The following is a 144,179-nucleotide window of genomic DNA, read 5'->3' as shown; positions in this document are numbered from 1 at the left end:
AATTCATAATACACATATCCACGTGTACTCACACACATATTCACACAATAAAATTTGGAAAGCACCAAATAAAGTCCAATAAAACTCTCTCAAGTTACATATGAGTGAATAATAGTGCCTCTACCAGCATGCATATCTACGTTTCCTCAAATCCAATCACATCATCTGGGTCTCATGGGTTACCAGGGAAATGGTATAATTATCTGTAGACATTCGGCTTTCGTAGCCTTCTCACACTTAAATTGAATTTTTGGTATCAGGACTCAATTTATCATACAAAATTGCCATTTCATTAGATTCCAACTGACCCCTCTTTGGCTTGCTGAGTGGACGAGAGGCAATATTGAAAATGATACAGATTTTTTTTTTTCTGTGTTTGTGTATTAGCAGCTGAAACTGGAGAAGGGCCTTGTCTGTTCCGATTTCGTCAGTGAAACCCTATTTGAAACTATATTGTGTATCAGATGAGAGCTGCTAATTGATAACAAGCTGTTCCTCTAAACCAGGAGTTCAATCACAAAAGCAATAAAATATCAGCCTGGCCACAAAAATTACATTTACCGCCTCATCAACTCTTAGCTGGGGAAGATTAAAAAAATAAAATAAATCAGATTAATGTTTTTCAAAACTTCTCCTCCTTAGACTGAGGATTAATTTCTTCACCCAGCCCAACAATTAATTGTCTTAACTGAAAACAAGTAACATACAGTACAGAGTGCCAAGGTGCTAACACTAGCTAGATAGATAGATGCAGTATCATTACAGTTTATATTACCATACACAAAAACCAATGAAAATTCTCATTTGTGCTTGAAACCAAATATCGAATACATTTCAGTTTCATTCCTATATTCATGAGTAAATGAACCTGGAAATGGAGATGCCTTTACTAACTATTTAAAACCGAGCAACTGTCTTCATGAAAGCCAATTTTGTAAACGGATTTGAATTGCTGTTGGATTGTATTTTGAGTTGCTATCTAGACAGATGATTTGATGAAAAAAGACTATCCAGACTAAGAAGCTATCCAGAACAAAAATCAGAGACACACAAACCAGATGTGAACATTTCCTAGCAATAAAAAGTAGCTGATGTGTGCAATATGAGGGAAGAACATTTCTCCTGCATGGTGCACAGTTGTGTCTCTGGGGGTAATCAACAAATCTGTTCAGCCGCAAAGCAAAGGAGCTACTGTGAGAACATCCAAGAGAAGTCTTTCAGGGGCATCAGAGACCCACCGCTAAGAGTTGGATCTATTTTCTGTCTTTTCTCCCTTTGTACTGCTACCACTTCTTTTCAACATTTGAAAGGGGAGGGATGAGTGAGACAGAGAGATTTAAGTCCTCTGGCAAGACTAAAAAAAAAAAAAAATCAGAAATGCCTTTTCGATTTCCCTGCTGATCTCCTACTTACCTGGTACAGTATGTCACCGAGAGTAAAAGTGAGATGAGACCTCCTATGTGATCATAAATCCTACTGATTATAATTTAAGGCCATGATCTGCAGGCCTCTTCACAGTCGCACACAAGTGCTTTAGGCAACTCTCAGAGGTTGTTAAAAATGTCTTAAATTTGGCCTGCAATGTTCTTATATGAAGGAGTAATATAAAATGAATTGCAACATACATCCTGGCCCTTTGTTGTAGCCACCTACGCTACAGTACCATGTCAAGTTGTTATTGTAAGCCTTTAGAATCTGACAGAAGCCTCTGGAGTGCTCATTTTCTCTCCAAAAGGGTACAATTTGAGATTATGTAACCATGAAAGTTTTAACCGCATGCAGTCGGCTTTGCAGTGAATGTGGGCAGTCCTCTTTTCTGTCTGTGAGCGTGCACACACATTAATCCAATCAAATTTGATTTGGGGCACCCCCACCCATCATATTAAATCACATTTGACCATTAGCTCATGGGTTGTACTAAAGCAATATCATAGTATGCTGTTTGTGTTTGTATATATGACCTCAACAAAATTCTTTGTTGACAAATTTATTCATTTTCCCTTGTCCTCTACCTCCTGATCTAACAATACATGTGAGGGAGGCGTAGGTGGTGGCCAACAGTCCTCTGCAGTGCAGTATCTGTAGCTCTGTATTGTGCCGTGTTTATTAAACCCTGCCCACTGTTACACTATCAATCATCCAATCATAACCCTTGTAACTGTACCCCGCCCACATATATCCTATTCACTCTGAAACAGGTTACATTACAGGAGCTAAAGACGCACTAACTGGCTTTTCACTGTGAGTCCTCAGGTTGAATAACAAAATTGCTGTAGGAAAACTTAGTAGCTTAATCCAACTCTAAAGCTCAAAATGTTCACTTGTGTCACTTGTGACAAACCACACTGGTTTCATTCATATTGCCGCACACATTAACAGATGCATAAAGCCAAAAGTAAGTCCCATAACTTTGCGGTTTGTCCTTGCATTACACTTCCACTTTGTCATTTCATGCTTTTGTCCATTCACAGACTGAACAAACCCCAAGCTCTTGTTTGGCTCTCTTTCATGTCACATAAAAAAAGCGGTGAATAAAGCACTTCTTTCCCATCCCTCCGCGGGTCGCAATTTTACATTCGGCCTGCAGCGACACGCTGAAAGGCTTGACCTCATCCGGGGCATCGGACACGGCCCCACTGTCAAGCTGGCAAGCTGGGTCTGATTGCTAACATGGCAGTCTGACTAGCAACAGCTCGTATTAATGAGAGGTGACCTTACACCAGCACAGAAACAAAGGGACGCGTAGACACCACTAACAGAACCAGGTCCTTGATGAGAAGTAGTGAGGTTAGAGTAGACAAGCTGGCCTTGCATCATTGACCTCAGGCTATTCCCTATCTTGTAATTCTCTACTCTTTTTTTAATCAAGGGATAACAATGATTACCACTTTACTCCACAAGTATTCTGTCAGAACTCTGGTTTAAAAAGTATGAATTTAGCAAAATACATGTAAATAGCACATATCTAATCTAAAATGGGAAAGTCAACAAATATCTCTATACAAAGATAAAATTACTTTTTTGGAACATCTACACACCTTAGGAAGACAAGGAATTAGTGAAACAATTAGAGAATTATATGTGCACTGTATGACTCATGGATATGTTGGAAACTAGTTAAAATAATCTGATTAAACTTTTGAGGGTGGAATTCAGCAATATGGCCAAATTGGGTCTAGTGTTTGATGTTCTTAGTGGTTTGCAGCTTAAAATGTGGACTTGACTCGAAAGAGATGAAAATGATTCTCAAATAATAATACAGGCATCTGGTAAAATGCTTCTAAGGTCTTTGAAACCCCTTTCCAACAGAAAGAAGGATAACTGAATAATTTCCTTAACAAATGTGTGCTGTAAGAAAGCCATGATAGTTGCCCAACTCTGTAGTGGTAAAAGAGTTGGACCTATCCATGGGCAGAATAATGGGAAACTGCACTGATAAATATTGAACATCCTCTAATGAAAGAAGATCAAAAAGCCTGAGCTGAAGACGAGCAGAGCCGACACATCTTCACCATAAATAAAACATTAGATACTGCAGGCTTCTACTCCCAACCCAGATTTAATGAGAGAAAAAATAACAAACACATATGGTGGGACATAACATTGCACTGTACTCTCAGATTATCTCACAGCAGGGAAAATCGGTAAAGGAAACCCTAAATATGATTTAAAAAATACAATTATTAAAGTATTTGCTCCAGTTAGAAAGATTCCTCGTTACATTTAGAGCAGGAAACAGTAAATGAAATAGTTTTCTGAGGCCTAGGGTATTTCATTTTGCAAACCAAAATGTCTGCATGTGTGATATGTAATTTGAAGGTGAGATCTGAAAGCACGCAGCAGAACTGAACACCCTGAGAGAGAGAAATGTATGAATCTCTGAATACTTCAGTTATTATATCCTCCCCCCTGTTATCATATTTGGAAGTCTTTCTAGGAATTCCATGATTGATGTTTGTATGTTATGTTTATGATTGTGGATTCATAAGAATCAGAGCTCATCACTGCATAGTAAGGTTATATATATGTTAATTTATGCACATATTGGCAAGGATTCATGATTCTGATGTTAAGACATTTATTTGCCTCACTTCTACTGGTGGCAGGTCCAATGCCCCAAGGGGTCAGGGAGCCCTCAAGCTAGAGTTGCTTTATGAAGCAACTGCTTATTTCTTGATGGAAAGTCAAAGGGGGCCAGTCAAAAGTAGAGATATCTTGATCATGTTTTGCTCCCGATTCCAGAGTTCCAATTTTTTTTAATACTGAGATTGCAGACAAAGTCTGACTCAATATTTGTTGTACCGTATTTGTCCCCCCACCGTCCCCATAATAAAGCTGCATGGCTTAGTTAAGCTACAGTAAGCTTACATTAACATTACTAAAGTGGATTTAATAATGTTGTCAGCAGAGTAGCTCTGCTTTCATAAAATATGACCTACATCACAGGTTTCAATTGATGGGTTCTTATATTTTTTAGTGTCCTATAGTAGGGCTGGGTGAAATGGAGAAAAAAATAAAGTCTCGATTTGGGACAATTCATATTTTAAATTATTTTTTTCCTGCAGTGCTGGACACTGAATCATAATTGAACAAAAGTTTTCAAACTGTTGAACAAGAATAAGACCTGCACTGCAAGAACTGCAAGGCTGTCATCTATATGCATATCTAAAAAAATACAGGTCATCTCATGCAACTATGGACTTCAGTACCAGATGCCTCAACTAAGAAGAGCACGGACATCAAATTAATAATTAGTTTCAGCACAAACAGAGCAGAACCTTTACACACCATTTGGTCTGCTTCAGCTCTTTGTGTTTCTTGTCATCAGCCTGCTATATGCAGACAGTTGCTAGGTAGCGTTAGCTACCTGGCAGGTAGGGACAGGCTGAACGAAGTAGAATCCACACACTGTTCTGTCCCGTGGCTTCACCTCTCGTAACCAGAGGTGTGGACAAACACAAACAGGGCAGCTCACCAAGTTCAACATACCCCGGATCTCTTTTCGTTATCTGGCTTCACTAACCGTAACAACTGCAGTCAGGATTAGTGACCACACAACGCTGGTTATCAACTCGATAAGTCAACCCAGGTTTACTAGTCTACTGGCAGCAGAGCGGTATACTTTACAAATGAAGCGTAAACTAGAATATTTGACAAATACGAAGAAGTTAAACACATAATCCAGCTAAAAGCAAAAGCAGCTGCCAAATGCAGGAAGGACAGCTGGCAAAAAATTGCAGACTGTGTAAATGCGTAAATTAATAATTAATTAATGAATTAATAGGCTTATAATATTACCACTCTCAAAAACTCAACTGTGCAACTCAACTCCATAGTTAAACATTAAAACAAACCTAAAAATTGCAAGAAAAACATATTGGAAGGTATGAATATCTGTATTCCATCTGTTGCTTAGATGTCTTCTTATGGCGTGTATGATCATTTTAGCTGCAACCCAAGCGGTGTGAAACGGACTTGGAAGCAAATAAAAACTAAGTATAAAGTACAACAAGCACAAGGCTTAGGTGCTTCAAGCAGTCACTGTTGTAGGATGATATCGGTACACTAAAGCACAAGGGTTATGTTGGTCTGTGAACACTCTTGCCACCAAGGTTTTATTGTTGTTATAGATATCAACTGTGTTTGCTCCAGGAATGATGGCTGCTAAAAACAAATAAAAACATTAACCGCATAGCCTTCTGGCCTAGTGACCAGTAGAGCCACAAGATAAATCAGCAAACAATGATAAGACAGCGAGCGTCAAAGAGCAATGTGAGCACAACTGCTTTGGATAACAAGGTCTTTTTGTGCCTGTTTAAAGGGACATTTTGCAGGAGAACCACACCTCTAAACTGCTGCTGTTGGCTGAAATATTTAATATTTTGTTCATTCTGCTGAAGAGTCTGTCCTGTCTCGACCTTCCTGCCATAACAAATCTAAACTGACATCCTCCCTCTATGGAAATTCTAAAATATATTACAGGAAATCATTACAGGAAAGCTGTGAAGCAGGTTATATTTGTTTAATGCAGAGCTGTCAGTGGTCAAACTGTCAGTGATGTAAGTCTGAACTGTAATCAAAATAAATATCAGGTCAAAAAATGTGAACAAAAATAAGTAATAGTCACTGTCAGCAGCAGACAAAGTAAATGGTGCTGGTGGTGCTCTCTCAAGCTCTCTTACGACCATGCAGCGCAAGAACAAAAGGAATATTTCCACTGTGGCTCCCCAGAGCACGGCCCCTCAGATGGCTCTGACCCAAGCGGCTGACCCAGCCACAGTGGCCATGTGGGCGAAGTCACTGGGTTTACTGACTTCACACTGGTGGGCAGAACGACCAAGGAGCTCTGTTGTGGCATCTTCCCATTTGATGATGCATCGGCCACACACTTTGTGTCTGCCAGCTGGTTGATGAGTAAAAAAACTACTCCATCTGCTGCAAAAGTGCCAAGAAATGGTGGAATCTTCCTAGAAGAAATTCCTTCTGATTGCAGAGTCCTCACAAAATTGGTTACTATTATACTGCAATTGCCACTTCACTACTACCCCAGCCCAGCTTCTACGAGACACAGATGAATTGACTGTTTAGCTGATTTCCGTCAGTGGTGCTCCTTATCTGGTCGCCCTATATTTCTATTGTCATCTTCAGATTAACTACATGCCATGCATTGTCATGTTGATTGACATGTTCTCATCCATATCTGCATTCTGAAGAGACATCTATGAATCTATCATCATCATTAACATGTGTCTGTCAAAACTGCCTTTGAATTAATGTCTTTTCCACACAGCCTTGCTGAAAACCTTAATATGGAAATCAGAATCCTTACTGTATAGTAGTAACACTGACAGAATTATACTGGTCATTAGATACTGGGTTTACTGTGATTCATCATTAAATTATTGACTGAATAAAATAATCTGAGCTGTGTTCAGTGTTACCAATACATAAGAAAAAGGAAAACCAGAAAAAAGATGTCAACCCCCAGCTGTTAAAAGATTTGGAAATAATAAAAATGTGTACGCTTGGACAGTGATAGGACATGGTTGAAAATCGGCACGTTTGTGTATAACACATGTGAAACCACTTCATCAACAAAACCCATTAAAATTGACAAACAACATTTGCACCTCCACAAGGGAAACTCCTCCGGCATCTGGAGGGCCATCATCAAGCTCCTCAGTCTGTTGCTACAGCAACCACTCAGCCCCAGCATGCTCTTATGTTGCTTTGCCCTTACCCAATTCTCACCTCTCCAAACTCAACATGCCAAAGAGGACGCCTGTGAAACTGATCTGGAGGTATTTATGAAGCATGAATGTAGTGCAGATTCCCAGACGTGTGAAGCCCAGCAGCAGCCCGCTGGCTGCTGGTCCATCCACTGGCTGAGGGGCAACTGTTGGCCAGCAGACATCGTCCAATATGGCTGCATGTGAAAGAGAGGACTGGGATTAAGTACCGCTGATCTAGAGCAGCACCTCTCAACCATGAGCCTGAGTTTATGCAGGTTTCTGTGCTTCTCATACACAACATCTGCTGTATTCACTGATTAGAACATCTTCAACCAAAGGAGTGAACTACTCATTGAATGAAAACCTTCATGTTCTTGGCTCATGATTGCACATTGTGTTTGTGAAAGGGTCTAAAGCAAGGTAAACTGTACATTTATAAAGACGGGATGTGAAAGCCAAAGTAGCAGTATCAAAGAGCCGGCAGGCACTCTGGGTTCATTAGTTGTTATTACTGTGTTCATTTTCAAAAAGATTCTGACTAAAATGAAATAATGTAGTATCTCAGATGTCTGGGACATTTCTCTGTGGTTTCAAACTAAACCATCCAAGGTTACAGGGATAATATACTGGAAAGCTCAAACTCATTGGTGCTTCTGAGGCAATAAACAGTGGATGTCAAAAAATTGGGAGTTAATAAGGTCATTTCAGGTACAAGGATGGAAAAAAGTCTGATAAGGTTAATTGAAGCAATTTCAAATTTTGGTGGAATCTATGAGCTACCGTAAATAGTAAATAATTACATTGCTCTTTGAACAGGGGCAACATCCCAATTAAAATAAAACAGGTTAACATAAAATTCCAATTACACATGTTTAGCAAAAAGCAATTCATAATCAGACCACTATCTTTAATTGCTTGTCATATAGGTAAGAGGCGACCAGCTTAATTTGTCATGGAAATTATGCGCTCCCTCTCTCTGGTGGGCCGTGCAGATGCCAATTACGGCTAAAGCTGCCACAATATTTGTTTTCTAGCAGTCGCGGAAAAGAAACTGGCCTGGGCTGCTGCCAATCAAATGCACTAAAAGGGTTTTGAGGGCCACATTAATTAATAGTCAGTAAATACTTAGGAGGCTGGTTAAAAGGTGACCCACAAACTTTCCCTCTCTCACTGCATTAACGTGTCAGTCTCCTCATCTGAAAGTCCTGTGGCTCAATAATTACACTTTTTACAATAGCGTCCATGCTTCGTTGTATAATTACATTGTGATTTGAGGCTTTGTAGTGCCCACCCCCCATCATATCTTCCTTTTGCTCCGTTTGCAGGCCTCATGGGTAGACTATGTGGAAGGAAAAGCAGAAGTAGGGCAGTTTAGAAACAGGCATGCAGAGTGACTCATCACTTGAAGCAAGAGGAGTACTACCACCGGGCATAATGTTCACAGTGGAGTCAAAAGTGATCATTGAGTATGACTAAGGCAGGTTGACTTTTGCACGGATCATTCTCTCCAAGAGAGCTGACTTGATACTCGCTGCTATTTAATATTTGACTGCACCCTCTTAGTCTATGAATATGAATCGACCCTGTGTCACCGTCATATTTTAAGCCTTCATAAATAACTGGTTGAAAATGAAGGAATAGAACAAAATACAATAGAGATACTTTTCTCTCTTATTACTAGAGGGACCACTTTTGTCCATGTCATTGATGTAAGGCCTCTATGACCTCTGGAATATTTAATTCTGCAGCCACAGCAAGAGATATAGATTCAGGGCCCAGTTTTCCCCGCTTTGTGTTGTCAGTGACAATTTTCTGCCATATTCCCTTATGTCCTTGTAGTGGTATAAATCAGATATTCTCTCTCAAAAGTTTTTCTTCATGGTCCTGGGCAACAAAATCTTGCTCATCATTGCTCTCATGGCCAGCTTCTGTTAAACTGTATTAGAAACATGGAAATTAAGGTTGTTACAAGCGAGGCATGGAGATGGGGATGTGTTCATGTCATAATGTCACCTTGGAATTATCTTTCAGACATTTGTCAAAATTGAGTTATTAACATTTTTATTTTATTTTAACTTAACATTATGCAAGTTGCATGCATTTTTGGACTTTTTATTATATAGAAAACAAAAAAGGTTCTATCTCAAAGTCAAGTCAAACTCTAACTTGGCTCTGTAAGGTTCTACTTGTGATCCAATCAGCACTTCGAATGCACACGACCAAGATGACCAATCAGGTTCTGCTTCAGTGACAGCGGGAAAAGGAGCAGAGAAGACAAAGAAAAACTCGGTGAAGATGAGAAAATGTCACGCAATGCGATGTTTATAAATCCCTTTTTACACTGAATAAACACCCTGACACCTGCTAACATCTGGCTTTTGTCTTCAGTGTGAAAGGGGACGTTCGACATTCACTCTCGTTCTGAAATTAAGCCTCAAAAAGCTCATTAAATAGTCTACATTTGAATTGATGGGGTCTTAATTACAACACAAACACTAATTTCATTCATCCATTTATTTTTCTTCTTTCCTTTTTCGACATGTTTTGGTGTAGCAGAGTCAACATTTCTGATATAAAACAAAACCTAATACTGCCTTGCTTGCTGGGACAATTCCTATAGGAGATGAACCCAACACACATTTTATTTACCTGCCATACTGATCTGTAGAGAGAATATCAAGAACATACTTACACTTTACCTGTCCCACTTTCTGTGGAATAAAGTCCTTACAGTAGCTGCTTGCTGTCTAACCCAGAGGAATAATGTGATTAATAACCAACCATATTTCCTAAAACTGACCTCTGCACTGGACTAAATATTTAGCTCTGACCTTTACACTTGACCTGAAATTTTAGTTTGAATACGAAAAAGATGATTTGTCCCAAAAGGAGGAAATACAAAAGGTCAGAGAAATCAATTTATCTTTCTCGTACATGTAGACACTCTGTTACAACACTAATTTGATGGTTTATTATGAGTAAACTGTTTGTGTTCCTTGAAAATTGCTTCTTTTCATCTCAAAACGCAGATGGAACCTTATAATTCCAAGGTGGCAAAATTGGAGCTATTGTAATTCTGAGATTCCAACGTGTAAATAGCATTGACATCAACATCCAAGTTTTATAACAGGGAAACTGCAATAAACTTTTCTAGACCATCCTTAAACCTCCGATATATATCCGACTTGGCGCATAAAACCAAAGTGTCTGAGAATCAAGCAAATATGGACACCTCACATCAGCCAGTCATTTACTGTCATTAAACTCATTTTTACTGGATATGGTGTTATATTGTAAATGCAGACTATGTTAGTTACCATCCATCCTGTAAGACGTTAATGCGGCATATTGTCATAGAGGAACAGTGATATTGAACAATTCCACAAACACACTATAAACACAAAGTTTAACACTTTTCACACAAAAAAGACTAACAAAAAAAAGATTAATTGTTGGACTGTGACGGGACACACATTCTTGTCTCTAGCATGAAATTGAGGCGCACTACACACCAATACAGCTTTTACTGTGGTCAATGATTTGAAACAATGTGTGTTGTCTTGGCAGCATTTCTTTTTCTTCTCCCGTCTCGTCATTTCTTCCCTGTAATTCCAGTTAGTAATGGGTCAAGACAATTACCAAAGCTGGGAGTTTGAGTTTAAGAGAGCAAAATGAAAGATTTGCTTCACTGCCATGAAAGCATGATAGTGGCGGCACTGTTTTCTGTTAGTGACCACACGTTGCCTATATTTCCCATCTATTTACATCCAAATATATTATTTTTCATTGTTAAAGTGCTGTTAAAGTATTTGTTCACTGTTAGAAGTTGTTATGATACGACTGACAGGATCTGTGTGTTAGTGTATTTAGTGTGCAAATACAGCCAGAATTAATTTGGAAGTTGTATACTTATGTAGAGATATGAAATATGGAGTAATTGAAAAAATGTGTTTCGGGTTTTAACATTTTATTTGTATGCATTTCAAAAACACTGAAGATATGTAAATGTCTAGATAGACAGTAAATTGACAGTTACAGTAAACACTGAATTGGGGTTTTGACCTGGTTCTCTTATTTGCTGTTCAGCTTGGCAGTTAACTATCTTGCACACTGACCAACTGTGGTTTTGTGGCTCTGCACACTGAGGTTTAACAGCCAAGTGAATATCACTGCTTCCTATGAAACTGCCTCGGAGAAATGTGTGTAAACTGGGCAGCAGCAGAAGCAGCGGTTTATATACTGGAAGAGCACTGGCACGTTTATTACATACTGTCACACATTGTTGCCTGCAGGTATAAAGGTAGGTGTAATCTGACACTGCTTAGAGCCTCTTTTTCCACTCCTACCAACACAGTCTGCAGTAAATGAGATTAAAGCCCGTGCTATGCTGTTATGTCTTTACTTTGTCTATGCCTCAGTCTGTACCGCTGCTCCTCCTCTCAATGGATTCAAATTTCCGTGAAACTCAGTTAAGTCTTCAAAACACATAATATAGATTACAACTATATTTCCCCTCTTGTATTGTTTTCCCAGCCTTTGGACTATGTATTTTTGTCTCCTTATTTCATTCAGTTGTAATTAACACAGCAAACATTACATATCCTTTTCATGGCTGCACTTGGGGAAATTTACATTTTAAATTACTATTAACTAAAACCTGTTGTTGATTTTTATTTTTTATTATTTAATAATAAATACAGAACAAAGAGAGAGAGAGAGAATTTAAAATGCATAATGCACAAGTCTTCAGTTGGGATAGCTGAGCTGATATTATAAATCACATGTTGAAATGTGTTGCAACTGCTGTTGGAAACCCCAGCCATTACAGCACAGGGTAAAAATGTTAACATCAACAAGCCCTGTTACTATTATCATCTATATACCAAGCTTAATATCCCCCATATGCCACATGCTGCACACCGGCATGCCAAGGCACATCTCAAGGCACATCTTCCATCTGTTGAAAAATATTATAATTTAAATTGTGCTCATTGAAGAATAAAAACAATCCAAAGCACAAGCCCTTCTTCAAATGGAGGATATTGATTGCAGCCCATTTAACATTTGGTTGCATCAGAGGGAAAATGGATCAGCTTGTGCTGACCTGTGAGGGGAAGATAATAACCACAAAGCATCCCTTGATCCCTTCGTTTCTGAATATAAATTCTGGCAAAAGTTATAGTGTCAAGATGAGCAATTAGTTTGTCAAAAAAAAAAAAAAAAAAGACCAGACAGTGGAAGAACAGCTGCTAAAAATGCTCTAAATAGGCAACAGATCATTTTTGCTCACCACTCCTCACTACCCTTTTTACTGAGATGTTTTATTTTCTATGCAGCTTAAGAGAAATAAAACCACATTTCATAAAATAACACTTTGGCTAAAATGCACAACAGTGTTGTGACACCTCGATATCCTAGTTAATAGTGACATAAAACTTGGTAAATCTCCAATTCCATTTTTTCCCCCCAGTCCGATGTGTTACCACTTGGAGGGATCATCCCACAGCGCCTACTGTAGAGCAAATGCACTTAAAAAAAGGGACTATTGAACTATAGCTCAGACAGCTAAACCCAGTACAGCTGGCTTTTCTTCCCCTTCCATATGTTAAGCCCCTTCTCTTTAATAGAATGTCTTTAATCCAGAGGCATGTTGTGCAAAGCGGTATGAAAAATCATGTTTAGGAGATTAGCATTGCAATCCTCGTTCTTCTCGCCAAAGCTTATCACTTGAGGGGCTTTTTGATGCAGACTGCAGGGCAGCGCTGACTCAAATGTATATGTGTGTGCGTAGATGTGTGTGTGTGCGTGTGTGTGTGTTTCTGCAGGGACCTAGAACTGGTGCATTACTCAGCAGTTTTGGCTGAGGCTGTTTTCCCAAAGCTGAGTATGTATACAGTTCAGAGAGACCCTGATTTTAGATTTTCCTCTTTTACACACTATCAAAATCTCTCCTTCAACTCTCCTCCTCTTTAACTTTCACTTTCTCTCTCAGCACAAACTATTATGTAGGAAAACCCGCAGCATCTTCCCTAACTTGGAAAATTTGAGCCTAAATGTGACCTTAACATTGCTCATGAAATAAACGATTTTGTACTTGTATTTGTAAAGTATTTAAAATCATATCAAGGCTTAATTGATCTCATAACAGCACCAGAAAAATGCATAATGATCCAAGAATCTTAGTCCTGCAGAAACACTTCCCATCTGGTCTTCTATTCAGTCTGAGGTCTCAAGTGTGCTGCAATGCAACGAGACTCATGCAAACAACAGTGTAATTAATGTAGTTATCTTGAGAGGTATGTTTAATTGATCAGAGACCTTAGTTTCTGAAACACACATGCTATGAATAGCAACACAGCCCAGGAAGACATTAAGGGAGACTGACTGATTGAGAAAGAGGCAGGAGATAGTGTTCTTTCCAAAACTCTGGGACAGTACCAACTTTTAATTGTTTCACAACTTTTAATTTTAAATTAAACATTTGCAGTTTGACTGTTTTCAGAAATGTCAGATTGTATCAAACGAAATCTGGAAGCAATTCAGTTTTAACACCAAGCTACAACCAGTGGTGGGGGTTGATTTGTGCTATTCCTTCAATTAGTTTTTATTCCCTTTCTTCAAATAAATGAGTCAGTTTGGATTTGTGATGTGCACCAGCGATTTACATAAAATCTGTCCTTGTGTCTCTTGTATTGCTGCAATTTTTGCACAAACTGCCTACTTTTGGAAGATCCAGCTCAGTATTTACAGTCTTGGCCTTTCGACAACTGAGTTATCTTAATTCCTCAACTCTCAGTTTTGTTTCTTTGAGGAGCTGCCATTGTGTTTGACCTCAAGGTTTTCTGCCGAACCCTCTGAATACAGAGCTATGCACATAAACACTCACTTTTTTTAAATGAACCTCTGCCATTGTTAAAAAGGGTCACAATATACTTGCAAGGCTGTTAATACACATTGGTCAACAAATAAAAAGATCCCCAATCAAGGCCAAAATTGTAATACAGACTGATGGACCCAGATTAACATTGCAAGGACAATTTATTCATTATATTGAACTTCATTTGTGCTAAGAGCACAAAATGTTTTTACTTCATTCACAGAGATTTATGCACATTAAATCGTGGCACAAACAAGTCCTCAAAAAGAGCCCAGCACACGGAATTAGCCCTGAGTAAACAGGGTGACTCAGACTTTGAGACTAATCCACCAAGGCTGGCAAAGAGTGAGGACAACAGCTGCACAGGCCATTTCTAGCTGTTTTAATAGTTGTATTGGTATTTAGTGTTGAGTTTAAACATTTGACAATGTTTTCATGAGCCCCTTGAAGGCTAGCTGTTCCCTGAGAGCTAACGACTAAACTAAATTGAAATAGCTAAAGGGCCTTTGGTCGAGCTAATTAAAACCAGTATCCAGAGAAAGCAAGTTTAATGTCTGAGCAAAGATTTTAAACCTACATTTGGAACCCACTCAACAGCAATCAACAAGAACAGAGAAGTCCAACAGATCAATGGGGCTGAGCTAGGCAGAAGCTAAATGCTGGAATGCTAATGCTACAAGCTGCACAGACAAACAATCTGGCAAAAGATCAGCGCTGCCTAGCTGCTGGTCTATATCTATACACTCCGGAGTTTGATTAGGTGATGAAGCCCAGCTGGGAGCACAGGTGACAGGGCCAGGTGATGTTTTAAGCCGTTAAACTCTATAGTGATGGCTAGTCGGCAGGTGAGGAATGAAAAATACAGGATATTAGGATGACTGGCAATGAGGTTGATCACAGGAATTGGGAAAGTTGAACAGAGATGGAAAGTTGAGCGGTAGTCATGGCAGCAGGTAATTGGAGTGGGTGATGGCGAAGACATCGATATCCCAAATAATTAAAGTAAGATGACACTTCATTGACCCTAGAAGTTAAATTAATGTGGGTATAGGACATTTTCTTCTGCCTGAAGGGACTGTGGTATCTGAGGATTTAATGCTAATGCCTAATTTAGTTCCTCAGTGTCAAACCCTGAAACTTCATAGGGCTGATTTTGACTAGCAGCAGTTTCAAAGAAAAGAAGCACGAGGGGAATATTGCACAGTACTGTTCTGAAGCCAGTCTAGCATTCTTAAACCTTGAAACAACAACATACGTCATCCTTGCTACATTATGCCTTGACAAGCAATATAGCTTGAGATATTAGGTGAGACATTGAAGCAGTATTGATCAGCCTTCACCTGTTGCTTAGTGCTAAAGCTGAATTGAGCCACAGTATTTCACAGGTTTGCCGTCATGTTTTCAATTTAATCACTTTTTTTATGGATGTGTTTTCCAGAATTAATAAATTGATGCAAACACCAGAGATTCCATTGCAGCTATGTGTAGCGAGTGTGCATGTCATTAGACCCTTACAGTCTGGTAAACACTCACTTCTTTCAAACTAGCCACAATAGACAATGTAAAATAATTTCTAATGAATGTAATTATCAATAGAAACTGCCCACAACAAGTCATCTTGCTCTCATTGCAGTGTTGAGGAAGATGCAGTGAACTGCAGTGACCTTCTGTCCAGAAAAGTATCATCAGTGTAACCAAGGCAACTGGGCCAACTGAAATGGACAAAGTTACATGTCACTGAGTGCCTTCAAGGTGACATGAGCATGAACTACACAAGGCTTCCTGTTGGTTACAGAACATTTTCCCATGCTGGGACTGGAGAAATATGAATACAAGCTACTCTACAACTGTGTGTCTCTTTTTGGGCTCTTGGAAGCATTTGTCTCTTCTGCCAGCTGTGGCTGCTGAGCACACTTGCTCTGCTCACACAGGGTTGAGAGACAGCCAACGGGTGTTTGAAATGTGTGAGTCCCCAGAACTTGCAGAGTTGTGAATGATTTGAACCAGGCTGGTACAGCATGTGATATGTGGGTACTAGGTTCAATGTCACTCTTAATATCATTCAACGGTTATATGATGGATGTTTAAATGCTGAAGAGTAATCCAGGGTAGAAAACTTTCTTGCCTCGAAAATCTAGTATCAGTCAAGCTGTAGTTCAATGTTTTTTTAGAGTAAATGAAGTGCTACATTTATACAGCATGCTAGTTGTAAGGGGGTGCACAGGGGGGGTGCTGGCCGTACAAAGCGCAGGACTTTGACACAGGAGTCCGCTTGACATCCAGAGTCTCACGTGCGGTTAGGTTTAGGAAACAAAAGAACTTTGGTTAAGATTAGGGAAAGATTGTGGTTTTGGTTAAATGTTCTGTCTCGTGCTTCAAGTCATAGCAAGATTGGATATTTTGGTAGAAAACAAGAGAAATAGGTTGTCAGTGAACATTCTACTGATATGTTATTATAAACATTTTGCAACTTACCAAATACATTTATTTACAATATTTGCTTATTATATCAATAGAAAATGTCATCTGACCGGGATTACATTTCCTATAAAATGTATTTACTGTTGCAAATTAGTGGTATATAATTATAATTTCTAGGAGACAGGGTTGCAGCAGTATTTGTAATATGTGTGAGAGATCTATTTTTATTTATTTTATTTTTCTACTTAACAAGTAGGCTTCACCATTATGAAATACAGTACAGAGCAAACAAATTTAAGTAGCAGTCTCTAGTTTCTATCGTTCTCTCTCAGCTCTTGTTTTCTAACAAAGGCTTATTTGTGTGTTCGGATGATGAATAGAGAAATCATGCCTGAACCAAACCGTACATGATTAGTGAACTGGTAAACAGACTCGTTTTTATCAGTGTGTAATAGCAATTATGCTCAGGAACCTATGCTCTAGTGATTACGGCAGCAGGACGGGTTTGTGGGATTGACTCAAAATAAACTACAGTGGCCATGTTCATCTTAATGAAGGAACATATCACCCAATAGTTTCTGGATAACAGAGGCACAATGAGAAAATTAGAAAAACAATAGTTTTGTTAATGGACAAATCTAAGTTTGAAAAAGTAATTGGAGGAGGTTATGAGAGGTTAATTCAATGGTTCAAAAAAGTCAAATGAAAAGAATGTATCCCTTATTCGAGAGTGAAAAACTTGAAAGTTGTACTGGATCAACTCCACACTGACCAAAGAGAACTTTCACTCTGTTCTGCAGTGGCATGCCGTAAGCCTAAACATGCATCAAAGCTATGCCAGGCCTATTTGAAGTCTCCAGGAAGAGCTGACTTGTAAGGATTTCCTTCTGCAGTCAGCAGACCTTAACCTCACTGAGCATGTATTTGAAAAGGAAAAAAAGGGAAAACAGACTTTTTTGGGATATTTTAAAAGACTGTAGAACTAAAATTCTGCCAAACACTGCCACATAAAAACTTGAGAAGTGACTTGACAACCGTCTGCATTAGCAAGGCATTTCTGCTGTGCCCCGTTAGCCTGCATTACACCCCAGTGCAACATTTTATTCAGCTCACATCATTTGGTCTTTCTAAGGATGCAGCCTAGTCACATGGTCTCTCGCATGTGTAGTTTTGCTTCCAAACAAAATGCCAAAGTGGATTCTAAATGTAATAATTCATAAACTGTGCTTGCTGAATAATAGATTGCTGCCTGCTTTATCATTGTCATGTTTTTCCCTCTTGTTTTATTAAATTGGAGGGTGTGTGTGAAAATGCTGTTATTTGATGGAACCCCGAAGTTAAGAGCAACAATACTTACATTTAAATCAATTTCATAACTCCAAAATAATATTATTTCCATATCTATCTATCTAAATATGAAAAATCGAATACATCTTTAATATAATGCCCTGCCCTTAATTGTGACCAATCAGCCCAATGCTGTCACAGCAGTCTTGGAATAATTTCTCGCAATGATCTTTAAACTGTTCCAAACTTTTTGTTTTTGTTTTATTTCCTTCAGGATAGATGATGTTAGTTGTGGATTCATATGAGTGGAAGAAGTTTCTGCAGCCTCCAGTGTTGACCTTTACTTTAATGCTTAATCGCTGTGCTAATCCCAGTTTGACTTATTTATGTTTGTTTTTCACTTGAATTCTGCTGACTTAAAAAGAGCACGAGCCTCTCTCCCAGTGGCCTCTGCATTTCGGGCTTGGTGACAGTGATACATTGTGATAAGTTAATTAATATAACAGTGTCTTTATAATGTGTCTGCTGCTCCAGATAACAGTGAATCATAATAGCACTGAGCAGATTTTTAGAGGCCACACATTTTATTTTCCCCCCGTAATGCTTGGCATGAACTGATGAACATCCCTATCTCATTTGTGTGTTTTTCAGTTTTTCCCTTTCAGGGACAAACCCAATCATTTTATGTTTGGAAAAAACACGTTGTTGCATGCGATTTATGGTCAAAGTGGTCATGCAATTGGCCATGCACCACAAACAAGTGAATGTCATCTGTTGCATCAGAACGTCACCTTTTGTGACTGTTCACACTCTATTTTTACAGCTACAGCATAAAAATAACTTCATGGCCCTCTGACAACTACTTCAGAAATAACTGGATAGTGTTTTGATCCATATTTTTAGGGTTTGTGTGATCTACAATGGCACAAGAAAACACTACAGATCTCAAGGCAGCCAATTAAAGCCTTGGTTCTTGGCTGCCACAGCTCTAATTGCCTGGCTACTATTGAGTCATTGAGTCCTCATTAAAAACAGCTTTGATAACGCGCATTGTGGGTTCCATTGTTGAGATTTACTCACTGTTGGAATCATTTTCAGACCAAATAAGTTTGTAGTGATATAACTGGCCTCCATTTTAAGGAGCTTAAATGATTTATTTATTCATTTACAGTAGTAATTATTGTTTATTATTATTTTCCCATCAGCAGGCTCAGTCGAAGTACCATTCTGATATGTGCCTTGATGCTAAAACAGAGAAGTTGATGAGCTGAGAAACACTCAAGTCTTAGAATAAGCAGTCCTCATAGTAAAGTCTGTCATTCTTTGCTAGTCATTTTCACTTCCAATTCAATTTTAATCAAGAACTGGATTGAGTGTTAGGTATTTGAATTGCACTAATTCATTTCACATTCAGAAGTGTCTGAGTTGAAAGGGTATTCACCCTGACCTGTCTCTAATCTCATGTTCTGCAGATTTGCTACCTGGTCGGTTTGACTCCTCGTGTTTCCCCACTGAGAAGGTAATACAGTGAATTCAGTGACATTTCCAACTTTAGAATACCTTCTTTTTGTCTGATTATATTCTAATGCTTGATTTTTTTTTTGTCTCTTGTTATCAAACCAATGTAAATGAATATAGATTTTCTACTCTGTTCCACCTTCCTGAGTGTATTTAAGTATGTCTGCTTCCTTTGTTCTGTATATGACAGAGGAACAAACGTTTTACCACAAGGGATCCTCATTATGTCTACATTAAAAATGTACTTGATTTGCTAAAATAGTGGAATTATCTCTGAATGCAGTACATCTATACATTTCTGACGGCATACTTGACATTGTTGACTGTTACTTCAGACACACTTCTGATAGCTTTGTCTGTAAAATCTACATTACAGAGGTTGTGATTGCCTGTCAGGGCTCCCTGCAGTTCCATAGGTAAAGATAAAAATGGAGTGGTCACACTTTTTACAGGCACCTTTTCCAATTCACCCAGTATAGTCTGTGAAGAAAACTCCCAGCACTGTCTGAACTGGTGTCTATTGCTGAGTCGTAGCTATGTTCACAAAATGTTGGCAGTTATGGGTAACCATTTTCTTATAATAATAATACACTTTATTTATAGAGCACTTATCAAAACAAATTACAAAATGCTTCACAGAGAGAGAAAAATCATGAGGGTGAAAAAAATACCACAGTGAATGATAAAATTCATAACAACCAATAAAATAAACAGACAGCTCAGGTAAGATCAGGATATGCTTTCTAATAAAAATGCATTTTGAGAAGAGACTTGAAAGAAGACACTGACTCAGACAACCTAATTTCTTTGGGCAAGTTCTTCCAGATCCTCGGGGCTTTGTCCCCCTTTGTTTTCATCCTGGACTCAGGAAGAGACAGAAGACTCCTGCCTGAAGATCTCAAACTACGTGAAGATTCATAAGGGATTAAAAGGTCTAAAATATAGTCTGGAGCCAGGCCATAAAGAGCCTTAAAAGTAATCAATAAGATCTTAAAATCAATTCTAAAGCAAACAGGGAGCCAGTGTAAAGAGGTTAAAACAGGTGTGATGTGATCGTACCTCTTGGTCCTGGTTAAAAGCCTGGCAGCAGAGTTCTGTACAGTCTGCGTTTTTTGATTAAGACAAGTGAACAGGCTGTTACAATAATCAAGGCGTGAGGAGATCAAAACATGTTTCTGCATCACAAACATAAATTGCTATCAAAAAGGACACCAAGATTTCTTGCAGCAGGCTTGATATGTTGTGACAGGTGCCAGTAGATGGCAGTATTTGTTATGTGATATGTTGGGGCCCAATAACAAGGATTTATGTTTTATTTGAGTTGAGCTGAAGAAAATTTATCGACATCCAGTTTTTTATGTCAGACAGGCAGTCTTGCAGAGAACTCTGCATACTAAGGTCAGTGGGATTGACAGGGAGAGGTACAACTGTGTATCATCCGTATAACAGTGAAAAAAAATACCATGTCTACGGATGACATCATCCAAGGGAAACATATATAAGGAGAACAGTATTAGTCCCAGAATTTAACTTTGAGACACACCATAATTGATTTGGGAAAATGATGACATGAATTATTATTGATGATGACACAAATAAGATGAGAATCAGTCTAGTGCAGTGTCAGATATGCCCACCCAGTGCCTCAGTCTATCTAGAAGATGGCCATGATCAATAGTGCCAAAAGCAGCACTTAAAGCCAGCAGCACAAGAATTGAACACATGCCTGCGTCGGCATTCATTAAAAGGTCATTAGTGACTTTGAGAAGGGCTGTCTCAGTGCTGTAGTGCTGACGAAAACCAGATTGGAATTTTTCCAAAGGTACTATAACTTTCCACAGCATGAAGAAGCTGCTTAGAAACATTTTTTTGAGAACCTTGGAAATAAAAGGCAGTTCAGAGATCGGATGATAGTTATCCAGGAGGGTGAGATCAAGCCCAGGTTTTTTTAGGACTGGTTGGACACAAGCAGTTTTAAAATTATCTGGCCATAGCCAGTAGACACCGAGCTGTTCAAAATAGATAGCAAATGGGGCACAATACAATCCATAACTTCCGATAAAAACTTAGCTGGGATTTTGTCCAGAAGGCTGGAGGACACTCTCATAAGAGACATGATGTCTATGAGTTTAGGCAGAGTAACAGCGGAAAAATTGCTCAAAGAATCCCTGAGCGGGTGATCCACATCTAAAAAGGCAGGATTGGGGGTGATATCAGATCTTATTAACTCCACCTTTCCAGCAAAGTGCAAAAGAAACTTTTCACAATCAGCATCACACTCAGCAGGGGCACAAGGAGAGGCAGGGTTAACTAACTGAAGGGATGGTTGCATTCCGGTTGCCGCAGTCAGAGGAGCTGAGGACTACAAGGTGTCTTGCCTGGGCCGAGGCTACAGTGGAGAACTCTAGGATGAGCTTGTCTTTTTCTCTGAGCTTCCAGACATGCAATACTTTTCTTCAGCTTTGAGACAGTAAGGTGGCAAGATCCACACGCAGCCATCACACTTTTACCATGTTAAAACAAACTAGCCAGGATAAAAGTGTAGCGTGGAAACATGGCTTAAAAACTACATAAAATGTCAATTTATGATGGTTTAAGATGAAGCCTCTGGTGGGGACACCTTGGAGTACAAAGAGAAATGGTGTAGAAATCAAGTCAAATATTGGTGCTTGCCCTCAAATCTCATGCACCATAACAAATGCAGAGGCCCATACATTTCTATCAGTCTTGCATAATGGATTAAGTAATGCTTGGGTGTAATAACATCCCCAAATACATCATTCATTTCTATCAGGAATAGCCATCACAATCTCAGTAATCTCTCTACATAACAGAAAAATAAAAAAATAGAAAAAATAATTTACAATTAGGTGGCACATGGTACGTCATTAGAAAAGCAGCAGCCTGAAAAGGCACCACTTGTGAGAAGCAGATCCAGTAACACCAACATTCTGCAGTCTTTCTGATAACTGTACCAGTTTGTTTGCCTTGTCATTTTGACCAATGCATATTTTTTTTTCAGTTCTTCATTTATTTCTTTTATTTTTATGTGTTTCTCTGTATGAGCTTTGCTGATAACTAGTTTCATAACTAGTGGAATTACACCCTCTAATAAATTGTGCATTATGTCTGGTGATAAAGCTTTTGTTACATCAAAACAATGCAATTCCTCAAAAGGCGAAGGACTGCATACACCATAAGTTGCTTTATCATCAGGAATTTGTTGGATGCGGGCAAGATGACACTGATGAACCTTAGATGTTCTTCATACCTGCTTGACTATACACGACAACCAGATTTTTGGCCTGCTAGCCACCATCCGTCACTCCAAAGTACATATACAGTGATAGAAGATTTTGACCTTATCGCCCACCCCTATTGATTACCCATCATTTGCATTCATTTCCAGGCAGGGATACAAATCTTCTTAGCAAATAGCACGTCTGTTGCACGATAAACATATTTAAATCTAGCAGCACACAAAAAATTCAAGAGTTTAAAGTACAAGAAAACCTGAGTAAACAATTCTAATTTATAGTGATGTTAACAACTTAAAACCATGGCACATAGATATAGACAGATGCCTGAAAGTGGTGTGAACAGAATTTAAAAGCTGTTAGTACTGCAGGAGCCTTCCCTTGGTAAATAATGTCTTTTTTGTCTACTTTATAGAATCCCACAAGTAACTAAGACTGTACTTCTGTAAATTGTACTTCATGAACACAAAGGGACAAAAAAACAGAGAGTCTGGAGTACAATAACCAAAAACCTGGCTACCTGGTAAGTTTTTAAATCAGTCCGAGTCTGAGCTGTGGCACACACACACACACACACACTCTCTCACACACGCACAGCACACACACACACACACACACACACACACACACACACACACACACACACACAGTTGGTGCTTGTTGTAAGCTGGCTAACGTCTTCACTGTCACGTCTTGGTAAAAAAAAACACTCACGGTAAGGTGACAAATTTGTTTCACATTAAGTCTGAACACATATGTAGGAAAGGAGGTGTTTTCATTTAATTGGTGAGAACAATGCAACTCTGTCTTGGGAGACATCAAATAATCGGTATGAAAATTTAAATACCACATCACAATGCAACAAAGAAAATAATAGGTGTGACAGAATATACTCTGATGAAGGTGTTTTTTTTACAGTGGCTGTGAGTAATACTAATGCAGCTATTGTTCACCCCGCAGGGACATGATCCACAGCAAATAAAGGCCGTCCAGATTCAAACACCTTTCAAGCAGTGTCACAATGCAAAGTTGTAAGTGCACTGCGAGGCTGTGTGAGTGAGATAGTGTCCGCCAGACATCCTCAGTCCATCTGTGGTAACTAATTATGTCAGTATCAGCAGCTAATTAGAAAGTGAAAAAAATGTGGAAATGCCAGATGCTGAATGCCCAGATCAATCAGCCTAGAATATAAAAGTAGCTGCTGCAAGTTAGTCTCAGTGCAAGGTTGGTTTATTTTCTTTAGCACCCATGAGCTCGTGTGTATCTGTCAGGAGAGTGAGAGCTGGAAAATGTGTCTCTGTGTGTGTATGTGCGCTATAATAGAATCAAAAAACAGGCTCAGAAATTGAGAGCTTTCCATATTTCCTCTTTTTCCTCCCCTTTTGGATCAATTGTGCAGAACAGAGCGACAAGTAAGATTGCTTTTTTTCGCCTGGCTACTATTATCCGAATGCAATCAGCACTAAAAGTTTCCCCCATTAATCATTACAGCAACCAAGTCGCTCTCACTTCCTCCTGCACATATGAGTTGCACAACCCACACATATACACACTCAAAAGCACAACCAGAACACAGGAAATGCTACCTGGAAAAAATATGAGAGCATACTGCACTCAGACAGGCTCAGAGACAAATAAATACACACATACATAAGCTCCCTGCTGTGCCATTGAATTCCCAAGCTGATCTCAGCGTGGTCAGCCTGGTTGAAAAAGCTAATCCAGTGTAGGTGGTGCAGAGTTAAGAGAAGCAAGGGGCTGATGCACGGTAACACAAACCAGTCATTGAGTAGAGATACAGAAAGAGTCATTTGTTGGAGATGTGGGGTTTTTCAGAATACAGATGTTGTCTATTAAAATGACTAAGAAAGCTTAGTTCGCAGCAATGCATCAGCTAAGTACCACACTGGATACTTTTTTCACCTTGTGAGCACAGATATGGCTTTATAAAACTGTATAATGCAAGTAAACCTTGAAGTTAAAACACGCAACAGGGAAGAGAAGCATACAAGTACATCGGACTCAGAGCAGAAGCATAGACATAACTTTGAAATGTCAGTCAGGTCCTTATGGCGTAGTACACGTAACCTGATCTACTTTAAGATATAGCTAAAAGGAAGGTAGTTCTCTATATTTCTTGGGTGGGGTGGATTAAACAGATCAAGCTTAAAAACACGTGCATTGGAAGATATTAGGGTTGGGTGATATGACGTATGTCTCGTGCGACGGAGAAATGTGTCCACTGGTAGAGATTTGGCAATACTGTTTCCAGTATTTTCACCCAGCTGATGATCCATGCAGATGAAAACAAACACCACTAATTATTTGCAAATTATATTTGAGCTGGGACAGCAATACGAAAGCACGAGAAAAATGAGTGCATAAAGTAAATGTTTGCAAGCAGCTTTAGAATTTAGTGTGACAACAGGCGAAAAAAGTGCCAGATCTCTATGCAAACTTTAAACTAAACAGTTCCAATAATAGCTCTTGTCAGTAGGTTCTGTTTGGAGTGCAACTTCCGGACCCCCTGCAAAGGTGTCTGGGGACAAAATTGGACACATCCCCTCCTCTGTGAAGTCCAAACTACTGATGCTAACATTTTGTGAAGCCTAGTTGACACATGCACACATGCACACACACACACACACACACACACACACCCTGCGGGAGGGCACGCATGAAGGGCTCATCCAATCTGTCAGTGTTCTGCCAGCATGCTCCCCTCTCCCACTGCTCCATGACCTGCACGCAAACACAGGCATTTACCAAATAATCACAATGTAAGGCTTTGTAATGTCTCTGTCATAAAGTCAAATGGAGTTCAGAGGTTTCAATATGAATTTGTATGTGTTTTATGGCATCCATGCTTCAGTAGATAAAAATCAACAAATGGCAGGTTGTTGGGGGTTGTGATCACTGACCAGCGGCCAGGAATTTGGATTAATTTAGCCACATTTTGTTCCCAATTGCGACAACAAAGCGTTCAGCTCTGACACAGAACAGAAGCTGAGTTTCACTAGTATTGTATTATTAAGAGCCACTCACCATTCCAAACTAATGAAATAACAAATAACATGATTACAGAGAAATAATTAAGGCTGATAACATACAGATATGATAAGTAAGTAGTGCACATAAGTAAGTAGATGTCCTTTTCAAGCTTTTTGGCCCCAATCCCAGTGCACTCAAGCTACATCCTGAAAATTAAATATGATAGAATACTACTTTTTTGTGCCAAAGATGCACAGCTGACATAGTAAAAATAATAATATTACATAGCAGCAGAAGATATGCAATGTTGATTAAATGTATATCTGACAGACTGAAATAGCAAGCGCAGCCTAAACATGGCACACCTTATTTATCACAAGCCACTTGATCAAAACACTGAAGGTTCAAAAACATCCTGATCAGCTTCAATTGATATGAGCTCGCACATGCAGCGAAGGGCTCGCACAGTAGAGCCCAGCTGTCATGAAGGAGAAAAGCCTTGCAACAGTAGCTGAGGTGGACAAAACACTCACAAAATAAAGGAATCTGCATTTGATCAGGGTTTTTTTTTTTTTTTGCCTATACCATCCATTAATCCATTAAAACATGCCCAGGTTGGACCTGATAACGATACGATCAGCCCAGGAAATAGCATTCATAATCAATCAGATAATACAGGAGACTACTGTGTTTCTATGTTGAATATTAAGGATATCATTAAAAGACTTTGGATTCAAGCTTACACTGCAGTAAGGTGGATATGTTGATTATTAAGTTATATCAATGATAACAATACATACATTAATTTTGTAATTATTGGGAACCGCTTCATCATTTATCTATACTGCAAATACCATGTCCAATCACAATCAAAATGTCAGTGAGTAGATCATTTTGAAAATGCATTGCATCACGCACACACAGTGCAATGTAGTAAGTGTGTATGATGCAATGCATTTTTTAATTTGGCTTAAGGTTTAATGTGCCCAGCATGATGCATTAGGGGATGCAGAGTTGTTCAGAAGCAGAACATCTGACTGCAGATCAGGAGGTCTGAAGTCCCTCTCCTGATGCCGACTGAAAATGGCAGGACTAATTTATGAGGCTGCAGGATAAGCTGGCGGTTAATGAGGTTTCCCCTGAATCATCGGTCCTGGGTGAATTACCCACATGGCCATACCTGTTGAGCCAGCCCTTCATTTATCTTTCCCATGTAATTTTTCAAAGTAAACTCAACTTTTATTTCTTTTTTTTCTAGCATGAACCTCTCTCACAGGCTTCTCATTTCACACCAATTCAAAATAATTCCACAGTGAAAAACATAATGATAGCTTGTCATCTGGTTGTAATATCTGGCAGCCTATCTTATCTATTTTTTTTTTTTCACGGATTATCCTTCATATCAAAACAAAATACCTGGGCATCCACTCAAAACATTACCATAAAAATTGCCATCCAACCGTTATTAGTTTGTGTACCCAAATTTCATGCACACAACATTTTCTGGCACTTCCGTCATACGCTGAGAGGTGCAACAACAAATTAGCATGGTTAATGCTATGTGTTCTGGCAATGTTCTCTATGTGAAGTTCCAAAGTTTTATTTTTATTTTTTTAACTCAGTCATGGAGAGACTACTAACTATTAAAAGTAAATGTGAACTTAAAATAGCCACGTCCAACTTCACTGCAAGAACTGGGTAGCCTCCAAAGCTATCTCTCAGTGGGTGGTTTTGGTTACACACCATGTTTTATACCAAAAAAAACCCCATGCGTCTTAAGTAAAAACCCTATTTACTTTAAAACTTAAAGTAAAACTGTAAAGCTTTGTAGAGAATCTTGTTCTACACTAAGCACTGTCACCCTGCATGTGTTTAGTGCATCATCTCCATCTGAAGGAAGCTTTATTGCCAATGCCCTCATACATGACATGCACCCCAATCCATATTAATGATTGCAGCCTGTTGTGACTATTATTGCCAGATGAATGCAGACATTTATTAACCCTGGGTGTCCGTTGCATAAACTCAAATAAACACATCTATTATTTTAAGTGGTGTCAATAAACCGACCTTTTCTTCTTGTGTTCAGCATGCTTGATTTAGTAATGTTTCCACCAACAACAGTCCTGCAGGGCATGCGCTTATTACATGTGCTGATGTATGAATACTAATGCAGTTTTGCCTCTGAGATCATATGATGATGAGTTTGGATTTGATTAATACACATTCTAAAATAAAATTAGTTCTCTATCTGCCAGACTTAAGCCTTTGCTCCCACAAGCTGTCTCCTATTAGCATATAATATGGTTTCCCCTCCATGCTTCTTTTGATACGCCACTTAGTCTACCAAAAGAGTTCTCACAAATTTTGTTTCAAAGTGAGCTGGAAAAACTTTGAAAGTGAAGTTAGGTCTAGATTAATTTGCAATCTGTTGCCCAAGGAAACAACATATTGGCGTAAACTCACCATGTATCTTAATTTACACGTAAACAACAGTAACAGTAAACCCTTTCAATTGTCTGGATTGTCTTTACTTGGGAAAAGGTATGAATTATTACTGCTATAATGATTTTATTTTATTTGGTATGATCTTTCTTTCAAGGAACTCAACTACTAAAGCTTTTTAAAGCAGCCTTTCTTTGTCAGTTTATTCTTCTTAACATCTTTATGAATGTGGCCATCAAAGAGACGCTGCTCTGTGATCTGGGATCAGCAGTCCTAACAAAGCCGACAAATAACAGTTCGAAATCACTTTCAACTAATTATAATCCCTTTTGTAATCATCTCTGTTTTTATCGACTGGGGGCCGGGGTACAATAGCTGCTTCTGTGATGGCGTGACACTCGGGGAGATTTGATAGATTGGGTGGATGGGAACTGCTGGGACGCAGGTTGATTGAAAAAGTGGTCAGTCAGCAACTCCGAGCACTCTTAACAATTAGGCGCAGTGTGTATGTGTGTGTGCAGTATGTGCGTATGCTTGTTTGTGTATGTGCCATGCAGTTATAGAATGTGTGTGTGAGTTTGTAAACAGTAAAGTGTAAAGTTGTGTGTTTTACAGTGATAAGTATGAATTCATGCAGCTTTGTGTGTCTGTGTGTGTGTGTGTGGCCTGTGGGTGCTCCTTAAATACATCACATTACAACTTGTTTAGTAAAACCTTGATTAATTACAGTGCCATGGCCTCTTTGTCTCTTGAATTCCAGGCCCATAAAAGAATATGACAAGTCAATATGCATATTGTTATAATTAGCTGTAAAATGCAAGTTTTTCCCATTAAAATAGCAATAAATACAAAGTGAATACACTATACACTTACAGTGTGTGCCTCTAGGAAGCAACCAGCAGAGTTAAATGTGAATCGGAATTGTTCAAAAACACAGCGAACACTGGTGGTGCTATTTTAATTGCAGATGCGTCTCCTGTCAGCTTCTGTGATGACTTTATGGATGCAGATATGCAAACAATACACTGCCTCAAGGTGAAAAGTTGCATATTGTGCATATAAATCTCCTTTTCTGTGGCAAACAATCAAAGGATCTGCATTTTAAGCACAGAAACCGAGGCTCAAACTGCCATTTGATTTGAGGTTAATGATGGTGTGCATGCAGGAGAGAAAAAGGCTGTGAAAAAGCTATCGTCTGCATACTGTAAGTATTCCTGTGTGGCCGCATTTATGTTTGTATACATGGGTGTGTATGAGAGCTCACGGACACATTCCATACCCTCATGCTGACAGTGTGGAGTCAGATATATATATTAAGGAGTGGCCCAGATGGAGATCAAAAAGCAGGATCAGCAGAGTTGATCTCCTGTTGACTGTTTCATATTCCGTTTCATCCTCCACCCCCGACCACATTCCTCCCTCTTTCCCGCAGACCTGCTCTTCTGTGATCTGAAGACTGATCACTACTTTTATTTGTTTTCATGAGGGCAATCAATTGGGAAATGAGCGGCCAGCCTGCGCCGGAGTGGACGGGGTCATGGTTCTGGGGAGTTTAACTCATTTCCAGTTTCATCACTTCAGGATGTTGTGGACTCCCACTACAATAGAAAGAAACTATTCATTTTCTGGAGGTGCTGGCACAAATTCTCAGTCTCTCAGTTAGTGACAGTATAAAAGTTTGATGTAATGTGTGGGTAACAAATTACATATCACCTAAAATGGCAACTTTAAATGTAATCAAAGTGGCCACTACTCCGATTGAGTCACTTGACAAATGATTGAAAGTTGAACTGAAAGAAAGGAAGCAAATTTAAAACATCTTACAAAGACTGACAGAGCTTTTCATCGCTCAGCGTACAGGACTGACGCGACTGCTGAAGGCAAATGCCAACCATTTTTGATTTATCAAAGAAGGAAACAAAACCATCAACCTTTTTACTTTCTTTTACAGGAGTCAGTGTCTTACGAGAATGCGCTGTTCAACTGAAGATGACATGAAAGACTTTTTGATTTGTTACAGTAAATAAGAAAGATTTGAAGGGGTGTATTTGAAGACTTATTTGAAGCATATTACAACTTAAAGTTTCAGTGTGTAAGATTTAGGGGGCTGTATTTGCTGAATATGGCAATAATATTCATAAGTATGTTTTCATTAGTGGATAATCATCTGAAAATAAGAATCGTTGTGATTAGATTAAGACCTTTATATCTACAGAGGGAGAGGGTCCCCTTCTGCCATATTGCACCGCCATGTTTCTACAGTATCCCAGAACGGACAAACCAAACACTGGCTCTAGATAAGGCTTTTCAAGTTTTTTGTGAGTTTCACGGCCACTGCAGTTTCTCCTAAAAGCTTGGAAGGAGAGGGTGAGGCGAGCAGTATTCAAATGGTTGCAAACTGCAATTTCACCACTAGATGGCACTAAATCCTACACATTGGACCTTTAATTTTGTGTATTAAATAAAAAAATGGTAGAGGTCTTCAGGAATTTTGACCTTAGTAGAGCTGAAACAAATAGTCAAGTATTCAAAATAGTAGATTGCAACTGTTTTGATAATTGATTAATCCTTTAATGTTCCCCTCTAGACACATTTTAAAGTATGTAAAAATACTCTGCTATGATTAATATTTTGTTTTGTTATGACATAAAAAGTAAAAAAACTCTGAAAAGTTATGAATTGCAGACAGGAAGACATCTTAAGACATCTTACTAAATTTAAGACATCTCACTAATGAAAACATACTTGTGAATATTATCCTCATTGAGAAATTCTGGATTTCTGAATGCCCAGCCAACCACCGCTGCATGTTAGGTTGATCGGTTCTGGTGAGAGCATGGATGTGGGTGAGAGACATTCATCCACGGTGAGAGAGCGGTGCGCGTCAAGATGAAACATCGGAGAGATTCAAGCCCTACATGATTGAGCCTCAGTCAGACCCAGATGAGGAGTCTATAGTGCACCAAAACTGGTGACTAGCAGAAGCTGACACAGCATTAGTTGTTGTGAAACATACAATAATATCTGCTGGAGGTTTCAGGTTTCTTTGCTGGTGGCCATTGGCTTTTGAATTTGTGATGTCCCAAATCTAACTTGCCCGGAGTCCGTTTGAATCTCAGATTTTAGGGAAAGTGTACAGATATCTCCCCCTTCAGTAGAAGAATGTGAAACCCCTCCACTCAACAATGTGTTTGTAATTTAACCCTCTAGACCCCATAGCGTCCGGGAGCCCCATCATTTTAAAATCATTTCCAGTGTATCAAAACATGGAAAATAAATCCTGAGCTTTATATTATAGATACTTCAAGTTGTCATCAATAACCGGAACAGGAAATATACATTCACTCCGCGAACTAGGCATCCCTGTTGGCCTATTTATAATCTTATGGATGCTGTAAGATTGTGTTGTGAGAGAGATCCTGACCCACTGTGCATTGTGAAAAGCTATGCAGACATTGTGAGTTCAAGTTTGTTGCTCAAAATCACATCACATAATCACCGTCAGTAAAGCAGCGGGCAGCGCGCCAAGAGTCGGTAGGGAGGACTAATCGGGTCATGGCAACTTTTCCACATATAAATTCGACGATGTCGTTGCCAAAGACACTACCTACTACCACATTACTGCTGTTTGCTTTTATAACATTGCTGCGTGGGTTAAAGAGTGGTACATTTCTCTTTTATTTTGAAAGCCTAGCATTATCCAGTGAAGCATTTGTTTTGTTGTCAGACTCTGAATGTTGACTCAGGAAACAAACAGAGAGAAATGTTGTGGATCACATATCCATTATAAAATTGACCTGAAGTTACTTTCTCTTCTTTTAGGTAGACTGAGATGCATTTCTCATTGAATGTTTTGATTGTTTGGCATAGTTATATATTAACTTAATGTACACCTAAGTAAAAATAGGGTGTGATTATAGGCTATGATTTGCATCTCTCATTGACCATTTTGATTGTTTGGCATCGTTGCAGTTATTCATTTCATATTATGTAAGCTACACCTAGGTAAAATAGCCTAAACAGGATGTTATTATAGGCTATTATTGGCTCACTTTGAGATTTTACTCTTTGTAACTGCATGTGCAGTTTGTAGTGACTTTCAGTTTTCAGTTTAATAATAATTCTTACAAAGAAAAGAAAGTGTGTGAGGAAGATAGGATAAATTGTGAAGTTAAAGGAAATAGCTATTTACAACCGTTTTAGTGCTATTTGTTGTTTTGTCTGTCTGTCTTGTTTTTTTAATGTGTTGAATCAAACTCGTGCCACATGCCACATATTTGGAATCAAATGAATGAGGAAGTTGGGTTCTTTAAAATGAAAACAACTTGTGACTGTCAATTTATTTTTTTGAGACTGAATATCTCTAGATTTGGACTTTGGGTTGGACAAAAAAGCCTTTGTAGACATCGACTTGTGTCTGCTGTAAGGGTCATTTTTCTCTATTTTCTGAAGTTTTATAATCCAAACAATAAATTGTTGAAAATTGTTGCAGGCCTAACTCTTTTTAACTATAAAAAGTCACGGAAGTGAGCAGTAATGTAATGCAAAGACAAAATCAGCACCTCATTTACATTTGCTCATGGATGAGCAAATGGTTTCTTCTTGCAGGAAAAAACACAAATCCAGTCCTACAAATCCAAAAGAAAATCAGATATGTTCCTTTAAACCAGCATGGGTATTTTTAATTGGAAGTCAGTAATAAATGAAAACACTGAGTTTAGAGAATAATGTGTGGTGCAGTGTCCAATACTATGTCCTGGGCAGGCAGTATGTAGTCAAAATGTCCGATGACCACTGGCACAATGACTAGTCTCTGTGCATTCATTATGCATGGTAATTAAAGTCATACGTTCGGCACACATGCTGTAGTTATTTTTTCTGTCTTTTAAATACCAATCAGCAAGAATAAAGTTGTGTTTACAGGCTCTCATTAGTGGGGCCATTTTGTCAAGCAGTTCCAAGTTGTTGTTTCAAGAGAGCTTTTTGGTGTCTCTTGAAGTTGGAGGTCATGGCGAGTTGCTCTCTAATTGGGTGTCAAGAGGATTCTAAATATTTTCACACCCACACGGCAGACACATGCACAACCACACACACACACACACAGCAAATACATCCTGGTTTAATTGGCCAAATAGGCTTCTCTGGCCAGTAGTGCAAAATCATAAACCCGCACACACACACACACATATACTGTAGTGATGTACAGTAGAAGCCCCTAATAAGGATTTGTCAGGCCTGTAGATTTGCAGAGCATTGGAGGAAAGCCGCCTTGCCGCTGAAGCGCTTCAACTTTGACTGTTGCGGTCGCAGTTGTTCTCCACACTTACAGCCAATTAAAATGCACGGCAAAGTGGGGCAGACAATCAGACGCACTGAGGCGCTCTTCAGCATGTTGTGAAATTTGTGAGACAAGTTTCTCAGTTGTTTTTGTAAAAGCTGCAAAGGTGTAATGGATTATTTATTATCGATGTGCTGCACAGAGAAATGGGCATCATTCCCAGAGTTAGTATTCTGAAAGAAAGGCAAAGATTAAAAAATAGGCCAAAACACCAACCACTGCCAAGTCAGTTCTGACTCACTTAATGTTCTCCTTGATTTCCACCAATAACAGACTACAGTATATCTAACGTTTTGGCCCGGATATTAGACGACCCTGATCATAAGACAACCCCCTCCCTCCACTTTGCAACACCTGCTTTTGAAGATAATAAACACTTAATGTGCGGTAGGCCAATATACCATATTTAACATCTTTTAAATGTCACATTTAATTACATGTACCGTAAATATAATAACAAAAAACAACAAAATATATCTACAAAAAAAAAAAGTTTTCATTCTCAAAGAAAATACATACACCTCTGTAAAGCTATTAAAATCAGTTTATTGTGGGACCACAGAAAGATTTGACTGGTAGCATATTGTATTTTTGGGCTCACTGTCTTCAAACATGACATTTAGTGACAGTATTTATGGGTCTCTTGGCAAATTCTGATTCATTTCTTTGATAAAGATGTCTTAGGTTAAACTGGTCTTACTGGACACTTGTCAGGGCTGACTACTACTACTATTTGTGTTTTGGAGAAAAATCAACACACAAATGGAAATACAAATTGGTGTGATGCTACTCTTAAGTATATTTATGGTCACCATATCCAGAAACCTTTCAGCTATGATAAGCCGCATGCATGCCTCTGTTTCACACTGACCTGAGTCACCTTAACGCCAGGTTGCCCTTCCTGAGGTTTATTCCTTTTTTCCCCTTGTTTTTTTATGTCTTGTTTGTTTGTATGTTGTTTTATCCGAATCGAGGGTCTAAGGATAGAAGGTGTCCAATGCTGTTCAGATTGTAAAGTCCTTTATTGTTATTTGTGACTTAGACTTAACACTCTAGCTGAACAATTGAAATGGATAGCTGAAAGTAACGGATACATGCTTGATACGATTAGCTTTTGCCACTCAGTGTTAGTAAGAATGAAAACTTGACACTGAAAAAAAAAAAAAAAAAGTTAGTTCCGGGATCACTTTGTCTTGTGTGGATTCATATGTGCAGCCACAGATCCACCACTGTGTTTTTCACAGTGAAACACTATCAGACAATTCCATGAGGGCCAGCCCATCTATCAAATGTACATGACAAAGGGGTACTAGAGCCCATATGATAGGGCTATAGGGGTATATTAGTCAAAAAAAAAAAAAAAAAAATGGGAACCACTTCTCTAAGTTGATGCACAGATAGAAACTCACTGGCCTAGCATTATTAATTCTACAAACAATCCCTAATACAACACTCCTGAAGTGACTTTTTACCACAAAAGCTGGTACCTGCTCCACTTAATTAGAGATATGTACTGTGAATGTCTATTCCTTATACATAAGAGTCAGACTCCCACAAACTGTTTTCCAGAGCAAATCCTAGAGAGCAAATTATATTAAAAAGTCTTATATTTGGTCTATACCATGCGAGGAAAGAATTGAGACTTGGAAAAGGAAGACAATACAAGCCAAAGTAATAGCTCCTTTTAGTATGTTTCACTATTTAACATTTCACACACAGACTTATGCAGGTCCATAAAAAGTAATGCACCAATGGAAAATTGGATAGGGAAATGGTGAAATATTTTAGCAGTGTATGTACATATTACAGTGTGTTTAGTCAGTTGCAGATGTGTCTAGATGACTCTAAAGAGAAAAAAGACAAGTTCAACAAAACCCCAAAACAATTCCAGAATATTTCACATACATTTCTTATTAGCATATGTGAAACCTTACAAAATTTTCTGCTGGGCTGAGTAGGCACAAATCTCATCAACTGGAGACAGCAAGAGGAGGACTCGGTGGATTTAGAGGCTGTGTGCCCTCGCTTTCAGTGTGAAAACAACAGCGCTGTGACGAAGATGGTTCAAAAACAACACGTTCCTCCTGGTCCCATCTGTAACTAGCATCGTCTGCAGAGTAATTTGGGATGATGCATTCAGCGGTGAGCTCCTATTTTACATTCATCATGGCCCTAATGTAATCACACACACTGAGTTATTAGAGAGGAGAGGAGGAGGATGAGACAGCCCATTGGATGAATACATGGCTTGGGATGAATCTGAGCAGCTCTTTGAGTGGGAGAAACAAATCTGTGACATTGGATTTCAGCTGACAGCTCCTCATGAACACCAGGGTTATGAGGTGATTTATATGAGTACATAAGAGGGCAGTGGCCATGCTAAAACAATCTTACAGCAATTCATAATATATACCACTCAATCGCACTCATTCATGTCTCTCAAGCTCAGCTCTTGATTCCTTTTCCTTTTACACCCAAAATCACATTAAAAGAGATAGCACTACATAACTTACAGGTCAAAGAGTCTTTTTTTAAGTAGTAGATACAAAAGTTTGAATGAGGAGGAGACATGTCTTTGACCTGATGTTTCTCTCCCCAGCTTGACAGCACAACAGAGCTCGCATCATTATCAAAACTTATCCACTTCTCTGAAATTGCCTTCTGCCTGTGAAATTAATGACAGGCATTTGTACAGTGACAGGCAGCACCCAATACAACTGTAATCTCTCTCCAACTGTGTCGCGACGCGCCAGAGTACATGAGGAAAACAAATGGAGGGACAACAAGGCTTGTCATTAGTCTTGGCAAGGACTCAAGGACGCGGGAGGGTTGCATTGCGACTGAAAATGGGAGAACAATCTCCTGACTGGTTTTATTTTTTAATTATAGGATTCATTTAGGAATGGAAACTTGAAGGTGACTAAGAAGGCAGCATATTCAGTAAAGTACATTTTAATATGGCTTGATAAATATGGGTTAGAGGACAAATATGCAACAAACCTTTATGCTACCACTTTGTTAAATCACACTGCTCATTGGCCATTTGCTGCCTAAATTATAAATGAGGCTGCTGAAGAGGATCTATGGGGTTATCCCTGTTGGATAGTGTCACAATACCAGACTACAGTTTTCAATAAAAACTTGGTTTCAAAACTTAAAGCAGCGCTAATGAATAGTTTTTATACTAACAATGGATCACAAGATGTAATGTGAAGGAGTCACTCTTAGCGATGAACCCACAGATAATTATCATCTGGCTGCAGTTCCCCTCAGCTTTTTTAGCGTCTTTCAGCTCATTGTTTTGGTCTTTTGCATTTACAGCTTCTTTTCGCTGTCCCTAAGTGGCCAAAAAAGTTAACTGATGCAGTTTTAAGTATTTCTCTCTAAAATTAAATTTTCATATTCATAAATATTCCTTACTAAATTAGGAGCAAACCTACAACTGTTATCGGACTTAAACTTAAATGTTGCTAAATTCTGTAGATGACATGTTATTGCAACTGAACCCTGCCCACTTTAAACCACTAAGAACAGCACAGACAGACAGCTGTCATATGAAATAACCAAAACTGTTCCAACGTTGGTAGAAAATTCTGTGTTCATGTAGGACCTCATCACTCAGTTAAGAAGCTGATTGAGAAAATATGTTTAAACATGAACACAGAATTTTCTGCCAACATTGGAACAGTTTTGGTTATTTCATATGACAGCTGTCTGTCTGTGCTGTTCTTAGTGGTTTAAAGTGGGCAGGGTTCAGTTGCAATAACATGTCATCTACAGAATTTAGCAACATTTAAGTTTAAGTCCGATAACAGTTGTAGGTTTCCTTTGAACCACAAAGCTGGCTCAGTTTTAATCAGAGTAAATCACCGTGCTGCATGGCAAACCAGCTCTGGAGCAGGTTCAGTTCAGAGGATCAGCCCGCTTATTGACTAATCAGCTCACTGGAAAAATGGAGTCATCATCATCATATACATTCTGCTGCCACATAGTCTTGCAAGGCTATTGTGCAACTGCATGGCCAATTTCTCCCCTTACATTTATTCAGAAACAAATTTTGGTGGGTAGTTTAGGGGGGAAATTGACTTTTTCCCAAACAGCTGCCATGTTTTTCCAATTTGAAAAATGTAACCGAAGACAATGACAGCCCAGTGAGTTGTGCATTCGTGCATCCATGTGTAAGAAGGGTTTATTTTGATGTCAGTGTGTAAAGTGTCCATTGAGCTGTGCCATACCACAATGACAAATATGAAATTCTGGGTTGATATTGTGAGGCTATGACTTGGAACTTCAGTTATTGCACACTGGCTGTGTTGATAAACCAGATAGTATCAAAAATGTAAAATGGCTGTAACAGCTTTTGTGACATCAAAAGTCATCAAAAGGTATGCACTTGTAGGCAGCTGGTCAGTTTGGATCCTGAAAATATAAATATCATCAAAACCAATAGACACAATATATATTTTCATGAGCTCACATGGACATACAGTGTGCCAGACAACAAATATTCAGCCCCAAAGGGAAATATTGCTTTTACTTGATTTCTTTGTCACCTTTCTCTTCCTTTCACCTTTGATAGAAGCTTCAAAAAAGACAGATATAATATAATGAAAAGGAGGGGTGTGTGGAATGGGGGGGGGACTGGCTGCTTCCTGTTGCCTGGCAACGTCTCTCCAGGGAGATCTGTGTGTGCATGTGGATGTCGGTGTGTGCGAGAGCATCTCTATAGGCTAATGTGAGAGCAAGTGGGGTGCGTTACTTGGTTTATTTGTGAACATGGCGGTCGTTTCCAGTGTTAGTGAAGAGAGAGTGTGGGGAGAGCTGGAGCACATCAAGGTAGCGCGGCAGTGCTCTGCCATTAAAGCCATTCAGACAAAGGGGATATGTAGTTCAAAGATCCAATTAGGCCTGGACATGTCGCCCATAAATCATTAGCGCTGAGGAGCCTCGGACAGAGAGATGGGAAAGACACTCTTTAGCTTATGAGTCACTGTCAGAGGCGATTTTTTTTCCCTTCCCAATTCAAATGGGCTCCTCAGGAGGGTTTTCATCTAAATTTTAAAATTAGTGAAATGAAAAGCTTTCTGTAAATGAATAGTCTACTATTTATTGTTATTTGAATTTAGCTCTGAAACTGACTGCAACTGACTGAAACTACACTGCCTATTTAAGATGAAGAACAATAAGTAATGTGAGGATTATTTCCTCATCTCAGCATAATGGGCTGTGTAACACAAGACTGCAACTCTAATTTTCATGTTTATTGGTGGGATATGTCTGTATGTCTGCCTGAACTGTTTATGTAACTGTGTTACATTTAAAAAATGGATTTAAGGGCCTCACACAAATCTGCCACAATATAACAAGTCATATTACGTATGGCCATGTTTTGGTTAGCTTCAAACCCGTTTAAAATGCCAGCATGAAAGCGTGAAATATATACATATACTCCACATGTGTGGAGACATTGCAGTGCGCCATTTGTAATCGTAGACATTTCCTTTCCCTCCCGGGTTCCCTCACCAGATCTTTTAAAATGCACAGTGCAAAATGGAGGCTGATTTGATGACCTTTAGCTCTGGCTGAATTGCCTATGAATACCTGCTGCATTATCACAGGGGTTTTGACGGGCATTTAAGATGTGTTAAGCCCAAAAAGGCTTGTATCAAATGCTGGAGTTGTGCAGCGTCATAGGATATCAGCTCCGAATGTGACTTTCACACCTTGAGATGGACTCTAGTAATGGAAAAGAGAAGAAAGTGTGAGGGATTTAGCTTCATATATGGTAACTTGAATTTTTTTTTTTTTTGTTGTCGTTGCTCTTTTTATCCTTACAAGTGTGCTATAGCGCAGCCAATCACACAAGTAGCAGTGCTCTAGGCCAATGAAAACGTGTCTTCAAAGTGACATGGTGATGGAAGACTGATTAGGTACCCTGGCATTTGTTTGGCAGCCAAGATAAATTTCGCCATGTTTGAAATTGTGGGCATCAGCAGTGCAGTATGAAAGGTGGTTGTTGTTGACCACAGAGAACAAAGACACATGCTCAGAGCAAAAACCTCAAAGTATATTAAAAAGAGATTCTGTTCATCTTATCTACACTTAAATGTACTCTTGATCGATATTGAAGTTAATTTCAACAAGTGCAGATAGGGCTGGAGTTCTAATAAAGGGAGGAAAATGTTTGAGGAGATAAAAACATCTCAGCGTGAACAAATGTTGAAAAGATGGGCTCTCTTTTGAAAATCTACTTTATCAAATCAAGTTCTCATATCAGTCACAATAGCACCTTTCTCTTATGTTTTCCCTTGTTTATTTTATTCCACTGGCCAAAAGCACATTTAGGGGGAGACAGGCTTCTAGATACTCAATAAGACTCTTGTTGTCGGCATGTCATAATTTCTAGAGTGGTACTTAATTGACAAAATAATTTACATCTCACCCAAAGATCTCTTCAGTCTTATCATGCATAGCCACTGCTTACTCAGTTGTCATGGTGATACTGGTGCTACAAATGGAAATTTCCTGGTGGTGTTCCTTCCACAAGTGCTGCATCCTCAATGCACTAATTAAAACCATTAACACGCTCCCACTGCTCCTATGAAATTAGGCAACTTTTCTCTCTATAACTGATACGACATTGGTTTGATTCTCAGAGAGAGAATAGAATAGAGAAAAATATTTACCCACCCAAACCAAATATATTCACTTTACAATCACATAAGGGGGAAAAAAACAGCAAATGAATGGTGACAAACGAAAGCCAGTTTGTTATAACTGACTTAAGAGTTGGGAATCTCTGAAAGGAGTCGGTAAATATGCGATTCAAATAACAGTGTGAAATTAATTGATCACTCAGTGGAGCAAACAGATAGTTGTTTGGTGTTTCCAGCAGGAAACAACACTACGCTGCAGCGCAGCATGAGTTGGCATTTGAACTTAATCAGATAATGGCTTCCCAGACGAGCATAAACAGATCATTGTGATCTTCATTATTCCAGGGGAAGGGTTAAGCTTGCGCACATGTCGTGCTTCAGATTCACTCAGTTACACACATACACACCTGGAGGCTGCCCAGGGCAACCACAGAAATCTACTGTCGGCCAGCTGAGCAACTCTACCGGAGCAGTAGGGAGATTCACTCAAGGTCAACTCAGTGTTAATTGCCGACGGAGAGCCGAGCATCATTCAGTCCCCTCGCGGTCTGTCACAGAATTCAAGCCAATGCTACTTTCCAGCCCAGAGCTCACTTTATAACGAACCAACACGCAAAGTTAGTAGGGTGCATCTATTACTGACAGACAGAAAAGCCTATATTATGACAACTTCCCCTTGCACGCCATCTGCAGTTCAAGCCTGTTGCCTTCTCTCTGTTAGAAGCTTAATTAGTCCGTCGCTGAGGCTTCCCAGCCAGCCACTGCTTACCTCCGTACGCTTTATGCCATGATCATACACTTGGGCATTGGGCAGCTGGTATACTCTCAAAGCAATGAGTCATAGCAGATGAAAATGTTTCACACTCAAACAAGGGCACACCGAGATAATGGCCGACTCTGGTGCAAAGGACAGGGACAAGGAGAGCGCCTGTGTGTTTATGTGCATGCACGCATCCGGATGTTCATGGTTGATGAATGAGGTAAAACATATTCATAGTGCTGAGTTTGCTTGTCTTCTCTTATGGGACAACATTATCCGCCTGTGTGCGAATGTGCAGCTTTATTTGTGTGTGTTTTTGTGTACACTTTGCATGAGGAGTAAACAATCTCCTGGAAGGAAGGGGCCCAACATCTAAGCGTTAGTGCTCTTTCTTAATTTGTTTATGACTTGGGTAGCCAAAGCGCACTCGGCCTCACACACACACACACACACACACACACACACACACACACACAGACAAATACATTCAGAAACTCGCATCCACAGCCCCTCTAGGTTATTTCACATGAGGCGAGCTGTACATTGCTTGACTTAACCATGCCTTATTTATAATACACCTCAGGCTAGCTGTCAGCCGGCGCAGCTTTCCCCTATGTATCCACTCTGGTACTCCTAACAGTGACACGCTGTATCTAAAACAGCTCTGTTCCACCCAAATGCTCCTCTGCTTTCTAGAGTCCACCCCCTCCCCTTTCTGTCTGTACACAAACACACCCCTTCCCCCTTTTATCTCTCTCTATCCCTGGATATCACTTCATTAAACCCTAAATTAAGGGCATACACTTGGCATTTAAAATGATTTGCCACCTGATCCTCCTGAATTCATTAATATTGACTAAATTTCATGGGACAAAATAGAGCAACGACCGATGACTGACAAGTGATTTATATATAGACAGAATTTTTAGACATATATCACCAAACTGTCTTTGACTGATGCAGAGCTTAGAAGCAGCATTGGTCCCAAACTCTCTCCAGATGTGGATTTATTTAAACCTTAGTTTAACAAATATATTCCATGCATTTGGCTTTAGTTCTCCTCTCATACTACTGATGAAAACTAGCTCCAGATTTGGAATCATTTAGGTAATTACGTATTAACTTGGCTGCTTGATAGATATAAGTCAGTGTGTTTCCACAGTAGACGTCGGGAGACACACTATAAATGGACTTGCTTGCCTAGCATCAAAAAGGCTAAAGGCTAAAACAACCCAAAATGGGTCACTATCTGTAGGAGACACTCTTTCCATTAAAAAAGAATATCTGATGTTGTGAAAATATATGTAATTGTCTAGTCCACAAATATAATTCAAACATAATTTCCAGCTAAAAATATTTGGGCCAATAGGTAATTTTTAGAATGCCAGGGAAAAGGACAAACACAGGAAATTTAAACAGGAATAACCTGGGAGTTTGTTTAGAATCTGTATGATTGTCTGACCGCTCGTATTTCTTGCCTCAAAGCCAGAACTACAGAAATAAAATCAAAGATGTATGAACCTGGAATTTCCCTTTAAGAAATTAAGAAATGACGAGTGCTACACTTGCCATTTTCATGATTTTCAAAATCATGCTTGGGAAAACACAGTGTTCATAATTGTTTTCACCACTTTTAAACTGAGAGGTCGTTGGCCTTCTGTAAAATCCACTGGATTTTTTTGTGCACCACCGCTTCTCTCCTCCTCTGTTCTTGTCTTAATGTTCCTTTTGCTTCATTCCCAGTGTCACCTTATCACAGGAAGCATTGTGATGTTAAATAGATGCTTAGAACCTGCGTGGCACCAAAATAAAAGCTGAGAGCTACTGAGAGCTTATTATCTTTCTGATACCAGTTCAAAACAGTTTACAAAGCAACTGATAGTTAAATTTTAGCCTGGCATAATATTGAGAAAATGTGCTTGGTTTTTCTGGTTGACTTGGCCAACTCCTGCACACTTACTGGGTTTTCTCCAACACAAACACACATATACACACTCTTCCCCACCATCTGGGACCGATGGGAGTGATGTGCTGTGATCAGCTCCCAGGTGTAGGAGCACGCAGGAGCGCAGAGCGCAGCAAACTCTCGCCTCCCCCCCCTGACATTTTGGGAGCCCTTGGCTGGCTCGCCTTGAGTCGATTAATGATCTGGAGAGCCGCTGTGTTCACGGACGACACAGTCTCGTACATGCACGTGCGCAAACACTCACACAAGCGTAGACATGACGCAGCGTGATTAATGGAAGGGATAATATGATGAGAAAATTAAAACTGCAGCTCACTTTCTACACAGGAATATTGGAGGCCTGATGTTGTTGTTAGATGGAAACATATATGTAAACAGTTCATTTTCAGAAGTAAAGAATGCCTACTTTGAAACTCAGATCTTTTTTTTTTTCACTTTTACCACAGGTATTTGACATTTCTTGGGGATACGGGCCAGGAACCATGCTCAACACATTAATGGCTGTAACAACTTTCAAATCAAGGAAGATAAATAGAAACTGCAGTGTCTCTTTTCTGCAACAGCAGTAATATGGCAGCAGCAAAACCAGATATGGCAACGAGCCAGTTTAAAGTCATATTTTCTGCCGTTCCACAACTGCTTTTATCATACCGAAGTTCTCATCCCCTGACAGACAGATACAGTAGATAATAACAGAATCAAGCTCAGCTACAGTTAGCAGCGATAATGGCCTACCATATACAGACAGGGGACAAATTAAAGGAAAGACCTGAATTAGACTGGAGAAACATATCAAATGCAGATGCTTCCATACACCAGCGCTTACTGAACAGTTTAATGAGGATGAAAATGACGTGAATAAAATCCTACGGCCTTTTCACCAGATCTCAACCCAGTTGAACACCTAGGGCATATTTCGGACCAACATGTAAGACAATGCTCTCCACCACCATCTCCATAAGACAAAATGATATAAACTTTCATATTCAAATCTCTTTAGTGATGTCTGTGACTGTCTCTGATGCCATATGTCCTTTTGTCATGTCTGACTATGTTTGTTTTTCTTTCTATCTGCTGTACTCAGGTCTATCTTGCAAAAGACCTGACTAAATAAAGGCTGTATATATAATAATGAGGGAATATCTTATGGAGGAATGGTGTTCATCCCTCCAATAGAGTTCCACAGACTTGGCAAGGAGCACTGCAGCTGTTCTGGAGGCTTGTGGTGACCTGACTCCATAATAAGACAATTGTAAATTTTGGGCTTTTAGATCACGACACAGCATCAGTCAGTCTACGGTTTTATATGCATCCACTTGTGTCTGGTGATGTGTGCAGTGACATTGCTTTTCTGTTTACTCCACTTTGTCAGGAAAAACAAGGTAAACACCTGGTATCACTTGCAGTATTTTACTTCACACATAACTCAGCTTCAGGTTATGTAGTTCCAACACATAATGTAACACATATCTGTGAAAGAGATACACTGCCAGGTTTTACTATATGCTATAGTAATGCATACTCTAGATACATTTATCTACAATTGTACTTGTATAGCTGTGTCTCCATTGAACACATATTACTAAAACAAAGGACACTTGGCATCTTTTCTTTCATTTCTGTTTCTTGCATTTAATTGTATACAGCTCAGCTATGCCCTTAGATATGCAGTATGTGGTAACACTGCATCCTTTCAGTATACTGCTGCTTCTGTCTGGTTTCTGCTCAGCATGTGAGCACCTCAAAGAATAGGTGTAGAAAAGAAATAAGATAATGGATGCCATGTATGTATGCATTTACAGAAAATAAGATTCTTAGTAGGGGTGGGAATCTTTGGGAATCTCAATGTTCGATTTAATTCTGATGGTGTCATAATTGATTAGGTTCAAAAACAGTTCTTGAATCAGTAAATAGAAAAGGGGGCACGATGTTCAGGCTCTTACTCCAGTGACGTAACTGCAATAATTTTGGACAATGCTACAGTCTCGTGCTTGTATGAGAATAATGAAATTAAACAGACAATGTGCTGAGTTATTTTCTTTTTACCCGATCAGAGTTGGTTGAAGTGCTGCAGTGTGCCTTGGTTGGCTGGCTCGTTGGCTAGTGCTTCTTACGTTAGTCTCTGGGCGATGGTGAACTATACCGTCCAGATACTGCACCTCGCACTTCAAGTTAGTTGGAGAACTTTTGAGAGGATTAAAGACAATAAATAAATAAACGATCAAAGTGTTTGCAGGAGAAGCTGAGATATCCTGACTTTTAATCTCCAATATTGGTCAAGCCGCAAAAACACTGGATCCTACAATTCCCACAATGCAACTCAACAGCATCTTTCAATAGACCCTCTCTCTTCCTGGTAAAGGCGTATGTCTTTTCAAATCTACGCCGCCACTTTGTATCGCAAGCTTTGATAAAAAAAATTGTTAAAAAAAGTTACTTAAAGTTGAGATAACCCTGATGACATTACTAGGGTTATTTTATCTGACTTTACAAAGCTCCTTCAGAGCCACAGAAAACATCACACAGCTGCTTGCACAGGCTGAGTAGTGCTCCTTTTGACGAGTAAACTGATAACCATCAGTAAAACCGGTGTCGGCCCTTTTAATTTATTTTCAGGCATTAGCAAAAAATATATTATTGTATGAAGTGCATTCTTGTACACCCATGCAAACACATACACACATACACACACACAGATGGATAAAATCTATGGTCCGCAGTCAGAAGGTCATAGAGGCCTCGATGTCAAAACTCCTGAGCCATTTCATCCATCTGAAAGAGCAAGGCCTGCGGTGAATCAGATTTAAATAAATTAGAATCTCTGCTACATTGTATGTCCTTTCAGGTGAGTAGAATAAGGTTAAATATCCTGCAATACAGACACGGAGGGAACATCACTCAACAGAAGTGACATATCTATCCAACTGTAATGTGGTTTTGGGTTGAGAATTGGCTGAGAGGTGTAATAACATCATATTTCATCATAGGGCAGTCTTTCACTTCTTCACAGCAAAGTAAAAAAATGTGAAGCAAGACAAGTTTTTAACAATGTGTCACATCTGGTCAATATTTTGTTGCAGTGCTTCTAGTTCCCTTGTTAAGAGTTTTTTGTTTTTGTTTTAATATTTTGTTTAACAACGCGACAATGAGGTCATCCAAGCATAACGCCTTTGAGGCCTCTTGAGGGGGAAAGGAGAGGAAATAAATTGAGTTAAAAAGGTGAATAAAAACTCCAAGCAATAATTAGGCACTAAAGCACAACGAAGTGTAGAAGGAATTTACTGTTAATTTTAGAAGAAATAAGCAGTCAGAGATTTAAGACGAACACTTGAGAATTGCAATTAGTCCACTATCTTTCTCATTTAAATGAACACGTCTTCTCTGTACTCTGTATTTAGCTCTCTTTGACGTGCAGCATTATTATTTTCTGTCTTCATGTAACTTCTGATACAATATAAAGGTTAAACAGCCTCCTCTTCTCCCCTGCCTCCTACAGACAGCTTTACCCTAGGGAAAACTAACGAACAGCCTGCTCGATGAACCAAAACGACCAAATGACTTGTTTCTGCGCTGTGCATCAAAGCCAGGTGCATCTATGGCACTGTAGATGATGGGGTTGAGGAGAGCCGAAGGAATGCTGCTTGTTAGTGTGTCAGCTCGGCTGGGCAAAAAGAGAAATACCGAGGCGTGAGGATCAAGAACTGTCGCAGGGTAATAAAAGTAAACCAAGCCAGGTAATGGGAAAGGACGGGGATGGTGGCACGCCCACCGTTGGGCGGCAACCTTTTGGTTTCAAGATTGAAGCTATTTTTATTGTTGTTGTTATTGATGCTAAGGTAAATGTCATGTTGTGGTAAAGAGCTGTCATTATCTCCATGTTAAGGTTAACAGCAACAATGTGGAATGACGGTAAAGCAGAGAGAGAAGAGTGAGTTCAGCGACAATGTGATGTGATCATGATGGTGATTATTTTAAGAAAAGGTTTTGGCATGTGGATATTTGCCTGAAAATGCAATTGGGAAGCTAATTAGACCCTGGGTACTTTGGAGTTGCTGGAAACAATCGGTAACAGGAGCCTGACAATTTCCCGCCAGAGTGAAGTCAACAGTAGCCTCATCAGGTCGACCGTATCGCCAGCTGCTACAATCAATTCTTCCTAGTTAACACCCATGGCTGTGCATAATGAAATAATTATAAATAGAAGGGGAGAGTATCTTGTTGATTTGCAGAATTTCAATCTCATTTTATAAAGGGATTAGCTTTGTCAGTCGAAACCGAGGCCCACACTAACTCTATTACACAAATGTACAGAAAAAAATGATTTTTAATTAATTCCAAAGATTAGTTATGATCTCTGAGATTGGATCTGTTAATGGAGTCATGGCACTGTGGCAGCGTAGCTCTCAATAGGCAGACGGCTGCTCCGCTGAAGGCCCGTTCTTGGACAATCTACATTCACTTGATACAATCAGTTCTGGATACAACGCAGAAAATATTGTCATCCATGCTAAGTGGGGACATAGAGTTTATTTAAATGCATGATTTAATTCTTGAGATATGTAAACTAATTTTAGGCCAACAAAGCATAAAGCTTGACTGAACAGAATCATTTGAAAAATGCTACAATCCCATCAAAATTCAGCACATTAGAACTTTAATTTTAAAATTGTGGGGTAGAGATGTTAAAATTAACTAGCTGAATGGTAACTCTGAACACTACCACTATTTAGTTTCAAGATTCAAAGCTAAAGAAATTGCCCAATAATCAAAACACTTTCTTTGTTTTACTATACTCAGACAAAGTCATTACTCTGTATGCATCCATTTAAAATGGATAACAAAATGAAAAACAATTACAAAAAGAGCCTATGATACCTTATTAACTGGCCTGGAGCCATTAATGCATTCACAGTGTGTGTGTTAGTGAAATAATTGAGCATATGATGGATAGGGTGATTCACTAATCCCTGCATCCTCTTAATAAAGTGTAATAAATCAAAATTGTTCATTTGCTTGTAAAAAGATTTTAAAGACACTTTATTGAACTTAAAACTGTCACAACTGAACACACAACTGGCAGACACAGAAGTCAAAGTAGGTTTGTTTAAAGTTACACTCTATAAGATTTTATTGAAATCAAAACCCATGTTTGATACGATTTATGGTAGGCATTTTTTCTGCAATAGCCATTCAATGTATTTGCATTCAGTAATTATCTCTCTATGTAGTAGTTTTCATTGTTAGTGGCGGAGTCTGCCATTCCCGCACTGGATTTAAATTGCCTTTAAGGGTTTACAGGATACATGCATGTAATGCAGGGTAATTTTACCTCATTGATATCAGCCTCACAGTTTACTGTTCACTCTCTTTACACTGTAAACAGAGCTCCATTAAGTTACTGCTAATGCAAATGGAACATCCTATTACACAATAAAAATATTTAACTGGCAGAACACGGGGTGGCTTTTATTGTAAAGAAGCCACAGGAAACGCAATGTTTTTGTGTCTGTCTTTACTGGGTCAAAAATCAGTCGAGACCAGGCCTGCATTCAGCCCCGACAAAACGTAGCAAAATGTTTATTTTCTCTAGCAAGGACCACACCATCAACAGATGCGTTTAAATGATTTATTAACAAAAATTAAAGATTATGAGCGAAGCTTGAACTCTTGAACTATGTGTTTTGATGGCCATCATGGAATGGCGTAGGTAACAAAACAGGTCATGGTTTCGAGCTCCAAGGACGGGTGGTTATGTTGTACTGGTCATGAAGGTAGCGGTAGCTCTTCCAAGCTGACAAGTAAGATGAGATGGTTGAGGGTGATATGCTGTTGAGGATATCCCCCAGAGGGGCCGAGCCTCTGAACTCCTGAAATGAGAAACAGGAAAGAGTCAGCGATGGGCGTTGGAATGACCGGGAACATGAGTTGCGTGGAGAACATATATGACATGATTTATGGGCATGCCGTAACGCTGGGTGAGTGTACATGTGTGAAAAGTGACTGTCAAAAATGACAATGCTAAAAAGGTTAGCATATATGCTGCTAGCATCAGGTATATCAGCGGTGGAGAGTAGTTGTTCTTTTCGCTCTTCTCCCGGCTAGCTTTGGTAAGAGTTTGCCTACGTTATGGTTCGTTGATCTGATTAGTTGAAGTTTGCTCGTGACAGATGGTGATGATTCCAACGACGACTTTCCAGATAGTTCTGGCATCCCGGTGCCAGGAGCCCCAGCTAGAGGGAGCTGCTGCAGTTGCTGGAAGTGGGCAGCAGGGGGCACTGGCTTACCACTGGCGGCTTCCCCTGCTAATGCTGGCTGATGTGATTGCTGGAGCTGGATGACAGGAGATGCTGACGTTCCAATGTAAATTGCCCTGGATGATGTTGGCTGCTGTTGCTGGTGTAGAAAAACATGATGAGAGGTGAAGTGTCCCGGAATTATTGTGTTGCTTGCTCCATCTGAAGGTGTGTGAGATATGACGAGAGATAGGTAGTTCCCGTTATTCATTGTTGCTGGCCTTTCTGCTGTCTTGAGCTGAAGGTGAACTGTCCCTTTAACATGGGTACTGATGTCACAGCGTGTTGTTGGGGTGTGCGTGATGACGTTACCTGGAAGAGCGCTGTGTTGACTGAACTGTGGGCATGACAGGCTGACATGAGAGCGTTGGAATGTTTTGCTTTGTGGTCTGTTCTGTGAAAAACAATTCCTTTGTCTTTATTGTAGAGTGGCAACAGTCCGGTCGGAATTTTATTAAAGAAGGCTGGACATCGGGGACCTCGCTGGAGCGTGGTGTTGCTACGTGTTGTGAGGCCGAAGTGGTCGAGACGATGGCAGGGACTGGAGTTGTCCTCAGAGGCGATGGAATCGGAGAACTGCAGAGGCGGCAATGGACTGTCCATGAATTGCCTCTTGCTCTCTTTTCTGCTGATGGAGGTGGGCAAGGAAGAGACTGTGTAGAAGCTTGCTGGCTTACTCTCTTCGTAGACTGCTTTTGGATTATGGAAAGCAGGGTCTTAGGCACTGAGGTGGCGGATAAGTTTTCGGTTTTTGTTGCTGGGTCTGCTGGTAAGGGTTGATGAATACCTGAACGTGGTCATCCTGATTGCGTCCAAATAATTCATCGTCCAATGGGGATAGTGAGACGAAGTCCATATCAGAAAAGTGAGCTAATGTTACTACTTCACCCTATGAGCAACTTCATCCATCCACTCACCTCATCTTGTGGCGATGTTGCGTGAACTCAGTTTAGAATATGAGGCGAGAATATGAGAGCAAAAGAGGATGAGATGGATATTTATAGGAATGCTGGGAGTGACGTGATTGAAGTGCGGTCCTACTCCTGAAACTCTGCTAAATAGCTCCAATAAACAGAAACTGTGATGCCTCGAACACCCTGTTGTGTATGCAAGCGGACTGCCTTTTTAATATGGTAGGGTTTAAACACGTTGTTGCTCATTGGGTAACACCTCTGACACACCCACCAAAAACATTCCTCAAAGCCTGTTGCACAACATTTAGAGGAAGCATGACGTTCAACCCGGAAACTATAGCAAAATGGTTTACACCGCTTTCAGATTGAACGCGCCCCAGGCAAAGAACTCCACAGGGCTAAGATAAGCAGATAGCATGCAACTAACAGATTTATCAGAAAAAGTTCAAGGGGACAGGTAAGGAAATAAGCCAACCTAGATGTCCTCTATAAGAGCTGGCTGATTGTAAATGAGGAGCAGCTGTGCTCACATGTGATTGGGTCATTTAAAAAACAGGTGCAGAATAGCAGGTCTGGAACAACAGAAGATGTAAAGTCATTTTGCAGTATAACAGGAATCAAGTCGAGTTTGAAGCCAAAAAAGGAGGAAGGAGAGGATGAAGCTGCTGTGACATAAACCAATAATTATTTTAAATTTCACATTCTATTCTTAAAGCAATTTTGTTAATTGTCGTCATCATGTTCATAAAAAGCACTTAACAAACAAAACAGATTTGTATTCAAATCCCTGTGAAGATCTCACCCACTACAACATCCCCATCTGAGTCACAGCACTATTGTGGCATTCCTGAATTCATTAATTTTGCCGGCCTGCTCTCAAACACCCCTCCTGAACCTATATAAAGCCTTTGTTGTACAGCACATCCTCTGCTTTGTTTGGTGGAGATGTCCGGTGACTATTGTGATGAAAGGCATTTGATTTTTACAGCAGCTTTCATTTAAAATGGCAGGGAAGTACAAGCCATACAAACACTGGGATCGGAAAAAATCGTGTCAAAGGACAAAGCCTCTGGAGCCTCAACAGTGTGATAGGTGTTTTTATCAGTCCACTGTGATATGTAAGCAATTACTCATTACAATTGTAGCTACTATCCTTATTTTAAAAGGTTGAGCAGTTTTCAGACTTTGCAATTTTCAGTCAACAATTCCCTGATGGACTCAACTGCATTTTGCGGTTTGTTACTTAGTAGCCTAAAACTGGTTGGATGATAAAATTATTTTCAAAATGCATCCAAATGAACATTAATGAATGCTAAATCCTAATTCCAGAGTCATGCTTTTACTTTGAGAAACAAACAAACACACCCAAACATGCACTGATAGTTTGACAGACAAGGATGTGGGAGCAAACGGATAAATCATAAGTGTGTGTGTGTGTGTGTATATGTGTGCGTGTTGTCTGTGTGCTTTCCTGAGGGAGCATCAGAGTGCTTTATCTGTCATCATCAAGACAGAAACATAGGCTGCACTGGCTGCAAACAACAGCCACAGCCAGGACACTCAAACAGAGACGCAGCAGACTGTGTGTGTTTTGGGGTTTGGGGATGCTGCGACACAGTATTGTCATACAGTTTCTACTTACTGTGAGTCGGTTCATCTGGAACTGTCTGAAGAAATAGTTACAAGTGTCATTCATATGTGAATTTTGGGATCTGACCATGAACTTTTAATGTTCTAAAAATGATATCACCATGCAGACAGACTTAAAAATGGAAATTCCCAATGTGGGTCTATTCTGTTTTATTGTCTATTCATTTAAATATCCATGTGCAAAACCTGTCCCCTTTTTCCTCTACATCTCTTTGTTGTCTGTGTCCTTATTATGACTGGATCCAGCCAAACCTGACAATTTCTTGACATACTTCTGTGACTGTGACTTTTTGCATTCTGATACGGTCAGCTGGCAGAAGTTTTGCATTAGAATAGCAGTGTTAGACACATGAAAAAACTATTAGGAAAAAATAAGAAATAATAAGCCATTTTAGTTTTTTTTGCTTGCAAAATATGTGATACATCCCTAATTTATTGTTTATTTAGTGTAGGGTATTATACTCCATTATATTACTACATATTGTATACTCTACCACTATTAAATTCCCACCTCTTTTACTGTGAATGGTCAGTAAAAAGTGAAATTGACATGTAGAGCACATCTCTGAAAAGTTGAGCATATTTTAGCTTGGAGTGCTCAAGGACAGCTGTATGATAAAAGCAAAGCCACATTACAAAGACAGTTTTCAGAATTGGACCCAAGCACTCTGAAACCTTTTAAATCTGGTTGATGTCATTGTTTATGATGGCAAAACCTAAGGAAAACTTGCAAATGTTCCTGTTGTAGCATAGTCCTGGCTACCTTATACTAGCCAATTTCCCCACCAGCCTGCAGCCATTGATTTATTTTAATGTACTTGTCCCCAATCTTTTTGTCCATTAAAAAATAATTTTCTCCATCAGTTTCTTACTATGAGGGGTGGGAACCTTAACACCCTTATTTGCCAAAGCTAGAATCATTTAGATTATTTTACATTAGAGACTATTTCTTCTTTCGCTCTTCTCACTGATTGGAAGTGGGGGAAAATGTGCTGTCACGTACTTCCGTGCACCAATCAGGATTTTGCAACATTTGAATCAAAACGTCATGACAGTTGGTGGGTTTTTGGTCCCTGTCAGTCAAATCGGATCAAAACACACCAACACAGTCCTGATGAAGCAGATTAGCGGAGGTTTTGACTGTTAAACCCTTAATAAAGAATACCTCCAGATGTTTTATCTAATCTTTGCTTATTGTTCTGTTGCTTATTTAGTTAGTTATCTAGCAAAGCCTAGTTTTAGCTTTAAATATATAGTTTTAGGGACAAAAGATACTGGCTTAGGGACTGGAAGTATTGGAAATATTGAGTTACAATACCCATAAGTAATAGCATTGTAAAAAGTATTAAAAATATTACACTATAGTACCAGTACTGTACAGTCCCTTTGTAGAATGACATTCTGCACCCGTGCCAGTTTAGTTAGCTTGTTTTATTGACTGCTGTTTTCTTGGGGCACAGACACTCACACGAACAGCAAACAAACATGCTCAATAGAAGCCAAAAAGGCTTTCAGTGTGTTATCCTGAACAACTTTGCTCACTCTCTGGAAACCACTCTGCGTCTGCCACTACTGTCACCCTGATTAGGGAAAAAGCAAACACCAAAGCAAGTTGACAGGTGAGCGATAGTCTTAAGCTAAGGCAATGCTGAGACTCAGCTGGGTAAGGGATTCATGTAACTATGGTACACAGGCTCACCTTCAGTACCACAAAAGATGCAAGACTAAGGAAGTAAAAGAGACTGGAGGTTAAAACTTGTAAGTATAAATAATAGGAGAAATTAGTACAAAATTGGACTTGGGTGAAAGAAAAGAAAAGTAATTAAATATATTTTATTGTGTCTTGTCACATTCACTCCTGGAATATGTAGAATATATGTTACATTAAACTGTAAAATGTAAATGCCTCTTCATGCCTGTGCCTGCGCAGTAATGTGTGAAACACAAGTATGTTGGGTAACATTACAGTCATTTTCAAGTGCTTTGGTTCAGTTGTCACACCAGATTTTCAATCAGCAAAACTCTTGATGCAAAACGCAAGGACTGGGGTTGACAATGCTTGCAAACACATGTTGCACTGATTCAGTGATCTGTATGCTTAGTATGAAATATTGAACATTGTGCTGACATGAGGTGTCTGTATTCCCAGGACTGAGCATGTGATTTTTGCACTTTGTATGTAAGGGCAGCATTTTGTGTTTGAAGGTAAGAATTCAGCAAGTCAGTCTGGCTCTTTGCATTAAGAGTTTTGCACACTGAAACTCTGTTGTGAGATAGTGATTGTAAAATGCAGTGAGTCCAAATCTTCTTAATATTGTGTTGCAGCTCCCTTTTTCCACAATCCCTCTGGACATCAAGTACAACACCTACAGAATACAGAAACGGAAAATATGGCATCCCATTTCACATTAAAGATTCTGTTAACCCACAATAATGCAACCAGTGACTCATCAACAACCAAAGCAAGCATTTGAACAACAATAGGCCACCGCTGTGGCTGACCCTGATGTGATGTAGCAACCTGCTCAGCGGTGCAGCAACATTTTAACAATCAAAGGCTAAAGGCGCAAATGACTCCAACCAGCATGGTTCAGAACACACATTGCATAAGAAACACACTCAACTGTGCGGATAATCACAGGAGTAGCTGTGGGCAGTGTAAATATTCAGTCCTCCTGCAATAAGCCATGTGATGAATTTGTTAGCATTAGCATACAGTAACTGTAACGCTTCTCTGTCCTGCTGGTTCAGAAGCAGCATGCCTGATTTGAACCTTGACCATTTAAGCTTCTCTGTCTTATGCCTACAACATGCAGAAATGTTCATAAATTCTACAAATGGAAGCAGCCTGTCAAGTGTTGGATCCCAACACTAAACACGCACGCTGTTTGTCATACCAAGAGGAGGAAAGAAAGAGATAGAGAGACTCACAGATGGCATTCAGCAGAGAGTTTTTAGCTTGGGGCCAATGTGTGAGACCTCTGTATGCTTGATTCAAAGAATGTCATTTGCCTATTCAGCAGAGCACAACAGAACAAGTGTATGTGTGTGTACCTCAGCCCACCCTTGATATTTTCCTCCGTGTCACTCAAAAGCTTGGCACCAAAGGCAAAAGTCCATGACCTACAATCCTCTGGCTACAATATATTATTTGTAGCACAGAACATTTGGTTAGAAAGGCTCTTCAGTTTATTTGATGTATTTATATGTTTTTCTTCCATGAGCCCAAATCGCCAAAATGGCCACAATCTGAAGTTTGTCTTCAAGCAGCCTTCTGTTGTTTTGAATGCCAAATGAAAATGTTCCATGACGCTGAAGCATTAAACAGCAGTTTTTCACCAACTCATTTATTCCCTCCTAATTGACATGAAGCTGCTACTTCATCCTGCCAAAGTAATAAGCTAATGCTCTCTGGCATTGACTGTTGTTGCTGTTTTGCTATTGATAAACCCAAACTGCATGATGCTCACTGGGGAAATTAATCATTCAAACAAACAAACAAGCAAACAAAGAAATAAATAGATATTTATTTTTTTTTTTAGCCTGGCAGTCATCGACATTACATGTAATTTATGCCCTGAAATGTTGTAATCATGCAACTGGGATCATTGATGTCTTCATTATATAGTGGTGTCTGCATCAACTGATGTTTTTGATGATGATTTTTCCACAGTGGCCAACTTATACTATTATTCTCACGCTGATATGAGTTATTTTCTCTAAATATGAATTTTTCACACAATGCTGTTGTCTTCCAGAGTACAATTTAACAGTAACATAGTTGTTTATACCGAAGTAACACACACTTCCGGTTCTGGGACTATGAAATGTTGTACAGACATTCATGGTCCCCAAAGGATGAAGCCTACTAACTTTGGTCATCCCTTGACTTTTCATCTGGTCAAAAGTTTGATCTGTCCAATTCTTTGGCTCACAAAATATTTTCTAAATTAACGACATTCCCATCAGCCTCAGCTGTACTTTGTGCTAATGAGCAAATGCAAGCAAGCTAACAGGCTAAACTTAGAGATAAACGTTGATGGCAACACTGATGATATTTGTATTGTACAGAAATGGCAACCAGTACCATACATACCAATTTTCAATTTTAAGGTCAAAATTCGATTTTTGATTGAAGCATTTTTTTCAGCTGACGGCTGTGCCATTGTTAGACTATGGAGTCTTGATTTGTAAAGATCAACAGAATATTCATTTTATGCCCTGACAACTGTCATTTACATTTTCAAATTCTTTAAAAAGATAGGCTACATGGTATGGTAAGTGTGGTATAACTGCCATAAGTTTGTTTTGGAATGTACCACACCAAGGCCATATAGTCAAATTTAAATAATTTATTTAAAATATAATGTAAACAATTTATTTCACCAGTCAATTGGGAACAAGCTGTTAAACACAAAAACAAAAAGAATAGTCACTAGATGGCAGGTTTACAACAACAGCTTGAGTTACCTGCAAAAAGCCACCAGGATTAGAGAGGTGGCGTATGGTACCCGCGTGTGGCATAGCCAACAAACTCTAGTTTTTCTGTCACGGTCGCATTCGCTGTTGACATGGCTCACGGGGAAGGCAAAATGTTGCCACACCGGTGACTTCAGGGAAGCAGGAGGATTTTCCAGTTCTGTTGTTTCTCCGTCATCTCCGACATCTCAAGACACCATGGCCGTGTCTTGAAAAGTGCAGCTGCAGGCTCCCAGTAAGCTACGCTGTCGTCTAAAAAATTATTATTATTTTTTTCTTCGGACGCGTGCAAGTAGGCGCGTTGGAGAGAAAGAAAAATACAGGGAGAATCGCTGATCCTGCTTTTGAAAGTTCGAAATTGAAAGCTCATTTCGATCGATTTTCAATTTAGAATCGAAATCGTGACACCCCTAGTCACTAATGACCTGAGGTATGAAGGGATGTTTGCCAAAACACCTGTGCATTTAAAGGTTGTAATGTCATTTGTCCAATAATTATTTGTTGAGTATTGAGTATTGTTGAGTATTGATTGTGTGGCCGTAAATGATGTGCTGTAAACTATGCTTGCTAATGAGTGGGATTGCTATTAACTAGAAAGTTGAAAAGCAACATATTCTTGATAGGAAGCCGATGACCACTAAAGGAGCTGAGATCACATACAAATAATCTGAAAATGAATTAATATGTCATCCTCACAAATGCACCAAAAGACTGCACATAATTAGGTATTGGTGTACTATATTTTCTACAGTAGAAAACCAACTTCCAGATGAAAAATGTAGTAATGTTGCCATGCCAAAAATTGGCATCATGCAGGTTTATCATGAATTTTAAGCAATGTTCCCTCTTTTAAATCACAGTCATTACTCCCACAGCTACCTGTTGATGGGGACTAGCCTCTATTGGATGGCACCTACAGTAAATGCCAGCCATTAGTTCTCCCCTTCATCTTCAATTGACCATGTTGTGCTGATAACAGTCAGTATCCCCCGGTCCATCTTCTCACATCAATCCATCAATTTGCTGCAATCAACAAAATGCAGCGAGGCCATTTCAATCAAACATTTAAGTGTAGAATATATGACCCATACTTTTAGAGATGCTCTTAATGTGTATACAGCTGGAGCTATGAAGCCTGCTAACAATGAGGGGAAATGAGTGAGCTCCAATTATCCCATGCTACATGAAAGGAAGGACTCATTAAGATCATTTTATTTTCTGTTGCTTAAGAGGGAGTTATTTGAATCATTACATATCATGGTGCTTGACTTAAAAGGGGCTTTTTCAGTCATTATGTCTTTGAACCATGCCAATAAAGTACTGTAGTGCATTATGTGAGTACTTATTTTATGAAGAAAATGGCTCTGCTGTTTCACACAAATCTGTCTCATGCTGGGGATTTCAGCTTTCACTTTGGGAGCAGCAAATCACTTACGAAACTGTTCATATGCCAGTATTCACCCATTAGACTGACTGAAGTGCTTACTTTTTTTATTGGTATATTCTTTCCAATAATTACAATGACAATAATAATAATAAGGAAATAAAAATAACAAAACAACATTACATTGCTACTTTCTACACTTTCTAATGCTTTCCACATTATCCTTTCTGCAGTGCAAACGTTAATCTGGTGATTTTTTTTGATTAATTGATTAATCATCGACATTACTAGTTTGGTCTAATAAATGTCAAAAAAGTAATGTAAGTACGTAGGTTGGTAAACTTTATTTCTATAGCACCTTTCAAAACCAAAGTTACAAGGTGCCTCACAGGTGCACACAAAATACAGACCCATAAAATACAACAAGACCTTCAGGCCAAACAAGGAGAAATAAAACAAAATGGCAAAAACGTTCCATCACAATTTCCTTACACCTAAGGTGATTTTTTTTTTTGTCTGAGCAACAGTCCAAGACCAAAAGATATTCAATTCACTATCACACAAGACAAAGAAAAGCAGCAAATCCTCACAGTGGAGCAGCTGGAAGCAGAGAATGTCTGGCATTTTTGCTTGAAATGAACAATTAACAATTGATTGATCATCAAATACGATATGATTCATTTTCTGTTGGTCGACTAATCAGTTATGAGTTTTAGATTTCAGCTCTACAAATTTGCTTTGCCAGATGTGATTTGGAGGAAGCATACAGTATACTGCAGGGAAGTCGTACAAAGCTCAGGACTCAGGAGGAATCCGTATGGTAAACCGAACAACATGTGTGCAGACCCTGGTCTCAGGTGTCAAACACTGCAGATATGACATGATATCAGTTTTTGTGAATTCAACCTTGAAAAACATGCTTCCACTGCCCCCCACTAATCACAGACTGAAAGGTTGCCCAGCAGCTCACCGTGGGGAATGCAAATGTCCTTTGATGAGCGGGAGCATCAACATGGAGACAACCATTCACGTGTGTTTTGATTCCCTCAGGAAACAAGCACAAAGTTGTTTTCTACTCCTACAGGAGGTTAGGCTGCTAAAACAGCTAATTACAGTTAGGGAAATATTGTGGTTTTGGTTTTGAAAACATTAACGCATCCTGTCTCGGATTCAGTCAGCTTGGACTTTATCCGCATTTAAAACAAATGAAAGACATTGACACATTAAAGATATGTTCACTGTGTAAAAATGTTGTGTTGGCAGTAAACAGTTCACAAACATGCTCAGTTTATACATTGTCTTATTATGTTGATAGAAAATGTAATCCGGGCAGCATTCCGTTTTATGAAAATATTAATTTGCTTTTCCAAATGTGTTAGATATGAAACTGTATACAGATGTATATTTGTAGGAGATAGGGTTGCTTTGCCCCTGCGCCCCCGGTCAGTCCCAATCCTGGCCTCTGGCCCTGTCGAGGAGCCGTGATGCGTTAGCGCATAGGACAAGTGTGCAGGGCGTCCTTATACCCACCAGCCTACTGGCAGCTTCCTGTGCAGCACGCCATGGAACAAGCAGATAGGCGCACAGAGAGAGCTGCAGCCGGCCAAAAACAAGTGCTTGGCCTCAAACTGACCCATCCAATCCACATGAATGAATGTCAGTGTTAACAAACTAGAGGCAAATGAGAGTGAAGCTTGTCCATCTAAGGACAGACATGAGTGGAGTGTTAGGGATCCCTCTCTCCTTCCCTTTCATTACATCTTTTAAATCACATGTCAGGTAAGGTAACAACATGAATCTGCTGTAATGAATGTAGTTGAGTAGTTTTAGTGCAATTAAAATGTTAAAAAAAACTCTGAATTAATATGTGGCCACTGATTCTGAGCCATTCCAGCCAATTCGTCCCATCATATATAACCTGCAAGTCTATCATTTCATTGTAGCTGTAGCACCAGTAGTGGTATACAGATGAAAAACTGTGAACTTGAATTATAACTGTGATCTGTACATTTATGTGGGTGGTCTTTCTACATTATTAATGCTGTTATCACAGTGTGACAATGTTCTTGCCTCCATGTTTTTCAAAGAAAATAACTTTAAATGAAATGTTTCTCAATCAGTTATGCAGATTAAAAAGGCTAATTCTGAATAAGAAAATCTCTACTTCCCGAGGACGCTAAAGAGGGCCCGCTCTGCCCCAGAAAACCTCCTGACACATTGCAGAGTGGTACAGTAACTCTCCGGCTGCAGACTATAAAGCCGCAGAGCAAGCTTGTTAACCCTGTGATGGTTTTCTGTGCTGTTTGGAAGAGAACATTTTGAGTGGTGATATCTTGTTGAAGAATTACTCTTCAACTCAGCCTGATTGAGCAATCTCTAGCTCTCGGTTGAAGAACGTTAGTCCCGTTAAAAAATGCAGGGCTTCAGCAGTTTTCAGAACAAGACTTTTTTTTAAGGTGGCTTCCCTCCAGGAAGCTTGCAGTGGAAAACATATTTACTGTAAAAGGAAATATAGTGGGGGAAAAAAAATAATGTAACAAACATCTTTTTACTAGACGTAGCCTAGTTTTAGAGGGCTTACTGAACTGAATGATGATTTTTTTATACGTTGTTTCCAATGGAAAATACTGTATATTGATTAATTAAGTGAATCCAGGATGTCACTGCTAATGCTTTTAATAACGATTCAACAAAGCTAAATCTGAGCACAGTAACAGTTGTGGACATCGACATCTTCACTGAATGTAATCTAAGACATCTGAACCCTTTGGTAGAGATGCATTACCAAGCAGTTCTTACGTCTTTGTGTCAGAAGTAACATTTCTAAGGTAAGAAACAGCAGGTCATTACCTGCAAAGGCTTTCATGCCTTATTTGTATGGCTTAGTTTCACAACAATTAATGTACATATGTCTACTATGTGTTAGGTTTTATGCACCCTACACTTTAATTGCATTTAATCACTCTTAAGGGAAGAAGTGACTGAGTGATAATGAGTGAAAAGCAGTGAAAAGCTATCAGGCTGAATAGTGAAAACTATTGAAACCAAGAGATGCCTGACATGACAACAACACTTCGAGTTGAGTTTTACAGTTAAAAGCACCTTCTAGTGCTTCAAATAATTGCTATTTCCATCGTACGCAAAACATTTTACAGGTGCCAACTGCTTGTTTTAAAATCCTTCAGTGGCGGCCAGGTGAGGAGCCTTCAGATGATTAGTGTGTCAGAGAGGAGAGCCGCTCAGTTAGCAACAGAACGGGCTGGCGTCAGCTATTGCTGGCAGATTCACGACTGCCTCTGTTATCCGTGATTTTGTGTTTTTATTTGTAGCACCATGTAACTGACAGATCTCACAAAATCGTCTTTACTGTTTATCTCGCCGCGCTGCTTGATTTATGCGGCCATAAATAAATGATTCATGCTTGTGAGTGTGTGTTGCAGTCATTACAGATTTGCTGCATCATTCCTGTCTGGCTTTAAGAAACAGCCTCAAAGCAAGCCTCACCAATTTGACAACAAGCTGATCTGTTACACAACCCAACTGTGCTGCGACTTCTATCTGGCTGCGTCTAGTTGTGTGTGTCTCTCTGTGTGTTGAGTTTGTCTGCACGTGTGGCTCCCTGTCTGCGTCCCCCTTTTCTGCATTACATCACTCTCCCAGAGGTTGTTGTCACCTAGCAGAACATCGCTTGGTGGTCTGTTCCGTCTGCAAACCAGTACATGCTGCTGACAAGCTGTTAGAGTTCAGACATCCGGCCATCGAAAGGCAGAACACACAGATTGACTCCGTCGCGCTGGGGGATTTCACGTAGACACGCGCGCGCACGCTCAGGTACTCAAAGTGGGAAACTTGCAGACGGGCATGTACAAACACAGTGACGGGCTCAGCAACCTACTGCCTGAAAGTGACGGTATCGTTCTCCTCTGGTGTACTTAAATGCAATGCATGGCGCTGTCATAATGCGCAGAGTACAATTTAATTTGCCTCTAAGGACGGTGCATGTAGCATTAGGGAAAGAGGGGGGGGCAGGAGACAAATAGGCAAAGGGTGGAGAGCTAGGAAACCAAAACAAATGTTATGCTCGCTGCGTCTCACTCCATGGCGCGGCCCTTGGGGAAAGCTCAACTGGTAAACACGTTTTCGCAGAGCGGTATATTGCTTTTCACAATTACCCATAAACAAGGCCCAGCCCTCCTCAGTGAGGTCGAAGGTATTTGTTGTAATTTTCTATAATCTCTCCTCCAAGGATGTTGTCGTGAATAAAAATTTATCTGACCCAGAAACTAGCGGGGTAATAATGGAGGTAATTAACACAGCGGGAAGACGGATATGATGTTTATACCACATTTACCCTCCACTCACTACCCCTTTTTCTATCTTTAACCCCTTTCTCACTACCAATTTCTCAAACTAAGGGAATGCTCTTCCTGCTTCTGCTTGTCTACCCCCCTCCGCCTCCATCCAGCTCTCTTTCTTTACTTCTTCAGCTCCTTCGCTTTGCCTCTGTATCTCTCTCAGCCTTTGCCCCTCTCACTGTATCTCTCCTCTATCTCCCTCACACAGACACTTTTGCTGCATCTCACACACTCACGTCCTCCCTCTCTTTCTTCAGTTCAACAGCACCACCCAGTGTCTTACCCCTAAAATGTCATTTTTACATAACCATTGTTGATGAGGTTTTCATTTTGAACATCTGCTCATATCTCATTTTTTCTCCCCTCACTCATTAAGGCCGTTAGATTTTATTGATGTCAGCTTTGCCTGCGTATAAATGATTTATATGAGTGCCCTCCATAATAAGTTTGATTAATTGAACAAGACTTCCTTGTCTTAAGGTGCCTTTTAGGTTATAACAGTGACCATGACACAATTTTATTTTTATTTTTTTCATAATTACAGTAAAGTGGGAAAAATAATATTCTTCCTAACAACTTATTTTGGATGTATAAAGCTAAGAGGAACAGACACCCGTGCAGTGTGATAAAGTCAGCTTGAAAGAAGGTTTTACTTAATGCCAGTTCCGAACGTACTTCATGATTATTTGTGTTGCCCTTGTCATTGCAACGTTTATGTGGTGTTCATCTTTGAATCCTCCAGAAAAGCAACACAGGAGAACTGTTTTCAATGCGTACTTCCTTTACTTTGGGGATCTTTACTTTCTGGCTCACTCTACATTCTGCCCTTATTCTCTTTGTTGTTCTTTTGTGAAACACATCTGTTGACCAAAAACTGGTATAAGACAGGATTAAGTCAATTAAGCACGTTTGTTCTTTTCTAGCAACACCAGTCTCGCACTGAGTCGGAGATTTGTCGCTGTCGGCACAGAGCCACAGGCACACGGTGTTTGCCTAAAACCTGTCGATTTGTTCATTTAAATCCTTGTCTGTCACTTGAGCATTTTCTTAGCCTTTTGTAGAGGGAAATAGTTAACTCTTGTATCATAATCAAAAGCTGATTTTTTTATATGGAGGAGGAGTTTCTTTCAGACTCTTCAGCACTGCAAGATATTTCTCCACAGGGCTTGCGTGTTGTGAGTGTGTATGTGCAGCTGGGTGGAGGGTCAATGCACTCTTCATCCATTTAATTCAAAATGTGAATTGAAACGACTCCTCTAATAATAATTATTGAGCCCTCATTCTGAATCCTTTATTTATACACTGCTAACAAGAAACACTTAAGGGCAACTATTTCTTATTTTGCCAATTTTAAAGAAAGCCCACCTCATGAATTGACTGAATGCATGAAAAGTAATTAGCACCAACATAGCCTATAGCTACCATGTCCCACGCTGAACATATGCATTCATTGTGAAAGTACTTATCATAGCATTGTAATAGATTTACATAACATTATCTACATAATTAAGTTCTAGTTGCCTCCAGTATTTTTTAATGATCCAATTTAAGCTCTTTTCCATTAATGTTGGTGATAATTTAGTAGAATGTATAATAGTAACACTTCATGGGAGGCAATTGGTTCAATTACTGACTGATCAATCACAAGCACAATCGGTAACACTACACAGAGGCTACCAACCATCCCTTGTTTAGAAATTATACCAAGGTATCGAGATGAGTGTTATTGAAGTTACCCAGCATAATATCACAGGCTCCAGTATGTAATATTGGACCAAAAACAGCACACGTAATTGTATTAGAAAACATTCCAACACACTGACCCTTAAAGAAAAAGTCAACCCCCTGCACTCTCACACTGTAATACACAGTATCCATCATCAGTGGGGCCCCGGAGGTGTTTCATGACGAGGTGTTGTAATACAGTTTGTGCTGTGCCCATTTTCCTTCAACCTGCCTCATCTACTTGTAATTGCTGTTTGTGATTTCATACATTTCCCATAAGGGCTTTTTTCAGTCCCCAGAGGGAGAACAAAGGTGAACTTCTGTTGAAAGGAAAGCAGGCCGAGCTCCAAGGTAAGATGAAGGATTGGCTTTATATGCATGATGACCTGCTGGAGTATGTACTCACTGACTAGACATAGCAGACAAGAATTGTGATGAACACGGCCATGATTCAAGTGATGGAGGTGATTACATCGGCGCTGACTGAAAGGAGAGGATGAAATGGATACAAAGCAAGTAGACATATTGTGAACTAAACCCTGAATTAACTGTTTATCTGGTGTAAACAAACAGTAGACCTTACATTGAAGATAAGCTGAGTATTCCATTTAAAAAGGTTCTGCCTATCATCAGACAGGTTTCGTACCAAGATAGATGAGTCATACAAAACCTGAGCAACTCTTGTGCCTCTGCAATACAGAATGAATGACATGTTCTATTATATCCTCAAACTCATGAGATTTGTTCTAACTTTTGACAGAAATCAAATGATCTTAACTCACTATTTCCAGACACTGACAAAAAAAAAGTCTCATTTACATATGCATACTCCCCTGAAATTCAGGAACATGACAATGTTGCTAAGTAGTTTAAGTTATGCTCTGAGAGACTTGTATTTTATTAACAGTACTGGAATATCGTTTGGACCGACTGTTTTTATTTGCTCATGTTTGTGTGTGTCTGATAAAACAGTAGCGCAGATTTTACACCTGCCTTTCTCAGGCGTTAAATTTCCAACAATATCCCTCTCAGTCAGAAGTGATAAGTCAGGTGAAGCGGCTATTTGTATGAATTTCCTTTCCCTCCTCCCAGATTTTGTGCCTCTGTAAAAAAAATAAATAAATGAGTCTAGTAAAGTTTAGTAAATAAAGACAACCTCAATTTGACTTTAGCGCCTAAAAAAGAGCCCCTTATTATCGTAATGTCTTGTGGATGCATTGCATTGCATTTTGGTCTTTGTAGCTTAAAGAACTTTTTCTTTTCTGTCACAGCTTGTAAACTTCACCATCCATTGACTCCACAGCTGTGCTGTTAATATCTCGAAATAATGTCATCTCGTCTGTTGGTGGACAAGTTATCCATAACAATAAGACAGATAATACACAGGCCCAGAAATGCATATATTAATACTGCTTCCTAGACTGAAGTGTTTTGTTTTTGTCCCTTTCCTTCCTTTCTGCAATGTTCTACTTCGGTGATGCTTCGACTGATAGTAACAGTTCAGTAACAGTTTAGCAAACCCACAACCACACAATTTGCCAAAACAAAAGAAAGAAAGAAAACAAAAAAGAGATAAAAGATCTAATTATGGTATTCAGTTACGATAAACCATAAACCACTGGATCAGCCTATGCAAAAACACATACTGTGCACTTCTGTTGGCATAAGGAGCTGTGAGTAAAAGCCTAAAGCACACAGCCTATCTGTTCCAGACAGCGACCTCAGATTGATGGAGAAATAACAGAGACCCGGGTATAATGTTTTGGAAGACTTGTTCTGGGAGTCGGCTGTAATGGTTCCCAATGCTTCAGCGGCTGCCTCTTAATTCCTTTCAAACTAGTGCTGTTCATTTGCTGTCTGGCAGCTGTATATACACACATGCATTCATCTCTGCTGCTCTGGATTTGTGTGTATGTTGCATGCCCGAGCTGCATTCCAAGTGTTTTGCAGTCCCACATCGTTTCACTGCCACACAATGGCAGTGCCACTCCAACATCCAACACAAGTCAGGACTAAGCTATCTGTGTCTGTGTGTGTGTGTGTGCCTGGCAGTCAGTCAGATACCTCTGTAGTGGCTCTGAGAACGTGATTGGAGTCCCAAGTTGTCCACACTCCCACAATGCTTCACTGCCACACAAAGGCGGAGTCAATCCACGCAGGAGTGTCTGTAGACGGCCAAACACAGTCGCACAGTCACCAGTTTTACAACATACTTTGTGTCCTCTCCATTCCAACGTCTGTCTTTCTCTTCAGTGTCTCTCTCTGCAGAAATCATTTTCAGATCCCGAAGAGATTGCCCCCCCCCCCCACACACACACACACACTTCTCTCTCTCTCCAAGTAGTCTGCTTTTTAAATCCATCATTCTCTGAAGAAGTTCTTTTAAAGGTTTATCTCTCCAAAAAAAAAAAAAACTTTTGTCCATCTTGCAAAAACAACTTCTTTTAATTGTGCCCATAAGAAGGAACTTGATACTTTTATACATGTAATTTGAGATTACCATTCAGCTGTGGGCAGAACTTCGCTAAACTGCAATTTCATGCTAATTTGATGCAGCCTGTTGTACCTTCATGTCAGCATAAGGCGGTCTTCTAAGTAGATGCTAAATGTATTTCCATGTAGTGGGACACTGAATTCTATCTTAAACTTCGGCTCCATTCTGGTGTAGGTGAGCAGCATCCCACAACGCAAAAATGTTTTTTTTTTAAGGTGTTAACACATTCATGGTAACTGTATATGGAGCATTCTATAAATGAATGTGATTGACCCCAGAGGTATGATAAACTTCCACACTGAAAATAAATGTATCATATATATTGTAGGAGATGCATTTGCTGAAGCTTGTTTGCTAAAAGGCAACCACACATTTTGTGTATAATAGTCTGTACTGTATATATGCACTGTACGTGCGCAGCATCATTTGCATTTCAGTATATCCTCCCGAAGTTCCAAATGTAGCTTTTTCAGAGCTGTTCTCCGTGAGCGAGCATCCAGCTCTCTCTGAGATTGAAATGTTACTTCACGGCCTTGGTCCCAGTAACAGCAGTGCAGACAGAAAGCATAGCACATAGAGACAAAGTACAAAACAATGGACAAGCATGATATATGATACACCATGCAACATTAGAATTTCCACATATCAAAGATTTTTTTAGGAATAATTGTTGTTTCAGCAGCAGTTGCATCAGTGAGTGACAGGTTTCACGCCATATATTTCACTCCTTTCAATAAAAGATTTCAAGGGTAAATACAAGATTTACTGACTTATAAATGACTGCATTATTTATGTTATGAAACCCAGTGGGTCAGCGGGAGGAATATTAAGAAAATCCTGTTTGTTTATAGTACGTAGAGGATTAATTTTAACCAACAGGGTGCCATGATAGTGTAAATTAGATTTAAGTCGCTTCTTAAGCCAAGTGAATCCTGAGCTGTTTTGACACCCAGAGCCATTTAGAATTTATTTACGACCAGTTATCATTATAAGCGCCATTCTCTCCCTTAATACCCGTAACCCTTTGAAATTTCTCACTGACTAAAACCAACCTCCTCCATCTGAGGAAAATCTGCTTGCATGGTGTGCAGAAGCCCTCGCGATTCCCTTACAAGTCATTATCAATCTGTTCTTTCCTCCCATTCCTCCCACATGCTGGAGTGGGCAAGAGGGCTCAGATCGAAGAGAACTTTACTTGCATTAAGCTCCCCATCTGTCTCCATCTCTTTTACTACACACAGGCACACACAGAGATATCTACAAGCACACTTCATAGACTTGTTCTGCAGTGATACTTAGTGGACTGAGAGTAAGACGTTTGCAATATGGTTGCGCAGAAACGGTGCTTTCATAATGGGAAATGATTTCACATAGCGGGTCGTGGCATATATTTCTCTCTGGAATGCTCTGATGAAAACTTCAATGCAATATACCTGTAAGGAGATAGGTCGGAAAGTAACTTAGTGCAAACTTTGTATTTATTTATCACAGAGGGGAAATCAGCCACTGCTGCAACAACAAACCGGGGATACATTAACATTACACACAGCTTTCAAAGATTAGAGTCCTCTGTATATTCAACGAACTAATGCAGAACATCTACAGTACATCCTTTTAGCCTGCAAATGTTCGAAACTTATAACAGCATGCATCATGACGGCGTGATGTGACCACTGCAGATGTGATTCACAGGACATAGAAACAGTGGCCATTTAAACCACAGGGGCCAGCAGTTCTTTCAGAAGGGCCAGTTAAGGGCCACGTCAGACAAGTCATCTAAAGAGCCACAGTAGGACAACGTGTCATTTTACCAACACAGTAAAAAAAAAAAGTAATCCTGCCTTTCTATTGTAGTGTAATACAACAAACCACAGAAAATGCACACAGCAGTGCAATCAGAGATACGTGACTTACACATATTTCTCACGTGCTTTCTTAAGAATACAAATATACACACTACTACAGTGCTTATACTCTGATGCAGTTTACAATTGACAATGATGTTCACATCAGAAAGTATTGTATGTATGTATGTATTAAATACATGACTTAAACACTCTCATCTATAAGCTTTGCACACACAAGATTATTCTAGGTAGCTATTAAAGCTAAGCAGACATTTTTACAGGCCACAAACAATCACATATCACACACAGTCAACAGGTGACTGAACAACCAGTAGAAATTCCAAAAGACTGAAAGCCTCGGCGAGTGTTTCTGTTTAAGGAGTGACACTGTTAACTGGCGACATTCAGTCGTAGTTACTCCAGCTGAACCAGGGAGAGGATACATAGCTTTCTTCATGAATGCCTCTTTGTTTAATCTTTCATTACAATGTCAAAACATACCTTTGGAGTCTTGTTGGAGGAGACGTGTCACGTACTAACGTTGCTTGTTGTTGTTATGGAATATGTTGAAAACAGGAAGAGAGCAAGTTGCTGTCTCTAATACATTTTCTAAATACACCTGTTCCTCTTTGGAGCCCGTTTGAGTAAACATGTGTCACATAGAAGAACTATTCAGCCCTTTTAAACGTGAAAGAAAAACACAACATATAGAAAGCCACCTCTCTTGAAAACAGCAGACAGCCAGATCAACTTGTGTCAACAGGCACTTAAAACCATTTTGGTATTTTACTGGTTTCCAACACAAATAAGCAGCCGTTTAACACATATTTGTTTCTAAGATAAATGATCTATTTATGTTAGTAGCCTTAAGGCATATAGTGAAGGGTAATGGTTACGTTAAGATTAAATTGAGCTTTTTTGACACTTCACTATATTTGTCAGAGAAGGGAAGATCAGCAAGAACATTTGGCAAAAGTAGTGCTATCAGCCGCTGAGGCAAACCAAATATTTGGAGAACTGCTCTGCAGTAGTCTCGGCTCTCACTGTGGTGTGGAGAGGATACACCATGCGGTGATCAGCCTGGAATGGAAGCTGACATCTGCAGACGGGTAAGTTAGAAGGGTTACCCAAATATGGTTCAGTTTTTTTAACACGATGGTCTACTTAACAAAACAGTCTGTGAAATTGAAGCAATAATTAAATGAGTTCAGTTAAAACACTCATATGTGATATAGCTCCTTCACTGTTTTTGCTTGACCAAAGGCCAAGATATACATTCATTTGAAAATGATTATAATTCAACTTTTTCAGGTAACAGAGCCATTTGAATGGGTTGGGATGGACCTAATGAAGCGCACTGTAACTGTAACATTTGTATAATGGTTGATTTTTTTCCACAAAGTGGGCAGAGGCTTACCCTCTGAAGAATAAGTCTGCAAAGGAGGCGATTTTTCGATTTTGTATACAAATGTGGCGCACCAGGTAGAATGCTCATGAGAAACAATACTTATTTCTTAGTAAGCCTTATGGTAAATGCTGACTTGCTGGAATTTAAGGTGAATGCGAGACTCTGTGAAGCCCTTTGCATTCAACAAAGCTTCGGCTCACCCTGCCACCCTCAAACCAATGGCTCGGTTGAGAAGCTTCATGGCACCATCCAGAGGTAAGTTGCATATTGTTAATGTGGCAGATATCATACACCTACACAACACACATGCTATATACTAAATTAGTGACATAAAAAATGTTATCTAACGTGGACATTTTCTGGTCTCTCAACAAACTTGCCCTAAACAAAAACATCAGAGATCAGCAGCTAAAAGGAGGGAAAATGGAAAGTGATGTGCTGGGATTTAAAATCCTAGCTATTAAGGGGAAAATTGTGAGTCTGGCTAACGATACAACCAAAACAACCTAACACGACCCTTTGCCCTCCGCCCTTTAATGTTTTTTTTTGTGTGTGTAGATTGTTAATGCTTACCTTATGTGGGTGGCAAAAAGGGTCCTAAGTAAAATCACAGTGACTGACACCTTTGAAATGATGGTGATTTGGAATGGCACATCAAGGGGAATAAGAAAGATGAGGATAGTAGCTGGTGTTTGTTACAATTATACCATCTTAAAAACTAAAATGATCACTTGCAGCTTGATGTAATGGAGTGGGACATTCTCATCGGGGCTGTCTGAAAGGACAGACATTAGACTCTAGTAGTAAGTGCACTTTACTCAATGCAATTTATGCAACTATATTTACAACTCTGAGCATCTTGTACATTAAATTATCCTTTCTTTAAAAGGCCATGTGTCCAAAAGGAAGGACGGGCTCTGTTTGCAGACCCGTTGTGAGCCACTTCCAATCCACTGAAGCATTGTAGGGATTCAATAAGATGAGCAAATCCAGGATTAATTCTCACGCATTTCATTCATCAAGTATGTTAAATGGTTTCTGATGTGCAAGTAACAAGCATAACACAATGTTAATTGTTTTTTTTTTTTTTTTTTTTTTTTTTTGCTTTAGGGCTTTCATGCGAAAAATTAAAGTGAACTTATCAAGATGGATGTGTGACACACTCTCATATCCCCGTCAGCAGGATTCCACGTCCTGTGGAGTGTTGTTCTGCAAAATAAGATTATGTACCCTAGTAAGCATTTAAAAACTTATAAAAAGGACACAAATAACACTAACCTGTATTTTAAGGTAGCTGAGCTGCTGCTGTTGAAAGGTGTTACTGCTGTAGACGAGGTTGGCATCAGAAAGGGCCAGGAGACTGATGGAGGATTCTTTTGTTAAGCTTCATTCATCTAATTGATCTATTTTCTTTCAGATTGAATGCACATTGTGTTCACAGTGGTCCCACTGGGTGTGTGTGGCAAGGCCCAACGTGGAGGAGGACTTTTTGTGTTCGGTCTGCTTATTAGTCGTCCTCTTCATGCCTGTCTCCACCTGACACTGCGGGGTCCTTCCGCTTCACCCAGCAGAACATCAGCTCCCTCACCAATAAAGCCCGGCAGAGGATGTACTTCCTGCGGCAGCTGGAAAAGACAATGATAGTGTACTTCTACGCCGCCATCATTGAGTCCGTACTCACCGAACTGGCGAGATCTTAAACCACTTGGCTATTATGATACACCGTGGTTGACCACACGGACTGCCTGGCATTTACATTCTCGCTGACATTTACCGTTACAACCCAGAGGGGCACTGTTTCACCCATTTGAGGAAACTCAATAAAAAAAATGGGGAAGAGATGGCCGTGACAACGAAATACAACAAAATGATCAAACCGCAGAACCGCCACAGCATAGAAACTCATATTTAAAGGGCTGACTTTGACCTAATGTACTTATTTATTCATACTGAAACAAGTACACAGATTAGATGCTGTATAGTTCGGCAAGTGTTCAGTAAAGTGTTTTTAACCACTGATATTTCAACTATAGTGACCTCTTTGCAATGTGGCATTTTCCTGGGTTCTCCCCAACTTATTATTTATTAAAAATAAGTTGTTTTATTTTCAAAAAGCCCTAACTTGACTTGTCTTCAATTAACATCAGCCAACTTCCATTCCTCTGCAAAATCATTCAGATTGTCCCGTCTGCATGATACATTTCAACCACAGTACTGAAACAGCCCTTCTTAAGGTAATCAATTATTGGACTTAATGGCTCTCACTCGCAAGCACTCGCCTGATTTTTCTCTGCCTCTTGGGAACTTTGTTAATACAAGCTGGCACAAACTGCTTTTTATCATGCAACAAATACATATATGTAGAGCAAGAAGCTTTTTGTTATTGGTAGATGCAGAAAACCTTCATCTCTTGCTAAATGCCCTTCTCATTGGTCTACCAAGAATCCTAACAAGAGGGAGCTAATTTTATCACAGCACACCTGTTCTCAGATATGTGCAATGGCTTCTGGTTAGTCTCAGAACTGACTACAAAATTATACTTTTTGTATATAAAGCCCCTCATGGCCTCGCTCCTTAGTACCTGTCTGACTTGCTTGTCAAATATGAACCTATTCCTCTTCTTAGATCATCTGACATGGGCCTTCTGGTTCTTCCAATGGCCACTTCAAATGTTTGTGAAGCAGCTTTTCCTTTTTATGGTCCTAGCTGCTTGAATATTTGGCCAGATTGCAATCCATGTGTCCCAAAATGTATGTTTTTTTAAGCAGACAGAAATCATGTCAGGTTGCAGTCCTCTTTAGGCAAATGACCAAAGAGTTTGTACAGACTTTCCTCTCCAAACAAGTTATCTTATTGACTGTACTGAGCTTACCTCTCAGTTCAAACCACTCTATTATGTTACACCACAGTATTAGACATGATAAGGCAGAATTTACATCTCTTCCTTTCTTCTGTTTCTCCAAGAAAAAACATTTTAGCAGATACTTGGGTGTTGAGCTCTTATCAAAGATGAATGTGAAGGAGAGATTTAGCCAACAGAAAAAAAAGTAAACATTTCTATCATTCTTCAAGTGTTAAATGATGCGTGGGTGTTATCATCAACTTGTAGTCCCCTTGGAGAGGAAATGTAAAAGTGGGAGACATGCAGGAGAAGATTTTCTCAATCACAAAAATGATGCACAATTTGCCACCTTCTCAAGGAAATGTGTGGGTTTGAGCTGGAGTACACCATTTGAAAATGCATTTGAAAAGCAGCTCGAAGGTGGCCAATGCCGTACCAGTCATTAGGCGCATGATCGCAGCAAGGTCAGAACCAAAAACACTATTTGTTGACTTGGAAACAGCAGTCTGGCAGCAAGACAGGCGACTGAAGAACCACCAAGACCTGCTAAGATTTGAATATTTTGAATATTTAGAGAATCTGAAAGAATGGAATCAAGTAAAAATGAAATAAATCACCCTTCCAGTGGTATCCAAGGTTATTTTTCACTTAAAGTATTGTTCCAGTTTTTATGTCAGTAATTTTGACAACATGAAATGCTTGTACGGATGCCTGCTGATGTTCTGACAGCTGCGACTGCCTGCACTGCTAAACCCTTGGTTCACGGTATAATTGTTGCAGCAGTAGTGAGAGCAGAGTGACATGAGTAGTGGAGCTATGCAGCACAGTAATTCCAGTAATTATTTAGATGGATCACGTCGCATGTAAAGGGTGGCAGCTCTTCAGGATGCACATAGGTGCTGAGTCTGAGAAAAAAAAAAACACTGAATAAAGCAGAATGTGTCCTCAGGTGAACACGGCTGTCAGATTGAAGCATTAAAGAATTACCCGTAATCTGCAAGATGTTAGAATACAGACTGGTCTGGGTACATTAAAGTCCTTCAGTAATACTGTGATCTTTGTCGACCTCTACTGGTGAGTAAGGCAACATTACAGGTCTACTGACAAATGATGAAGGCATTTCATAATAGAGCTAATTACATAACATCATCATATATCAAGGCTAAGTAAGAATATAATAACATAGCTTTGTGATATTTATCTTGAGAACATATTGCATGATGAAATAGCATCATTGCAGAGGTGAAACAATGGATGATCTGACAATACTCTCAAGGACCTTTAGCTACAATATGAGCACACAGCAAAACCATATACTACACGGACACAGTTTATTAATCAAATGAATATCTATGACAACATGGCAGACTCCAGCTGCTGATGAAGATCACGTGATATGATCGAAAGCTCCAGAAAAAGCTCCTACAAATAAATGGAGTTTCTGGAAAGATTATTTTGTCAACTGCTCTTCCCAAGGTCCACGCCCCATTTTAACACAAACTGCCTCTCCTGATTTTCAGGCTCCAGTGCCAACACCCCATATAAAAAGGGCAGTGGATGCTGTTTGGCACTGGAAAACTAAAGGGAAGGTCACTGTGGGCAGTTTATTACCAACACAGAGGGGAGAACAAACCCCAGAAAGTTCAACAAATCAACATACAGCTGAAGGGGAAAAAACTCAACAGATAAAAGAAAAGAAAACACAATAATGAGCAAAACAATCCTTTAAGTTTTTTCTTTTACTGCTGACATTTCAATTTACCTATGGGCACTCATGCGCACTGATTTTACCCTTCTTTCCACAACTTGACAGGGCCCGGTCTTTAAGGCCCTGACGATGCACACCTGTCTTCACTATCACTGACTGAGCAGGTGATCTGCACCAACATCCCACAGCACAGGGCTGACCCCTTCTGAATGCCAATGTTAACCTTGCAAGCGAAAAAGACTCATCAAAGGCTTAAAGCAGTGTTTGCCTTGTCTTTACACAGGTGTCAGGTTGATTTGAGGACAGCGACTAGGAAACAGTGATGAGACATGAGTGTAAATTAATGCTGGGCTGGTGGGAGAGTGCACACATCAATAATCCCCATCAATCTCTCTGGAACAAATTAAGAACTGTGTTCATTTAAAATCCAATTATCCTCATTATTGTCAGTAGTCGATGCATGTTAATGATGCATGAAATAGCTGAACATTTTTTGAGGCCAGCATTATTACAGGGGAGTCAGGGTGTGATGACACTAAGGCACCACAAGATGGAGAAAGACTTCTACAGTGGTTTTGTTTTTGTGAACACCAAGTAGAGCAGAGCTGAGGTAAAGGACAAAAGAGGAAAAATGTTACTCTTTTATTGAACAGCATTTTAGAAATTCAAATAATAAGTCTTACTTGAGGAGGAGGCTGCTATAAATTGCTGTGGGGGGGAAAAAATCATCAAGGAGTTGATTCAGTATGAATTTCGTGTCAAACATTCAAAGGGAATTGTAATTAGTCTGAAGGTGTGCACGCTTGTAACTTTTGAGACAGGAGATAACACATTCTTTCTCTTACAACTGAAAAGTAGAAATGATAAGCAATACAACGCACCCCTCCTCTATGCAATGCACTCAGCGTTTGCAACCTTTCTTGGTCTGGTATGACCAGTAGCTTATGGTGGCTAATGTGAGCTAATCCTAGCAACATTTAGGTTGATATTGCCGTGTATCTGACGTTACTGAGTGTGTTCACTGATTCGATGACTGTTCTATTCTTCACACATTTTTTTCAGCAAAAGTTACAGTCTCCCCTTTAATGCTTTTAGTGAAATAAACACAATCGACATGCTAATGCAGCATATGTGGACTTTCCCACAAAGGCTTTCAAGTAACTGTTTCTCTGTCAACTTGTAAACGTACTCTGTCAAAAATCACCTTCTAAATTCCCTTCAAATGGCTCCATAATAAGTTTTATACACAGGCGACTGTTTTTCAGATTCAGCCCAGAGAGAGCTTTTACGAGTCATAAACATCATTGATGACTGATTATAGCCCAGACGCATGATTAAACTGCACCCGTCTCCAAATCTCTTGGGTTACAAGACGTAGAGAGGGGATCCTGCCTTTTTAACATCAAAGTGAAAGCAAGGCCACTTTATTGCAAAAGAGAGTTTTCAAGAGAAGAGAGGAGGAGAAAGGCTTAAGAAATGAGAGCAGTGAAAGCCTCGGCTGTAAACAACTAGACAGTTACTAAAGCAGTAAACTGGGTTTAATCCCCTGTTCGGTGATGGGTTCATCTAAACACAAAGGGGAGCAGGAGGTCAGAAAGTGACACTAATCATGTCACTTTCCATTAAGTCTGACTGGATCTCAGTCTACATCTTACTGTAATTTGCTTTTCACTGACCATCTAATTTAAATTACAATTAAACTGAATTTAAAATGATGCTCAATAAGCTGCTCCCAGCTCTGAACCTCTGACTCCTCACCTGCACTGTGCAGCCTGGCAGGTTTTTGGAGGCTTGGAGGACATTTAATAGACTGCATGATATGTTTGGGCCTGAGCCCTAGCTGGCAAGAACTGCCGACCTACCTATTGTCAACTCCCTGTAACTGTAATGAGAGCTATAAATACTATTTTAATTGCTCTAAATAGTATTGTAATTGCTAATAATACTGCATGTTCCTCTGCCCAGCAAAAGAGTTATTTGTATATTAATTGTATACAGCAAAGTCTGTTATGGTGCCAGATGTTTTTTACATAATTTTCATTTAATTGTTTATTTTGCAGTGACATTACCCATTGATCAACAGCGAGGAACAAAATAAAGTTAGACAAGAAGGCTAGTTTCCATCTGTTGTGGTCAGATGTTAAAAATGAAGTTAGTCAATTGTGCAAACTCAAATAACATCAAACAACTTTACAATAACATTATCATTGCAACTACAGCTGTTGGCTAGCCATGCACGCCAAATTAAGCTCTGAGATGTTTTTAGACAAAACATTTAACCGTTTTGATTTCAAATATGTGTTTGATTTATCAAAATAATGCCTAGTAAATTTGCTCCTCCGCTTTCAGAGATGTGAGGTTTCGATTAAGAGCAGCCGGTCGTCTCGGCAGCTAGCAGGCCAGCTGAGGGTGATTTTTCACCGAGTTCATTTACAGATTGACAGAGAACCAGTTACTTGAAAGCCCTCGGGGATGAGGCTACATAGTATGTGTTGCATCAGCATGAAGATAGTAATTTCCCTACATACAGCAAAATACCGCAGGGGCAGGGGAGGCTGGGGCTGAACGTATCTTGTAAAGTGGTGAAGGGGGCATGCTCAAGCTAAAACGGAGTGTTAAGTCATTTAGATAAGCCTGGATGTTGGAGGTAGAACCACACAGTTAAGGTACAGTAGTTAAAAGCAACTGGCCTCAATAGAGTATATATTGTTTGTGTCCAAATAAAGGTAATGCAGTATGTATGATATACATATATGCATATCTTTTGTGGCTTTGTGACTTAATTTGTAAAAAATAACCCTGATGATGTCATCAAGGTTATCTCAGCTTGAACATTAAAATGTTTAACAGAAATTCTGAAAAACAAATTGGAGGTGTGGGGTTTGAAACAAGTGGACATTTAGGAGAGAGGGTGGTTGTAATGAAAGACGCTATCCAATTGCATTATGGGAAATGTAAGATCCAGTGTTTTTAGAGAGCAACCCATACTAGGGACTACAAGTCAGGATAGCTCAGCCTCTGTTGCTTACAATTTGACCATTCTTTATGGAAGCGCAATACTAAATGGTAAAGTTCTAAAAAAGTTCTGCGTTGAAAACTTTACATGCAAACTGTACTTTTAATGAAGTAAAGTCTCCATCTACAAACTAACTAGTAACTATGTCATTTAAATGAAATAAAATAACAATATCTAGTACTCTACGAAGTAGAGTAGAACCATAAAGTAGCATAAAACGAAAGAACTCAAATAAAGTACAAGTAACTCAAAATTGTGAGAAAATGTGTTTTTTTATATTTCCACTACTGCTAATTTGTCAGCAGATCTGCCCCACAACTCTTGATGATAAGTATGGGTGTGCTAAATAATCAAAAACCTTAATCAATTAATGAAAGCTGACCTTGACTTGACTGTGCCCTCCACACTTTTACACCATGATTAAGAAAAGACGTCTCCTCCTGTTATTTCTCAGAATGTGCTGAATGAAACAGTTAACTTCACACACTCTTATCACTGTAAGATGTTTTCACAAACTTTAGTTATTTTTCTCACATTGCTGGGGTAATGAGTGAAGTATTGCAAAGATGAATGGTTGTTGTTGTTTTCCTGGTGCTTATAAAGCCATGCTTATCTATTCATTATCTGTTTGACTTGGGAAGTACAGTGGTAGCGGGCTAAAACGCACCCCATTGGCTTGTTAATCCCAGTGCAATATGGTGCTGTTTTGGAAAGCCTTAATAGATTGTTGCAGAAAACAAGTCATTTAAGCATTGCTTTATGTTGTGCTGCACAGTGCTTGCAGATCTGCAGCATTTTGTGTTACTTTCCCGTTTGCACTGGCCATAGGCTTCCCAAGGATCATGTGAATGTTGCAATTGTTGACCAGATTCAGAACTCATAATGTCACGTGCAGTTGCCAGCTGAGCCACCAGGAAGCCTGCAGGCCTTTGTTTTATGACTCAGATGTGATTTGGTCCATTTCATTTATTCGGTAAAACACATAAAGCATAGGGAAAATCACTGAGGATGTCACATTACAGGCAGACTCATTATGTGTACTGAAAATGAGCAGGATGTTCCCACATTATGTACTATACTGTTTAAATCATACATCATCTTCTTAATCTTAGCTTTGGATGCTTCTCTGTAATAACTCAGGTATGTATGTAAGTGCAGGAGCCATGTTTTATCTCTAATTTAAATATTGAGCTCAAGTAATTTTCAGGCCGCAATTTATTTTAATATCCTGAATGCATTAAAGCGTTTTTTTCTAACCAAGCAAATCATAATAAAATCACATGATTACACAGTCCGAGACATCTGGACATGCTAGATTAGCACTCCAACTTCTGAGTTTAAATATTTTTTTTTAGGATCCCGCTGAATATTTGTGTTCACTGCGGACAACACACACAATTCCTCCAGCTGAGAGGTGCTGAACTAACTCTCCGTATGACCTAATCTTTACAATGTGCCACTCTGAGGAGATTTACTTTTAAATGACACCAAATCCTGTTCAGCACAGAAAATAAAATGTTGGTTTTCCTGCGTCACTGGTAGAGCCGCTCCAGCGCGTGGGTTTGGACGTGTATGCACATGCAGTCTATATGTGTACAACAACATTTGGTCTCCCTTTGAAGCAGAAACTCTGTGACTCATTTGTCATCTGAGGAATTAGTTTGTTTTTTTGTTGCTTCTCCTACAGTTCACTGACAAGTCCCCTGTCTCCTGTTGATGTAAATATATTAACCTTTTTTTGCAATAAAAATATGCAAACCAGAGATTATAATGTAAAACCTCAGATAAAATGTATTTTAAAAGTCTACTTTTATTGCTTTATTGACTAAAAAACAATACAGTAATGTTAATCCTTGTTTACCTGTATTCCACCCTCACTCTGATCTTCTTCTCATATTTGGATACGTTTAATCAAAGCCAAGATTGATCGCTGGTTTCAACACCCAGGCCGGTTGGGTGGGTGGCGCAGGCAGGTGGAAGGAAATTAATGCTGTTCCAACAGCATCAGTTCATCCTTAATGTCCCAGCTAATGTCAAACTGTCCACAGAATGAAACATCAGACAAGTCCCAGTTATTCAAATGCAGCAGTACAGTAAACAAGGTTAAATAAATGAGGCTGGGTGAATAAGTGCTCTGGTTATAGATAGGGGTTAAGAACAAGTTGGTTTCCACGTCTTATAAACCAACATGGGACTCAAATAGACATGCTGCGTCGCATGAATAAGCTCTTCTTTGTTTGGACACTTCTGAGCCACTATGAAATTGAGATAATGTGATTAATTTCCCTCATCTGCAATTATATGCTGTGACATAAAATTGTTAATTATCATTTGAGAGCAGAAAATTATACTGGAGCGGTGTGCTTTTGTACATGTGCATCCTCCAGGGCTGCAGAGGTTGTGTTCTAACTGTACAGTAATCTGTGTCACATTACTGATTACCGGCATAAAATTGTATAATTGTAATTTTTAATGCAATCCAGGATTTTAGGAGTTTAGTCAACTGCATTCATTCTGGGTTGACTTAAGATATATGTACAATTTAAATCAATTCTATATAAAGATAAATGTACAGTATAATTTCAGTGAGCTCTCAAATATAAATCACAATGTGTTGTTAGTCATTACCTTCCACTGCGACTCATATGAAAAAAAGTGAAAGTTGCTATTGAGCTGCATTATGGGAAGTGTAGGATCTAGTGGTTTTGGAGTTCTGGAGCTTATTGTGTAGAATGGCCCATTTCAGAGTGTTATACTGTATTATTATGTATATTAATTTCTTATATATATATATTTTATATTTGATGCAATATCACGTAAGCAGCATTTTGATATCACAGCTGGTTGAGGTGGTGCTAACATTACAAACTTACAATTGGGTCACTATTGGGTCATTAATTTAATCTAACAATGCATGTTTCTTTTTTTTTGTTGTATAAACTGATCCAATGTTTGTAAAATCTTAATCTGCAAAGTAACTAGTAAAATAATTGTTCAGTATTTCATTCTGAAATGTAGTGAAGTAGAAGCATAAACTAGCATCAAATGGAAATACTCAAGTAACGTACAAGTACGTAAATTTTGTACCTAAATGCAGTACTTAAATAAATGCACTTACTTGTGTAAATATACTTTTATACTGGTTACTGGTTAAATGAAACCAACACTGAACACAGGATCAGGATGTGAACTGCAGTCTCTCGTGTCAAAGTCAGCCCCTCTATATGCCCTGCCATCTGCCCTAACCTCCTCTAGAGGTGGTTCTGCGGCACTAAAACATCACACTGCTTCCAAACATTGTTCAAAAAGAGAAGTATTTCTTTGCACAACCACAGGAGGTTGCTTTATGGGAAAACACAATGATGGGTCGCTTGAACAAATGACCAAAACTGTTGTTTTTCTGGTCAGTGTTCAGTCTTATTTTGCACTACATCATCATCATAATCATTTTCTTTGTTATTTGAGATGTTTACATCTATAATCAGTTTGGATTAGGTAACTGTATCTCTCACCTTAAATCAGATTAAAGTCATTGTGTACATTTAGTCCCTAACACTGACCTTTGTAAAACAAGGTGTGTGCAAGCATATATTGGTGCATGTGTGTGTGTGTGGGCGCACACTGACGCCTGCACTCATTGTCAGGGGATTAAGACCACTAAGGTAATTCAACAGAGTAATAAAGGATTTCTGTAAACTCCAGATTAATTGGGATTAAGCACTTAAACATTTAAGGTCTTGTTGAGGCTGAAATAAAGATGAGAGAAAACACTTTTCACTCCCTCAGCCCTGAGGGAGAAAACATTGAAACATTGTGTGATGTCTGCCACTGGAAAATAAGGCTGAATGAAGGAGCCCCACAGCGTTAGCCACCTGTGTGTCTGTTACTGCCCTTTTGTCTGTGCTGCTAAGAGTATCGCATGTGTGTGCGCATGTGTTTCGGTTCAGATTTATTATCTTTTCCAAGTCATTCCTTGGAAGAAGTGAACTCATAATCACGTCATTGAAGTCTGGACAGCGAGTGTGTAAAATTGGACCTTTGTGCATGGATGTCCGCAAGTCTCCACCGACACCTTGGATAGTGGTGCGTGAAATGAAGAAACAAGGGAGGGATGCAGAGCCGGGGTATTTGAGCGGGTATGAACGGGTTTATGTTGGGGAGTGGTTGTTTTCAAAATCCTTGCAACTTATCTGCCCAATTTCTTTCTGACAGCGAGGGCCGTTCTGCTCTGTTGCACTGTATTTGTGTCCACAAGCCCTATTAGCTTCTGAAGCTCAGTCTCTTCAAAGTTTCAGCATTCAGAGGGACTCAGAGTTGCTCTGTAGCTATAATTGCTTTCTCATAGCAATATTTTAGTTCAGAAACAGTGCAATTTTACAGTAATTTTCTCAGTATTGCATAATTGTTGAAGATGAAACATGTTTTATTTAGCTGTCATTTTCATTTTGATAATTTACTGTTTTCATAATTCTTAGATATGTTAAGTCTTTAAATTAATCTTTTCCTCCAAAATAGAGCGGGTTCATTTCCATGTCTTTATTTAAGTAGAGACATTTCATGCTTTTCTGTGAGTTGAGAAACTTTTACCACTTTTGCTCCTGTGGCACCTTCTCAAAAGTATGGACTTAGCAGTTCAGCCGGAAAACAAGGATCCTTACTTTCTGAAAAGTGTTGGAGAAAGTGAGGACACACTGTATATTCACCGCACTGAGCTGCAACAATTCATAGTTCGACTTTTATTAAACCCATAGAAACTGTATTTCGTCTTCTTGATCCCATGAAACCACTTAACCAACTCCTGAAGTTCCACCAGTCTTGCAAGATTCTGCACCAGCTCTACTCTTTCACGCCAGATCCAATTAAGAGCAGTTTCTTTTCATGACATATTTGGATCATGTGTGCAGGAGCAAAAACATGCAGGACAGGTGGACCCTGACCGTGTTGGGAAACAAGGTGTTACATAATTGGAATGAATAAACAGATTAATGAATGGGCTAACGAGTTCATCAGAAAATTAACCTTGTGAACATGAGGCTGTTTTACACACTTCATATTTAGCCTCACAGCACTCATGTCTCAGCCTGGCTGTCATACTATTTTCAGGGCAGGTCAGGCTTCCAGGAAATACCATCAATTGCCACTCCCCTTAGTTACTGTTGCTACAACTGTCAAGCCTTCCATTCTTACAAAGTACTTTTATAATGAAAACAGTGGCAGATTTACCATTTGAAAAGTCTTAATACTTTTTGTAACAATGGGTCCTTTATTTCAGAAAGACGTAGAGAAAAGCAGGCTTCTCAGTTCCAGAAGCTGACTGACTTGCTGGTTGAAATGGCAACTGTTGCTTCCAGATTTTATCAGCTGTAGCTAGCTAGCTGATTTAGCTAACGTTAGCTCCTCAAATTGGTTGAACACGCTGTCTCCAGCTGACAAAGTGATTCAAGCTGCCTTGTTTCAAAACAAGAACCCTGTAAAAGCGTCTTAAATGCACTCAATACATATTTGATATTGCGCTGAAAGACTGAGGCTAAAGCTGCATGTCCCTGACAAAAAGTCAGTATCCTTACCAGTTGATGATCCATGTAGAAGACATTCATTAAGCATCAGGTATTATTAATGTATTGCAATGTAGTTAGTACTAGTATATTATAAGGAAACACGTAAGATCAGATTCTTATTTCATTCTGCTTAGCTTACATATTCCGACAAGCGAGACAGAGGTTAGATGTTTGTTTCATTTTTAACATTACAAGAGAAAAGGCTATTAGGACGAGGACTAGCCGCTGTTTTTGGCGAGCGTAATGCTATCTTGGATAATGAGTTTGGCTGGGTTTGCTGTACAAAATAATGTAGTATGAAATGCTCCTTGGCCTAGAAGTAGTGTTGAGTTACGTACTACTGTAGGTAGCGAGGTAGTTGTCACAGTCTGTCTTGTTCTTTCCCCATCACTCTGCACTCCCTCACCTGATTATTAATTCCCAGCACCTGTCACCCATAGCACACCTGCACATAATCAGCCACTCTACTCCCTATATAACACAGCTCCTCACCTCAGTCAGTGTCCGGTCGCGTTCATGGTGAAGGACAGAACGTTAGTTCCCCTGTAGCCTAAGAACAATTTGGACTCACCTCGCCTAAACCTATCTATTCCCTGCAACCGCTCTTCAGTACCTCTTCCCTGGCTCCATCGTGTTCCTGTCTTCCGTGTGGTTCACTCCAGCTCCAGTCTCCGTGTTTCTCCAGTCTCCCGTGAGTGTTCACTCCAGCTCCAGTCTCCGTGTATCTCTCGTCTTCTGTGGGAGTTACGTCAGTCTCCTGGCTCGAGTCGAGCTTCTCGTCTGAACTTCCCACTCCGCTCCAGATCTCCGTCTAATCCAGACTTAAGAACAGTAGCTTTCCCACCATACCCAAATCCACGTTGTTTGTGTTTAAATAAAGCACTCACGATTCTCCTTGTGTCTCCGGCCTGATCTGTCCGTAACAGTAGTAACCCGACATGTTGTTTGTAGCTCACGTTGGAGCAGACAAAGACGCTGTTTTATCTATCCCTTACATTTTTGCTCTTGTATTTTTGGTTTTGGTAAGGCTAATAAAAAGACACCACCCTCCAAACTATTGAAATACAGTATCACTCTCACTATTGCCCCATGCTTTAGTATTTGCAGAAATCTTAAGCTTGACAGGCCTAGTTACGGTTGCTAAGCTATGATTGGACAATCATTGTTTGGGGGAGGGGTTTAGCAAACAGTCATTTATCGAATAACTTGAGTTTCTTCAACAGGAGGCTCTTTAAAAGACTATAAGTATAGTGAACTCACAAGAGGCCACTTACAGGTAGCTCATTACTCCTGTCAGCTATCACATCAGCAGAGTCGGAAATTTCTGCAACGTCATGGCTGACCCCTGGGGCTGTTTAGGATTTTAGAGTCTGTAAATAATATTTTTACATGATGAGAGTGGCGCTGACTGAAAGGCAACTGGCTCGTGCTCAAGGTTGCCTCACTGAAGATGAAAACATGCACTTTAGTACTTCACCCATTCATTACTCAGACTCCCACTGGGCACTGACGTATCAAAACAACAGGAAATTGACAACAGGAGATGACAGATGAGAAATGTCGTCTTCATATTTCTGCACCTACGTTTTGCAGCAGTGCGTGTAATTTCATTGTCTAACTGCAGCATGCGTGCAGCCCAAAAATGGCCCACAGGGCGAAAAATCAGAGAACATAAAAACCCACAGTGACGCGCCAGTCCAGATGCACAAAAATTGCTCTCCTCGAGCCTCATGATTCGCTTGATTTATCCATGCCGCTCACCTCCGAGTGACAAGACATAACATGAGAAATGACGACTACAGCAGCTCGTCAACTGTATCAGCAGTGACTGGAATAAAGAGAACAAACAAATAAAGAAGAAGAAAATCCTCAAATAGGAACTGCTGTTTGAAAAGGTATTATTGAAAACGCCTCTCTGAGCTTTATTCACATTCTTTGTCAGCCTTCACAGTCTGATCTCAAGGGGTTTAGTATCAAATCCTGGACATGACAAGTAATGACTATTTATAGCACAGGAAGTGTTGAATAAAGGCTTATTAGATCACTCACTCTGAGCTGAACATCTCAGTGTGACAATGAGGCGATCCTGGTTCTGTCTTTTGTTTATTTCTATATTTATTTTTAAGGGAAAATCATGTTTGATGCTACCATTTACTGACAAACATTAAAAACTAACACAGGAGGTTGCCGTAATTATCTCTCTTTTTTCCCCCCTGTTCCGGTCCTTCTGTGAGTCTTATAGCACTGTGTACATTAGTACCACTTCCTTTGGCTAAAACTAATCAGACGTAGAGTAAATTAAGAATTCAGCCATTTAAGGCCCACCAGTCGTTAAATGGGGAGGGGAATATGAACATGACCAAGTACAGGCTGTCTCTGGCACCGTCTTTCATATAAACATGACTCTAGGGTCAAGTTGTCGCTAAGTGTTCTTCAGTGATGTTAGGATGAGTGCATATAAATACAGGCCTTTCCAGTGGTAATCCCCCCTTTACTGTGGCCTCGTGGACTTTTCTATCCTTCCTTCCTCATACACCTGCTTCCCTTGCTCTCCTCACATCTATCCATCCATTATTATTTTTTCAATGCTTCATTCCCTTCATTTTGCCCCTCCAGCTTTCCATCAACATATCCTTTCTTCCTTACTGTTTTATTCTCCTCATTTGTTTCCCCCTCACTTCTTTTATTCTCTCATGCCTGTCCCTTCCATCACATCTCTCCACATTTTTATGGCCCTCCCACCACATATACACTGAAGAAACTGTAAGACTGCAACACTCCCTCTTCCTTTCTCTCACACACACACACACACACACACACACACACACACACACACACACACACACACACACAACCAGTGGGCTCATGCAGGGTTTTATCAAAGTCAGCACTGAACAGTTTGACAGTGAAAATGAGTGAGGTTCCCCAGTTTCAAAAAGAGGATTTCCTCCGGGGCAAGGTTTCTCAAACTATAGATTTGGTCCTTAAATAGTGCATAGTGGTAATATACTTTAATGAGCCAGAATGACCAACAAAATGTCTTATTGACGTCACAAGCTGGAAACAGATTGAGAACGATTCTATCTTGATTAAATTTAAGTAATTTCTAGGGATAAGCTGTTTTTGGAGTTTTTTTTTAACTAACATCTTCGGTACACAACTAAAGCAAGAGGGCGTTGCTGAACAGCAGCCACAGTGGCAAGAAGTGGTGATTGCATTATAATGGCATGTCAATTTCCCCTTGATTTCCCCTGGTTCTCTATAGTCATTTGCTTTGAAGACATCATCATTAAGGGACTGAAAGCGAGTGGAATGGGATCATAAGCAGGAAACTACAAGTATGTCTCCTGGTGAGGTACGGTGTGTTCACTTCCTGTGACAAACCCACTGAAATATTTGTGACATGTTAAAATATAGCGTAACAGTAACACAAGAAGAGAGGAGTCACAAAGTCAGCAAAGTGACTAAATAATGCCAGTTACACAGCAATATATATATCTAAAGTTTGCTAACATTAGCCACCATAAGCTACATACATTATTTTTTATTTTAAAGACATTAAGGCTTGATCTTAAATTGACAGGTGTCATGCCAATGCTTTCTTGCTTGCCTGAAGCAGATATTTTGACCAGAATGGGGAAAAGCTGGTGAGATAAAATCGAAAGCAAACCCTTTCTAGTGGAGTTGTACAGCTGTCAGAGTGGCATTTTTCACCCATTTGTTCAACATTTTTAACATAAATTGAAGGGAAAAATCAGGCCATCATACACTTAAAAGTTTAACTCCCAAGCTGTCACCCAATCCTCCTCCTGTTTTTCCTTTAAGGTACTCTGGGAAAAAAAACAAAGAAATGACAGCCCTATTATACCAAGACACTGCTGCCAACTGTTCGGGAGACACCGGACGGAACAACGGGGGCCATTATCCATAATTAATAGCCCTTTGGTTGTTTTAAGCAGCCGGCCTATGCATATTTTAAAGAAATATCCAGTGAATATGTTATATATAGGTCTTGTAAGAAGATTGGACAAAAAGAATCAGCATCCCAGAAACTTCATTTCCCAGCGTCTGCACACAGCTCCCTCCCAGAGTGCTCAGTTGCTAGGGGACCAGAAGACTAATTTGGCCATCTCATTGACTATGCAGTTCAAAGGCTTTCCAGAGACATTTTTTGATTTTACATTTTTCATTACATGCCAGAGACAGTCCTAAGGGAAACATAAGCAATTTGTCACATAGGGATTCATGCATCCATGATATCTTGGTGCTATTTTTGAGACAAAGTAGCTTGTCAGGGATGTCTTGTACACAGGACCATAGAACTTGCTCTCACAAATGTTTTGCATGTATTTTACATGTAGATAATAAGAAACACACAGACATACTGTAGCTGCCCTGAGCTGTTATATTAAAGTGGCATCATTAGGCTGTGCAATAAGATGGGAGAGAGTGATTAAAATTGAATTAATCAATCTGTAATCAATATTTTTATATTAGCAATGTGTAATGTGAAAAGTGTCGCTTGTATGAAGCCTCAGAGAATCATCACCCAACTCTGCAGTCCCCCTCAGCTGTAAGGAGTGCTTTAGAGTTTTTTAATTAATAGTTTTGGTCTTACGACCCACAACTTTGCTGTTTTGATTCAGTCTCCCCGCTCTCATCAGCACCAAATGGTAGACAAAGTTAGCAATGAGCTGGTGAACACAGGGAAGCATATTAAGACGAAGAGCCACATATTTCCCTCTGGTGGAGAGAAAAACAGAGCTGAAAGGAGAGTGAATATTGGACTGCCAGAAACAGAACTCCAAATATGCTAATGTTGCTCCGTGTCTCCGTGAATGCTAACATGTTTGCCATATCAACTTAATATAACATGTCATAACATGTGAGTGTTGTGTTTGCAGCTTTTTGCACTACTCCAAGTGGCCAGAAAAACAATGCAGGTTTAAAGCTGCACAATTTTTTTCTATAATAATATCGGATTAGATTATTACTACATGCAATGTGAAAGGGGTTGTTCGTAGCAACAGATCCACAGATAGCTTATTATCATCCAACTGTACGCTGTGTGCCCAGCAGACTGACAAAGTTAGCGACTAGCTGGTGAACATAGCGGAGCATCTAGCAGCTAGAGCCAGGTATTTTTCTCAGAACTTGGCGGAGACCAAAAGAGAGCTAAAAGGAAATTGAATATCGCCCTTATATTCATCAGGTTGTCAGAAACACGACTCAAAACTAATGCTAATGGTGCTCTGTGTCTTTTGGATGTGTAAGCAGGAGTTGCTAGCATGTTAGCCATAACAATTTTGTAAGTCGATAATGTGTCAGATGTTGTGCAGCTTGTTGTGGAGTTCTTTTGCCCTCTAATGGACAAAAAAACAACCCCAAAACATTTATGCAGCTTTAAGTAACTAAGTTAGCTGTGAAATCACTCATTACCTCAACTGGTTAAGACTACATCCCATACTCAGCATTACTACAGCAGCTGGTAACAGTAATGCACCTCATGGGGGAGCTTTGCGTGTGTTCCTCACAAAGCGGCTCCTATCCCGAGGCAGCGATCACACCAGCCCCTTCATCCCTTGACTTTTGTTATGCAGCACCTTTATGGTGCAAGCTGAGCATCAGCACATTCAGAAGCACTCAATGCTGTCCCTCCAGCGCACGATCAAGTCTGTTTTTATGCTGCCAGCTTGTCATTTAATGCCTCAGTGAGGTACACGTGCAGACACACAAACACCATTTTCAAGAGGGACTGTGTGAATACAAAAAAACGCTGTGAGAAAATAAACGCCTTCAGCAGAGAACACAGCAGGAGTTTCGTTGATGGGTAGATGCCTTAAGCGCTGACAGCTTTCAAGAGACAGTGATTGCCTTGTTGGCTTTGTCTTACATTTTAGGACTGAAGTAGCTGCTTTTGTAGTCAGAGCAACATTACAATATATTATGCATATCCTAAAACATTGTGTACTTCATTGCTGTACTGCAGCATTGAAGTATTTTCTCACCAAGTTGAACTCAGATGTGTGGATAATTGGATTTGTTAAAAATAAAGGAATTGTATGATTAAAGGCCATCTTCTTTGTTGTTTATTTTCTCCACTCATATTTCATGTTTTGCTTTTGTTCCCCATGCTGACTCAAGAACTTCTCCTCATTTGTAGGAAGCCTAAAGGACAAACACAGAATCCCTTGGGTTACACAATACTGGAACACACACCAACTTGCTTTGATGCATGAACACACAACACACAGAGTTTGGCTAACAACACTGCCCTCTCCTCTTTCATTAGACCCATGCACAGGTGCAGAGCATGCTCTGTGCTGATGAAAAATAATTTATCAAAGTCTGTGGTGGCATTGCGGCAACCTTTTTCTCCAAATGTCACCTTCAAAGGGGGCTCCTTGCTCACGCATTATTGTTCTAAGGCAACACGGCCCAGAAATTGCCTGGAGCAACTAAATGAGGTTCCTATTATGAACGCTATGATTAAGTGTCCCCTGGTACAGTAACAAATCCACAGCTCACCTCACCCCACCTTTAATCTGCATTGTCTGCCTGAGAAAAGGGCAAAGTCACTCCTCTCACCTATCAAACGGTTTTCTTAATTGATCATGATTTCACTTTGTTCAAGACTTTTATGGTCCTTTAGTGGTTCTGGCGTAGGTAGTGCTGTGGTTTGTAACACAGTAACTGTAACCTGAGCTCTAAAGCCCAGTGGTTTCATGTAGCCATTCTGTCTCCTACATAATCTGTATACTACTAATTCACTTTACCAAATATGTTTTAGAGGAAACTTCATACTCATACTGCACAGACATAGGGAGGAGGTTGAGGTGGATTTTCGGGTGTTCGAGCTACTGAAACACTTAATTAAAGGGACACTCCATTGATTTCACACATTAACTTCAGTTTACTTGTAAAGGGGGAGTGCCACTCAGTTGTATAATGTCTTCTGTGGATATGGAGGGAGATTTAGAAAGTCTGAAGGTGCAATCAAACCTAATTTTGCTGCCCATTTATTTCAATGAAGAATTAAAGGTGCCCTGTGGAGTTTTCTTGTAAACAAACAAGGTTATGTTTAATTTCAGAGTCAACTGCATTGTTTATATCCATATTTACTAGCTAGAAGTCCTCTTCTTCACTGCCTTTTGTTGGTCGATTGCTGCGTTTCTTGGCGCATTACCGCCACCTATTGATCTGTGGAATAATGTGAAACCACTGGCAGGAATGTACATTGGGTCACCCACGTCTGCGTGTACGTGACAAATAAACACAACTATTAGTGCGCATGCGCCAACGTGCATGCTGCCTGTTGCCGTAGCTCCGTCTTGTCGTAAAGAGTTCCTCGGGGATCAATAAAGTATTTGATTCTGAAAACCAATGAGCCATAGTGCTGATAGTGGTCAGAAGTCCAGAAGGTGCCTTTAAGGGGATGAGATGGAGTTTGAAACATGAGGATATTTTCAAGGACAGGAGGGTCTAATGACAAGATGCTATCACGCTACATCATGGGTGGTTTGAATCCTCTGAAAAAATTGGAAATCCTTGTGTGGTTAAAGCTAACATGCATATTTTCAGCCTCCTGTCCAAGTGTCATTGAGCAAGGCACTTAGTCCCCAGCTGCTCTGATTAAACAAGACTCTGGTTATAATGAGCAGCTCCCATGTGATGCTGCAAGTATTTCTATGCACAGGAGGCAGGGTGCTATACTGACAAAAATAGGCAAATCCCTTCCCTGGAGTGTTCAGTTGTGGTGCAGATCTGGCAGTTTAGACAGCTGTGGCATTTGTTTGATATGGTTTTCATGTTCATCAAACTAGTGAATGACCATGCACGCCCCGTGGATGACAGCGCTGTCATCTTGCGAGAAAGCACTTGTATCTGAGAAAACTGTAAAAACACATTATAGAGTGAAGGCAATCATTATTCAGCGGTTCTTACCTTGCCCTCTGAGGAGTTGAGTGGACCAAGAGTGAGCCAGAAAAATGCACATCGCCTGCTTTCATGAATCATATCTAGACATTAGTGAAGTGTGTCCTCTATTCTGGCAGTTACAGCATATGTATGATTCAGCACCATATGAGATAAGCCACCCAGGTACCCAGACACCTTTAAACGAAGTAGGATAGAATGCTGAAAGAAAGGCCCTCCATGGACAGGTAATGGACAAAAGGGAAATAAAAGACTGCTAAATGGATGATTCATATTGTAACATTTAACAGAAAAAACTTCCAAATGTCCCAGCATGGTGCTGTTATCTACTTTGTGTCCCCAAGGCTTTGCACACTGTGATTAAGAAGCCTCTTAAATCTAACTACAAACGTTTTTACCAAAGTTAAATATGGCTTTGAGTCCATTCCTAAATGGGGTCATTCTGGGAGCAAAGCACTGGCAGAAAAAATATCTCTGCTTTAGATTATGAATTATGACTTCTCTTACACTAATTTAGCCTGCACAGCTTTTGTTTATGGCATCTCACACATTGAACAGATAAGAGTTGAAGGATCCTGCAGCCAAAATTTGACCGCAAAAATTTGGTGTGCTGAATTGGGGTTGTTTATTTTCCTCCTCCTATAGAACACAATCAAGTATAATTGAAAGAAAAATACTGTACACTGTTGTAATGCAGAAGACTGAATGGTGTGACTATGAGCAAATTGGCACAATATAGAACACAGCAGGAACTGGAGCAAAACACACAAGAGCATGCGATATCAGAGAAGAGCAGAGATGAGAGCAAAGCGGAGAAGAACATAATGGGAAACATCACAGATCAGAAGGAAAATGGTGAAGAATAACAGAAGAGCTAACCAGGGAACAGAGCAGAACTGAAGCGTTGCAGTGATGTCAGAAATCTGCAAGAAACCACATCTGGTGCCAATATGGAGGAGTGGGGACGACTGCTGTGTGCAAACAGTGTCTAAATATAAACAGCCAAAGTATGAAGATAAAACGACTGCTTTAGTGTTGATGTTGGTGAATTCAAGCAAAAAGTCTGATCATGCTGATTGATTACTGTTACTGGAATGCTGCTTCGTCTGCAGTGTATTTGGCCCAAATCCACTCTAAATTACAATACATTCTCATTCACAGCTGTTCTTGCCAAAAGGCTGCGGACCTCCAATATGGCTGCCAGAGGCTTCACTTCACCGTCTGTAACAGTGGTTTTCACTCTAGCCTCCTAATGAGGCACATATGGGATGTGAGGTGAATGCACTTAACTGCAATTAACTAGCTGGTAGGAAAGAAGACCAGCAACACTTTGCATCATAAAGACCGAGCTTCAAATCCAGTGAAACCAAACTGAAATGACCCACGCTGCCCTAAATGGAACAAACTGCTCCTCCTAATAGCGATTCCCAAGACTTTTACTACTCACTGCAGATGAAGCATCCGTTGCTGTGTAGTGAGAGGGAAGATGGTTACATTGAGTGTCTTGGCTCTTTTGAGGAGGTGTACAGACCAATGTGAAGTAGAGCGAGTCCTCATTGGTCCTTATTAGTTCCACTAGAATGAGCAGGAGCAGAGGCCAGTGTTGGATTGGTAAGAAAATGCCTCACTTGGAAGTCTTTGATGTCATTATCATCAACTCTTATGATGATATGATATATGCTTATCTTCAGTGTTACGAGAACTTTCATGTGCCACTAAAATGTTTCCCATTTTAATGGTATGGTTTTCTTCTGATTGCTTATTGGAAAACTAGATATTAATTTCAACAAAATGTAGATAAAACAATGAGAGAACTTAAGCCCAATTGATTCTGGCAGAACATTTTTAAATCGTGTCACTGGCCATACATATTAAAACCTGTAGTTACATAAGTGTCTTCGTAATAAGATGGACATGGACATGGACAATTTATGTAAAAATGATTTCATTAAGAGTTCCCTGAACTGAAGCAGCCATGGACAGAGCCTTTACAAAGCAGTTAGACTGAGCAAATCTGATCATCACACAGTGAATACCTGGAGGTCTCCTTTTATATGTTGAAATCATTCTTTTCAAAGACTCAAAGGTCAAAGCTAGCTTGGCGAAGGTGGTATGTGTTCCACATATACCTGAGATGTGAATAGCATCACATAAAAGTTGATGTTTTAAAGAAAAGTGGGAAATGTAATGTCATAGATCTTAGAGATTTATTCATGTTTGTTGGTGTACTCAGAACAAGACAAGGAAGATGTAAGTAAAGGCCATAGAAAGTACATTTCTTTAAAAGAAAAGCATTTCCAGTAAACTCTCTCTGAATATATCCAGTTAGTCTGTGGGAATCATAATAACAAAGGCAAATGCCACCAAAGCTGCTTTAACTCATTGTTCTATCATTTACAGCATGTCCATGTCATGCCATATCTTCTCCTTTACATGCTGCCATGCATCTGGAGTACTACAAACTGTAAAGTGCTGTAAAAATAATGGTCATTGTAGTTGATGGCATAGAACAGAACACGCATTTGATCTTTAAAATCACATTATGTTTCATTTTTTTGTCAGTCATCATATACTGTACACACACACTGTAAGCTACTGCATGTACACAATTTATTCAAGAACACTCCAGTGACTTTTACTTTACAAGTTCCACACATTCAAACCTCAAAGTAGTCACTCCTACTGGCCACTAAAGAAGCAATGGTGCAAAGCGCCTTGCTCATGAGCAGCTTACAGTAACAGTGTTGAGGGAGGGGAAAGCACCTGATAAATAAAAAAAAAAAGCAAAATCCTCAGAAAATTCAAATACATGAGTTATTTCATCTCAAAGTAATTTCAATTGTATAAGCACATGTGGATGGTGATGCAAAGCAGTGTGACTTTTTTGTAACTCTATAGTGTCACATTTCATGTATCTAATGTCTTGCTAAAGAAGTCTTAGTGATTGTTCGCACATACAAATTAAACTCACCTCAGCCTTGAAAAGAAGCCCACTTCAGTGTTGAATTTCAGTGATATTCTACACCAAGCTCACAGTCCCGGGGTCATAAATTCCACATGATACTTTACAAGTGTAGACTCAATCTTGACTAGCACAATTTAAGACAAACAGAGTTTTACAATAGCGCTACAGTTTAGAGAAGCTTCACTTTCAAATATCAATAATGTATACTGATAAAAACAAGACCCCGGCACGAAATGCTGGCACATTTTAAAACAGCAGGCAGACAACTAGTGTAAGCATACATTGAAGTCTGGACAGTAGCATTGAGAAGTTGCATGAACTCCCATTTGTTTTTGAGAAAGCTGCGACTCTTGAGTTTTGCTGCTGACAGATTGCTAGAAGGCTTAACATACTGTAATATCTCCCTGGGAAATGTTAAAATCTTTGGTGCTGTAATGCTTAGTGACTTAGTCTTATACTGTAGGCTTGCTGGTTGCAGTGTACAGGTACTCACTGGACTCATTGCAAACAGCTTGTCTTCAGGTCTGTGTAAACCGACAGACACCAGCAGCAACGATGCGCATCAAAACACCCATGCCTATTGTTTTCTTTGGAAGCCCACAAACCGACAGCATCAACCAACAATTGACACACAGGGCTGTATCAGGATACGCCACTGTCCGGTTATCCAGCATAGATGTGAATCAGTGCCCCAGAAAAGAAGCAATTTGATGGATCAGCACATCCCAGCTACCGTGCTTTGACTACTTGCATCTGGTGTGTGGTACGCAAGCCATTTGGCGAAAAATGTAGTTTGTAGTGCGTGTTATCATGGAAGATCTTAACATCAGTGTGATAAAACTATTACCAATGGAACAGCAAAATAAAATGTGCTAACCTGCCATTAACGTGTTGCCCGATTATAACCTGTTACGATGCTAAAACATGAAAAATGTTTGCGTCTTTACATGCTAACACAAGAAAGTGTCTGACATTTCTGTAACTTTCAGAAACTGACAATCTGACATTAACGCCCACTTCACGCAACGATTGGCAAGCTGGGTGGTCAGGAAGTTGGCAGGGTTTGAACTTCTCTCTCTTTACACAGCTATTTCTGTCTGTTTTCATGTGTACAAGCGATTGCAACACTATGAATGCTTTCCAGGAGAGACTGTCTGAAAATGTGTGCTGTAATCTCCATTATTTAAATGTGAGTGTGGCGTTCGGAACAGCTAAACACTTTTGCCTTCAGAAATGGTCGGACACACACAACTTCTTTGTCTCTAGGCTACATTGTTGATAACAAAATAGGATGGTGTGATTGAGTTTAGAATTGATCAAACATACTATAAAGCAGGGCTGGACTGGGAATGAAAAATGGTCCTGGACTTTTTGAGTCAGACCGGCCCACCTTTAATTTATTTTCTCTTTTTATTTGTCCATTTTAATCCACTCCACTATTTATTCATGCAATGTCACCACAGAGATGGGAAAGAGGTGGGGCCAAGGTAAAGTTAGAATGAACTGGACCAAAAGTAATTGGCTGGGAGACAGAGGCTGATAGGTGTAATACCCAATCGCAGTGGGCCGGCAGCCCACTGGTGCGTAATCAAAGTGGGCCGATGACGCATCTCTCTCGCTCTTGTTTTTATATAATTTTATATCACTCTGTTTTTGCAGATGCGCTGTTAATGAAGGCACTGAGCCAGTGTTATTGGGCCAGCCCAGTGTCAAGAAAAAAACCCAAATGGGCTGATCAACCTGTTTTATGGGCCGGTCAGACAAAAAAAAAAAAAAAGAAAGAAGAAGTTGTGTCGGCCCAAAAGGCCCGACAGCCCACCAGGAAAGTGCCCGGTCTGCCAGATGGCCAGTCCAGCCCTGCTATAAAGTCGCTGGGAATCTTGTTTTTTCTGACCTCCAGTAGTTTAACTTCTCCCCTTGCTGCAGTGATGTAGAAATGTACCCCAAGGTGTGTCAGTACACTGTGACATCACTGTTGGGTGTGGTTACAAGTGCAACAAGGAACACTCAGAGGTGAAACTTTCAACCAAAGAGGACAGTTCACAATTGATTTCCAGCCTGCTTTTTAAGTACATGTGAAAAAAATAACTTTCTACAATGATTTTTCTAACAGTGGGGATTACAGTTTGTACTTAATTGCTGTCTATATCCCAGAAAAGCATGCGGTTACATAACTGTGCTATATTGTTTCAAAACTGGCCAGTTTCAGTGAAGGCTCTCCTCTGGGAGGAACACAAATGGTGCAGTGGAAACTTTACCTTCTCCATACTGCTTGCATGCAGTGATGTCTCAGTGCAGAATGAGGAGGAAGGAGGATGGAAGTCAGCAGGAGAAGCAGCTTTTGTCAGAGGAGACAGCTGATGTGGATTCCTCCTGTAGCTCCTAAGGAGAGCCCCTGCAGGCTTCAAGCCTCTGGCAATGCTACAAGGTGACTCAATTTATCATAAAGCGCCATAAATGAGGACCACCTTGAAGATGGATATAACAGAAATGTGCAAATAACTCTGCATTACATAGGTAAAGATCTCCATATTTCAACAGCACAGGCTGAGGATTTCATGTACATTCTGTATAAATGTTTCAAAGAACCCCACGTGGTGGCGGCAGGAGCCTGGTAGCTGAGGAGGTAAAATCATGGCTCAAAGGCTGCTCTTTGAGTCCCTGAACCACCTGGAAGATGCAGACATGGGGAGAGAATGAGACATGCTCATCCTGCCCTGAAAAAAACATCTGTGATGGTGGCTGGTTGTCTGAAAAAATTTGGGAAATGAACATCATGTCTTAAAATTTTGTTCTAACATGCATCATGCACCAAAAAAAAAAAAAAAAACAGTTACAGAAACATTTTTCTGACATAAAAGGTTTATGAAGGACACATACATACATTATACATACATACATATACATGCATGTATGTATTATGTACATATACATAAAACATTTTCCACTTTAAGTGATGTTTTTCTTTTTCTTGGATTACTACTGGCTTGCAGGCTTTAAAATCGATTAATAAATAGCTCTCAGCAAGATTGTTGCATTGACAAACAGTAATTCCTCTGTTTGACATGTGTTTTACTTCGTTTCAGTTAACAAGTTGGTTCCAGTTAACAAGTTTGTCCTGAATGTGCTGTAACTTAACGTGAAGACATCATTAGACACACCCAGATCGAGTCTGACTTAATAGATTTTGGGTGGAATAGCACAAGAAAACACTAACCCCCTGTAGGTTTGAAAGGTGGCTGTAAAATGTTTGTAGTTTGCCCCTTCCTCAGCTTGAATTAATGTCAGTTATCATGGACTCCAATGGTGACAGAAAAAAAATCATTCATTTTACAGCCATCTTACAAGTCTAGAAGGGGACTCTCCAAAATAGATTTTGTGGCGAATCACTTTAATTAGCGATGTGGCCAAGACATGAATAAAAAATGCATGTGTTGTTTAAAATGATGGATTATGTTTGTCAGTGCAGTGGTACATCTCTGGAGGTTGTTTTTAATGGATCTCCGGAAACAATAGGGGCCTGTGACCTCCGGGAGGCTGGGTAAACCTTTGTAGCTTCTGACTATATAGCAAATATACTGGTAGGTCTAGATTTTTCATGTGTTGTATTAGCAGTGGGGAAAAAAACACTGGTATCATATTTAGCTAAGCATCTTTAGCTGCCCTAGCTTGACCCCAATTTTAACTGAGGTTGTTCTACTTCACTGAATTCCACCTCTAGCCAACATTTTCATGTGCTGACGTGTGTCCAATTCAGGATGCTGTATTGTCTCATAAGCCTTTTGTCTATATGTGAGTGTATTGTATTCTGCATTTGAGTTTGTGCTTGTTTTGTGAACTTCTCTGAATCTTTATTGGTACTTTCTCAGGGGCCAAACATACTATGCAGTGTTCAAGTTTGACTTCATATGGTTGAAAAACCCTCTGCAACCACTTCTCTGGACTACTCATCATCAAGAGTAAAATTAATTATCATCTAAATGAGAATTATCTCTGGCTATACTGCTTCACTTCTAAATTAATTGGCATTTAGGCAAGTCATACTTGTCCTGTAAGCAGTTTTCTCCTGCCATATTCCACTATCTGTCTTCCTCGCTGTCTCTGATCAGCCATATTGTGCACATTGTAATGTTTAAGAACATCACAGGGTATGTACTGTATATGTTTGCGAGCTAAGTAATGAGCTGAGGAATGTTATATATAAAAACACAAAGAAAAGACAGCTGGCTGACAGTTCCCCACATCAAAGCGCAGGCATTGAACTTCGGCTCCAAATGAGCTATCTGTGTCTGGTGGCCTTGCCGTGTTCAGCAAGAAGTGGGAGAGAAATAGCAGTTTCATATGAATGCAGACAGCTCCCCAGATAGGCCAAGGTTAAAGCGGTGTTAGGGAGTTTTTTAGGGATTTTCTAAATCTTTGATCAGAATGAAATAGTACCTTGAGAAGAACTTGAGTGTAGCTATTTTCTGATTGAAAAATTGATTATTTGAAACCCTGAACTTGTAGAGCGCTTACTGTACGTTTGAAGATTTGGAGTTGCTAATGTCTCTCTAGTGTCTTAAAAATACCACACATGTGCTCTAGATTAAGGCACTTCACTGCCTCATTCAATTATATACCACAACTACTAGATGGAAAAGAGCAGATGATTTGATTCTGTTAAATGGATCTTTATGAGAAATCATAGTTTGGGGATTTAGTTCAAAGTTAAAGTAAGTAAAGTAAGTTAAAGTGAGACCAACTTTTGCTAAACATGAACTGTTGTGGCCACAAGTGACAATTGGAAGATAGTGGTAAATGCTAACACATAGCGTCACAGTAGCACAAGAAGAGAAGGGTCATTAAGTCAGTGAACACAATCAGTAATGTCAGTTACACAGCAATATCAAATATATATATATACATTTTGCCAATATTTCCTAACATTAGCCACCATAAGCTACTGGTCATACCAGACCAAAAAAGGTTGCATCAGCAAAAGTGTTCTGGATTGTGGAAGGGCACATTTTATTGCTCATCATTTCTACTTTTCTTTTGTAAGACATTAAATGTCTTCTGTCAAAAGTCTCAAAGTTCCTCTTCAGTGACGTCACTGCCAGTTACAAATTTCATGAAAAGCAATGACAAGTAGTATGTATGGGTAGCAACAGGTTCCTTTTGAAACAGGCACAGCTGTGCATCTCTGCACCGACTCCCCTGCCGCACATGAAAATCTCATTTTGCTTGGGATTGTTACTGCTACAGATAATCACTACTTAGATGAGCTGTTTTCAGTGGGGCTTATACATTTGAATATGGTAATGAAGTCACTTGAGGGGGGCTTTAATAAGGGAGGTAATCAATAAGACAATTTAAGCTAAACAGCTAAGTTAATCTCTTGTTACACGTGTGACACAGGCAATGAGTTACTGGTATTAGAAAGAAGGGCATTATAGATGCATTTATCAAACATTTAAAAAGGCAATTTAGCCACTAGCTGTATCTCTTTCTGTTTTGCTTTAGAGCATAATTTCTGCGCACAGGACTATAATTGGGACAGTGTGTGCTTATACAGTATGTCGCTGAATGGGCGGCGAGAGCTATTTGAAAAATGTATTGCATGTCAGTGTCACAGAGAGTGAATAGATATTAATGGTTGCCAGGTGACTGTCTAGCAAAAGGTTATACAATATAATGAAATATAAAAAAATGGAATGGAAAAATAAGAATAAGGCAAATGTTCTCCTGATCAAGGTAAACATTAATTTGGGGCATTATAATAAATAATGTATATTTTCCTGGGTGGGAAGGCAAAAGCATGGTTGTAACGCTATTATGGTCAGCGATTCATTTCCTACTTATACTACCAATGGTGCAAATGGAACTGAAAGATACAGGTTTACCAAGTAAACCATCTTAGTTCTTAGTTTGTTAGCATGCTAACATTTGCTTATTAGCACTAACCAAAAAGTACAGCCGAGGCTGATGGCAATGTCATTAGTTCTGTAGGTCATAAACCAAAAGGCAAATTATACTTTTCATCATATAATGGCTCTTGATGAAAGTTAAGGGATCAGCACATGTGTTACGGTTCATCCTGAGGTGGACATTAAAGTCTATAACAACTTTCATGACAAACCATCTGATAGTTGTTGAGACATTTCACTCAAAACCACACATGTCAGCCTCATGGTGGTGCTACAGGAAATGTCAGGGGATCACGAAATTTATTAGGATACATTGTCTGGAAACCATGAATGTCTATACAAGATTTGGTTCCAATCCATCAACTAGACGTGGCGATATTTGGATATGTGAACACTGGATATGTGAACACTTTGAACTACTTTGTCATTAAGATTAATCCTCTGGGCACCATGAATAACTGTACCAAATGTCATGGCAATTGATCTAATAGTTGCTGAGATATTTCAGGCTGGACCAAAGTGGTGGACTAACAGACCGACGGGCAGACATTGCCATCCCTAAAGCCACAGTAGCAGTGTAGTAATCCAAAGTAGTGTGAGACTGCAGAGATAGCTGTGGTAGCAACACACGGTGCAACAGTCTTTAGATGACAGTTTGTATATTCTGTATGCAGGGCCAGGCCTCTATTGGTTGATTAAAAGGGTGAATTTACATAAAAACCTTCCTTTGTGCAGCTTGAATCTCCATAAAAAGATGAGTGCAAAGGGTCTGTTCCCCAGTTTGATCTGTCACATATGCATTGTTCAGTCTTCTCTTTTCATAGGTCGAAGAGTCAGTGCTGTTCCAGAAGTTCAGCTGCGCTGCTGTCTTGCCACTGATTGTGTCCATCCAAGCTTGATGTAAGAACAAATCAAGTCCCTGGGGGCACGCTCTCTGTTTCTTTATGCTGGAATAAGTTAATAGGCAAGAAGAGAATTTTAACAACTGACTTCACTTTTCTGATGTATGTTTTGCTATGTCGTAGGCTGACATACTTTGAATGAATTTCTACTTGACACCACACGGTATCATCGAGGCAAAATTGCAAATTCATGTCAGAAAAGTTCAATAAAGTGCTTTCAGAAAGGTTTTATCACTCGTTTCTGATTCATTATCTTGTCAGGTTGAGTGTGCATGTGTGTGTATGAATGTCTGCTTGTGTGCATGTAGTGTATGAGGGTGTTTTGCAGGGCAGTAGATGTCGCCGGGACTCAGCTGTGTGTGGGTTGACAGAGGCTAAGGGGCCCATTGTGGCACGCTAAAAGCCAGGTTAATGCTTTCCATGCATAATCTGAAAGCTGGGGCAGCGGCAGTACATCTCCTCTCATTTAAATCTCACTGGCTTGTGTAACATCTTTTATTCCTTGAGTGGCAGTTCTCCTTTGGTTTTTTTTGCAGCAGCTGCTGCACACCTCAGTCGCAGCGATAAGCATGTTCTGTCTAAATGCTGCATCAGGAAGTTTACCGCTTCTCCATTTGAAACGTGCTCTCACCACTTATCTACACAACAGCACCACAGGTACAGCAGTTGGAGGAGTGTTTCCTCATTGACTGCTGCATTGATTTTAAATTAGAATCACTGTAAAAGCCATCTGCATGGGCGTTTATTCAGAATATGATGTAGACAACAGAGAATACTATATTTCAGGCTAACGCTTTCTTGTTAACACCAATCAATCCATGTATCCATGTCCTTTCAACTTGAGACTTTTACAGTGCTTCCTTGTATAGTGTAATGTTTGTAAAAAAACGCTTTGGTTGCAAAGTGGTCACAAAGCCTGTGATTAACCTGTTAACATTATTCCAACTGACCCAGGGCTTTTTCATTTTTATTTCAAACAAACTCCTGTATGTCACAACAATTATTAAAGGTTAACCCTTGTGTTTAGTTGACATTGACTTGACTCTCACAGACCCCACAGCTGTAAGAATAACAAACAATTGCAAAATCTACCATTTACATATACAGTATGTTTTCTTTTCTTCTGACCTTATTATTGTGGTCAATTACACCTCGAGGTCTAACCTCCTGTTCGACCTGGGAGTTGGGATAGTAATGCTGCTGAAACAGCCTTGTCACTTTTGGGCTGTTAAAGAGGGCCCCGGGTCTCCAGGAGCACAAACAGAACTTAAAGGTTACAAGTTTATATTCTGCCCTTGCGAGTGTGCTATGTTACTTAAAGGGGCAGTACAGTTTCATCTGTCAATAATCAGAGCTGTTGTTAATGGGTGACAATTTAAGGCACCCACAGCAGGAGAAGTACTTTTTCCACAAGGCCCAGAATTCTTAGTTACACCTCTGGGCAATCAAAGACATTTTCAGTACACTCATGTGATAGTAAGTAATGAAAATAATCAAGTTGGTACTATTTAAGGTGGCAAAAGAGCAGTCCTTTTGAAGGTACATGGCAGATTTAAAGCTGCTATGTATAGAATTTGAAAAAAATAAAGCAACTTGGCATCCCCCAGTGGTAGTAACAAATAGGCTGAAAGAAATGGAAGAGGCTATTATCATATATAAAATTCTACACATGGTGGCTTTAATGTAATTAACCTGCAAAAATACACGAAAAAATAGTTTACTTTCCGAAAGGGACAATGACGCCAACAATGTCCAAAAGACATCAACTCTGACCCGACTTCCTCCATCAGGCTCACCCTGGTCAGCTAACAACAGAATGTGCAGAATGTGTTGATATGCAGAATGTGTTGATGTCCAAGCTAAAATTAAGAGTTATTACATTATTATGAGTTGGTGACTGGTAACCTAAACACTGAGCTCAGTCACTTAGGTATGTCTGTCTCTTTCTCTCTGCACTCTTACTTGTCAGCAGTTCCTACCCCCGTCGCAGTTTGAATAACCTCCCATCGCTGCAGTTTATCGTTAGTCAGGAGGACAGTAATCATGCACTTGGCTTGGCTCCACACGTCAGGAGTAGGCTGGCTGCCCTTCAGTCAAGAATGTGGTTGATGTGCTTCAAAAAAGAGACCCACTGGGAAACTTTGGTATCTGTATTGAACCCCTATAAATCTCACAAAGTAATTATAGAAGTAATTGTTACCTCTGAAAACATAGCTGTAATCAGATCTGGGGTATTATCCAGGGTTGAGTGCAATCACAATTTTCTTTAATAATCTGATTAGAAAACGATTGCAGTGATATCTGTCCTGACACAAACGACTTGCAATTACCCTTTTTACAAAAAAAAATGATTAGAGATTTTGCAGCTGTAGCTATTCCCCAACACACAATGAGACTTGTTTGACTACACCGCCTTTGTCAAGTCAGCAAGGGGTCGGATTCTTGATATTCTAGATGAGAAGCACTGAAACAAGGCTATCATACACCTCCCACCTTGATGATTTTATTGTACATGTGAATACAAACAGCTTGACCACTCCTTGCTTGTGAAACACGATGAAATTTGGATTTTTTTCCCCCTCCTTTTTCTGATTTACATCTGCTCCAGCATGTCAAACCAACCGAACAAGGGCTTTTTCTTTCACATCCATGATAACCCTGACCTCCCTCCATGGAACTTAACACCCTTGTCGTCCTCCATCGCCGCTGATGTTGCTGCAAATCAGTGTTGGGTGTTATTTCCTGCCCCTGGTGTCGCCTCTTAGGCCGTGCCTTGCCCTTTTATCTGCGCAATCACTAGGCAGCGTACTGAGATCAGACACACTGTCCGAGTGACTTCCCTCACAGGAATGTGAACGCCCAAAAAACTTAACGAGTATATGAAAGGACGGGAAGGTGTTGTGTGTGTATTTGCGTTTCTTTTTGTCTTCAAGTGAATGGGTGTGTCGAGCCGAGTGTGCGGTGAGTGGTCGAGTGTCAGAACTGTAACTTTCTAGCGCAAACACTGCTGGCAGCTCTCCATAGTGATCAAATCACACGTCACTAAGCCCAGCGCGTATATCAGCTCTGAAGTTCAGTCAAGTTAAAAGTCGTGTGGGTTTGTGTGTGTGTGTGTATGTGCGCTTGTGAGCCACAACGACTAGACTAGGCTTCTATGTGTGTTTGTATGCCTGTGCCACAGCTACGCCGGGGTCACCACGATGCCATTCATAGTCACAGTTTGTGACGGGTGTCTGACAAGCCCCACAGGAGGACTGCTTGATGTGCTGATACAGACAAGAATGTTTTCTTAAAGTGTTTTGCAGAGGAAAAAAAATTAACTGCAGGTCAAGGAACACACGCTCAAAATGTACAGACGAATCGAGAGTTTGGTGGACTCAGTCACATGTGTTTGATTCTTTACATACTATCCACTGGATATAATAATAATAACTGTTCCTTGTGCAGCACATGCAGAACTGGGGAAAAAAAAGCCATGAAAACAAGTCAAAGCAGGCAAGATAAAGAAAAAACAAGGGACTGATAAATCACCGCAACTAAAAACTAAGAAAAAGAATCCAAATAAAAAATGAACTTTATAACAAAACAGCATGACAACAAAACTCAGCAAGGAATATCTCTTGCTCACTATCTTAGTTATCTCTCCAGCTATGAACTCACCACACTGCATGCAAGGCTTCCTCTTTTACTTACCTCTCATTCCATCGGTTTTATTTTGGCAAAGACAGATAACAGCTAACAATGAAATCAGATTATGTTGTTAAGGAAAGTTTTCTACTGGTCATGATCAAAAACAAACATTATTCACATGGAAATTGTTTGGTCTTTTATCACCTTAGCTTTTCTGAGATGGTGTGTCTGCCTCATTAAATCTCAGTGTAGGCCTACCGAGCATAAAAAAGGTGTAGCTCTGCATCTGCTACTGTACGCGAGTCTTCTTTCTTAGCCACCGTCACTGTGCCTGCGTGTGCGTGACCTCAGGTGAGGTGTAATGCTGTAAAGCTGAATCATCCTCCAGCAAGCTGCTGTACAGGTCGGTGTTGTCCCATTGTTGCTGTTGTTTGCTCAAGTATGCAAGAATTGCCTCCACAGTGTGACATACTTCTGCATAATGCCACAGTATGCAGACAGTGTTATTAACCATATCCACCTACAGAAACTAACACTCCTTCTGTTTGTTGATTCCTCTGGATTCTCAGAATCTCCTCTGTTCACTGAACCACAAGGTGTGGCGTCCGACTTCTAGAAGTTAGTGAGCAAATTTCATGGAAAAAGTAGTGTTGATGAAGACAGCATTAGGCCTGTTACTAGGGCAAATGTGATCAACGTTCAAAAGCATTTTATCAGTTGCAAATCCTCTCGAATCGCTCATTGAATCTAATTAGCTTTAGCTTTCAACATGTTCAAAGTTATAAATAACTAAAACTCTGTAATCACCTTTTGTTGACTAAGAAGGCAGAAACAGAGTGGCAGCCTAATTAATGTTCACAACCTGCAGCTTCAATCAGAAAATGAGATAAGATATGAAATGTTACTTCATTGTATGCGACACATGAAATAACAGGTCTTTTTTTCCCCCATGAATGACTTCATTCAAGTACAGGAGGTTCAGATGCAGAACTATTACCTACAGCTTAAAATATTTATATGATATCCATGAATAAGTTAACTGAGATTGTCCTTAAAGCGGCTTTAACTAATATTTTTTAATAACAATGTATCAAATGAAAGCTTGTAACATTGAAACTACAGCGTTCATGTTTAGCAGTCTGCCCCATAACTTTACTGTTTTGGTTCATTCTCACCGCTTTCACAGCTGTTTTCAGAGAAAAAGCTCTAAAAACCCACTGTACACTACATGCTCAGCAGCAAACAGCAGACAGACACAGTTAGAGACTAGCTGGTGAACATAGTGGAGCATTTAGCAGCTAAAGATCCAGATAGTTCCCCCAGGAGTCGTTAGAGATTAAAACCAAAGCCAAAAGAGAGTGAATATCAGACTTACATTCATGGAGGTGGACACAAACACGACTCCAAATGAACCGTAACTGCTGGATGTTTAAATAAGCAACTGTTTGCTAACAAGTTCGCCATAAAAGGTGACAAGGATATCTGGTTGTCACAGAGTGGTGTTCCTTTTCCCTCACAAATGATCTTTGGTCAGTGGAGTACAGACACCGGCTTGCAGAGAGCGAGTTCACCAGACAACAGCCAAAAGTTTTATTTTAGCCATTACATAATTAAAGTTTATTAGCTGCAGCGGATAATAATCTGCCGCAAGTGATGTTTCTCATTTTAACTGGCCGACAAGAACCAAACACACTGCAGCTTAAGAAAACACATGCAAACAGACAAAACACAAGCAAATGAAGAAAACATCTTCATCAGTGTGACAACACATGCGCTGCATTTAGAAAACACGCTGCAAATACACACAACACAACCACATCAGAAGCAGTTCTATTTGTGACACACAAACCTGTGTTCTGCGTGTCACAAATAGAACTGCTTCACTAAAACGTGACAGGCCATGCTTTGGAAAGACATCCCCAAATGATCTTACAGGTATTAAATCACTAATGAAGCTGCTTTGACGGCCGTGGTCACAAGATGCCGCTGTACGACTTGAGCATTCACCTGAGCTTTACCGTCTCCTCATAGTGCATCACAGGATGACTGTAATGCTTAAAAACTTATGTGAAGAAACATTTCACCAGTGGGTTTAATGCAGGAAACCTTGCAGACTGTAGGAAACACTGTTTCTGTGCACTTTTGTTTTTCAAACTCCTTCAAATGTACCATAATTTTCAGTTTCAAAAATACTTTACAAACCTTTTTCTCTGAATCTGCGTGCTCCTGCGAGGTAAGTGCAGCTGCAGATCAGACTGCGCAAAGTGGAGAAACAGTAGCCTACAAAACAAAAAACAAAGATGATACGGGGTATTACTCTTTGCAAATAAAAGAGCAAGGAGCGATAAAATGAATAGACTCTTTAGCTTCAAAGCTTAACAAATTTGGGTATTTTGCCATCTGGGAACTGGATCCAAAATGGGACTGACTATCGGAGCCCAACCCTATATCAATTATTGGATATTATAAATATTATCTGCATTAATATCACAAGGATCATTTATTATCTCCCCAAAATTTGCAGCACTCAAAGATCAAAGATGCAAGCTCCAATTAACTTCTTTCTGAGGCACAAGCTAAGAGGAAGGAGGGATGAAAAGGAAGGCAGAATAGTAATCATCATTTATGAAACAGAATCTGATATTTCACCAGTTTGTTTCAGCCCGGCAGCTGCCCTGTTGAATGTACCCATCTGACTTTGCATCGCAGTTTCTCATCATTTGGAACATTTCTGTTTGAATCGGGGGAATAAAGTATGAATGAGCGAGACCTAAGACAGGACAAAAAGCTTGGAAGGCTGTAAAATGAAATGGCACCAATTTCATATTGCTAAAAGCAACAAGTCTATTTGAGTAATGAATGAATGCGTTCCACTGGATTCCTCTCCTTTCCTGGTTTATTTCTCGCCTAACATTTTTTTGTGAGTGTGTGTGTGTGTGTGTGTGTGTGGGGATCACATTTGTCTCTGTTGCAAACCCTAAAGCTAGGATAAATGAGTTTAAATGATAGAGTATTTGCATCACTGAGCAAGATTTTGGATGAATGAGTCGCAGCTTGTGATGGAATTCTACTCTAGGCTTACCGGATAATTTCAATCACATGTGAGGCTCAGGCTATCATATTTACATTTGCATGTAGATGGGCAAAAAGGTATCAATATCTGAATGGTTTCATTATATAATGGTAGATAAATATAACTATTAAAAGGTGAAGTCAAAGCAAACGTGCAGGAACCTGGAGTACAATTTATTTATGCATTCATGATTCTGTCTTTTTTCACTGTGCCTTGGTTGCAATATTTATTAGACCTAGATCTTAGATAATTTACAGCAGAATATGCATGCTGACAATGGCCCAAAGTTAATGCATGTTGTCTGTTGGTGTGCTTCTGCTGCCCATAGTTTGTCTTGTCCAACCTAGGACATGTGTGTTCTGCAAACATGCATGCATTTTTTATAGATCCGGAAGCAACACAGTGCGATAGCACTCTCTTTATAGCGTTTACAAACAAGGACATACCTATTTGAATTGACTTTCTACTTCCTACCTAACATCCCCATTGGGATCAGTAGTCAAGTTTACTTGAACCATATACATAATTTCAGCATTCACTACAAATTTCTATTGAGGTTCTGCAGTGATGTCGACATCTAGCGCCGAGCACCGTATTGAAGGGTGGAAGCAATGTACCGGGTCCATAAACAACAACGATTGTTAAATCGGGGCTAGTTTCCACTGTCTGACCACTTGTCACACATAAGGGAAATACATATATGTGACCGATGCTCAGGTGTTTACATGCCTAAAAATGAGTAATAATAATAATAATTATTATTATAATAATAATAATAATAAAAATTTAAAAAACATAAATAAAGTGTCTACCTCTGGCCCATACTGATCTGAGTTCAGATATGCGATAAAGTTGTATCTTCATCAGCTAATGCAACTATGTCATAACAGGCCTTGGGAACTCTGTCAGCTACGCATTTAACCACAAAAACGGTCTCATCTTCTTCAGCTTTTCCCCCTAACATGGCACTTTTATTAATCATTCATTTTGGTGATGTTTAATAACATGTTTTCTGCCTGCCAGTATGACAACTGCAGGACCTCTATACATTATCTAAAGTGCCACTGCACCAGTGTCATCAAGTTAACTTCCGCTGTATTTATAGTAAGTTTACTTTCTGTGGTCATTTCTCAGAAGGGTTAATTGACCTGTTCACCTTGGCGTTACCTGCCTTCGCTTTTGGAAGAAATCCCAAGGCAATTTTGGGGTCACACAACCAGGTACAATTTGAAAAACACTGCCGCAGCACAGATTGAACAAAAGCAGTGAACTTCTAAACACTCTGAACTTTTAATAGTGTGCTTTGGGGTCACTGCACACTGAGGGTAGAGGCAATGTGTCACAGTTGGCTCTCAAGTTGGGCTGCGTCCCAGAGGATTCAATATTCCATTAGGACTATTATTTCTAAAGTAGATTAATCCCTGTCATTTAACGCTTGGCTGATGTCCATTTGAAGTCATTATGAAGAAGCACTGACATTGTTTCATAAATTATTCACAACATTATCTGGGACTCTCCACAGTCACCAAGCAGGGCTTTAAGGCTGGATCACTTGTCACTGAAGAGAAACTTGTTCACCTTGATGAATTAAATGGACATATCAATTTCAACATGCATGCAGGTGCAATTTGGGACATCACAGGGACTTTGTTATGCTGTCTTGCTATTAGCATGTGTTGATTATGGGTCAATTCATCAGTCACTTCTGTACATTCATGGTAATATAGTTCCTCCACCGAGGAACCTGATTTAAAAAAATGAGAAAAGCTACGTCATTGTGAACCAACCTGCATGCAAACAGTGGCTGTGGTTGCATGACTTAAAATATAAGAATGTAAAAAGCTAACAATCCACATCTTTATCTCCATCCCTGTATTTGTTAACTAATAATCAATGTGTTCTTTTGCTGGATACATTTGTGGCGTTAACTTGAATACACCATATTTGATCTATTCTTATCTGTGTCGATTCCCCGCTGCAGCAATAACTCAGTTTCCCCACGGGGATAATTAAAGTTTCATCTAATCTAATTTAGGAGGTGGATTTCCTTTTAAAATTCAAAACATAAAAAAAGTTCTGCAATAAGGTCTATGAAGGAATTGTGAGGAATAAATGGTGCATTACCTGATGAGGAAATGCAGTTACATTTGCATTCTGTGTGAATTGACACCAAACCTGGTTTGATAAAAGTTTCCTGCTAACACACAATTGGCCTGCTGTTAAATAATTGCACTGTGTAAACTGCACATCACATGTTGTTGATCTTATTGTGTCAGCTGTCTGTCATCACTTCATTAAAAAACAAGTACAATCACTTCTACAAACAAGTACAAGCAAGTTTTCTGTTGTGTTGTTGTTGACTCAAAGGATAAGGCTGGTGATATTCTAGATTTTTCTTATTGTCAACAAATCCTAAACCAGTGTCCAGCCATTTGGGGAAGTTACTTAGCCTTTTTTGAAAATGAAACTATGCTATATGCATCTGTGAACCATTTTAAAATATTTACATGTTCAGTAGGAATCACTGGTGTCACTAGTGTCACTTGTCTGGCAAAACAGCAATTTTTCCATGTGTTTACAGATAATGTTGGGAATAAAGAAATCTCACAAGCTGAACAACAATCCAAGTAAATATTAACTGCAATTAGTTATGACATTTCTCAGTAATATCAAGCTATCAATGAGATTTTCTTAAGAAACTATCTGCTAACTTGGCAACACGAGTTTTATGTACATTACTGCCACCTAACCATGAATGTATTTTCTGCATTGTGGGTGATGTACACCTCGAGTGACCATGGTTGTTGACTCGCTCCCTCATCCCTCCGAGGGTCGATCTCACCAAGTTCACTTTCACTTTTTCAGGCAAATGGAACGACACTTATGACAGCGGCGGGGATTCCCCCGAGAGCAAGTGCCAAGGGGAAGTCAACGAGGGCATGTTGAACGACTAATGAAATGCAGCCTTGGTCTTTTCATGGGTTTTGTTGGCAATTATAAAAATACAGAATAACATTAGCCTTATCCTTTAAAGGGCAGTTTTTGGATTCATGGTCATTAGTTGAGTATGTCAGAGTTTCTACTCCACTAAATTGATCTGACATATAATTAACTACTCTCATCTTGTATAATGCATTATTTGTCTTTCAACTAGCCAACAGTATATGGAGTAGTATTTACAAATGAACCAAATGTTTCTTGTGAATGAATGTGCTCACATTTACCAAAAGGAACATTCAGTTTTTACACTACTTTATACCCATACTGCTGAGAGAGAAAACTAAAATAAACATTTAAGGTTATCTACCAGATTGTTCTAAATGTCCAATACATTTTGTACAGCTACTTCCTGCTTCATTTTAAACCCAATATACTTTGCTGTGCAGGCCCAAAAAATTTACAGTGGATGTTTCAGGTATATCAGCCTTCATTTTCACTTCCAGATAGTTCGGTTCAGCTGGAAAGTTACTGTATGTTTAGCAATGTTGCTCAACCTACCTTAACTTATGGGAGAAGCTCAGAGTAGAGCATCTCTTTCACACTGAGGGAACAGTTGAAGTGATTACAGCATCTGATCAGGACTCCTCCCTGTGGAGGTGTTCCGGGCAGATCTGACTGGGGAGGGCATCCTGTGGCAGACCCAGAACCTGCTGGAGGTATTACTTATCCCAGCTGGCCTGGAGACACCTTGGGATCCCTCCTGGAGGAGCTGGAGGATGTGGCTGGATGAGCAGCCAAAACTGAACAGAACTACCAAAAATGCAAATTTAGTGTGTTGGCATTTTGATGAGGATTTTATTAAGGGTTACATAATGTTTTTGACTGGTACGTTTCATTATTTTGCCATTTGAGTGATGTTGACACACCACAGCTTGCCCCGACACCTCAGCAGACAGCGAGGGACCTGAATGTACTTGAGATGACAAACATACTGATAAAACCTGCTCATTCTGCAGAGCCATGCATTAAAGCCTTAGTAGAGATTTATACATCAGAATATGCTGGTGTGTTTTCATATTTCGCTCGGCTATCTTTTGTGATAATAACTGGACATGGAGTTGGACATGTGTTACATCTCTTTCATGTCTAAAACCAAAGTCATATTGTAGTATTTTCATAAGCACATGTAAAACATCTGATGTTTATTCATGCATATGCATTACATTTGTTCTACCCCCTTAATCCTTTTCAGGGTCATGACAATAATTAGCTGTATAATAACTTCCTGGTTTGGCTCATGTTGATGCTGCATACGGTTACCATTCCTTCCCACACCCCTTGTCTCAAGGCTGGTTTTAATATGTCAGTAAAGGGATTCGTGAGTTTTCTTTTTAAGTTAATATCCTGCTAATTAATCTTTGAGAAAATACTGTACTTGACATTTTAGATGAAAACTACCCTTGAAAACATGAAATTAAAGCTGCATTAATAGATTTTGTTTTGCCAATTGGAAGCGGTGGAACAAGCTGCAAACACAACAGTGACAGCAGACAGTGCAGCATTAGCGTGTATTTAGAGTGGTATTTCTGGCCATCTGATAGTTGAATGAAATGTGAATAGCCCACTATTCACTCTCCTTTTAGCTCTCTTTTGATCTCCACCAACTCCTGAGGAAAATATCTGACTAAGTAGCAGCTAAATGTTCCACTATCTTCACGAGCTAGTTGCTAATTTTGTCTGTTTGTCACTTGGTGCTGGGCAGGTAGCGTACAGTGGGTTTATCAGAGCCTGCTACAGTGAAGCTGAAGGCCGTAAAACCAAAACAATTAGCTTAAAGATGCTAAAACACTCCGTAGAGCTGAGGGGAACTGCAAAGTCGGGTTATAATTCTCTGTGGGTTTATCACCACAGCAACCCCTTTCACATTACACTCAGTCACTTGATCCATTGTTCATATTAAAATATTGATTAGTGCACACAGACACACCTCACCCATCTCGCAGGCCTCTTGTTCATTTCATCTGTCATCTTGCATGCACTTTTCCCCAGTGGCAGTCACTCCTCAAGATTTGCATCTGGTCCTTGTTTTGTCTGACTGATACGTGTAGATCTCTGCAAGGGTAGCCTTGTTTGTGCTGTAGCTAATGGATTCCAATGAAGCATCTATAATAATCTGACACGCTTTACAGCCAGCGGACAGAAAGATACTCCCAAACCCGAGGCACTGAAGAAAACACAGCACTCAGGCAGCATGCGGCAGGATGTCACCTCACATTACCTTGTGCAGAATTATCCAATAAAAAAGCCTCCTCCCGCTTCTCTCCCACCTCCTCCTCCAGTTCCTCTCAAAGGAAGATAATATTAAGATGTTTTAGAGCAGCAGCATATATATTTATACGGCAGCCTGAGTTGAAATTCTTTTTTAAAATATTGCCCGAGAAGGTAAAGGAATTGCTCTCTCTCAGATGCTCAGGTGTGATGCAGAAAAGAAAAAAAATATCTGCAGTGGTGCTTATTCGGCTTTGTTTACTTACTTTTTTATATATCAGCATAAGCAGAATGGCTCCAAAAGAAAAAATGAAGAGTGAAACAAAATTGGTAAAGTGTCACCATACTTTTTGGGAGTCATGCCACATTGCACAGCCAGAATGAGACCTGAGCCACATGGAAATAATCAGCGAAGCCACCGTAAAGTTTATAGCTTAGCCACAACTCAGGAAAGCCGCCTTACGTCTCCGCAACCCAAACCCACTCAAATCACAAATATAAAACACTATACAATAATATACATCTTATATACCCTTCTAGCTTTTACAGCTCATAATGCATTGTAATTTAATATTAACCTCAAACTCCTTGCATACATTTTTCATGGGGACAATCTCGATTTCTCCCATTATGAATTCACTAGGTTTCCAACCCACACAAAAATTCTTCAAATACCAAGTTGCCAATGAATGCAGCAGAGCTGAACTAACGTCCACTGTACTGGGCTTAATCATAGTGCAGCTAAAATGTTGAACATTCCCAAAAAAAGCTCATTTGCATCGAAAAATGAACTGTCTCCTGGCACGTAAAACTCTTTTTCTTGTTATTTTTAGGTGCTCCATTCACTTCCCTTCATCAGGTCATCTCTCTGTCTCCCTCAGCTACTCTCTCTCCCTCTGTCAACCGTTCTCTCATACATATGGGAGTGATAGTCTGAAGCCTGGAAACAGCTATTGGAGTGTGTTTCAAGTCATTCTGTCTGGCCTGGTTAGCAGGCTGAGGTCCAAGCCGCCATATTTTTTTTGTCTTACTGTTTGAATTAACGTTGACCCAGCATCTGCTGCCAGAGAGGGAGACTGTGCCGATGTGGAGCGCCTTCAGTTGTTTTTGGTATAAAACTGTTCTTCCTGTTTTTTGTTCAAATGGAGATATGGATAACATGTCTTTTGAGTGAAACATCTAAGTGGAGTACAGCTGCTATTTATTTGATCTGTACTGTTCCACGAAAGAGGAAATGTTTGGAAAAATTCTGCTGCAGTAAAGCAGCAAAGATGATGCAAATGCTATACATCTATGGATTGCATATGTAATCTCTTGCAATCACATTTGATACATTCAGTCAGTCAATCTGTCTGACTATGTATCCATCTCTAATATGTAGATGGATCCATCTATAATACATGTATCTCATTCCTCAACCATGAGCATTGACATGTTGCTATAACAATCTCTAGTCTACTGAGAAGACTTTCCTCACGATTTTGGAACCTGGCTGCAGGTTGACGTTCCACCAACACCAAACTGGGAATACAATTTCTTTATGGACCACACTTTGTGCATGGTGGCACTGCCATGTTGAAACAGGAAAGGGCCTTCCCCAAACTGTTGCCATGATGTTTGAAGCACATCCAAAATTATCATTGTGTGTTGTGGCAGTAAGATTTCCCTTAATTGGAACCAAGGGCCTAGTCTAAAACCATGAAAAACAGCCCTAAACGATTATTGGTCTTCCATCAAACTTTACATACAGGTAGCTTTCTCTTGCAGTCCACCAAACCCAAATTCGCCCATCAGACTGCTAGATAGTGTGACTATCACTACAGACAACACATTTTCACTGCTGCAGAGATGAGGTCTTCACAAGTCCACTCAGTTCTGGGGAACTGAGACCTGACGCAGTACACGAGTCGTTCCGGGTCCAGTTCAGTCTAATGGGGTCGGGTATGGTTTTAGGCAGTAAAACGCAACCTTAGGGTTGTTTACACATCGTGTTTAGGTAGGTTTTCCACAGGTCTGTTTCGGATCGGGTCCAAAATGTGACACCCTCTACTCCAGAGTCCAAAGACGGTATGCTTTACATCACTCCAGGTGGAGTTTGGCATTACTCATTAGAATCTTAAGCTTGTGAGTCACTGCTTGGCCCTGGAAACCCTTGTTATGAACCTCCTGACGAACAGTTCTTGTGCTGATGTTGTTTCTTGAGGCAGTTTGAAACTCTGTAGTGAGTATTGCAACTGTGAACAAACAATTTGTATGCGTTTGCGCTTCAGCTTGTGTGGCCTATTACTTCATGGCTGAGCAGCTGCTGCTCCTCGACATTTCCATTTCAAAACAATAGCACTAACTGACTTGGGACTGATGTCATGGAAAAATGGTATCCCATGCCAAGTCACTTAACTCTTAAGTACGACCCATTCCACTGTGAATTTCTATTGTTATTCGAGATTGCATGGCTGTGTGCTAGATTTTATGCACTTATTAGTAATGGGTATGGCTGAGGCAGCTAAATCCAATACTTAGAACGGTTGTCAACATACTTTTGCATCCACCCATGGTCATGTCTGATGATCTGAATGACAATATAAAACAAGTTTTCTCCACTGGCCAAGATAACTTGGTTTAAAAAACAACAACATAGCAATATCTTGGCTTTCCACACAAAGCTGATCTCATTATTGCATTTTCAGTGCAGTCATTCCACAAACCCCTTTTTTCACCCCTTCTTTTTCTTCTTCTGTTTTCAAGGACAAGCCTCCTCTCCTTTCATTTCCCCACATTAGCAGAATAGAAGCTTGCCAGTGTCATCCAGACATTGTTTACGTAGTTTTAGCACCATGTTGGGCTCATTATTGATTTCTTGAAGTGGCACGCCTCCATCTTGGCTGCTGAACACCAGTACCGAAGCCTTTTGTGTTCCCCTCAAACAAGCATTTCAGTGCTTCAGCTTATTCTAAAGGCATTTAGATTATATATTTAATTCAAGAGTGGCGCTTGAAGTCAGCCTCCTTCCCTATTAGGGAGGGTAACCTTCTCGCTGCCAAGCCTTCTCCCAATTACAGTGACTACTGCTGATGAAATGGCTGTGCAACATGGTGACTTGTCATTTGGCCAATTATTCTTAATGAAGCACCACAGAGAGAAGGATAACTGTGCTATGCCATGCTGTGTTTGTAATATCTGCACAGGGACAATAATGTAAGTGTTTCAGATTTAACTAATCCATCGTTTTTAGCATTTTTCTATAATTTTTCATAGCCTGTGGAGCCCATTGATCAGTCAAATTTTAATGGTCTTTGAAGTGGTTGACAAGATGAATTTGAGATATTAAAGAATTCACCTAATAGTGGTTCTGAAACTACAAAATACTGTGTGCTAAGTTTTGATTTTCATCAATATTTTTGGTTTGATTAATCATTTGATGTATTTCCACTTGCATTCTGGAGATCTAGCCATACTTAAGATGTAAGATGTTTTTTCCCCCAGCCTTTATTCATCCAGGGAAGATTTGCTGAGCATGGATGCTTTCCTTGTCAATGCCTTGCTTCACATTTATACAGTTAGACACATTCACAGCTGGGAGCTGCTCAGCACAACCACAGTCTTCCACTTCTAGCCGCTGAGCAGCTCCACTGGAGCGTTTTGCAGCTAAGTGTCTTTCTCGAAGGTACATCATTGGTCGGTCTGGAGGGAATGGAGAAAGCTACTTACAGAAGGCCCGGAGCACACTATACTTCAAAATCCCAAACCGCTTTAATGCTCTCATTTAATATATCCTTGCATTTGCTGTTGCTGCACCACTAAATTATCTGGCCCAGATGAAGATTTGCATATGACAAGTGTCCCCAGTTGTCTGAGATTAACAAATTCAAAAGGCATGCTTTTCCATGTGACTATAAAACGCTTCATTAGTGATATTTATTTGTTGTTGAGGTACCTGTGGACCTAAAAGCTTTGATTCTGTAATGAAAGTAGTTACATTAATTATATTAATCCAGAGATAAAATACAACCCAATCATTTCTTGCGAGTCATGATCTCTCTGCCTTCAATGTAGCCTACAATAATTGAAAATCAGTAAAATCAGGTTTTGGTACATGTTGGACGTGCAAGCTCCCTTCAAATGCAAGATATGCTTGACAGCTTCTTGACTCCAACTGGCATTATAAATGCCCATTTCAGCAGAGACAGATATACAAACAAACCAATAAAATACTGTAAAATCAATATAGGGCACTGCAAAGAGACAAATAAATGAAAATAAGAAAAAAAAAAAAGGATCTGGGTTTAACCACATTACAGCAGGTTACATCACATAAATCAGTACTCTAGTTACAGACAGTTCAGACAATAACCGAAATGTAGGTAAAACTCATCCTCTTATCACTAAATGATCAAAAGAGCTGCAGCTCTTCAATATTTTAGAGGTAAATTTTTAACAAGGCATCCAGGTCAGAGATACGCTATACTGCCTTAGGTAGGAATGGTGCCTTATTGAAAATCTGAGGACTCCATTCCACATAAGATACCAACAGCTGCCACATCAATATACAGTTTTGTACCAGCCCTGTAAATCATGTCTCATTTTCCCAAGTTTCAAGATCCACATCATATTTCTAAGGCAGCTTTTAGTTCTTGGGAGATTACAGTCTATTTTATGATAACAGTTTTCACCTCCTTTGTTTCTGTGTGCGCACTGCCTACAGCCCATCATACTGTAGTTTTGAAAACGTTTACTACTGCTGCCGGTTTTGTCCTGGAAAAATCAACATATCTGAAGATCCGGATGTCTGGGACTGTATTTTCCATCATGCAATCAGGGATATCAGCTGGAGATGTATTGGTTATAACATTTCAATTGCTGTCCCCTAGATCTAAGTAGCTATGTCATTTTAAAAAGGGGCACACATCACATTCACTTTCCTCATCATGAGAGCACTACTCAGCTGTATGATGCCTTCTGGAGGAGCTTTGTCAAGTCTGACAAAATTGATTGGAAATTATTATTCTATTTTGGATTGGGCTTGCAGACTACACATATTTAACAGAAAGCCTGCTTTACAAACTGGGGGCATGGTGTTTGAAAGACATGGGAGTTTTATATAAGACTACATTATGCATTATGGGAAGCATAGGATCCAGTGTTTTTGGAGCTGAAACCATACTAGGGACTAGTCAGGATAGCTTAGAGTATGCTGCTTTGATTTGGACAATTCTTGTTTTAATCTGTCTCTTGTGAGTCCCAACTGTATGAAAGTGTAATACTGTATTGCTGGAGTACCCCTTTAACACGGCAAAATATACCTGTCAACACATTTGATCTCATGTTAATGCATTTTAATGCTTAACTAAAGTGAATTCTTCAAATGAGCTGAGATATTCATTGTTTCCACTGCAGTTTCACTTGTGGTCATTTTCAGTAATTGGTAATTTTAGATCATGATTCATGGCTGAATAAGGCACAGAGCTCAGCTAGTATAAACTAATTCCCACTTAATTCAAGAAAACAAGATGATTTGCATTGGAAACAAGTGACCTCTCATTGTATAAGGTTTGTTTTTGCATATCCTTTTCAACGCTGAATTAAATGGGTTGGTATATATATATATTTATTTTATTTTTTTTTTTGCATTGTACAAACAGCCCCGTCAGTATTTGTATTGGATTAACCACAGTATACAGAGGGCCTGGTGATATTGAAATTAATAAGGATTCTGATTATGTGGATAAATACAATTTTTTTTTTTTTTTTTTTACAGCTTTATGTTATTGTAGCAATTCCTGTAAAGGCTCAGAAAAACAGGTTGTGGACTCAAATGCTTGACTCAGAGACAAAACAGGCCAAAAAGGTCCAAAAACAAAGCAGAGTTCAGCAAAAAAAAAGGCACGTAAGGGTCAAAAAAACAAGGCAGGCAGAGAAATAAGACAAGAAGGCTACTGCTGGCATGGCACAAAAGGGGTAAAAAGCCGTGGCTAAGAGGCGGGTGTATATACTGTGGAGTTGATTAAGGGATTGGGTGTGCAGGTGAGTGTGGAAGTCAGGTGATGCAAAAAGGCAGGAAACACGAGGATTCTTGCAGGACAGGGAGGGAATGTCAGGGACGGGAAAGACGGAGAGATTAATGACTGCAGACTTGTGAAAGAGCAAGAAACGTTCTAAAAGGTTATGAAGTCAGCATGGGCACTCTATCCTTTGATAACATTTCCAATTAATACTCTATTGACCTTTCCACTGGAGTCATGCTCTGAAGCCCTTTAGGCCACCACTATTACTGTTATTAAAGGAGGTGCTGGAACTTAAATTTTTAGTGAGAACATGTGCAATTGAATTCAGTATGACTCTGCCATGTGTCAGATCCTTTAAGTAGAGGTAGTAAAATGTCCAGAGCAAATGATCTCTGTTTTTCAACAAACTCATCAGCTGACGGCAAACCAATTCATCTCCATAACGTACTGCTGCTAAGTGCAGATCATTTTTTGGTTGCATCTCAGCAACAGGCAGTGATGTGAGGGAAATCGCAGACATTTATCTTAAATGAATATCTCTCCAGATTGACAGCCATAAAGAATGCAAACGACACAACAGCACCTTCCTTGGAAAAAAATCATCCGGTCTAAACTGCATTGCATGCTTGTTCGTAAACTTCATTTCGTACAAGAAATGAGACATCTCAGAGCTCAAGGGCATACACCTTTAAAAGTATGTTTGCTGGCCTTGGGAGCTGCCTTCATTTTATCTTAGTTCTATAGAGGAAATTGTGTAATGATAGCAAAGTTGTTGCATGCGCTCTCTTTGAGAAGAGTCTTAATTAGTGTGCCAAGTGGAAGGAGACGGTCCAATGGTTGAATATTCCTACAAAGAAGTCTATTATTTCAAGGCTAGGCGATTGTGCTCTTTTAAAACTTCCTGCTGGAAATTTGAGGAAAAGCCTTTTTCACTTCAATCAGTTGGCGCCTTTGAAAATTGGTTGATTTATTCTTTCCAGTTCTGTTAAAAACCCAGTCTGCAACAAAGATCATCCCACCCACCCACCCACACGCGCGCGCACACACACACACACACACACACACACACACACACACACACCAAGAGGCACAAACGCTCGCACAAACGCACACATTAGCACACACTAACACCACCCACCGAAACAACAGCACCGCACACAGACATGGCGACACAAAACTAAACAGATGCACACGCTCGCCCACACGCTCTCATGCACACACTTGCCGGCACGCACAAACAATCAAAGCGAATAGTGGGCACTGCTCATCTCTCAGGTGGATTTCTTTAAATTCAAAGAGCGAAGAGAGGACAGACAACATGTGGGCAAACTACTTTTTATATCATCAACCTCATTTTAAATATGCACCCACCCAACCGGATCCATCTTTAGCCTCATACATATAGAGCATGGTGTTGAAATGTCTTCATTTAAATGACATGGGAATGTGATTGGATGTGGACAGAACTAAGAAAAGGGATTTCTTTGGAGTGGTAATCACAGGTGAAAAATGAAGAGGAGGAGAGATGAAGGGAGGGAGGCAAAGAAGAAAGGTGGTGGAAATGACCAACTGCTTGATTTTCCCACTTTATTGATTTCTTGTGTAGCTCTGTGTGCTGTGTTTATCTTCTGGGTGCACGCTGACATTTACTCAAGCATACATACAGTGCAAACACAAATTTATTACTACTGAGGACCTCTTGGACTACTTCCAGTTCTATAAAGCCTTAGCCAAACCTTAATGCCTTAACTTATAAAGGCACACATTTTGTTATGATGTCCAATAGTGGTGTCGAATTGAAACATTTTAAACGTCATTACAGTTGAATTTGACTAAATTTGGGCATTAAAGCCCCAGTCAGACCAGAAAATGACATTGCAAGATTCATTCCTGTGTCCTGTGTGGCATGGTGATGTAGTGACTACTCGCTTAGCTAGCTAGATCAGTTAGTAACAATAATTTAGACAATAGAAAATAAGGTAACGTAGTTAATTCAAGATATGTGTTGCTCTCTTACAAATGACTGCAAGCTATGCTGCATCTCCACAGCGAATTATACTCCAGCAGAGCAGAGTTATATCAAAGGGGATGAAAGTGGAAGCCAATATTCTTCTTTATGGACTCTCTACTTTTCCGTTCCATGGATGTATAACGGGAGCTGAATACTGTGAAGATGGCACCCCATTCATTCAACCAAAAAAGTTTGACTCCCTTCGCATTTTTGGGCCTATAAAGGATGAGCACCAAAGCCCTTTTCAAATTTTATTGACCCTGTGGCTCAAATTTTCATAATACAGAGAATCACACGGGGGTGTTTTTGATGCTTAAAATGGGGCCAGTGTGCATCACATAACCTGAAATTCTGACTGCGCCCACTGCAATAAAACCACCTCACAATGCTGTTTCTGGGTTCTTGCTCCATTCCAGCACAACCAAGACAGTTTGCTGTTGGTGGGCAGCGCAGATTTGCATATCAAACTGTTCACCAAAGTTGAACTAAATGCAAAAGATCCAGATTTACTTTGTCCCCACAACCAAATCCACTCAGTGGACTGATTCCAGTGAAAAAAACAGATTTTGCTCTGAAACTTTTTACATGCCGGTGTGATCTGGCCTTTAGGAGGTGCTGTAACAAAATCAGGGAGAGTAGTTAATCATGTCTGAATATATGTATAAATTGGACTAATATAGTATTCAGTTGAAAATGTTCGAATTATAATAAAAACCACTAATAAAATATATATAATATGGATGTAAGTTCTACAAAATGCAAATTGCAACGCACTATGAGTAGTTTTTTGTGGGATCAAGTTCTAGCAGGAAACAAACCTATTTTTGGTGCGTAGGTAAAAATCAGTTCAAACTGCCCTGCTTCTATAAAAACCCACTAAAACCTGAAAACAATAGGCTATTGTGTATCAATCAATTCTTCAAGGGCGAGTATGCATTTTTTTGTGTGGTGTGAGTTAGAAGCTAATAGTGACGTATTGACAGAAGTGAATGTTTAAATGTAAAACTGGGTATAGAGAAACACACATTCTGTCACATCAAGTGCCCGCCATTATAAACCATTAGCTCTTATTTGTCTCTTGGGTTGTGTGGAAAGAGCCCCTGAAAAAAAGCTAAACTCCCCTCTGAGCTGGAAAACTTTCCTTATTTGACTTGAGGGTGCATCTTTGCTCATCAGTTCCAAAGAAACGCTGACATCAGAGAGTCCTGTCTCTTTGTTTTTCTTTTTCCTCTTATTTTTTATTCATCTGTTTATGTTTTTATAAACATGAGTGCTCTCCGGGGTCATTTTGTGTATTTGGGTCGTAAATGTTTTTGGTTTTTGTTTGTTTCTTTCTTTTTTAGCATTGCAGCTGTTGCCAGTGCTTAACATAGGGGGTGACTGAGGGACTCGTTCTCACTAAACAGCGCTGACTTAATACAAGTTGAACATTTTAATATCCCAGGGTTTAATTGAGTGCTGCTTTATTTTTCCCCCTCGCTACTACATTTGGAGTACCCAAAAAGCGTGTGTGTGTGTAATGTGTGTGTAAGGCCACTGTCTTGGAGTGACAAAAACATGACTGCACTCCAGCTGATGGAGTAGTTACTTCCATAAATCATGAGTACATCTCATAACTTCAAGTTTGGTCTAAGACTTTGGGAATAAGACGCACAGTGAGCCTGTGTGTGTGTGTTTTTCTGTCTCCAGATTGAATTCTTAATCTTCCCATTTGCCGTTTCATCTGTTGTAGTGGGAAACGAGGCAGCTGTCCCTTGATGCCAAATATAATAATATCATTCTCTAAAGTCAGATATCTCTCTGCTGAGCGCCAATAACAGATAATTAAAAATGTTTTGCTAAATTATTACGCTGATAAAACACACATAAACACACACACACACAAGCGCATGACTAATTTGTGTTTATGTACTCTTGAGCTTCAAGTTATGTGTGAATAATAATATAATAAGAAATATGGCAAGGTGATACGGTATTCTCAAAAAGTGACACATCACCTTCAGGCATGTTTCTACTTGACTGCTCCCCTGAGCAATATTGTCCCTCCTTTCTTTGATTTCTTTTACAGATGAAACAAAAAAGAAAGAAAAAAAAAAATTGATGTATGTTCCTGAAGCTGTAATTTGAACCATGAATCATTGATAAATGGCACACATCCAGCAGTTGCTGGTGGTGACACATAGTGGCACTTTTGGTAGCAGAGCTGCACTTTCATTTCATCAAATGAAGACAGATTTCTGACAGTGTGCACTTCAAAACTCCAATCACTTCAGACCCCCACATCCCACTATAATTGAAGAAATACAGTCCTGATTGAGCCAGGGCATGTTTCATATTCTTTTTGTTGGTGCCCTTAGAAACCTTTTTGTCAACTATTTTAGTTTTTTTTTTTATTGGCAAAATGTGCAAGTGACAGTTTTTCATGTGTCGAAAGGGTTCTTTTAAAGGCAGAGCACAGTATGGAAGGACCCCCTCCCCCCCATTCATATATTTAATTAACCCTAACCCTCAGAGGCCCCATAACTGCGTCACGTTCATGCTCTGCCGCAGCTGCTGGAGACAATATGTTGCCAATCTAGCCAGTGTGCCAGTGTGTGAAATTAACTTGTGTATGCATTTTGATATTTTTTGTCATTTGACATTAAAGATCCCCTCCGGAAAGGTTTTAAGACATCAAAGTGTCTTCTATGGTTTTTCCACAAAACCAGAATTATTTAAAGCACATCTACTCCTTCACATCAATAAAAAGATCCAGAATATGTGAATATGTAAAAAAAATTCTTTCAAAAGTTTTACTGCTGGATTCAAGATATCTCCTACTTAATTAAAAAGTCCATTGTCAATGCATGTGCACTGGGGGGTGCACTTCAAGTTTCCACATCAGACTTCTGTAAGTTGTATACTGGACCAAGACTGGCTTCCAGACTAGTTGTGACACACAAATCATGCTTGTACTGTACGTTCAGGTGTTAAACAGACTCAGATTTAAGGTGAGCACAGAGAAACCTTCCCCCATTCAGCAGATGAATGTGAAAACAGCCTTCTAGAGTCTCTCTGCACATACATTCAAGTGAGGTAACAATAAGCAAAACACATTTTTGACTGGAGGGGAACTTTAATTTCATATTTAATGATATTGAATGATGATTTAATGATGATTAATATAGCTGCGGAACAGTACTTAAGGGGTAGGCAGCAGATTCACTGTGTGTATGCTTTGTGGTTATTTGAACTTGCACCAGGTCCTTGTTTTGTAGAGGGGCCTTGGGTCAAAAAATACTGTCAATACTTTTACTTATCTATGTTAATATTGTGGTGCATATATCTATGATATAAGATGATTTAAGATATGTAAAATCGAGAAAATGCCCTCAGACCCCAGAGGGTTAAATTAGTTAAATTTGTTAATGTGGCACCTACAGTACACAATGCAATGGAGGTGTTGAGGGGGTTAAATGTGTTTAATGTCACCTAATTAGCTGGCAGACATGTATACCTTGCAAAACATGACTGGAGACACTGTGCAACATTAAGGTCAGCTCATTTCAGCATACACGTACAGTAGTGAACTGTATCTGAAGCAAAGTTCCACTTGTCATCTCTTCGCTGTCGTCTCGTACAGTGACTTTTGGTAGGAGACGGAAAAAATAACTACTGACAAATCGTTTTTTTTAAAGAGTTTTGATCTAAAATGTATGTATGGATGTAGAGGAGCCACGCAGCATTAAACTGCCCGGTTTCAGCATGCAGTTTGATGTGACATTCTCTCTCATCCGAAGAGAAAGAGAACAGTGCTGGCAAGTCAGTGCGATGCTCCTGTATTATCATGCACAGATCAGGGGTTGTTTCCAACTGGGGCCAACCATGCTGAAAATATATGATTTTATGGCATTGTAAGGATGTTAAAAGTTACAGTGTAAATCTAAAGAAGCTGAGGTCAAAATGCTGGAAAAACCCAAGTAAAATATCCCATAACTGCAAGAAACTATGTAACTATTGTACCTAATTTTGCCAAAATTAAAGCGCAAGAGCAATATGTGTTTGTGATGTTTTATTACCAGCAGCACCATGAGTCATAGTACTTCTTTTAGACTCCAGGATATTACATGAAAAAATCATTTTTGGGTCATGTTTTGGGTGATGTTAGTCATCGGGGCCCTAATTTGAAATCAAATTACGATGGAGTGAAAAGACTTTTGCAGAGGCAGGTTTACCTATTGATCCCAACTTTCATACATGAAAGGCCAAGGGCAAAGTCTGCGAGGCGATGGGGCCGAACACAAGCAAACACAGCCCAAATGGTCAATGATTCTTACATTTCTTTCTTTGTACTTTCATCACAGTGCTCGTTATTTCACCTCATCTCACAAACAGCCCACACAACAAACTACTGTAGGCGAAAGATAAACAGAATAAGTACTTGGAGTCACACCGTCAAAGGGCCGGATGATCTCCCTCTGCTTCTCTTAATACTATTGTCTAGTCACTGGCCTGAGACACAGCTGCTTCCTGATCTGCATCTAGTTGTGTGTGTCTTCAGCAAGGGGACATCTGCATACTGCACCAAGCATGACATCAGCCAACACTGGCTCGACATAGCCCTAGGAGACACATAGAAACAATTGTTGGCTTTGTTTTTTAGAGAGGTTTGTTTTTTCTTGGATTCACATTGATTTCATTTTATTCACTTACATGCCCCTTGGCTTTCTCTTCATGTTTATGTTCCTTTACTTTCCTTTGCATTCCTTTCCTTTTCCTTTCCTCTTCTTTACTTTCCCCTCCCTTTCTGATCCTAAGGCAGCAATTTGTATCATAAAACCCTATTTGTCTCTAAGATTTGCCAGTTTCTACCCAGATGCATCACCAGATTTGTTTTTCAAAGATTTGCAGCACCTGCTCTTAAAGTACGTTCACTGTCAAAGAGGCATTTGCCTCGGAGCATGCGTTTTTTTTTTTTTTTTTCTTTCTCTCTTTCTCTTCTGATTGAAACCACTCCCAGGTGGAGACAACTTGTGTGTGCAGCTTCTGTGGTAGGCTGTAAGAAACAAAGTTGATTGATTGAGGCTGCAGTTATGAGTTGATGTGCGTTCAGTCGAAACTATGTTGAGATTCATTGTTTTTTGTTTTATAGCGTTTTGTCTCCAGTATGCTGGAAAAAAAGGAAAATGAGAAAGTGAAGCTCAGGAAATTCAAATGGTATGTCATTGTTTTGCTATCTATCAGAGAGTGACATATTAGCAATTATTCTTTTTGGTTGATTACAGGAACTGGAGCATTGAAGTACAGCAAATACGTCTGTAGTTAGGATTACCAACAATAGCTACTGTGGCAGAACAGACAAGTAAAAAAGAAATCCCCAACAAAAAAATACAAAACCTCAGCTCTGGACACACTGCTTTAATAGTGAATGATGTCTGGAGAGTGCGGTGCAGAAAGACCACAGCAATGAACACCAATTGCCAAAAAGGAAACAGACAAGATTCTTGGGGCTTACCACTTCAACAACATTTTCACCAAATATTCCAAAGCTATTTATTTTCCAGTCACAGTTCCAGACTGGAAGCCGTACGTTTAACAAGGCTTAGTCATCTCACCAAATCTATTCATCACCACTCAGCACGTAAAAAGTCTCCGAATCTCCTTTTTCATGAGATCCCAGAGCGGCGCCTGTTGTACATCTGATCCCTTTTGTACGGTAGCATAAGAGGACTACGGGCAAGCAGACAACAATATGGAGAAAGTAGAGGATACGTTACATCGCAAGGGGGTAATAGGAGGTTGTAATGGATCCGCTGAGGTTTAGAATGGTAAATATTAGAAACTGCCTGTTTTGAGTATGCAAGGAAGGAATTTGAAAGAGGTCATGCTCGGTTACTTGCACAGAGTGCTTATCAGCTATCTGGAGACGCTATCCGTCATGCAACTGGATAGACAGGAGTCCTCTTTGACTTGGATGGCATATGTGTCACTCAACAGGCATGCCTTTATGTACGCCGCTCCCCTCGTTCACTGTCACTCTGTCACTCCAGATTATACAGCTCTAGCGCTCTTGTTTCTCCTTTTTTTGATTTCATTCCTTCTCCATTGGACGTTTCTGCACTGCCATTTCTCTTTCCTTATCCCTTTCTCTCTGCCATTTCCCTCTGTAACACTACCTCTCCCTCATTCTCCCTTTATGTACATGATGTTGTAGACAGCACATGAACTTGAATTCAATTCAAGTGTCATGCATCTCCTCCACTTTGATCAGATGTGGCTATTGTCTGCCCTCTGAGACGCAGTCTGGAATTGCCTCCTGATATGCCCCCACTCTGGTAAAGTGAGATGTGAGCCCCCTCTGTGCTCTCTCAAACACAGGGGGCTTTTGTGTGTATATGTGTGTGCGCAGTGAGTAAAAGAGGTGAGAGAGTGCAGTGGCATTAGCATGGTTTGCTAGCCTGCACACTAATGCAGAGCAGTGCCCTATAATAGCCAGGGTTCATTCAGAGTCATTCTCCCACAGATTTCAGCAGGAACATTCTATATGGTGGAGAGGGGGGGGGACCTCCGCAGATCTCTAAGGCTGATAGGGTCCCCTGTCGTTCTTTTCTCTAGTCACAAAGACAGTCACATATCAAATTTCCCATACGCCACAAGTATCACTGTTTAATACAGTCATAGAAACACCCACGCCATCTCATAGCGGCCAATTAAATTAATGAATGGATCGTTTTGATCCACGGCCGATAGAATTCCGCCACTTCGACTCTTGTCAACCAAAGCCTAATTATTTTTTCTTCACCGCCATGTCGTCACTTGCCAGCGAAAAGGAAAACCACTGCTGAAACATTGACAATTCTTCTCTCATTATGTTACATTTATTTGTTTTCCAAAAGCTGAAAAGTGTCATTTTTTTTGGAGGAAAAAAAATGCTTGCATCTGATTAGAAGAGAAAAGAAAGGAGGGAGAAAATGAGAGAGCGATTGAAAGAGAGAAGGTTGAGTGATTAAAATGAGTGCTTGGATATGCCTGGGGTTTTAGAGCCTCAAGAAATACAGCCAAAATTAAACAGGCAGCAGAGCACAGAGGGAAGGCTCCCATCCACAACACTATCATTTCCCAGCAGTCATATTCAGAGAGGCACATTTCCAAAAAAAGGAAAACATTTTCATAAACTGTTAAGACCCACTGAATATAAAAAAGATATGATTATAACTGATTTTGAAAAAATTACTTTTGAAATGCCACCCACAGCGCAAGAAAGAAGAAAGCGAGTCATTTTCTCTCAAATTGAAGTCAACTCAACATGCTGTTCTCCCAGTGTGATGAATCTTTATAGAGTAACCAGCTTAATTTTACTGATTTAATATCCTGCACTAAAGCTTATAACAGTAATTTGAATGATGAAAAATATCTTCATAGCTCCAGAAATCATCTAAAGGGCTGAATGAAAACAGCGATATCCTATGTCTTTAAGTATTGTAACATGACATAACTGATTATGTCCTATGATCTTAAAATTTCATAAGCACAGAAGGCAGGCTGGACATAATGAGGGTAAATAAAGGATGAAGCAAAACATCTCCATGTGTCCTAAGCATATGCCCAAATAAACTCATCCTAACAAGCAAACTAACATTCCTGCGTAATTGCTGTCTGAAGGCCAAAAGGATTGCTGAGGTAGAAGAATAGAAAAATATCCTGAGCATAACAACCAAAACATCTGTGCTTAACCTGAGCTTGACCCAATAAGCTCGCTAATCTTCTTAACTCCAGCCAGGAGACTGAGATCGCAGATTTGCGAGGTGATCTATGGTCAAAAATATAGATGATAGATAAAGATGAACATGCTCACAATTGAAACTCACCCACAGTATCTGAAGTCAATTCAATGCCAGTGCCTTAGCTGCAATCCTCATGGTTGGGATACATTTTTTGTAAGCATCATTGTGTTCTGAATTATTCCTCTATATATAAATGAATGTAAAAAATAGCAAAAATGAAACTAAAATTGAAGATGGAAAATAAATAGCATGTTGAGTCCTTTACCACACCCATTGATTTCAATGTCTTGCATAAGTGCCACATGTCCCCACATGAGTTTTTGGGAAATTTGATTAACACTTGGCACGTTTCACCACTTGACATAAGTGGTAGCAAATGTACTTGAAGTCAGATTCATTCATAGTAATGTCAGTGAAATAATTAACAAGTCATTTAAATTATATAGCACAACAATTTAAATTAAAATGACAGTATTTTATCAAAGTAATTAGTTGCTGGTTCTTCAACAGATTATTTCATCTGATTATGCCTCAGTGACACATTTAATTTATTACAATTTTAATCAAATAATTATTTCATTTAGTTTCTTCCACCTGACACAGTCAATTTCTCCATGTCATATTAATGTCTCTGAAATCAACAATATCAAGCTACGTAAGTTGACAATTCTTAATATGTTATTGTGTTCACATGCATCACAGCTGGATAATTGTGGATGTAATAAATAAAAGCAAATCAAAATTGACATTATATGATTGATAATTAAGCTGTTTGACATCATAATTTGTCATGCATAATGCTTCTTTTATCTATGCTATAGACGTTCAGTCTAGTCTGGATGATTACACAATAGTGAGTGGGGATAAACAACTCCATATGGTCCTTAATATAAAAGCCTGAATGGATTAGCCCAGGTTCATAGATATGCAAAATAAACACGTGTAAGGATAATACACCTCCCACAGTCATGTACCACAGCAGGCACGTAATAATCCATCATAAACAGCGACCATCTTGTCGGTAAATTGACTCATCATGACTCAAAATTACAACCTGGGATCATGGAAGACTTACCCAAAAGGATGCAGCAATCACACATAGAGAGGATTTGAAGCTGTGCCCTACGATGGCTCATGGACAATAAAGTTTGCTATTTGGTTGATCACTGCCAACAAAAACAATATATTCACTTTGAACCTGTTTTTGCTGGTTGTGAACCTGACCTTGGATGTTCAGCCTGCCAACTCCTGAGCTCATGATGTTACAAGCCAAAAACACTATTTGCATTGTCAAACAGGTGTCTTTGATTTTATTAGCTAAAGTGATACTGCACATAAACCTGTAAAAAAAAAAAAAAACCTATCCAACTGCCTTTTTCTAAATATCCTTTTACTTAGTCTACATATATTTAAAGCTGCACTCATCAACTTGGAAGGTAAAACCACTCAACATATTGGCAGCCATTATGGAGACAGCCTCATCTGGATTCTATTTCGGTAGACTTTTTAGATTATCTTGCAACCTCACCAACCTGAATTGTGTTTTCACTACAGTTTTTCAAAAGATCTCCCGAGTAGCAACAACAGACTATTTTAAATCTTGAATGTTTGAAAGACTTCATTACCCAGAAACCATATAGCCTAATACAGTGTCAGGAGTTCTTCTTTCTACTGTAGTTGAAAGGCTATGCTTTCATGCCATGCTAGCAGGTCTGTGAAGCTTTACTTAGACACAGTGGTGCTTTGAGTTAAATGCTAATGTCAGCATGCTAACATGCTCACAATGACAATGCTATGGTGCTGATGTTTGGTGTATAATGTTTACCATGTCTACCACCTTAACTAATTAGCACTAAACACAGGTGTTTGTTCTTAAACCAAAGTATTGGACGAATTAAATTCGTGACCTGATGATGGTGCTAGATGAAAAGTTAAGGGATAAACAAATACCAGAAACATTCAGTTCAAACCTTCAAATATTGATCTCATGGTGGCACTAGAAAAGCCAGAGGTTCATCAAAGTCATTAGGATTCATCCTCTGGGCACCAGAGACATATGGGTAAAATTTCATGGCAGTCCATCCAATAGTTGTCGCAACATTTCACTAAAAAACAAATATGTGAACCTCATGGTGACGCTAGAGAAAAAGTCAGGTGATAACTAAAGCCAGGAGACTTCATCCCCTGGGGACTAGGATTTCTGTACAAAATTTCTTGACAATCCATCCAATATCTGTTCAGGCAGTAATGACCGACAGCCGACAGACCTACGGACTGGCATTGCCCTCCTCTAGAGCCCAGCTGCAAACGTGGCTAAAAATGAAGAAAGAAAAAGTTGACTATACCTTTTTGTGATGTATTTCTTCTCTTCTCTTTGGGAGACAGTTCTGTCAGATTTGTCACTTCTTTCTACTGTTTGTGGTGAAAATATTTAGCTAGTATCCTTATATAGAACGCATTTACAACAATTTCTCAACTAAGAGGGATGGGACAGTCTTTATTGCAGCTTCATTTTGTGTTACACGCTGCTGAGACGTTATTTTGACAGAAACATCTTGCCTGTCCTTGCTCTAACACTGGTTGTGAAATTCTTATGGATTTGCTGCCATGTCATTTCTTTTTGTTCCAATTATAGTCGGCTCATAGGAAAAGGAAAGAGTTTATTCAAACCATTATGCCAATGTCTTGCTGACAAGGGATGCTCAGACATCACCCCAGTTTAAAACTGGTATCCAACAATTTTGCTTGAGCAGTCAAAATACAGAAATAATAATGGATTTCCACAATCTGAATGTTGTGTCTCATGAGAGCATTTTAGTAAAAGCAGTTCCACCCCTGACTTTCAGCATTGTTGAGAGTGCACCTCTGCTCACAGTTGTGTAATATTTATGTATCTGATTTGTGTCTGACAAGGAAACAAAAGAAGCATGAAATTGAGTTATTATTGAGTAAGCAAGCTTTTTCTCTTTTCTACTCTGACTTCCTCATTTGCTATCAACACTAACTCTGGATATTCTAATTACCATCTAAAATGTACTTTCATTATGTAAATCAACACTTGATAAATGACACATACTTAACTGTATGAATAAGCTCCAGCTAGGCCAAACACAATCATCACCCACTGAGTTTGCTATAACTGACACATTTTATTTAATAAAAAGTAAAAACCTACACCTTGTTAATTACTGTGGGTTTTTAAATGCACTGTTGGAGTGATTTGTCTGTCAATTTAAGTCACTTCAGTTGGGCTGATGACAAGTAATGAAAAGTGAATATGAGTGGAGTGTTGCAGATTCAACTCATATGTGTTTGTGTTGATGATGCCAGTTCGCAAGATCAGTGGTTGTACGTAAAACTTGACTTGTGTGTCAAAGTATCTGAAAATGTAAGTCTGAAACCATATGGCAATGTGACTCTCCATGACCCTTTGTAAAATTATTTGCCGCAGTACTGGATGTACTGTATTTTAAAAATAAATTAAATTCAATATTTTCTTCTGAAACAGTCTGCAGTGGACAAGTAGCAACAGTATCACTGTATTCATATAACCAAATGGGGTCAGAGGAGCAAGCAACAAGCAACTCACAAGCTTCAACTACAATTCAACAGTCAAGAACTGGAAAAACTAATTTTATTGTCTCGTGCCCCATAATTACTTTGTATATAATATCATCCTGTGTGCTTGTCATCTGAACTTGCTCTTGTAAACATGTAGTCAACCACGCCTAAGAAAAACCACAAGTGAATGACACCATTTCCTTTTGATTAGCTAAGCTAGTCGGCAATGGGATGGCAATGTTGTATGGACTGCCATGAGATTTTATACAGACATTCATGTTCCCCAGAGGATGAAGCCTACTGACTTTGGTGAGCCACTGACGTCTCCTCTAGTGTCACCATGAGGTTGACATTTTTGGATTGTAGTGAAATCTTTTGACAACTAGTGGATGGATCGCTGTGGAATTTTGAACATACACGCATGGTCCCCAGAGGATGTATCCTAATAACTTTGATGATCCCCTGACTTTTCCTCTAGTGCCAGCAGCAGGTTGACATTTTTGGTTCTGAGTGAAGTGTCTCGTCAACTATTGGAAGGATTACCATGGATTACCTGTACACACATTCGTTTTCCCCTGAGGATGAATTGTAATCACTTTGGTGAGCCTCTGACTTTTATTTAGCACCATTATCTGGTCATAATTTGATATGTCCAATACTTTGGTTTATGATCAAATACCTATAAAACTAATGACACCCCCACTAGCTTGAGGTGTACTTTGTGTTTAGTGCTAATTAGCAAATGTTAGCATGCTGACATGCTAAACTAAGATAGTAACCATGGCAAATGTTATACCTGCCAAACATCAGCATGTTAACATGGTCACTGTGCCGTGTTATGCATGCATCAGCGCTTGCATCTGGGATTACAATATGTTGATAAAGATTCACATGTCTTCCTTGTAGAAAAGACTGGAAATAAGGTTTGAAGACGGTTACTGTTCAGGCCAGGAATCAGCCCCTGGGATCAAAAAAGCAATTTATCACTGCAGTACATGCAATCCTTTGAGGAGGCTGGTTGGAAAAACAAAGGCAATGTACAGAATTTCTGTCAGTGTGGCTTGTAAAACATATAGATTCTTATGTAATTTATTCTTTATCATTTCCTTTACTCCCAGAAATTCAGCAAGAACACCAACCTGCATATTACTCATACGTATCTTTAACATAGCATACTTTACCACAGAAGCTGTTCTCTTAAACACATATCTTTAATGAACACAGCCACATCTCAGAGGAGCCCCAGTAGCCACAGATGCATAAGAAATACGCACCAATTAGGAGGAAAGGACATCAATTAGATCGATTGTGAGCATGATGGAATATGATACACAACGCTACACACTGATCTAAAATTACATCTCTGTAGGGCACTTGAGCACAGCGAGGTTGCGACAGGTTTTCTTCCACTGCGGATACAAATTCCATATTGTGTATATTAACATCTCCTGTGGTTCGTGTGCACCTGTGGAACTCCACTCATCCTCGTGGCTTCTCCTGTTACTTGTGGCTGCTGTATATTTATATCATATGCCTCAGATTCTCGCTTCAGTGCCTCATCTCCTGCAGGCCCTGGTTATTAATTTAAAAAAAAAAAAAATTACACATCTGTGGCTGAGTAGCTGATATATGGTCAAATGTGTTTTTTTGAGAACATGCAGCCAACCTTGTGACTTACCTGTGGCTATGTTGATACAGATTTTCACTTCACTGCTTGCACTTCATTGCTCCTCGCAGGGATCCAGGTGAAGAAAAACAAAATACATATAGTTTCTATATAACGGTACCTCATGTGGTAAATCGTGCCCATGACTGTATACTGACGGAAATCCACCACTCCTTCTCTTACATTTTTGAACCCTGCTGATTGAGGATAGAAGTGACATATTTTCTTTATAATAACCCCCCGTGTGGTCCTAGTGGGCTACTTAAATACATTTGGGCTCATGATTTCCTACCTGGAGGTCATAATTGGTCACTTGGAACACCTCCCTCTGGGTGGGCTTAGCTTGTCCAGGTGTAAAACAGGTGACCTCTGACCTCTAAGGGTCACACTCAGAGCCCCAGGGATTCAATAACAAGAGAGGAAGGGAGAGCCATATGACAGAAATAGGAAGAACGTTGTGAAGCGGCTGTGCCTGAAACCTTAAGCATAAATATCTCCCCTGGCCAGGAAGGATTCATTTGCTCTTTCGCTGACTGTTAAATCTTTGGTTTCCCGCGTGGAGGACCTGAGGTGAAATCCCGTCTGTTGCATAAGTAGATCTTTGAAGAGAATTTTTTTTTTTTGCAAACTGCAAAGAGCTTCAAAGTATGCATTTGCCCAGTGATCAGAGCAGGAGCTGCTGATCTATAAGATCCTCATGTCAAGCCCAGTTTAGTTTCTTCTCTGTTATCTGCAAGACCACATATACTCCGCTTGTGTTCATATAAATATGTGACTGATCCACATATCACTGTGGATAAAAAAGGAGCAAACTCCATTAAATCTGCATGTGGAGAGAACATTAACATGTGGCATCGATGTCCCTCTGCTGATAAAATATGCGTCTTGGTTTTGCCTCAGAGACGCAACAACCCGATTTTGATAAACATATAAATACACGCAAAAAGGACTGAATAATGATTCTCCCAAACAATTTATCTTTTGATGGTTGTTTGGTAGAGGGGGAAAAAAAAGTGGATCGATCCGATTTTTTTTCTCAAAGGGACACTTTTAATTCTGACTGGTTCTTCTTTTTCACCAGTTGCTTGAAACACTGAGGGAAAAGCTCCCACATTTGTACCTTAACTTGAACGGTCAAAATTCATCAGGGAAATGAAAGGGCATGGCTAGCTGCAAGCTCACAGCTATCTGTGCATCATGGCTTCAGAATGCTAATATGTAATTTGGAGACATGTCTAAACATATTTAGATCTATTTATTCCAGGTGTAAAAGTGGTCTGATGACTGGGTGGTGGTTGAGACCAGAATTCTTTGATTAACAGATAATAAACATGTGACACTGAATAATCTTTATTCAGAAATCTGAACAGAACAAAATGCTAGTGTAAAAGAGGCGGTTTTGAGGGCTGCCAATTTTATAGAATAAGGCACTGTTTTAAGAGAGCTTCTTAGCCACTCTCGTGATTTTATCCAGTCTCATGATTAATCATCTAGCACTCGCATTTCAGAAGTAAACACAACATAACTTGATAACAGTTCAGTTCAGTTCAGAGAGAAAAGTAATAGCTCGGGGACTGTGTTAGTCTCAGAGGTTTGATATGTAGAATGTGAGCTAGCACAAAATGTCTCATGATCCTCATATTGGTTTTGATAGTTTTACTTGCCCAATGCACCACCCTCAGGGCATTCCTCTGTTTAATTCCTGCACTGGCTGCTACATAAATTGCAGTTGTTGCACGTAGGCAAAGCTCACCTACTGTAACTTGTGCTGACATGACTTCTCGGTAAACAGGATGTTTTTGATCAAGATGAGGTGTATTAAGAGTAGCTTGTTGCTAGCACTTACATAATCCACCCTCTAATACTCACTTATATACTATAAGAGATGATTCATTTATGATGTTGATCTCAGGAAATACAATGTGACGAAGTGTAGTACCAATAATCACACCAGATGAGTCAATAGTGAAGTTTGGCAATCAAATTCTTTCAATTTAAACGTGCATAAAGCAGTAACGTTGCTGTCCTACCATTGGCTAAAAGTGGCACTGACTTAAAGGATAAGGGTGGCATTGTTCTACACTTTCCTTATTATCGGCAAACCTCATGAAGACCAAAACAAACACCACATTAGTCTGCCATCGAATACTTTCTGTATTTACTTTCTACCCTACCATGTCTGTTGCACTCAGCCCCAAGCCCATTGGCTCCTGCTGAAGATGAAAATGACTCTTTTCTCCTTTAAAGGCTCAGTAATTGCCTAAAACAGCTGGACACTGTAGCAAACATTAGTCAAACAGGAGTAAACAGTGCATTTGTTGAGGACTATATTCATCAGTGGATTAATACACAGTTGATGCCTTAGTATGTGGTATTGACTCAATATAACCAACAGTGTGGCTCATTGCGGTGTTCTTGTTCTCTAGTTTTTGGACAACAATGGAACTCTATGGCACAAAAGGAATAACATATACAAGACATTAGCTACACAGACAGTGTTTTTATTTTTTGATGGGATTTGTATCCCATGAGTAAGAAAAATATAGAATATCACCAGCTTTTAGTTTAGTGTATTGACCTTTCAGCATTATCACAGGTTCATAACAGTTGTTAATAGAAACACTGAATTATTTTGCTGTTACAATAAAACGTCAATACTAAATGGATCACACAATTTAAGACAGACTTTCAGATAGACCCAAATTTGAAATGTGCAATTATCGTAGCAAAAAACTTACATCTTAACATCATCTTCACAAATCTGAAATCTAAAATCTGCTGTCACTTAGGAGTCTGCACATGTAGGGGATTGGTGATCTCCTATCTCTCAGTTCTCAGTTCATCTTGGGATGGTCAGTTTGTTTCTTGTTACTTAAGCAGCAGCTTTCTGGCAAAGCCAAGACACAGTTGAGTGCATCTCTGCAGAGAGCCTCTGGGTACCCTGAGTACCTCTGGCCAAGTATGATTTTACAAGCTGCCTTTTTGCGTACTTTCCAGCCTTTTAGTCTGGTCTACAGTCAAGGAACTGTGTCAGACAGGGACTGCATAGGACGAACGTAGCCTGAGTAGATGGAAACCAGTTCAGGGTCTCGAACACTGAATTTCTTCAGGCGATGCGGAGCAAAAAGCTTCCTGTTGGCTGAGGTCAGCATGTGGTCCACCTGGTTGTCCCATCACAAGTTACCCTGGATGGTGATCCCCAGGACTTTGACTGTGTCACAGATTCCATTATGTTCTGGAGAGAGTCTGCAAGGCTGGTGCGTGTCTCATGCTAGTGACACGTAAAACTTAACATGTCCTTCACCAGACTTATCTTTCAGCAACCAGACAGAGACAAAACACAATAAAGACCGGTTATGTCTTGTGCTGGACCTGCTGAACGAGCTACCAAACAAACAAACATTCACCTGGATAAAAGTGCAATGCTAATGGCATTATGCTAACAACATTTAGCATACAGACAACATTTATTTTGCATATTAACTGAACGATCTAGAGGTCCTCATTCTTCAACACCCTGCTAACGCTGCCTGTGCTTGTCAGGTTGTTTTGTCTCGGTGGCCCTGCCAGCTCAGCTGTCAGTCAAACATTCACCGGCACGCCCACTCAGAGGTTTGATGACCAAAGGAAGATTTCTGATATCGCCAAAGATTTTTCTTTTCTTCCTTTCAATAATAATAAAAATAAATATTAAATCTCTTGAGATGACTTTGTACTGCAAAAAAAAGATGAAGCAGAGGAAATTCAAATCTTGAACTAGCAATTCAAGGTGTTAGTTGTGTTGGTTGCCATGCATCAAGACCTAGAAACTCCTCATCACTTCCCTTCATTATTTTTTTTTCATTTTAATGCCCTGCTCTCGACGGACCGTTTGGAACAATTGCGGATTAAAGTCTCTAAATATGGAATACTGCTCCCCACTGACTGCTGCCGTTGATTATTGAGCTGTTCATTAATTAGCCAGACTAGAGACAGACATACGTAGAGTGGTGACTTGCTGACAGAGCTGCAGTGTAGGTGTATTAGGAATATTTTGTAGCTTCCAGATGCCAGATGTCCGAAATCAAGTAAACAAATTTTCAAGTCTCTTGTGGCAACAATAAGGATGTTTACTGTAAATGCAGCATGGATTTCAGCAGGCATTCAATAGGAAAACATAGTGCTGATTATGCTTGGTAAACAAGTTCATTTTAGTGTGGGATGCATCTCTGTTGTTGGTGTTCAGCGTTGTTGTATGGAACTCAGCAACAGGGATTTGGGTCACATTATTGGCCATAATCAGACTAGTATGTACATGTAACCATAGACAATATCTTATGTGGTCAGTTATCTATGGAGTAAAGAAAAATGCACCACCAATTAGACACCTCAGTGGTTTTCAAACTGTATGTATGTTGGATTCACCTTTTAGAACAGGTGGGAACATTCACACATGTATTTTGCTTGGCTCAAAGGAAACATATTATGACAGTGATAGTCATCCATCAGCACGGGGGAGTTTTTCTAATATGTTGGCAGCCAGTACATGGGAACACTGAAACCAGCAATTTCACATTGTCAGTATTTTTTTAAAATCTTATCAAACATCAGCTTTCTTCCAGTGTAATTGCTCATTTAGAAATATATTAAAGTGATCTGACAAGCCCTGAAGGCATTCATAGTTTTGCTTTAGTGAGGTTGTGCAACTTAAAGCAGGAATTCATATTCTCTCCACACACCCTTGAAGGTTACAATTTGTGAAACTATGTAACCCTAATTATTTTGATTTGTGATGTGCAGATTTTACAGATATACATGATATATCTTATTTTCTACATTATCTGAATTTTTCACAGACAACATTTGTGGACCTTTAACATGGGTTTCTGTACCTTGATGTCCAGAGAGAGCTGAGGTTGGTTATACCTATGTGGAACAATGCTGGAAGCACTACAGAACTGTTATCTTTCAAATGCATGCACATTTTCTCTCGAGGGTATCTATTTTTTAACCTGTATGAACACAGAACAACACAGTCTACAAAAATGTACATATTTGTTCTACTTTCTGATTTGTAGCTATACATGCTTCATATGATTAATGCTCAAATGTTGAATTAGTTCACACAAAAGTAGTTAAGACTTCAACTGCATTTGTTCAGCACTTTTCTAAACGGAGTTGCTAAGTCATTATGAGAAATTAGAAATAACAAAATAAACATTAATTTAGAGGATAGAAATGAGATAATGTGTATAGGGAGTGTTTGTAAATGATTCCCTTTATGTTTGGCCTGCTGCTGCGCCTAATCACTCAGGGTGCAGCCTTGATCAGTTAAAAAACATCACTTTCAAAGGGTGCACCCCGTGCTGAGGTTTGGTCTACTCAGATTGCTACAGTCAGTAACTTTCCGCTTCTTTAAAGAAATGACATTTTCAACCAGCAAACACTCCGTTTTTAAAATGAATAGATCAGGAGTTTCAGAGTTTTTTGTGTGTCTGGAAATGAACTCTGGGGTTTCCTTCTCTTCTGTTCCGCAGATGCAATGGCTCCTTGATCTTTGAGGCACAGGCACCTCTAGTTTTGTGTTACAGTGAGCCTATTCAGGTCTTTTAATTTGAAGAGGAGCAGGCTGCACTGCCCACTGTAGTACTAATGCAGTCTATAAGTGGTGGGCAAGCTGTACAGCTTGAACTGCATGTCTGAGGTCTTTAAAGTAGTTCAAGTCCAAGAACTCAAGATAAAGTGATGTTTTCTTCCTTAGACTTCCATTTCTTAAAGGTTTAGGTTCTGTTACTGTACGAAACAGAATGTAGACACATATTCTGCACATTGAATCAATATCATGTCACATAATTCTGTATAAAATAGTCTTTCCATATGAAACCAATTACTTTAAAGGAAGCTACATCCAACATTGCCACAACTGCATTTGCCGTGTCATATTATACTTCAGAAATGTCTATAATTCACGTAAACAATAATATTTCCAAACCATGATATTGAAGAAGTTGAAAAGTAAACCCAAATACTATATTTTTATATATTTACTTGTATTGTGGGGCCTCAGCTTTGTATTGAAGAAAAAGGAGAAAGCACCTACCTCCTCCTAAAACCAGTACTTTTTTTAATAACTCAGTTATTTGTTGAGTGTTGGTATTTGTTAAACAGGTACACACATACACATCATGCAGTTCAATTTGGCATTATGTAGCTAGACACAGTTCAAAACTATTTATTTTAGCCTGAGGCTCTAAGGAGTTTTTCTTCCAGTTGAGTGAGAGAATCTATGAGCTGACTTTTCTAAATGGACTCAGAGGAGTCTTTGCGGGGAGAAAGTGGAGATTAAAAATGACTAAAATAAACAAAACCTCCTCATATTTATCACAAAGGATCATCCCACACTGAACGGCCTCATGGAAAAGTTAACTTTATTGCACTTCACCGAGAAATAACCAACGAGGCGAGGCATTTGTTTCAAAGTAGTTGCAAGAAGCGAATTATTTCTGAGGGCTAAATAGACTTTGTTGCTGCCTGTGCTTAAAAGATGAAACATGAAAATGCTATTTAAAGAGTTTGCAGGGGGTGAATGAATGTGACTGGGTATTTATGTAAGCCGGTGACCACAGAGTATCCAGTCACCCTGCTGTGCAGCAGGAGCAACCAGGGGGTGTAAAGAAAGAATAACGGGTAAGAATAAGACAGCACATCAAAGCGATAGCCAAACGAGAAGGTGTCATTGGCTCAGAGGCAGCACGAGTTGAATCCGACTCCACACAATACCCACGCACGTAGCGTAGCCACCTCAAGGCATGTGGACACACAAAACATGCAAGTACGCACAGCCATACACACGAAAACCTCAACCTCAGGTATCAATGTCTTAGAGGCAGCATTGTCATGGTGGGAAGAAGTCAGAGCTCTCAGCGAGCAAAAGCCTTACAAAGCCCCGTCCGTGAATACATTAAAGTTATTTGTGTTGTTTCCCAAGAACTTGTTTATCAGCGAGGGGATTGTTTTATCTTTGCTGAGGTGTGTGTTCACGTCGGTGTGTCTGAGCGTGCATATGTTCGCCTGACTGCAGTGTGTGTGCGCGCCCACGCTTTTGCCTGAATATGTTTATGTGTGCTTGTTCCCACAGACCCATCGCGCTTAACAGCAGAGCTAAGTGGGTCAGCATTCCATTTCAAATGCTCTGGCAGCTACAGCAGAGGCCTTGCAGGACAACATGACTCCTCACAAGTCCTTACAAGTCTGCACTGCATGCATGTATGTATGTATATGTAGAACGTGAAGGTGGGAAGTGGACATCCTAGCCCTGCACCGCTCCTGTGAGGGAAAATATATTAAAGTGTGCAGGCAGCTTTTCAAACAGTCGTGGACAGGAGCTATAAATTGTGTTGGTCCCTGTAAACACGATTCGTTAAGTGCCAAAAGGTGCCTGGCAGGCGCCCCTCTGTTATGAAACGTGAAGGGGAGTTGTCATGGAATTCTCTTCCCTTTATTGGTACAGTCCACACCTGGTAAACACAAGCTCCCTTAAATCCAGGCTACCTGTAAAATAGCAGACGGATAAGGTGACCTTGTAACGACAAGTCACCACTGATGCCTTAACGGTTTCAAACGCTTTTTTTTAAACATTTATTGCTCTTGAATAGAAACCTGGCTTGACTCTGAGTGGCTTTCTCAGCCCTAAGGCCCCTCAAACCATTAAGAACCTAGTATACTCGCCAAAATGTGTGATTGTCAATTCTGAAATGGATCTGTTTTTCGTACTTCCCAAGAAACTCCCGCCCCCCATTTTTCATTTCTATACAAATTAGGGTTGTGTTCAAGGGCCGTGACAAGTCCATATGCTTTAAAGGAGATAGGGGAGGCTCCAGATAAAGAATTTGATTTCAGCTCTCGGCTCCTGTAATTTACACACACTCTTTTTCCACTTAAACTGTCTCGTGATCTGGGAGACGTGGCAGCGCTTGCTATTGCCAACGCTCATCACATCCAAGATAACATTCTGCATGAATGATGAGAATGTTGAGAAACGTGCATCAGGTGAAAGGAGGCCAAGGAAATGCAGGTTTACAGGTTGAACACGCATCATTTCACTCGGCCAGGCAGGAAAGAAATGGGGCATTTGTGAGGACGGAGATCAATGTGTAATTACCGTATTTTATGTGCACCTTTGCGATCAATCATTAACAACGTGAAAGTGTGTAAAAATTATGGGATCGTTATTTTTAATGTTTCACTGCTGTCGTATTGAACAGAACAAAATCAGCAATAGGCCTGCTCATTTTTTTACTCTTAAGCCAATAATACCCAGAACAAATGCACAGACCTGTTCTACAGTGTTAACTTGAACAGTTTCAACTCAAAATATGGAGATAAGTGTTGGAGAAATCTCACCACATCCAGCTAGAAAGATAAAGTTAGTGATTTTTTTAAAATCTTTTTTCCTAGATTAAAAATCTAAGCGGCTTTGGTTTATACTTTTTCTGAACAAGGAAAGTGTGTTTTCATTTACCCTAAATTTACATACAGATTGTTATATTCAGTGAGTCAAGGTAATACTGTTAATGGCACAAGGGTCTTTTTAATTGAAGCCATTATGGTGATGTTTACATGTGAAGTTAAAAAGAATTTGTGCATTACTAGCTGACCTTGCCCTGACTTAGGCTAGTCCTTTCAAACTGATTATAAAAAGCTAATGATTTGCATATTCATTGGTTTCAAGTATGAACTCATTGCAACCCTCATGACTGAGAATATTTGTATTCACAAACCTCAGTAATCAACATTATCAACTGTGTCCTTATGAAAGGTTAGGCATATATGCATACTAATAGCCACTTTATAGCTTTTACGAACTCACTTGAAAATTCAAGCTTTTCACTGTGTCTTTTGGTGATCCTTGCTAATGTCAGAGTTTAGAGTGACTTTCAACCTTCCATGGTAGCCATTGTTTTAATTTCATAACAGAATACAAGCAAGCAGTAGTTTTATATGCTGGATAATTATTAATATGCTTTTTTTAAATTAATGCATTGGCAAAAAGTTTGTGTTTGTGGTGCAGCCGATGTGTTCAAAGCCAATGTATTATAGATACAGAATGGTGGCAAAGGAAAAAGCGGAATATATAACAGATGCAGAGGCTTCCATGCAGAGAACATGGGTTCACTGAAAGGTCTGAGTATGGACAGAAGAAGAAGAAAAAAAATGCTCTGGCCTTGTAGTCACCAGATCCCAACCCCACTGAGCACCTATGGTAAATGTTGGACCAACATGTTAGACAGCCCTCTCCATCACCATTATCAAAACACCAAATGAGGGACTATCTGTTGGAGGAATGGCTTTAATCCCTCCAGCAGAGTTCCAGACTTTTAGAATCTATGCCAAAGAACACTGAAGCTGTTCCTTTTCCTTTTGTTTGTCAGCCATCTGTACATTCCTGCTGAAAATATACACAAAATGCTCACTGTCTACATCTTTTGTTTTCCTTACAGGATCCACTTGTGGCAGCTAAAGTACGATTAAGGAAAGTTAACATTAGGGAAATAAAGGTGATAAACTGAGGTATGAGACATGGCACAAACCAACACACTTATTTGAACATGAAAGGAAAGGAGCATTTATAGAAGCAGAGGTATCTGACTGGCAGTGCTTGGCCCTCAGCTGCTTCCCAGGTCACTGCTGTAAGTGTGTGTCATTAGTCAGTTGAACAAATAAATAAGAATTAAGTTACTTTGAGTTCATATGCAATCTTGGAAAGGTTCTGGTCTTCACTGAGGCAAATGCAAAAAGGTAAACAAAGGATACGCTCAGTAATCAAATCTCTCTCCTCTCATTTCCTTTGTGTGGAAAAATCATCTTAGTTGTGTATGTGTGTGCGCGGTTCGCTTTTGTGGAGGGCTCACAGCAGTTGAGAGATGATAGAGGGATAACATTTTCAGCATCGTGCTGCTCTGTTATAATTAGAACAAATACGCCAGGAAAATGCAGGCTTGTACACATACACACACATTTGTAGGCTTTCTACAGAGTGAATAATTCCACAGCTAAAAATACCCCTGAAAACAAACGGCATTAAATCAACCTCAGCAATGACAAGAAACCCCCCCCCACAGCATTAATATACTGATTTCTGAACAGCCAATTTTCATCGCAGTAAACAAAAAGAATAATCAATACCAGATGCTAGCTGCATAGTCGCTAATTTTAGGTCATCATGACCATCAGAAGTGCTGAATATGTTTGAACCACAAAATGGCTTCCTTGATCTCCATGAAGCTAAGGCTGTTTTAAATGGTTGGTTACGTACAACTGTACCTTAAATCTGTCTGTCTCTAATTACCAGGGGATTGAAAACCAACTGGTGATATACTGTGAAAGACACGATTTGAAACTGTTAGAAATGACTTTAAAGCATTTGTTAAGCTCTGTCTTTTCGCTGTCTGTCTGGAGGAAATTAATTGGTACCAGTGAGCCAGTGTAATCAGTCGCAGGAAGAAAAAAATGTATAACATGCATAAGGGAGTGTGACCTTGGTCTTGTACACAAGTGGGAAGCTAACTCAAAAAACCCACAACTTCCAGTATGGAAATTTATTTGAATAAGAGTCATTGCAGAGAGGTAATGTCAAACAAGCATCCTTCACTCAAAGCAGCACCGAAGAGGAAATAGGCTTAGTGTTCCAGACGTGAATGGGTTGCCAATATAAAGTGAGCAATCCAGTCTGCTTTAGCATTTAGCCAGTTTTTTCACAGTAAAGAGAGACCAGGAAAGATATAAGAGGAAACAAGAGCCAAAGTCCCTTCTGCAGCAGTTGCAGTACATGGACAGTTCCCCCAGGCGATCACGTAAGTCAGCTCGATGACTGGGGGCAACCCCGAGGATGAGCGTTTGTTCACCTTTACCTGTGACGATGTGGCTCCCAGAATCCTCACATGACTTTAAATTATTTAGCTCGCCAACACCAGCTATACTGTCTTTTAGCTGGTAATCTCCACGTTTTTTTTTTTTTTTTTTTTTTTTTTTTTTTTGGGGTGCATTAAATTTCTACTGTGCAGACTCAGTAAAACATGAACAGGAAGTAGTGACAGTAACAAGCTGTAGCTTGTTTAGGCTACAGCATGATACTTAGCTATTCAGCTACCTCAACAG

General features: G+C 39.6%; 1 long non-coding RNA gene across 1 annotated transcript in view; it reads left to right on the top strand.

The window, feature by feature from the left end:
* Positions 1 to 140,309: 140,309 nt before the first annotated feature.
* LOC122872327 overlaps positions 140,310 to 144,179 on the top strand; it is a 7,969-nt gene continuing 4,099 nt past the window's right edge. Inside the window, exon 1 of the long non-coding RNA XR_006377079.1 lies at positions 140,310 to 143,875. This is a non-coding gene — a long non-coding RNA (uncharacterized LOC122872327). The remainder of the gene's footprint in view (positions 143,876 to 144,179) is intronic.

The sequence above is a fragment of the Siniperca chuatsi genome, linkage group LG24, assembly GCF_020085105.1.
Source record: "Siniperca chuatsi isolate FFG_IHB_CAS linkage group LG24, ASM2008510v1, whole genome shotgun sequence".
Taxonomy (NCBI): domain Eukaryota; kingdom Metazoa; phylum Chordata; class Actinopteri; order Centrarchiformes; family Sinipercidae; genus Siniperca; species Siniperca chuatsi.
This window is presented reverse-complemented; position numbering and strand designations above follow the sequence as displayed.